Source organism: Hirundo rustica, chromosome 6 (assembly GCF_015227805.2).
Source record: "Hirundo rustica isolate bHirRus1 chromosome 6, bHirRus1.pri.v3, whole genome shotgun sequence".
Classification (NCBI taxonomy): domain Eukaryota; kingdom Metazoa; phylum Chordata; class Aves; order Passeriformes; family Hirundinidae; genus Hirundo; species Hirundo rustica.
Window position 1 is genome coordinate 16,457,955 of NC_053455.1, and position 129,519 is coordinate 16,587,473.

At 41.7% G+C, this 129,519-nt stretch overlaps 1 protein-coding gene across 3 annotated transcripts; it reads left to right on the forward strand.

Moving 5' to 3' along the window:
* The first annotated feature begins 15,598 nt into the window (after nucleotides 1-15,598).
* CCDC88C (coiled-coil domain containing 88C) lies at nucleotides 15,599-112,031 on the forward strand. 3 transcript variants are annotated; one of them, XM_040066173.2, is made up of 31 exons: nucleotides 15,599-16,046; nucleotides 16,152-16,252; nucleotides 23,518-23,626; nucleotides 53,831-53,900; nucleotides 62,966-63,024; nucleotides 64,618-64,701; nucleotides 65,994-66,134; nucleotides 66,831-67,015; nucleotides 67,548-67,629; nucleotides 68,072-68,230; nucleotides 74,474-74,620; nucleotides 76,995-77,139; nucleotides 79,657-79,838; nucleotides 82,867-83,004; nucleotides 84,446-85,516; nucleotides 87,789-87,916; nucleotides 88,767-88,908; nucleotides 89,508-89,696; nucleotides 90,076-90,237; nucleotides 91,386-91,663; nucleotides 96,316-96,459; nucleotides 97,800-97,986; nucleotides 98,221-98,366; nucleotides 99,538-99,627; nucleotides 100,395-100,636; nucleotides 104,498-104,680; nucleotides 105,044-105,112; nucleotides 105,882-105,950; nucleotides 106,716-107,017; nucleotides 107,983-108,198; nucleotides 109,392-112,028. In XM_040066173.2, the coding sequence occupies exons 1-31, from the start codon at nucleotides 15,987-15,989 to the stop codon at nucleotides 110,403-110,405; spliced, it is 6,294 nt and encodes a 2,097-aa protein (XP_039922107.1). In that variant the 5' UTR covers nucleotides 15,599-15,986; the 3' UTR covers nucleotides 110,406-112,028. The 3 variants fall into 3 exon arrangements, with proteins under 3 accessions (XP_039922107.1, XP_039922108.1, XP_039922109.1); XM_040066174.2 differs by lacking the exon at nucleotides 105,882-105,950 and having other exon boundaries at nucleotides 109,392-112,031; XM_040066175.2 differs by lacking the exon at nucleotides 107,983-108,198 and having other exon boundaries at nucleotides 109,392-112,025.
* Nucleotides 112,032-129,519: the final 17,488 nt, after the last annotated feature.

A 129,519-nucleotide genomic window follows, 5' to 3' on the forward strand; every position in this document is an offset into this window, starting at 1 on the left:
AATCATGATGTTTATTACATAAATGTATCAATACCAATAGAAATAAGAGAAATGAGAATCTGAGGCAGGATCACAGGTGATCACTTTGTTTCTGAACATTGTAGATGGCATGGCAGATTCTGTGCCAACCACAAAAGGCAAAGCTTCGGTGCTTGGGCTTTGTGAGTACGTACCAGCCAGTGTGGATTTAAATAAGAGTGTGCATTAGGGAGAAATCATTAGCCATCTTTTCCTCAAAGAGTTCATTTTTAATCACTTTCTAAGGTTGAGATTTACAATGCGTTTGAAATATCTGTGATAGGGCAGTTCTCAGCAGTAAGTTTTACAGAGGTTAGGAGTTGTGCACGTGGTCACTGCAGGATTAGACACAATCTGCTGCTGCAGGCTGAGTCCCCATGCTGTTTCAAGAAACTGTGAAACTTGATTTTTGCAACTTTGCTGTCAGAGCAGACATTGTGACAAGGAAATCTGCAATTTTGCAGGTTTTCTTAATTAGCCAGAACCTAAATCCAGCTCAAGCTGTCAAACTTTTCTTGAGCTTAAAGTTCTCAAAATTCATCCAGTCATCTGTAAGTCTTCCAGGCTCTGTCTCAGGAAACCATTCATGTGAGATGGTCAAAGGAACACTTCTGTTATTCTGTTCCTTTAGCAGTCCGTGTTTGGAACTTGTGATGTTTGATGCTCCAGGCTTTCAGATACTTTCATAATACTTGTAGGAATCTTGGATTTTGAAGCAATTCTTTTAACAGAAGTATTCTGCTGAAGTTATTGCACTTGGTTGAAATAATAATGAAAGCTGGAACTTTTTGAAGTTTTTATGTTTTTATGAAACACTAAAAATCTGGTAAAACATTAGGCTGCATGTCTTTTACTGCTGTCTAACTTGTGGTTAGATAGTTGTCTTCCCACTTATCTAATGCTCGTAGCCTGACAGGACATGTCTCCACTGAGATAATGTGTTCATGGAAGTTGGAAGTAGATGAATGGTGGGTATACTCTTGCCCAGCGACATTACTTTTGTTTTCATGGAAATGTTGAAATGTATTTTAGGGGAAAAAAAACACCGGGATTGTGAGAAGTGATGGATAATTTTTTTTTAAGAGTGGGTTTGCATTTATAGGTGGAAAAAAATATGTTAGGAAACAGTACTCTGTTCTACATCTTTTTTCAGGCTGATTTTTTAAAACCATTTGTCTTCATCCCAAGAGAGCTGCATGTATATTGTACTAAGCATGGCTCAGTCATCTTAATTGCATTTTAATTGTGCCCTGAAGTATGGTTTTTCAGGGCAAACCCTTCAGTATTTACAGACAAGAGCCAGGGTATTTGAATCATCCATAAAGGCCTCTCTATTCCTTCAGTGGCTGAGAGACTTGATGCTGATTCCTCGGATGAACTTCCAAGCCTTGAGCCTAGACTTAGTGGGAATACCAGAATGTATGTGAACTACCTGGTCCCTCAAGGAACCCACACTAATTAAAGTAATTCCAGGTGATCTGAAGTATTTCCAGATTTTCTTCGAATGTGTGCAGAGTGTGGCTGTATTTAGGTTAACAGTGCACATCACCACAAAAGAGATCTCCTGTATCATGAAGGTGAAAGGATCTAAAACCTGTCATATCTAAACAGTGTTGCCCCTAGAATGTGCTGTCTGTAATGTGCCTGCTTGGCAACAAAGATCAGGCTGTTCATTCATTCATCTCTCATAGCCCACCCAGGTGAGGCATCATGTTCTCTTGGAACTAAGTGCCAAGTAGGCCCAATCCTTTTGATGTACTAAGGATGAACTGTTCAGATTGGTTTTGCTGGTGTTTTACATCTCTGCAGAGGTATTTAACTGGAGAACTGGTGGAGTTCTGTTCTCATGTTGCTGCTGTGGCGCTATTAGGTAAGCAGCTGCCTTTTCAAGCCTGCACAGTGAAGTTTGTTGCCTCGCTAAATGATGTTTCCTGGCAGCTGTAGAGTGGCCACAGTAGTTCAGCCTTACCCCTCTCAACTGTTTTACAGTTGCGGAGGCATTCTGGAGCAGTGCTGTCAATGCCAGAGCAGCACGGCAGTTCCCCTGACTTGAGGACATCAACTCCCATTCCAGGTGAGTTGTGAAAGCAGGAGATGAGATGGGTCACCCACAGCCTACGTGTACAACTGGGCAGGCATTCAAAGAAGAGAAGTTGCTGCAAGTAGTCTGGGCGTGTGGGTGTGCTGTGGATACAGGAAAACCTCCTGTGGAGGCCTGTAATGCTCATCTTCAAACAGAGCCATAATTTAATGTCTTAATTCATGTGAGGGGGGCATAACTTACTGTATTTTGGGGATGCCTTGTACAGAGCCAGGAAATGGACTCAACTCTTGTGGGTCCCTTCCAACCCTTGATATTCTGTGGTTCTGGTCTATGGTTCTCTCTGATTTTCATCGGTGCCTGGCTGCCTGATGAGCTTGTAGATTTGATTAGTTGTTGAAGTAGTTGCAACCACATTCACTGGAGAATGAATCTTGTGGGGATTTAATATAAATTAATAGAACAATTGAAAGCTAAAATGAAACCCTGTGGACTGCTGGGGGAAAAAAAGGCAAAGGAGGAGGAGGAAGATGCCATCTTCTGTATGCAAATTGTATTTATGAACAATGTACAAATAATATATAAACCAGCAGGTAATATTAAAAAAGCAGAATGCTACTGGCAAATGATTGAAATAGGCAGTGATTTACAGTGACTTTGGATCTGTATCAATGGCCTTTCTGTGCCCTGTAAAATGTCCCAGGGATGTATAGTATCTGTCTGTCTCCGGACTCTGAAATGGCTCCATAGGAACAACTGTTAATCCTTTAAGTTGAGATCTGGAAATTATCTGGTAATGGGTGGAACCGTGCCCCCAAAATGCACATCTGTAGTACAGATAGAGGATGATTTGGCTGAATAGCACTGATCTTCTAAGCAAGTTTAAATGATGTGCATAAAGATACTGTCGGTGGGCTGCCCACCTGAGAGGGCTCAGCAGCATTCCCTGGCCATGTGTACCAGTGTGGGTTAGCATTCCTTCTGGAAGTGCGTGTGTCCTGGAGCCCATACATCATTATCCCAAGTTTTTAGATAAAGATTTTGTCTTTTCTCTCATGTCTGGCAGCCTGCAGCATCCTACTGGCCTTTGTGAAATACATAGCAAGATATGGCTGCGGCTGATGTAGTTGAGGAAGAGAGACTCTATCCCTACAAGGTGTCTGATTCTCTCTGTGCTTTTTGGATACCCAGCTGCTACTACATCAAATAGTTAGAGAACTGAATTACACTGATTGATAATCTGCCTACGGGTCTGTTGAGGGTTAAGTTCCCTGTAGAATTTCCTCCTCCCCCCCCCCCCCCCCCCCCCCCCCCCCCAAGTTGTTAGGAGACTAAATGCCGAGTGCTTAACCTGGACAAAAAGAAGCTGATCACTTAGTTTGGGAGAGGGAGAAAAAGCTCCCGGAGAGAGCTGGGGGTGGGGGGGTCGCGCAGCGCTCGGCTTTCGTCTTCCGGGAAGCACGGATCAGAGACGGCTGGCTGCCTGGAGTCCACGGGTAGCGGAGAAGTCTGGCCCTGGGAATTCTACCATCTGTTAGAGCACCCAGGAATTCGGAGTTTTCTTCGCTGTCCTGCTGGATTTTGGGTGAGCCTGGGTCCAGCCGCTGCGGCTTCTCCGGCACTGCCACCTCTGCCTGCCGAGGACACCCCCTGCCTGCGGAGGACAGTCCACCGCGCCCGGCTTCCAGCCATCAGCGCCGGAGCTTCCACCGTGTGCCCTCGGGGTTCTTGGTTCTGTTCTACTATTGTTATAATTGCTGTTAGTTTTTTTGTCTGTCCTGTTATATTTACTAGTAAAGGACTGTTATTCCTTTTCCCCATAGCTCTGACTGAAAAGTCTTTTTAATCTTCCAAATTATAATAACACAGAGGGAAGGATTTTAATTCCTCCTTTCCTGGAGAGGCCTGCCTCTCCTTAGCAGACACCTGTCTTTTCAAACCAAGACAGAATTTGGCGCCCAAATTGTGGGGCATTGAGAGAAAAAGGAATCACAGTTCTTAAGTGCCTACATTGTTGTGTACTGGATATCATGTGGTCTGACTTAACCTGATTTGGGTGGCATGTGGTGGTGACCGTATTTCTCCCATTTGCAGGCCCTTTTCTAAACATGGGCCCTGTAACTAAGGTTACTGTGGCTGTCATCCATTTTGCTATATGGGTTAACGAAGTGAGGAAATCGTGGATTTTTAATTTCCTCTGGAAGGCAGGCACATGGATTCAGGGCTATCATACACTAACTGTGTGTTTCTGGAGTTACTTTAACAACGGTACCTACTGTGAAGAAATGACACTGGGGGAAATTTTTTCACAACCCTTCACCCAGCTCTTTGGGCCTACCCCACCAGTCTTTGAAGGGTTCAAATCTCTGAATGTTAATGACATCATACAGTGGCTGGTGTTGCTGGTATGCCAGTTCTGTTTAGCATTTAGAGATAAGGGGAGACTGACCTGGATAACCACCCTAATACCTACCCTAGAGAATAAGGATACTGCCCCACAGCCTGACCCTGCCCCACAGCCTGAGCCCGTCCCACAGCCTGACCCTGCCCCACAGCCTGACCCTGCCCCACAGCCTGAGCCCGTCCCACAGCCTGACCCTGCCCCACAGCCTGACACTGTCCCACAGCCTGCCTCAGGAATAAACCACCCAGATTGGGTGAAGGAGATCCGTGAGATGGGCCAGATGCTGAGGGAGTACCTTTCCCCTGTAGTAGCCTCATTAGCCCCAGCGGCTGGGAAACCCTCCCCCTGCCCCGACAAAGGAGAGTCTGATGGTGCAGCAGCAGAACCCACAGACGTTACAACCGTCCAGGTTCCAGCTGAACCACAGGGTCAGCCACAGCCAGCAGCAGTGGCCCCTGTGGAAACAAAGAAGTATAAGGTGAAATCAGAGCACCCAGGCAACAAGGATAAGAAAGGAGGGCCCTCACAACCCAGGGGGGAGTCAAAGGTTGAGATCATCACTGAGTCCCTGACATATGAAAGTCTCCGTAATCTGCAAAAAGATCTTGCACGACGGGGGCGTGAGGCTTATACAACCTGGTTAGTTCGGGTCTGGGACCTTATAGGTACAGGCGTGCAACTAGACAGTAGTGAGGCAAGGAATTTGGGACCCTTGACCCAGGACTCAGGTGTGAATCAGGTATTCGTAAGGGAGCCAGGGCCCCTTTCCCTTTGGGAGCGGCTTTTAATGAGTGTACGGGAGAGGTTTGTCCACAGAGACAGAATGCAGGAGCACCATCATAGAATGCGCTGGAAGATCCTTGAGGAGGGGATTCAAAAGCTGAGAGAAGTGGCAGTATTGAGGTACTCTTTGGGAGGGGTGGACAGCATGATAATGACCCCGACAAAGTCAGGTGCACAGGGCAAATGCTGTGGAATCTGGCAACTCTAGGACCATCTCAATACGCCACATACATTGCAACAATTCATCCTGATAACAACCGAGAGACAGTGGGTTCTGTAGCCAACAAGCTCCGAAATTATGAGAGTATCATCAGTGGCCCAATGCAGGCTCAGGTCTCTGCCGTGGCTAAGGAACTCAGAGAGGAGATGATGGAGATGAGGGAGGAGATGAGGAGGAACAGTTCCCATGTGGCACCGGTGCGAGTTACAGGCCCCAGAGTCAGAGCTCAACAGCCCCCAGCTAGAGAGAGAGGGTACAACCCACGAGCTGACCTGTGGTACTTTCTGCGTGACCATGGGGAGGACATGGGAAGGTGGGATGGAAAACCCATTTCTGCCCTGGCAGCACGGGTGCGTGAGCTCAAGGAGAGAAACACTAACCGAGGGGTTCCCACTAAGATGAAGGTAGCCTCGACATCACATGACCAGGCTGCCAGGTATTATAGAAGTGAGGATGATATGTCGGATCCCCGTGAAGGAACCTCTACCATGTATGCCCAGGAGGGGAATAATGACCGGTGCTAGAGGGGCCCTGCCTCTAGCCAGGGAGAGGCACGGGAAAACCGGGTCTATTGGACGGTGTGGATCCAATGGCCTGGCACATCAGAGCCACAGAAATATGAAGCTTTAGTTGATACTGGTTCTCAGTGTACCCTGATACCATCGGAATATGTGGGGACAGAACCTATTTCCATTGCTGGGGTGACGGGGGGATCACAGGAACTGACTCTGTTGGAAGCCGAGGTGAACCGGACCGGGAAGGAGTGGCAGAAACATCCAATTGTGACTGGCTCAGGGGCCCCATGTATTTTGGGCATAGACTTCCTCCAGAATGGCTATTACAAAGACTCTAAGGGACTCAGGTGGGCTTTTAGAATAGCAGCTGTGGAGGCAGAGGGTATTAAGAAATTGAATAGCTTGCCTGGACTGTCGGAGAACCCATCTGCAGTAGGACTTCTAAAGGTAGAAGAGCAACGAGTTCCAGTTGCCACCTCGACGGTGCACCGCTGACAGTATCGGACAAATCGAGATGCCGTGATCCCCATCCACAAGATGATTCATGAGCTGGAGAGCCAAGGGGTGGTCAGCAAAACCCACTCACCCTTCAACAGCCCCATCTGGCCTGTGCGCAAGCCTGACGGAGAATGGAGATTGACTGTGGACTATCATGCCTTGAACGAAGTGACTCCACCATTGAGCGCTGCTGTGCCGGACATGCTGGAACTCCAGTATGAGCTGGAGTCCAAGGCAGCAAAGTGGTATGCCACAATTGACATTGCTAATGCCTTTTTCTCCATTCTTCTGGCTGCAGAATGCAGGCCTCAGTTTGCTTTCACCTGGAGGGGCGTGCAGTACACCTGAAACCGACTGCCCCAGGGGTGGAAACACAGCCCCACCATCTGCCATGGACTGATCCAGGCTGCACTGGAAAAGGGTGAGGCTCCGGAGCACCTACAGTATATCGATGACATCATTGTGTGGGGGAACACAGCAATTGAAGTGTTTGAGAAAGGAGAGAAGATCATCCACATTCTCCTGAAAGCTGGTTTTGCCATCAAGCAGAGCAAGGTCAAGGGACCTGCCCGAGAGATCCAGTTCCTGGGAGTAAAGTGGCAAGATGGACGGCGGCAGATTCCCACTGAGGTCATCAATAAGATCACTGCAATGTCCCCACCAACCAGCAAAAAGGAGACACAAGCTTTCCTAGGCGCCATAGGTTTCTGGAGGATGCACATTCCTGAGTACAGCCAGATTGTGAGCGCTCTCTACCTGGTCACCTGCAAGAAGAACGATTTCCACTGGGGCCCTGAACAGCAACAAGCCTTTGCCCAGATCAAGCAGGAGATCGCTCATGCAGTAGCCCTTGGCCCAGTCAGGACGGGACCAGAGGTGAAGAACGTGCTCTACTCAGCAGCCGGGAACAATGGCCTGTCCTGGAGCCTTTGGCAGAAGGTGCCTGGGGAGACTTGAGGCCGACCACTGAGATTCTGGAGCCGAAGCTACAGAGGGTCCGAAGCCAACTACACTCCAACAGAGAAGGAAATCTTGGCCGCCTATGAAGGAGTTCAAGCCGCCTCAGAAGTAGTAGGCACTGAAACACAACTCCTGCTGGCACCCCGACTACCAGTGCTGGGATGGATGTTCAAAGCAGAAGTTCCCTCTACCCACCATGCCACCAATGCCACATGGAGCAAATGGATTGCCCTCATCACTCAGCGCGCCCGCATTGGAAACCCAAATCACCATGGGATTTTGGAGATAATTACAAACTGGCCGGAAGGTGGAAACTTCAGTCTCACAGATGAAGAGGAGCAGAAACAAGTGACACGTGCCAAAGAGAGTCCACCATACAACCAACTGCCAGCAGAAGAAACACGCTATGCTCTTTTCACTGACGGTTCCTGCCGCATCGTAGGGATGAACCGGAAGTGGAAAGCAGCTGTATGGAGCCCCACACGACAGGTTGCACAAGCCACTGAACGAGAAGGTGGGTCAAGCCAACTCGCTGAGCTCAAAGCTGTTCAACTGGCCCTGGACATTGCTGAAAGAGAGAAGTGGCCAAAGCTCTACCTCTACACTGATTCGTGGATGGTGGCCAATGCTCTGTGGGGATGGCTGGAGAAGTGGAAAAAGGCCAACTGGCAGCGTAGGGGAAAACCAATCTGGGCTGCAGATGAGTGGAAGGACATTGCCGCTCGGGTAGAGAAGCTACCTGTAAAAGTCCGTCATGTAAATGCCCATGTCCCCAAGAGTCAGGCTAATGAGGAGCACCAAAACAACGAGCAGGTAGATCAAGCTGCAAAGATAGAGGTGTCAAAGATAGACTTAGATTGGCAACACAAGGGAGAGTTGTTCCTAGCTCGATGAGCCCATGATGCCTCAAGTCACCAGGGTAGAGATGCCACCTATAAGTGGGCACAAGACCGAGGGGTGGATCTAACTATGGACAGTATTTCTCAGGTTATCCATGACTGTGAGACGTGTGCTGCCATCAAGCAGGCCAAGCAGGTGAAGCCCCTATGGTATGGCGGGCGATGGTCCAAGTATAAGTACGGGGAAGCCTGGCAGATTGACTACATCACCCTTCCCCAAACCCGCCAAGGCAAGCGCTATGTGCTGACCATGGTGGAAGCCACCACTAGATGGCTGGAGACCTACCCTGTGCCCCATGCTACTGCCCGGAACACCATCCTGGGCCTTGAAAAGCAAGTCCTGTGGAGACATGGTACCCCTGAGAGGATTGAGTCTGACAACGGGACTCATTTCAAGAACAGCCTTATAAACACCTGGGCTAGAGAACGTGGCATTGAGTGGGTGTACCATATTCCTTATCATGCGCCAGCAGCCGGGAAGGTTGAACGATGCAATGGCCTGCTTAAAACCACTTTGAAGGCATTGGGTGGGGGGACTTTCAAGAACTGGGAGAATAATTTAGCAAAGGCCACCTGGTTAGTGAACACTCGAGGTTCCACCAACTGAGCAGGCCCCGCCCAATCTGAGCCCCTGGGAACAAGAGATGGAGATAAAGTTCCGGTAGTACACATGAGAGGAATGCTGGGAAAAACTGTTTGGATTAATTCTGCCTCCAGCAAAGACAATCCCGCTCCTGGGGTTGTTTTTGCTCAGGGACCTGGCTGCACATGGTGGGTGATGCAAAAGGATGGAGAGACCCGCTGCATACCTCAAGGGGACCTTGTTTTTTGGTGAACACTGTGACTGTGTCTGTATTTATATTCACATGTATATATATGTATATTATTTAAAGGTTTAAATTCAATATAATATGTTGGTGTGGGAAAAAAATTCAGGGTAGATAATGTTGAGGGTTAAGTTCCCTGTAGAATTCCCCCCCCCCCCCCAAGTTGCTAGGAGACTAAATGCCGAGTGCTTAACCTGGACAAAAAGAAGCTGATCACTTAGTTTGGGGGAGGGAGAAAAAGCTCCCGGAGAGAGCTGGGGGTGGGGGGGTCGCGCAGCGCTCGGCTTTCATCTTCCGGGAAGCACAGATCAGAGACGGCTGGCTGCCTGGAGTCCACGGGTAGCGGAGAAGTCTGGCCCTGGGAATTCTACCATCTGTTGGAGCACCCAGGAATTCGGAGTTTCTTCGCTGTCCTGCTGGATTTTGGGTGAGCCTGGGTCCAGCCGCTGCGGCTTCTCCGGCACTGCCACCTCTGCCTGCCGAGGACACCCCCTGCCTGCCGAGGACAGTCCACCGCGCCCGGCTTCCAGCCATCAGCGCCGGAGCTTCCACCGTGTGCCCTCGGGGTTCTTGGTTCTGTTCTACTATTGTTATAATTGCTGTTAGTTTTTTTGTCTGTCCTGTTATATTTACTAGTAAAGGACTGTTATTCCTTTTCCCCATAGCTCTGATTGAAAAGTCGTTTTAATCTTCCAAATTATAATAACACAGAGGGAAGGATTTGAATTCCTCCTTTCCTGGAGAGGCCTGCCTCTCCTTAGCAGACACCTGTCTTTTCAAACCAAGACAAGGTCTTGCATCAGAGTATAAAGACAGGAAGATGTGAATAGCCAAGTTAAAAAATGGGGTTTGAACAGTATTGTCACCATAGGAGAGTCCTGGTGTGCTGTGCAGTCAGTCTGCAGTCACTCCAGCATCTGTGAAATACCAGTGTTATAATGCAAATAATTCTTTAAAGCATCCATAATTTTAAAAGTCTCACTTCTAAGGGAGTAAGTCAAGTCTATGTGATTCAAAGTCAGTTTCTGTCCACACTGGCCTTCTCTAAATAACATTAAGCTGTTATATAATTCCGCTAGAATTAAAGCCACCTTCTGTATTTCTGCACATTGAGTCAGTGCACATGATACATAAAGTACTGGCGACCAATTTTTACCATGTACTTTTAAAACAACTATATTGAACTTTGTAAGTGAACAAGCTTAGTTTTATGCCTTCTGTCACAACTCCCCTCAAAACAGGAGTCTTTCATTAGTTCCTCAAATTCTTTTTCCCACATCTGTGACTCTTGTACACAGAAGTGAATTTGGGCTGCTATTTGAATAGGTAGCAGGGACACAGTTTTCCTCATTGCCATGTTCACTGTTGCAAGAAATGGCTCTGGCCTTGGTAGGTATCAGAGGTGGTGGTCCCAGCCCTGCTGCCATCTGCCTCCCTGCGGAAGCCTGGTTAACTTCTCCCTGGAGTGTTTTCTTTCCATGTGAATTTACACTTCAACTCCAGCCAGCCTAAGTATTTCCCAAAGCTGCTTATAAAACTTTTGGCTGTGCTTACGTATTATTTTTACCTCACCCCCAGTGTCATCAATATAGATATGGGTACACTCTTGCATAACTAGTGTCACAACAGCAGTCTGAAAAACTAAAATTCCCTGAAGTGCTGGACCTTCAAAATCACATTCTGTTTTTATAAGGACATTTTCTAGCTCTGATTGATAGGAATTGATACTTACTATTTCAAATATTTTCATATTAATAAAACAATCAAAATATATTCTATTTAATAAATTTTAGTTTGTTCTATGCTTTCTATACTTCCCTATTTTTCCTTTAAAGCAGACAATAACAGTTCCTAGTGTGGTCCTACTGCCTCGTGATTCCCAGTTAGTGCTGCTGATGTAGTTCTTTTACCTCAGGACAAAGAAACTGAGAAATATACATGGCAATTTTCTGCCTGGGGTATATTTCCTGCCCCAATGAAAACACAAGGTTTTGGGTAAGGTGCCCAAGCCTTTACACCATTATTCTCTTCAGTAGCCACCTTCTCAACAGACCAGGACCTACCGTGTCTTTAAAACCTGCAAGACACCTTCCCCTTGCTGCTGCTGCTTCAGAGGACATTTTTCCTGATTTGCTGGACAGAAGGTTTCCACCCTGCTCTATCTCCTGAGCTCACTGCATTAGATCACCAGGACCAGCCTTTGCTTCTAGCACCTCTTTAGGTTATGAATCTAACTAAAATTAATTTCTTCTCTCTTCTTGCAGGCCCATGAGCATTCCTCCGCTGCTGTGACACTCATTGACTCTGAAGGCTTCAAGTCAAGAATGTTATGTCACCATTTTGTGTTTGCCTGGGATGTTGAGTACTCCTCCCTTGCCTTCAAGTTCATGTCAAGAGCCATAAACTACTGGTGCCCCTTCATCTACTCCCCATAACTTTTGTTTGTATTAACTTTATTGTTTGCCTTGTGTACTTGACTATTTATTTTCCATGGACTGAGAGGTTTATGAGATATTTATTCTGCCCAAACTCTCTCTCCTTGTATTCTAGATTCTGTATTAAGTGTGTCTCTTCAGGAGCCTAAGCAGCTGGCTTAAATTTGAGCACTGAACAAACATGTGCCAAAGGTTAATTCTATTTTTTTTTTTTTCTGGGAGTTTCTCTCTGAATGTTTCAGATACCAGCCACAGACTGTAAATCACCAGCATCCCCCCTCTCCCCCACCCCCCGCCATTCAGATTGATCCAAGGCACATTAGCAAATACTTCTGGGGTTTCTCTTTGTGTTTCTGTAGCACATACAGGTTTCTTTTTACTGTCATTCAAAATTTCTTTACCACCTTTGTCTAAGCAGAATGAACAATATTGAAAACAGCATTTCAGAATCGAATATTGCGAGGATCAAAGCTATCTTCTGGCCACCTTCTTTTTCTCCTGGCACTCATTGTTTACAGCTCCAGAGTCTACTTACAGCAAACTTGCTACATAGCTGACAAGTTGGTTGATGAACAGTCAAGTCATTTACAAGAAAGCTGCTTAATGACAGTCCCAAGCAAAGGAGGAGAAAAAGCTCTTTCCTGACTACCATGAGTTTAACTCTTGTATTGTTACCTCATGAATTCTGTTATTCCCATCCCTCAGCAACTTACACTTCAGCCAGCAGATGAATGGTGGAGCTTTGTTGATGGTTGTACTCGTTGCTAGGGGACAGTCTGAGGGGGGTGAATCATGCCATTTACAGTCAGCCTAAAGGAACATTTGGAAGTGTTTGAGCTTAGAAAGTTCCTTCTGTAGTCTGCGTCGTTGAAAATCGAGTGCTCTGTGGCTGTGAAAACTGCTTTAGAAATAGACATGATGATAACGGAGGCATTAAATTCACTGGTGTCTTTAGTAGCTTGTACCTATGTAGGTGTCTCAAATCACAGTTCTGTTGCTTCTTAATTCTTTGATAATTACGTTCTTAGTTAAAAGCTGACCACGTGAAATGGTATCAAAATTATTACAGAACACATTAAACTTAAATATTACAAATTTTCATCATTGCTTTACTGTAAGAAGCATGATTTCTAAATGCAACTTTGTACATGTGGATCTGAACTTTCTTGGATATATTCGTTGATATTTGTTTTACCTGCTCTGGGAAGGCCGCAGTTTAGGTACCATCAGAAATGAGAATTTGACCTGTAGTAGGTAGGTGAGGTTATACAAGGTGTATCTTTGGTGGAACATAGGGTGGGTGAATAAAAGTGCTCTCCCTGTGAATGCTAAGGCACAGTTTGGAGAGGACGTGGAGGAAGCTCTCACCGCGCTGGGGCTGACAGATAAGACACGGCATGACCGAGGGGAAACCCCTCCACACGCATTCGGGGGGCCCGGAGCCAGGGTACGTGTTTTGCCCAAGGCGGGCAGCCTGCCCTCCGCAACCCCGCGTCCGGAGCTGCTCTCTGCGGAGCTCCGGGCAAGCCCGGGCTTGTTCCTGCCGGGGCAGCGGCGCTCTGCGGCCCGGGGGGCTGCAGGACACTCGCAGCTCTCAGCATTTCCCAGCGTGCGTCCCCGCCGCCTGCAGCCCTGCGCAGTACCGCAGCCCCCTGGCTGCCCCATGCGTGTCGAAGCAGTTTATCAGTATTTTCCAGACTACACCGGTGCTCTCGGCGCATTTCAAAGCGAGCCAAATTTTATTTCCCGCTGCTGCTTTCGGCATCCGACCAGAGGGCGCAGCCGCTTCCCGCGCCGCCGCCAGAGGGCGCCCGGGCCCCGCCCGCCGTGGCCGAGCCGGAGGCATCCCCATTCCCGACCCCATTCCCATCCCCATTCCCGACCCCATTCCCATCCCCAATCCCGACCCCATTCCCATCCCCATTCCCGACCCCATTCCCATCCCCATTCCCGACCCCATTCCCATCCCCATTCCCGACCCCATTCCCATCCCCATTCCCGACCCCATTCCCATCCCCATTCCCGACCCCATCCCCAACCCCTGCCCATCCTGCTGCTGCGGCTAAACCTCCAGCACCAGCTTCCAACACTGCCCGAGGCCAAATATTTCCTGTAACACAGGCAGTCAGTCACCTTGAACAACGCGTGAGCATTTGGCAGCTAACAGCATCCTCAGGAACGTTTCCTGGATAAGAAATTTGGGGTTATAACCGTGCTCCATGATGCACGCTTCCTGTCCATTGTCTCACTACTGGCAACACCTGGATCGGACTATGCAGCTGTTGCTTCTTTTCAGGAGTCTGTCCTACAAACGAGTTGCATCCAAGTTGTGAAAAGTGGGACAGCATTCTTGTATCTGTATTCTGTCTTCTGTAAATAGGTCTATATAGTTTACAAATACTAAATTGTTTTGCTTTTGATTCTATTGATTAACACTCACATCTGTTGTAAGCACTGTAGTAACTGCTTTGAAAATTTATTTAATGAATTCTTTCCACAAAACAGGAAATCATAAGGCTTCAAGAAATCAAAGTATGGCAGTCCATCTCTCTGAAGTGCTGAGAAACTATTAACCATTCTTTTTCTCTCCATGACTGTTACACTCAAAAGCACACCTATTTCCCCATCCAACTACAGACGGTTTGCTTGCAAATCTTCCTTCTTTTCAGGTCCTGAAACAACTGGACTACATGACTGACATAGTAAAGGGTTAATTTAACCACTTGTGCACTCCTGGTACATCCTTTCAAGAAACTGAGCAAAACAGCTGTAAACAAGTTGCAATTCACAAGTACGGGAGTTTTCTGTCCTTGTCTACAGGACTGCCTAAAACAAGGATCCACATGAAGCAGATATTAAACCCGATCCTTAGTGGGACAAACAGGCCTCTACAATGAACACCAGTGTCTGTCATTTAGTAATAGTTTGCTTGCAAACTGCTCTGGTCCCTCAGGCACAACAACAGATGTCTCTCCCTCAGCCGATGCACAAACACACATGTACCCATCCCCTTACCAAAAATACGTATCGAAGGTAGATGGTTAATAATGACCAGAATTTCAGATGCCTCGTCTGATTGTGCAAGATCTAAAGTCTGTCTTGCGAGTTCAGTATGATCGAACACGAAATAGGCAGAACGCATTAAGAAGTGGCTGATGCACAGACTGATAAATACCAGAGATAAACAACTATATCTGTGAAAAGTAGAACAAACTGTCGAACAGAAACCCCGACACAACTAAGCCCCACAACGTGACACTGTGCATTACACCGTTCAGCTTCATGACTAAATTATTTCTCTTCATGTTCTGAGCCTGGGATAAGTAAAGCAGCAATCATCCAGGTTACCTGGCACTGTTTATTCTCCTAAGGAAAGGCGGGATAAATTCTGCTCCGCAGGTAACCAGCTGGCAGCGCGGTGGGCGCTGTGGCGGAGGCCTCGGACACCTGCTCCCGCTTCATTCCGAGAGGAGCGCAACAGGCTGTGCCGCCCGCCTTGCTCCCGGCTTTCCCTCTTAGTTCCTTCAGCTGCACTAAGGGGTTTAGGCGGCGCGTTCAGAAGCGCCCATGAGGAGTACCTTGTGGGAATTTCGCGTTTTTTTTAAGCGAGAACTCCTGACCCGCGCGCTCCCGCTCGGCGCTGGCGCCGTTCCCAGCGGAGGGCACGGTGCTGGGCGGCTCCCGGCAGGTACAGCGGCCCCGCGGGCGAGTTTCCCGCAGAGGCCGCGCATCGCCCCGGTTACAGCGGGAGCGAGGCGCAGCGGAGCCGCCCCCGCCGGGCGGGCAGAGGCGCCAAGGCCGCTCCGGCGGCCGCGTGCGGGCGATGCCCCGACCCCACACCGCGGCCCGCCCCCGCGGCCGCCCGGCGCCGCCGCCCATTGGCCGGAGCCCGGCCCCTCCGCCCCTCCCATTGGCCGCGGCCGCTGCCCGTCACGCCGCCGCGACCGCCCGCGTCTAATTGCCGGGGCTCGGGCGCGCCCCGCCACAGGTACCGGGACGGCCGGAGCGGAGCGGCTGTGGGGCCGTTCGGAACTGTCCCGCGGGAGCTCCGCTCTTTTGCTCCCAGCCCCCGGGCATTCGCCGTGGCGGCTAAGCCCGCCCTCTCTCCCGGCGTGGCTCGCTCTTGCCTAGGGACCCCGTACTGCAGCCGCGGAGCGAGCTCTCCGGGGGAAGACCGGCCTGTTGCCGTCGGGAGGAGGGACCGCGGCGAGCGGCTCCGCGTGTGCCCCCGGCGCCGGGCGGGGGAGCGATGAGCCGCGCATTGTTTGCCCTGTAGGCAGCGCCCGGCGGGCAGCGGGGCGGCGGGCCATGGGCTCCGCGCCTTTGTCTCCCGAGTGAGCCGGCCCCGCGCCCGCAGCCTCCCGCCGCCGCCCGAGCCCCGGCGACATGGACGTGACCGTCTCCGAGCTCCTGGAGCTCTTCCTGCAGAGCCCCTTAGTGACCTGGGTGAGCAGAGCGGGGAGCGAGGGGCGGCCGCGGGGACAGCACTGTCCTGCCGGGGGTGTTGGGTCCGCCCGCCGTCCCTCAACCCTGCTGTCCTTCCTCCGGCAGGTGAAAACCTTCGGGGACCTGGGGAGCGGGGACCAGGACAACCTCGGCGTCTACATGGACCTGGTGGATGGCGTCGTCCTGAACAAAATCATGCTGCAAATGTGAGCGGGGTCGGAGGGCGGCGGACAGGAGGGGGCCGCGCCCCGGCCCCTCCCGCGGTGTCGGGGCTCCGGCCCGGAGCTTTCCCCGGCGGGGAGGGCCGCGTGGGGCCGCAGCCGTTTTCAATTTGGTCGCTCTTCGAAATTAACAAAAAACAATGGGGGAAAAAAAGCTCTGAACTAATCCAGTCCCATAAATCTTTAACTTCTTTTTCTAATATTTTTGCCTGGTATATGTGTGTTTTTCCTTTTTTTCCCCCTTGTTTTTTTCCTCCTAGTTATCTTAGTTAATATTACAGTGGAAGGTGTGTGGCAGTACAAAGAAGGAAATGAAAGTACAGTATCATATAAAGCTTTACTGGGAGGGTTTCATCCGAACTTTGTCTGCTCTTGCGTAAACTTCGATAGTAAAAACATAATTTGGAGAAATCTTTTAGTGCCACCTCTTTCCGGCGGCACTGTAAGACCATGTGTTGAGGGAACTTAGAAATTGGTTAAAAGATGGAGTGCTGAAAGTACCCTAGCGTCGAAGTGAATCGTTGTTAGGACTTGTGCTGTGTTTTTAACCACATCCTTTCCTGTTGCTGATCTACTGTGCTGCCTGAGATCAGAGCCTGACTGTTTTCTGTTTTCTCTGCATTTTTTTTTAAATATTCTGAAATACATCTGAGGGAGTTTGTAGGGACAAGTGTTTTTGGCTTTCAGAGGCAGAGAGTTTGGAAGTCACTCAGTTTTGGCAGTTCACTCTCTTAAGTGACTGAAATCAATTGAAGCTGACCAGTGATCTGCAGTGTTAGTCCAAGCATTTAAATGAAGAATTCATATTAGACTGCTTTAAAATCTTGAGGAATAACATTAAGTCTGACAATCAATGGCTCACCCACTCGGATTGTCGAGTTGTGTTATCTTCTGGTACCTGGCTGTACCATGTGAGAAGGTAATAAAATTTTCTTTTGATTTGACGTTACCAGGAGTGAAAATTGTGAGTTGGAGCTTAAATGGTGAAGCCAGTGAAAATCCATGATTCAGAACAGAACCTAGATCAGCCAGCACATGGACATAACAAACTAGTGGCGTAAAATGTTAGCAGGGATAGAAGCCTCTTGTAAAGAGAAGTCATAATTTCCAGCACTTAAAAGGACATAATTACACTTTAAAAAGATTATTTTCTGCAAAGTAGAGCCTCGAGTATGAACGTTTAGATCCAGGCTTGTAGCTTTCTGAGATGTAGGAAATTGACCATTGTGTTTGGCACAGAGGTGCCCAACACAACTGTCAAAGAACAGCAGCTGAGTTGGCTGCAGGTTTAACTAAACAGCACTGTTACCTAATACGCTTATATAATTATATGTGCAATAGTCTTCTTATTTCAAAACAAGAAAAATTAACCGAGTCATACTTAATCATGAATTTATGAAGTTATGTGTCTCTTGAATGACTGTGGCATTGTTTAGAGTTTTATTGCGTGGTGTGTGCAAACTCTAAATATTTGTAATTGGCTACTGAGCTATGTCTAAGGAGGTAAGAGTTGTTAAAGTCCAGGGAGCAACTGAACAATGGTCTGGGGACAAGGAAAGAATGATAAATTCTCATGGGAATAAGGAAGATAAGCATCCGGGCTGGCTGAACGCAGTGACACTAGCTGGCATTTTGTCTGATCTCTTGTGATTGGGAGAGATGCCCTGGCATGTTTACTAGTTTTAAGCAGTCAGATAAATAAGTTGGTGGGGATTCAGTTTTTCTTTGTTTGCGTTTTTTTCCCAACAAACATCTCTGCCAGTGGTGTCTCAGAAAGTGAAGTGTTGGAGGCACGAGCACTGTGGAGTAGGAAACTGTCCTATTATACACAATTGGCCTTTCTTCCCCTCTTTTAGGCAGCTTTAGCAGTGCTCCTAATGGTGACTAAAGAGCTTGAAACCAAAAGCTTTGTATTGAGAGCCCAAGATTGTTTAATTTAGGAAGGACTGCAATTTTATTTGTATATGCTTACCTAGCAAGGTGCTCTGGAGAGGTGTTCACTGACCTTTACTTTTCCCTGATTTCAACTTTAGAAATTGCAATGCAATTACCATTTACATGTAAGTCAGGCAAGTCTTGCAAGGCATGTTTCTGCCCCACAGTGTTCAGGAAAGAAGAACAACTGATGAACAAGAATTTTTAAAAACACACTAATTTTTTTAAGGTCCTGGTTTCTGAAGATGGCTTTCTGTGCTTGGCTGGAGATTTCTTCCTGCTGAAAGCCTATTAATGAGGGCCTTTGATAAATCTGGAATTGGATTTGCCATGCCACGATAGTGTTGATTGCTTGAAAGCACAGATGCAGGCATGCACACATGTGTGGAGAGTAGGGTGTGGCAGGGTAAAAGAGCTGGGCTCCTGGTGTGGACAGCTGCCTCATCACTTATGCGTTATTTCACTTTGAATTTTTTTATCCTGCTTGCCTGATTGCTGGAACAGAAATAACAGGGGCATGTGAGTTCGCATCTAAACACCAGGTGTGATGCAGTACTTTGTTGCAAATTAAGCCGTTTCTTTCAGTGAAGATTTTGAAAGCTAGGTCCTTGGGAAAGTCATTACTAAAAATACATTTCTGCCCTGCAGCGAAGCAGATTTTGAGTTTAATTCAGGGCAAAAAATGACAGGTGGATCTGTGAAGAAATCCAGATATACCTGTTGAGTGGAGATGGCTGAGTGAAAGTAAAGCTTTAGCTGCTTGAGTCGTGGGTGGGCTGTAGGAGTTCAGTCAGCCCCTAATTTCTGTTGTAATACTTCGGGTTTTCCCAAAATGCTGTCTGGCAACTTTGCGTGGAGGAGATCCCAGCTGCTTTGTGTTGCGGTGTGGACGTTTTTTAGGTGGTGGGTTCATCTCAGCAAGGCAGCTGTGTCACCAGAGAGATATGTGACAACCATCTACTGCTTTCCAGCCTGCCAGGTCCCTGCTGGCTCTGTGACCGGGGGTGAAAATAGGGCTGTGCCTTAACTTCATCCTCTTGAGAAATGAACTGCCCCCGGGAATGCCAGCCCTGAATAAAATGTGGCTTGCTCAGGCTTGCCAAATGTAGCCATGGCACAAGGGCAGAGGGGGGAGCCTGGCCTGGGCTTAGGCAGAATGTAGTCGGTGGGACACCAGCTGTTGGGCTTTGCTGGTGATCCCTTTGTTTACTGGTGATCTCTAAAACAAGCAAGACCGTTTTTAAGAAAGCTGGGCGTTGTTTGGTTCTCAGTAGGGGCACCTAGCTTTTAAATGAGTTAATTTTAGTAGCAAGAGTCAGACAGCAGTGTTTAGTTTCCCCATTTAGTTTTTAAAACCAGACAAATGATTTTTCAAATAATTCTGTTGTAAATGAATGGTTTCCTTTGCCTGTGTCCTGCTCAAGTGTATATCCCAACATGATCATGCATGAAGGACGGCGTTGATTTTTGCAGACTTGCAGTGCTGGCTGAATGCTCTGCATACAAAAATGTTTGTTAATCTTCAAAGTGGAACTGCTGTGTTTCAAGCTTGTGTTGGTGATGGATTTGTATGTACCAGGTTAATGAGATTCTCTGCAGACATAGTTTAAAGAACTTTTTTCTGATGGCTCTGTGTCACTTCCTGGTATGAAATTAGCACGTGGTGGTACTGCAATGACTGCCTTCAGTGCTACAGTTGCAGCTGTGGCATAATACCTACAAGCATAAGCAAATATTTGCCCCATTTAACTTCCCAAATGAAACTTCCTATAAGAAATGATGTGGAGGTTTATGCAGGCACATAATTTCTTTTGCATTGGCTTGTTCTAATTCTTCTAATTGAGGATAGACCGATTTTCTGTCAAAACATTTAGCAAACAGGAATGTGTGTTAGGAATACTGCTGATAATGCTATTTATATTAAAATCTTTTTATGACAATGCACAATAATAGGTGTTTCCATTTCAATGGCTGTCATGGTTCGTGGTACCGTTGATCTGATATCTTTAATTTAGACCATGTGACAGGAACAGCCACACTGTGAGTGCCAGCTCCTCGTGGTTTGTAGCATGAGTACCAGGAGATGCGTTAGAGATGTGCATCCGCTTAATTTAAAATTTTAGAATGTTACGTAGAGATGCATTTTTCCACCGTTTTCCAGGCAATTTAGGAATCTGCCAGCCTTTGTGGCATTGTCTCACTTGATAGAGGAAGAAGTTGGATGGTAGGAGGGTTAGACTAGCCCCGGTGTGGTGTGGTTTTGGTTAGTGCCTTGTCTGCAGAGCAAAGTGCTGCAGGATGCTGGGCCAGTCAGTTCCTTCTGGCATCTCAGAACCCTTGGGCCTGACTTGAGGGCTTTCCATTTGATCATCAAAATGGCTTGTCAGAAATTATGAGAATGGGATTGTCTTTTTCCTTTTTTTTTTTTTTGTGATTACTTTTATGAATTGATGATTTAAGGGATTGCATCGTCATGCACTTGAGTTGGTGGCCCCATGCCTGCTGAACTTGTCACTTGATCTGTGTCTCCTGATCCTTCTTTTCCTCTCTCTTCCTAGAAGACTCATGAGCATGTACAAACCAGACAGCTTCTTTAAAATGTTTGGGTATATAGTGAGGTTTGAAACTTTCTGTTTATTTGGCTTGGGAGGGTTTTTACTGGTTTGTGGAGTACTTCCCTAAGTCATACCTCAGCCAGGATGTCTCAGTCTTATTTAGATAATTTTCTTGATGTTGAGAAGTAGGTGGTTTTCAAAAAAAAATGTAGTTTTCATTATGTTTGTGTGTAAGGGAAAAACCAAACATCAGAGGACTGAAAAGGCATCTGAGGTGGTGCTCAGGGATTTTTCAGATATATCTAGATATGAATTTGTTTGGGTTCCCTCATTAGTGTTACAAGAAAAAAAAAATCTCTTTAGTTTTCAGTGTGATCCAGAAAGTTTCTTTCTATAAAATTCTTGATGAACAAGTTTCACCATACAGGCAGGTGCTATAACGTACAAAGTTTGGTACCAACAGCTCTGTCTTTTGGGTAGGATTGTCCTTAAGCACAAAAAAGAGGAAATGGGATCTTGCTTGTTGAGGAGGAATTGTTCCATTTTCTTGTAAAGACAATAAGCTCTGGGGCAGTTTGAAGTGAGGCTGTGCTGGACTTTAGCATCTTGTGCAGAGGGTCCTCTCTGAAGTAAGCTGAGGTGCTGTGTGAAGCTGGTTACACAGCATGTTCAGAGAACATGGTTTTGAGCTACATTCTATTTTCAGGAAAGCTTTTAACTTCTTTGTGATGGAGAAGTGGCAGGAGTGCCAGAGCTACACTGTGCTGCAGCTTGGCTGCAGGTTAAGAGGACCCAGAGGTCAGTGGCATTAAGGGCTCTTGGAGCAATCAATTACCCTTAACAAAGATGATAGGATAAAAGCTCTGGAATTGCTCCTGAGAGCCTGGTCCTGCTAGTGCTTATGTTCTTGTAACACAATCTGCACTGTGCAGAAATGAGCACATCTTGTCTAGGAAGTGGTTGCTCTGTGTCTTATATGCCTTTGAAAACTTCATCCGAATCCCGCGGTTCCACTGCTGCAGCTGTTGAAGAAGTAGCCTCTGCTTTCCTGTGGCTGGTTGGTGTGTTTTCTGGATTTTTGCCCCATTTTGTGCAGTTCTGGGAAGGATTATGGAGTAGTGACTGCTAGCCAGTCGAAGATGTCAGTTCCTGGCCACAAACCTGGGATCGCTGCCAGACAGTGGCCAGTGGTGCTGCAGCGTGCTGCCTGCATGAGCTTTCACATGGAAATGAGAACTGAAGGCTGACCCTTCTGTTTGGCCAGCTTCTCTTTGAGTGTTTCTTCCCTTTTAGCTTCCCACTTTGTTGTCATGGCCTTGCCTAAAAAAACTGTGTCCAGCTTCCTTGGAGGTTCAGCGCCTGCTCAGACCGTACTCAAGGCGAGGGTGGCTGCCTGAGCTCAGGTTCGGTTGGCATTTATGCTTCTCCCTCGCTGAGAACCCATCCTGTAAAACTGTTCCAAGTATGGCTCCTGCAGTCCTCTATCTGAGCAGCAGTAACGTGGAATACTTACTACAGATTTTACTTTAAAAGCTTGTTGCAGTTGCCTCTTTTTGTTCTTTCTTTCATAATTTATTATAGTATAAATCTGTATACAAAGTCCTTTGCTGCTGGAAAGGCTGTGTAGTGTCTTGCTGTTTAATGCCAGTATTGGTCATCTGCTTAAATCCACGTACATAAATACTGTGTTTGATGTTATCTGCAGTTTTCTCTCATCTCTGGAATATCTGTGTATTTTTTCATACTTATTCCCATACCCGTGCTGTCACTCAAGAGGTACTCTGGAATGGTTGTGCATTAAAAAATAAAAAGTAAAAGGTCATTGACATACTTATGTAAACGTTAGCAGATATATTTTAAAAATAAATATTGGACCAGTTCCTCTTTTATTTCCTTGTCAACGCCTGAGTTCAATAATTGGCCCTGGAAGAGCTGTGAATGGCTTAATTAACAGCCAGAGCGGAGCTCTGGGAGGCAGGTGTTTGGATTGCGTAGGAGTTTGCTGATAAGAGTCATTATTAAAGGGCAAACACGAAACTTTGATCTGTGCTATTGGCAGATAAAGATTTTTGGTTCTGTTTTTTTCAACATCTTAAGAGTGTATGGACATGATCCGAAGGTGTACATTTGTATGAAAATATTTGCAGCTTTTTTTTCCTGTGTCTTATTTTTTATTTTAGAAATAAAATTGCTTCAAGTACAATTTTGATTCAATTTTAAAATCAAACAAAAAACGTAACGTGTATATGAGAGATCTCGTTAGATGATATAGGAGTAATAAGTGCGGTATTCTTTTTTCCCTTCAGTTTATAAAACATCTGGTCTTTGCAGTTTTTACAGTGATCACTGATCAAGTATTAATACCCTCTTCTTGTCATGAAACTCCAAAGCTGAGGAAGGCATGATAATATTTCTTAGACTTGCCTTTATTTGAATAAGGAAAACCCCATATTAGCAGAGACTGCTTTGATCTAGCTTGCACAAACTAGATATGCTCTCTTTTTCAGGGAAATATGGGTAAGAAGGGAAGCTGACCTGAAGTACTGTGTGGGTTACAGTAGGGTATTTTGTGACATGCAGGATATATTTCCAACTTGTACATAGATGCAGAGGTAATGAGCTTATTCTTTCATGAATTAATACATATGTACCCTGTATAATGGTCAGTGTATTTAACTCATAAACTTAATTGTGTTATTGAGGTGTTAAGTCTTAACACCAGTTTAATTAGTTATATTTTATTTGCTTCCTTTTTAATAGAGATCCTCGACCAACCAACCAACGTGTCAACAAGCACGTAAATAATGATACCTATCTTCGGGTTCAAAACCTCACCATCCTGATCAGAAACATTAAGACTTACTATCAGGTGAGATTTCTGCTCTCTGCTCATTAATCTGTGGTGACTGATGTACTATTTTAGGTAGCACAGGGGCTGGGGGCTCAAAGAAAGAAGCTTGCTACAGGAAATAGGAAATTGTGTTTGTGTAAAAGTACTTTCAGTCATGCTTTTTCTTCTGGAAATGACAATGCAGTTATCTTCTCCATCTATTCCTCATGGCCAGAGGCTGCTTCCTTGCCTTTTTTTTTTTAAGTTGTTGTCCTCAAAGACTGGTATAGCATTTGGAAATGCATGTACTAAAAGGCCTGTTTTGTGGTAGGGTTGTGTATGTGAAGGGTTTTGCTGAAATGGAAGTAGCGTTTCGAGGTATAAGACTTTTTTAAAACATAAAACCTTTCCTTAAAGGGGCTGCTAGAAAATAAAATCTTGATGAATAAATGTTCTTAACACTAGATTATAAACCTTAAATTGATAGGAAGAATAAATCTGTGCTTAGCTTGAAGGTGGACTTCTTACACTCTGTACTTTGGTGTTTGAGCCGTTGTTTGTTCAGAACTCCTCTAAGAGAGAGAAGTGCAGGAATGACTGCAGAGCCTCACACTGCACTTGTTGGGAGTCATTCTTGAACTGTCAATGTTCCTCTACTGTAACAGTGCTCCCCTAAAACCAGGGTGCTGACAGCTGAGCACTTTTGCAGAGTTATGAGCATGTTGGCTGCTGCTGGAGAGCCATAGCATGAACTCAGTCACTCTAAATAGAATTTCTGTGTGCACACTGTTGTGTATATTTGGACTTCTTAATGAGGAGGTAACTCTTCTGCTGTTTCTTTCTACATATCTTTTGCCATATTTGAGTGCTGTGCAGTATATAAACCTGGCAAAAACCACTTAGGATTGTTCAGATGCTTCTCTGTGTGTCTCAATCATATAATGAACAAGCCAGCTAAACTGTAGGAGTTGATGTCAGTGTTTACCCTGTGCACTTCATCTTTTCTGTAGATGTAGAAGGGATTGTGTATTGGTTTTGTCTTCAAAATACAGAAGAGATGGAGAGTAGTGCCTTTTCATGCCATTCTCTTCCAAAGCTTGCCCACTGCTCTTCCACGTGATTGCCACAGCTCTGCTCCTGGACTTGCTTAGGGAAGCTGAAGGAGAGGCACTTGTGAAAAATGACAAAGTCAGGTGGGCTGTGTGACTCATCTGTGCAAGTTCCAGCAGCCTGCTAGGAAAACAAAGATTTGAGATGGTGTAAGGGAAGGTATCCTGTATTTCTGAAGATGACTGATGTGTGTCTGTTGAGATCTGGAGGTACTGATACAATGTGATGTCATTCCTGAGATTTGAGATTTCTAAGGGGCAATTCCATTTGGTCATAACTCGAGGCTGAAGTTTGGGATTTTGTGGGTTGGTTGTTGCTGTTTCTTTCTGTAACTTAGTAAATAGTTTAAATATATATGGAGTATGCAAGAGACTAGCCCTAACCTTTCTCCTTGCCTCCACAAGATTTAATGTCTGGGAGTCTGGTCCTTCAGCTATTGAAACTTCCATTCACTATTTTTTTTCTTTTTTTTCTTTTTTCTCTCTTTCTTTTCCTCCTTCTTTCTTGAAGCTGATACTGACCTCTTTTAAAAGTACCTGGAGCAAGATCAGAGTCAGGAAAAAAGAAAAGTGATTCAGAGTCATGTGCTATGTTGCTTGTTGACCTAGCTGTCCAGCTAATCCAATAAGGCTAGCAACAGCTAAAATAGGTTAAGACACAGAGTTTTCAGTGGGAAACAGTAGCTGAGGCATGCACTAGCAGCAGAAACAGTGGTGGTCCTATTGTAGTCCAGAAATTAAATACTGTGAATCTTGCTGCCTGAGGACTGTATATGCTATATGTAAACAAAGCAGTCATGAGAGCTCATCAGTCTTTGCATTTGGGCCTGAAAATGTAACTACAACAGTGTTTAAAATAAAATAACTTTTCTTTGTGGTAATAACATTATATAAGAAACTTATTTTTCCTTGACACAATCGTATCTTTGGGGCAAATCCAAGGTCTTGATATTAATCTGAGATTCCCTTTCATGTGGTGTGTGCAGCCTTCAACTCTCCATAGTCTGGGGGTAGTTGAGGCCATCTATGCTGTAATTGAGCTCTGTGTGAGACTGATGCTGAGTATAAGTTGCATCTGTACCCCTGTCTCTGTTAGATGTTTGGAGGTTTTCTTGTCATTTAGTATATGATTTAAGTAGTTTTTACTAGGGTTTTTTTAACATGCAACCAAATAGATGCTTTGGAATATTAAATATTCTTAATAATTAAATACTGTTAGGCTACTTCTCTCCTGAATATTAGAGGTTTTTAAAATAAACTGACATTATGGACATTGTTTAATGAAGTAGTATAAATACATTAGCCTAAGTTAAAGTGAAGGTGGTGTCTTACTGACTGAAAACATGTTGGCAGACTGTGAGAGAAGTTTCTGACAAGCAATAGGAACACAAATTTTCTGCTTGCTCAAGAGATACAAAAACTCCTAAAAACATGATATTGGCCTTGACATTTTACATTCCTCTGCACTTAGTGGGCCAAAGTCTAGTTTACAGCATAATTGCTGAATTTGATAGATGAGATAGGCTAGAATGAAGTGGCATTTTCCTCAGTTTTTTTGAAGGACATTGGTAGGTATGAAAGAATGCTTGCCCTTCTCTGTACTGAGCAGGAGCAATCAAGAGTGTGACATAAGTTCATGGTACTGTAAATGGTATCTGAGGAAGGTGACATAAGTGCCTACTAAAATTAATGCTGATATTCAGAAGGTAGTTGACATTTCAGATCATGTAATTGTCTAGTCTGTCTGTATCTAATATCAGATTTCTCGTATATCTCCATAGCTGATCTCTTCATTAAAGCAAAATTCTCATTAATACAGATAATGCTACTTCAGGAAACAATGACAGGTCTGATCCAGAAGCACAATTCCAAGTATTATGTGTTGGCACTTTCCTGTTCTCATAAGCTGAGGGTTTCTGCTGGCGATAAGTATGAGCAAGCCAGGTTATTGGTGGAATTCGTGTTTGACTTAAGCTTTAAAGATCAGCTGCTATATGTGCTTCACCAGGCATAACTTGGGAGGGGTAAGTGCAATGAAGAGGCCTTTTTTCTGTTTGAATAACCTCTTTATTTTAGAAATTTGATAACTTAATTTGTAATTTTTGAAGAGTTGCCATCTTGCAGCTTTCAACTGCTGGAGACTTTATTGCTGGTGGCTACTTAGAAAAACAGTGTCAAGACTCTTAAAACAGAGGACAAGACTTCTTGCTGCTGGCTTTGGTGGTTTTTATTTATTTGTTGGCTACATAATACTTGCTAGCAGTGATACCATGCAACGTTTTTGCATTTCCCACTCTCTCAACAGCTGTACCTTTGCAGGTTTTATTGACTTGAGAGGGGCCCTCTTTTGAAACCAAGCACATGACTCATGTTGCTGTGGGATTTTATGAGCATTCAAGATAATGTCATTAATTGCATTTAATAATGGTTACGCTACTGGTTCACTGGAGAAATGGCTGATCATAAAACTTCTGGAATTGGTGCCATATCTTGGAAAAGGCTGAACACAGCAGAAAGTTTTCTTTGCTCATTGTGTGAAGTTTGTGACTCTTCTTGCTCTGACTGAATTCCAGTGCTTTAAACTGAAAGAAGATGGAAGAATGCTAGAAAATCTGAAGGGTGTTAACCTCTCCCTTTGCTGTCTTGTAGAGAATATTTAAATCCTGTAGGTGCTGCTACTTGAAGATTCCATATAAGTGCAGCACCTGATGTCTGCAGTACTTGGATAATATGCTCATACCTGTAGAGTTTTGGAAGAAGCCTAAGGCAGGCTGGCAGGAGAAGCTTGAACCAGCTTTAATGTGCTTCCTCTACTCATGTGTCAATCTTTGGGTTTAGTGTTTTTTCCTGAGGAACTAAAAATCACTTTGATACCAGTTAAATATTAAAAATATAATAAAAAGGGTGTTCTGTGAAAGGGTCTGGTTTGAAAACAGCTAGTTTCCTAGCCTTCAAAAATGTCAGTAATCACTGCAACAATATATACTGCACTCTCAAGCAAAAATTCCTTGCATTTACATGAAAAACTTGAGGCTTACAGAAGAAAATAATGTGATCATTCCTTGGTTATGCCTGGATGGATATTATGGTCACATCTGGAGTATGTAGATGGGAAATGCTATTGGAAGAAATGCTACAGTGTGGTCATGGGATGTATTTTTGTTGCGTCTATTCCCTGCAGTTGTGGCCACTAAATACCTAGCAGATTACCTTGTGTTTCTAAAAGGCTGGAAATATCTCTTAATTAAAAACAAAAAAATGTTGTACTGAGACACAGTTTTGAAAAGAGTTGTGACTGTGTGGCATGTGCAACTTCAGTAAGAAATTCATAAAAACCCTTAGTGTTCTCATTGAAGTTGGGGGGATGGGTAAAGGGAAGCAAGGAAGCAATTGACTGAATTTTTGGAGACTGTATTTCCAGAAATCCTGTTGTCCTCACCTAAATCACTTAGCTGGGCCCAGAGATCATGGAGGGCAAGGATGCCTTGCTTTGAAAGCATATTTCTTTAGACCTGTGTCCTTTTACTTGGCTGCTCTATACTTGCATAAAACAAGTGCAAGCAGCAGACTTTTTATCAGGTATGTTAAAGGATGTTAGCTGCCCATGAGTTGCTGAGGCTGTTTCTAACCCCTGGAATAGAGATGAGTTTGTTTTTAGGCTGAGGCAAATGCTGTTTTCCCTGTGGATCAGTGAAGGTCTTGCAATAATACCAGTCGCTTCCAAATCAGTAAACAGCTCCCATTTCTGTAGTTGAAGCACTGAGTCAGGTTTAGAGCTCTTAGCTGAACTGCAAAGAGGAATTCAAACTTGGAGCTCCAGATTTGGGCACAGCTTAGGGACTGGCCACTGTACTCAAGCTATAAATAAAGTTCTGGAAGTAGCAGTGTCCTCTTGTGTGAGCTGGAATCTTTCCCTACTAGGCAGGCTACGTCTAGTGGGCTAGTAATTTAGTCCTTAGCAAAGTAAACAGCAACATGCTAGAAATGCACATAGGTGCACACACCCTGAAGTCAAAAAAGCATTTTTCTGTTCGTAGGGGGAAAGTTTGTACCCCCAATGGCCTACTGAAATTAGGTAAAAACGAACTTTTGCTAGATTTGTCTAGTTGATGGGTTAAGCTATGCTGTGCCTGAGTGACTGCTTTCCTTAGACTCCTGTTCTCTAGGGAACAGTTTTGGCTTAGGGACAACCTTTCTTCATCTTGAGCTTTAAATTCCAAAATTATTAACTGGGAATGTTGGCTTTCTCATGAACAAGGTATCCAAAGCTTCAACAGAAACTCTTTTTAATTGAAATGCTTTGCTGACCTTGTGCACTCCTAGGTGCAGTTCTCTCCCTTTTCTGTACAATTGAGTGGGCTGTATTCATAGTCTCCAAAATTTTCTGCATTGGCAATTGTACTGTTGCACCTACCAGAGGTAGTGTGCATGTTCTTGTGTCCTGAAGTTACAGCTGCCCAACACAACAACAGTGAGCAGTCATGCTCTGTTTTTCACAAGTCTGCAGTAAATAATGAACTCCTCTGACAAATAAGTTATTTGCAAGGTACTGTTGTAGGGTGGTCTGTGTTGCAGAAAGGCCTTTCAGGACTTAGGATTCTGCCACTGGCATGACCTGGAGTAGAACCTTGTTAGCTGTGTATTTGCTTCTGTTCTTCATTTGATTTCTAGTTAGTTTAAACTTGCTACAGGCACAGACTGTCTATATGTATTTAGGCAGTACTTAGCTTAATGAAGCTTTCTTGGTTCTGCAGTGACAAAAATATTTTGAGTTAATCTTTCCCTTCTGCAGGAGCATGATCATGAAACATGAAGGTTGCAAGGTTGCATCCAAGACTGGTGTTGTCCACAGTGAATTGTGAAGGCATTTGCTTACTGTAGTGCTGGCTGCAGGGCAAGGGAATGACTGACCTGGGTGCAGTCCTTCTGGGAAATGCTGAACCAGTGGTGTTAGTCTTTGATTCAGTTCTTCAGCTGAAAATGGGTACTGCTCTGCTGCAGTGGAATAAACACAAGAATCACAAAAATCATGATGCTTTTGTATAGGTCCTGTTATCAGGTATTTCAATGGGAAAGAGACAGACAGATGACTCCCCACTAGCAGACAGACTGTCTGATACTTTGTTAGTGAAAATTGTCTTCATTTCCAGAAGAACTAAACAAACATTTCTGCTTCAGAATTGAAAATAGTTTCTGCAGAGGTCAGTTTTAAAAGTGTTCCCAGGCCGGTGAGAGGTACCGTTTCAAGTGATTTAGTCGTGTGCTGTTGGACACCTGATTGAGATTACAGGCTGTGATTCTATGATGCACTTTGGCTGATAGATTGAATTCTATCTGGAAGTTTAAGGAAGGACTGATTTTAGAGACACGCTGTTTTCCCTTGGGGCTCTGTGTGCATTTTAATGCAGAATGAAATAGTGACCTCAAACAGAGGGAAGAGAATGGGTTGACTTTTAAACTACTTTTTTCCTGGAGCTAGAATATGGGAGAGGGCAGAGTAGCCTGACATATGTCTGCAGTCTTGTCTTTGTTTTGCTTAATAGGCTAGAGGGTTGTGAATATATTGTGCAGACATATGAAGAAACTGAGCCAAGGAAAGAGAGGAGCAGTCCTAAAATACAGTGGCAGATGGAGGTGATCTGTAAAATATTACAGTATGGAATAGCTGTTTGGTTGCCACACAGTAGCATTTACTTAACCTCTGACATGTTAATTGAGAGTAATTCTCGGGATGTCTGAACTGCAGAACACATCCAGTGTCCTTTATATGGCTTAAAAAAGAGTAATGTGAGAATGTGTGTGACTTTCCTTAGCAAAAGCCAAGCCCTGATGTTAATCTCCTTGACTGTTGCTGCTATTACCAGTGCTAAAACCACAGAGTATTTCAGTCCTCTACTACATATGTATTTTTGGATATTAGGTTTGAGATGTAAGTTGCTGTTCAGACAGCCGTGTTCAGTCCTGCTGTCTCAGTTTTGGGCAAATGTTCTATTTTTGTCAGCTGAAATTTTGCAAAGGGTGAATTAAGTTTTGTAGAGCCTACCAATTTTGGGTAAGTTAGAAAACAGCCTGCGTGCCACTTACAGCTGAAAATAGCTTTGAGAGTAATTTTTTGCTAAAAGGTAATAAAAAATGAAAGCTAAAGATTGCTTTATTGACTGTGTTTCTGCAATGAGTTCCATGTAATTTAATACTTTTCATTAAAAAGTCTTTAAAGAGAGAAGATGAATTCCACAAATGTATAAAGTATAATTGCTAAACAGTCCCCTAATTGCATACCAGCTCCCAAAGCAAATAACTTCTGCGTTTTAATGGCAGGTAGTAAAGGAAAGTGATTTATATTCTTATTTTATTGGCATGTTCTGCCTGTAAAAGTGTTATTTAATCCAGTGTCATTTTCGTTGAGGTTATTGTCACATTCTGTATTGTGACACACAGGGTTCAGTCCACAGTCTTGATTTCACACAACTCTGACTCCAGATTAAGGCTTGGTGTCCAGGCTTGTTCCAGGCAGTGATCTGTGGCCCTGTGCTGTAGAGCAAGCAAAGGTGTCTCTTTGTGCCTGTAACTCAGCTGGCCTTGCCTTTCCACTCAACAGCATCCTAGTCCAGCTTTTGATGCAAAGCTCTGTAATGAACTTTCACCTTTTTAATGGCTTAGTAGACCTGTAAGCAATTCTTGCACAGTGTATTTTCATCTGAGAAATTTGAGATGTCTTTTAAAGCAGTGCTTCACTGTCCTTTTGAAGGAGTATCGGGTTTCAGAATTGTGTGGGAGATCTTGGATCCTATGCAGAGTTTTATTTACTTCTGAAAACTTTTGTGGTTTGTGTTTTAAAGGTCTTCTTGAGTTTATGTTGACCTCCTGTACTTTCGGCAAATGTGAATGCTCTTGGGCCAGGAAGCGGGCGTAAAGGTTGTGGAGATACCTACCCTGGTTAAGAGTGATGGGATTTATCCTGCTGAACAGGTTGCTGGACCTGAGAAAGTCACAAACCTGGGGACAGGAGGGAGTTTTAGTGTGCTAGTTTCTTAGCTGAAGACAACTCACAGGAAAGGGTTTCCTAATTTACATGGTGTATGGACTTTAGACCAACACAAAATAAGGAAGGCGCCTGCTCATGAATGCACAGAAATTGAAATGTTATCACTTCGGCATGCGTGCATCTCCCATTTGCACACATGCTGGTTTTTGAAGAGAAGGATTTATAAAACGAGCAAACTCTAAGGAGGAAATAAAGCAGCAAATAAAGGTGTATGTACATTGTACTTTCAGTAAGCAGAATGGCTTTTTGAAATAGCTGTTTAGATGGGCTGCTGGAATATAAGCTGTTTGAGCTTGTGCTTCTCTGTTTTCCATTATGATTAAGAGATGGAGCTGGAGGGGAGTTAAGTGTTTAAACTCTGCTGGGTCCTCATATGGCCAGTTGAAGTGCCTAAATAAAAATCTGCTCAGCAGACAGAAATGGCCCCTGTGGAGCTGCCACTGTCTGTTCTCTTTCATAATTAGCATTATTTAAAGTCTCTAGATGTTTATTTAATTTGTTTTTTAGACTTAGAATGACATCATTTGTGTGTTAGGTGATCAGAATAACAGTGATAGACATCTACTCCTTTGGGAGCTAGTAGGAAATACTTGTCTTGGCACAAAGGACAAGTATTATATGAATTCCATTTAATCATTTTCACAGGACAGGGAGATATTTATTTAGTAGATTATTAGTATTTTTTTATAAACTGTAGTAGGTGATGCTCTTTCTCTAACAAAGTCACTTTTATTTACCTTCCATTAAAGAACTGACTTCAAAAATGTATAAGTTGTTTGCTGTATGTTTAAGAACCAAAAGAAGAGAAGTTCCCTGTGGAACCTTAAAGTTCTTGGGTGTCTTGTTTTTTTTGTGTGTGGGGTTGTTTTTTTGTTTTGTTGGGGGGGGGGGGTGTTTGGTTTTTTTCTTCCTGTTTTTTTAATTGTGCTCTTATCTGTAATATATCCACTGGAAAAGTATTTGCAAGGGAGTAGAGCATCAAATTTGTATCACAGAAAGACCTGTTAGGTGTGCAGTGTGTGTTAGAGGAGGGAAGATTGGTGCTTAGTTTAATTCCTGGTTCATTTTGGAGCAGCTGTGTTACAGTAAAACTAAATGACTGGGGTCCCAAGGGAGACACGAGCATTTACTGCTAGAAACTGAAAGGAGGTGAATTTCTTCTAGAATTTTGTGATACTATAGGCGGAACTACCAAGTCAGTTAAAATGCTCATTTGCCAGGATGAAGTTTCTGAAGAAACAGCATCAGTCCCAGGAAGCAGGTACTCTAAAAGTAAAATCCATTTCACTTATTAAAAAAACGAAACCAACCAAGCATTAAAAAAAACCAAAAATTATTAAAAAACCTGAGCAAAACCAACCAACCAAAGAACATCAGCAACAAAAAATCCAATAAAAATTGCAGTCACCAAAAAACCCTACAGCTAAACCCCTTCTAATTTGACTAGTAACCTAGTTTGAGTTACTTGGAGTCTCTCAAGACTATGTTACTTCAAAGCAAAGCAACAATTCAACTACAAGGAGTTGCCCTTTTAAGGTAATTAAGTGTCTCAAGGTCACTTCTTCCGTGTTGATATTTTAAAAAGTGAAAAAAAAAAAAACCCCAAGAACCAAACCAGAAAAGCCCTCCACTCTGTTCTGTGTTTTCCTGAATATGCAAAAGCTGTGTGTCAGTATTGAAAGCTTTCTCTTTGTTTTCAGTTTGTGGCAAATGCTTATCTGAACAGCATGTGGATGTATCTTTACAGTTTTACATGCAGAAGGAATGATTCTGTAGTAGAGGACCACAAAAGCTGCCATTATTAGAAGTCTTGCTTACACTTCAGTGCTCTGGCACTTAATCTAGCTCCCAGCTTCCAGTCATGCAGAAGAAACTAAACCAGAGTGCTCTAATTCTCAAACTTGGTTGAGCTGTCTCACATTTCTTCCAGCATGCGTTTCCTTTGTAGCCTGAGCCAAAATCTTGGAGAGGTGATTTTCATCCCTCTTTTTTCACTTAGCCCGTTCTCTTTTTATAAATTGCTAGGTCCAAATTCTGTGCAATTGAGGGATTCAGATTTCAAATAATTTGTTGTTGCTTGAAGACTTGTCTTCCTTTAGACGCAGCTGCAGTTTGGCCTTTTGTTTCCTAAAGCATTTCAGTTAACTTGCAATTGTCCTTTCTTTCTGTGGCTTAGGACCTGATTTTAAGTGACACTGACTTGACGAACCAGAGGTGCTGAGCATCTTGCATGGCAGGGTCTTCAAACAGTTTTGCTTTGATACCCTTGGGTGTTGTGAGACCAGAGCTGTCTGCCAGATCATTATTTGATTTGGTTGTTGATGTATATCTAGCATACTGCAGCTTTTACCAGTGTCAAGGTAGGTACCACACTTTATTGGTGCTTAGAAGTTTTGCAGTGTTTATGGCAGCTGCTTGAGTATCTGCAGAAGATATATTTGCTTGCTTTCCCAGTCTTGAGCTTAGCAGGACGCCTAATTTTGGAGTCTTTGAGTGCTCTGCCAAACCTCCTGTAGGAGAGACAGAGCTGAGTTGGCATGAGAGAGTAAAAAGCAGTTGTTTTTATAACCAATAAACTGCTGTGTTCTTCTAGCACACAGACCTTGCAGTCAGGCTGGTGCTGTCACCCATTTTTTAAGGACAGCTCATTTAAAGCTTCTTTTCAGTAGGCTTTTAAACAAGTAGAAATATACTCAACTAAGTAGATATAGAATTATTACCAATAACTCTTGAGACTCTAAAGGAATAATCTTAAGTACCAAATACATTAAAAACCCCAACTTTAACAACAAAAAAACCCCAAACCCACAAGCCACTTTGATCTTACTGATACTCCTGCAAGAGTCTCCCTTTAGTTGCATTAATCTTAATTCCCCTAAGTGTTTTGTAGTTAAGCAAGTTAATGGTGAAGTGATTTATTTTTACTTGGTTAAATGTCACCGAATTGTGCTTAAAACACAATTTCCTGATTAGCTCTTTTTTTCTGTAATAGGTAGCATATAATTCCTGTCTTAAACTTCAGCAGTAACTCAAGTAAAATAATTCAGCTGCCTCCACCAACTATATTTAATATGCAAAGGAGCTGAGAAGCAGATTAGCCTTCAGCATATTTGTTTTAAATAAGCCTTTCTATGTGTGATAAGTTTGAATCAGTGAATCTGGGATTTTAAAGCAGCTGTCTGACCAGTGTGCCAAAGGAGGTTATCAGGTCAGCACTAGATTTAAGTCATTATAGTTGTGGGGGATTTTTGTTCTGTGTGTGGGGTTTTTGTTTTTGTTCAGTGTCGGCTGTTTGTTTGTTTTGTTTTAATATACAGTGTTGCAATTTGAGTAGTTCGTGTAACTGATATAGAGAAAGATGCATCTGCATAAGCAGAGGCTGGGAAACACTCAGTCCTTGTTTTTCATCCCCAAAACAAAGGCCTACTAAAAATAAAATCTCACACACACTGTGGATTTCATTGCATTTGTGTGTGCACTTTTCAGGGTGGTGGTTGGGTTTTTTTCTTCTTTTCTTAAGAAAGAGCAAATGCACTCTGCTGGTATATGCTGTGACCTTGCAGTTGCTTCTCTGTTTATCCTCTTTGGTGCCTGTGATGGGGAGTGTTTGTCTGCCACACTTCTTTTGTTGGGCTGTGTGCAGCCATTGTCTTTTCTTTGCTGAGATGGTAAGGAATGGATCCTGCCTAACCTGGTACCAACAAATTGTGGAAGGGACAAGTGTACAGCTCTGCAGATGCATACTTGGAACTCCTTTCTTTCCAGAAAGGGAGATTCCTGGTACTGTCAACTTAGTCTAGAGTTCCAATGAAGGGTGCTTGAGTGTAAGGAAAGAGCGCTTAAACGGCAAAAATGTACTGCTTAGTATTTCGTAGTGGTCAGTTCAGATATGTTTAATATAACACTTGTGTATTATTTCAAACATCTGTTTGATTCTACAGCAACAAAAATTATGTATGAGTACATAGGGTGGATTTTTAAACTGCTTTTATGCACTGTAATAATTTCATTTTCATTGTCTTACTCCACTTTCAACTAGAACTAGGTGGGGGGTTGTTTGTTTGTTTGTTTTGGGGTTTTTTTTTTGGTTGGTTGGTTGTTTTTTTTTAAATCCTTCTTCCCTTTCTCTATCTTCTTAGCTGTCAGATGAAAGTTCAGCTTGCCCCAGATGAAAGATTTCAGGCCAGTTGTAAGAAAAGAATTAGTTTCACAAGATGAGAAAAAGTGGTATTAAAGTACGTCTGTGTGACTTAGGTGAGATAAGTTAAGAACACGAAATAAATTAAGTGGAACAATGGTCAGAGGAAAAGACCCCAGAATATCTTCATTCTAGATGTTGATTGATCTACCTGGGAGAAGGGGAAAGCCTGAGATACAATCCTATTTGCTGGATTTGAACTTTGAAATCTTTGCTTTATTGCCAGGTAGATCTGCTGGTGCTGCTGGTGACTTTGACTTCCTTAAAGCATGAATCTGTATAAACTGCAATGTACAGCTTCCCAAATTCCTTGCAGCACAAGCCTTCTGTTGGATGAGTGCCAGGTTCTAAGGACTAGTTTTCTGTCTGTTGGGTGTGTTGTGGCTGTGGCAGGCACAAAGCCTTTCCAGCTGGGCTCATGTGGGGTAGGGCACAGGACCTCCGGCAGTAGGGACATGCCTGGAAGCGGAGACCCCTTGTGAGGTTCAGGGAGCTCGGTTTGCCTGTGTTCCCTTGGAGTACTGACACCCACCTGCCTTAAGAAACCACAGCTTTGCAACCTTGCAATACAAAAGGAAGCTCCCACTGAATAGAGTTTCCTCCCCCAAGTAGGATGGTTGAGAATTGCAGCCATGGGCAGCTGCTTCAACAAGGCATCTCCTCTCCACATACACTCGCAAGCCTCGGGGTTTATTTACCTCTGAATAATCTGTCCTGTTGGTATCTAGATGGCTGGCATAAAGCATGTCATTTAATTACTCCCCGTGTATGTGAAGAGAAGCATTCAAGGGTCATGATGGAAATGCACTGCTTTTTGCTTCGTGTTCCAAGAAGTCTCCTAGAAGGGTATTCTGGACTTCTTCAGCAAGTCTTAAATTAGGAAAGAAGTTTAAAGGATTTTTAAATTTTTGTAAGCTGTGATGCAAATCTTAAGGCCTTAGGAAAGCTGTGTGTTCATAAAGAGGCAGAATTTGGCTCTTAATGTTAAATGAGATCATCTCGCTGCACTTTCTGGGGGAAGAGGGAGGTTTTTACACTGTTAGTCAGTTTAAGCACTCCCAGTTTGTTTAATGTTCATTCTCTCTGTGTGATACAGGCTCTTTTGAGTTCCACATGTTTGGCTCCCACTGCTGCTGTATCAGAGAAATTATGAATGAAGTGAACTGGTTTCCTGGCACTTGGGAAGCCATCAAAGTTTATGCTTAACACAACAACCATACTGAGTAATGTAATACAATATTAAATACACAGCAGCCTAAAATAATTTCTGTTTGCAGAGTAGGGAAAGCTTTTTTTGTTTATTTTTTTAACATATCATCAAAACAACTATTTAAAGGGAAAAATAATAATTAAAAAAAATTATTGTCCTTCCAAGGAACCAGGTAGAAGAGGGTAGAGTTTAACTACTACCTCTCACCTTTTTAATGACAAGTCATTAATTTTTCTTTAATATTCAGAGCAAGTCTGTTCCAGTTCCCAAGGCATAGGCTGTGTGCCCTTGAGGAGTGAAGCAATTAAGAATTACAAGGAGTGTTATGCATTGCAGAAATAAGCAACCTGCTGAAATAGTAACCTGCCATGTGCTCCTAAGTCTCTATGTATGAATCAGGGCTTTAAAGTGGTGACTGATACATGAAGAATATGTCATCTTTGAGATTAACAAGACAGCTGCACTTGAGAGGAGGAACACATTATTTTCATGTTCTGTAAAACTGACCTTCCTCCATACAAGAAGATTCAGGCTTGAGTAACCACTTAAACTGTTGCCACAATCCTTGAGATAATATTGCTCTTCTGGTGAGACAAAGCAGGCTACAGGTTTAGCTGAACCTACTTCACAACGCTGTAGCTCTAATACCACAAACTCTAATTTCCTGACTGTATTAACTGCCTGGCATTCTTTCTGAGACTTCCTCCATTGCAGAAATAAGCCATTTGAACTAGTCTTGCTTTCTTGGGTAACTGGTCTCTGTAATGATTTCTTTAGCTTTCTCTCAGCTGGATAAGTAAACCCTGGTTCTTATGATGTTTTAATACCCCATGCTATAGCAGTACCTCTTGGCAGGGAGTGGTGTCTCATTCTTGACCACTGGATTTTATGCAGACTGGTTTGGGAAGAGCTTGAGAATGCAGTAATTCACTTTGAAGAACTGCTGTGGATCTGTTTCATGTCTGTCTGGACTCAGGAATTCAAAACACTGTCTTCTGTATTAACCATTGGACTGCTGTCTTCCTCAATTTTATATATGTGAAGAGCAGAACACTTGAGGCAGATGCACTGGAAACACATCAAAGTTTATTAAAACACACATCAACATTTAATAAAAAAATTGCCTAGTGAAAAATGTTAGTGATAATTAAAGAAATTGTGTGTATTAAGAGTTCAGAATTTAAAGTCCATGTTGTTTGGCTGCCAGATTTCACAAAAAATAGATTCTGTGAGAGGCCTGAAAAGCAAGAGCTTACACATCCACCTCTATATGACTGAGATATTTTTAATCCATAATGAGGAGTTGTGTGTTAGAAAGCAATGGAAACCACTTTTCATTGTGTGCATTCATAAAGAGGTGCTCATTAAAAATGCACTTTTAGTCACCACCTGTTATTTGTTTAATTTGGTGCTTTACTGCAGCGCTGTATTATTTTTGTCATCCTTCTTTTCCGAAGCGCATTATTCATCACTTTGAACCATATGGCCAGAAATATATTCTGAACATCTGATTTCTGTACTGGCCATTCCCTGAGGAAAAACCCTCGTGTCCATGTTTATGACTGACCGGCGAAGCCTTTCCTGTCATCTTTTTATGAACATTTCTTACCTTTTGCATGCTAAAGATGCAATTAGGAGATTCACAGCTGTGATGCTGCAAGACAACAAGAGGGTTGCACTTGATTAGGCAGAAAAGGCCTCTTTGCTCAGATTCATAAATAAAAAACAAGTATTCTGGGAACAGGGGAGAACTTTCTGCAGGTCCTGTGTTCTCCACTTCCCTTGCAGTTTCCCCGTGGCTTTCCCATGGCAGCAGGCACACGCTGATAGGGATGTGTGCAGCGAGGTGTGCGATGTGGATGCTGCTTGCTATGGAACCCTTTGCCCTTTCCTTGCCTAGGGTGATACCCAAGGGTCTCCCCTGGCAAAATTTCACAGAAGCTTGTAAAAGTTCGATTCCTTTGCATTGGTCTCATAAAAATCAATATGAAAGTTGCCTGTGGAATTGTTGCAGTTTTTTTTCCTTGTCTACTCCAAATGTTCTGTAATGTACAAGCATAACCGGGGATAAAGAACCCCATTAAATGTGCCGCAGCCCTGCATTTCAACACTCTGGATTTATTGACTGTGCGTATCTCCTGTTTGGAGATAAGATGTTGGCATGGTTGGCATTTATCTTTTGTGATAGCAGTGTGTCCGGTAATGCTTGCATGAGTTGTGCCCTCTGAACGGGGCATGTGTACAGCGTACTGCAGTGAATTTTCCCTTTAATGGAGGGCAAGGGAATGAATAGATGGCAAAGTGTCCTTTTCTTTCAGTCTGGGGTGAAATCTTGTATTTAACATGACTAGTGGGCAGGTTTCATGCTTCTGGCCTGAGCACATATCAAAAACCTGCCATACAACCTGGTGTAATCAGCAGTCTGCTCACAGGAGGCCCTAGCAGCAGGAGTTTTGCAGCTTGGAGCTGAATGGTGTTGGCAGAGCTGTTTGAAGAATTTTGCTTAGTTCCTGCCTGCATTGTGCTGAGCCAGTTTCAAAGGGCCTGTTGCCTCTACCTCGTGAGAATGACTTCCAGTCAAAATTCACAAGGAATCATGTATCTACTAGTCTGAAATGCAGCAAATACTCTTTTTTTATTTTCAGTTGTGCCTGCTTTTGTATTGCTGCTTAGAAAGTAACATCAGTGAATACAAATTTAGTTTGGGGGAAATTCTGATCTTTATTACTGTGTGTTAATGTTCAGCTTAGCGCATCTTCTGCATATTTCCACTGTCAAAAGAAATTGCTTCCTTTGGAGGTTCAAACGAAAATGCCTGATTTTAGCACTCTATATTTACTGTGTATCTTAATGTTGTGGAAATAGAAAGTTTGCATGATGCTGAGATTTAGAAGAACACTGGATTTGGGTACTGTAATTGGGGTGCCAGGGTACCCAGACTTGAGTTAAGGTACTGTATTGTAACTTCTGGATTTCTCTGATTGCTTCCTCTAGGTAGTAAGCATCTATTTCTCCCTTTATAATTTGTGGGAGCTGTATGTTTTCTGAGCACTGTGAAGTAAGACCATTAGTTTGGATGCCCAGCTTCAAAATACAGACTGTTACTATAGGTTTGAAGAGCACAATTTGATTTACTGTAACATTCTTCTGGTGAGTGACTGTGCCAGTTCCCATAGGGCTCCAGTTTCTGATCGGCCATTCATCACTGAACTAATTCATGGTACTCTGAGACAAACAGGTTTGTCACAGTAATTCGATGCCTCCACCGAGGTATGTTTAAACAATGATGCAGAGCCATTTTAGTAAGTTACGTGAAAAACTGCTACTAAACCAGAGTAAGACAGTTCTTACTCCAGCATTTAACATCATTGTCAGTCCAGAGTTTGCAGTGGGGCTCGCATGGCTCCTTTTCATATTTTATAGTGGAACTCTTTGCCAAGGTTTTGTACTTCACTGAGGTGAAGGGTGTAAGTGCTGTCTTTGTAGATAAGATACTGCTTGTGCTACACTTTTCTGATTGCAGCGTCCCTTAAAATTTCTTTGGAAGCTGCTTCTAGGAATCAGACTTCCAGACCACCAAGGAGGTTCAGCATGCTCTGAGTGTTGCTGGGCTTGGATCTGGTGCTGAGTAGATGCAACAACAGTATAAACTTTTGTATAACCCATATCTTCTGAAGTTCTAATAATTTCTATTTCTACAGAGCAACGAAGCTCAGATGTGCTGGATGGGAGGTGTTGCTATTCTTTGCAGCCTGAGGCTTGAATTTCTCTTGCCTGGAGCAATTTTTCTGGGGATTTACCCTCCCCTCCTCTGCTGCTGTTGATTTGTGATCTGGTTGATAGGGAGCTCAAAGTCACTTGATACTTCATATTGGGTTTCCCTCCATTATGTTGCTTAAATAATAAACCTGAGCTCTACTGGTAGAGGTAAGGGATATGGGCCACGTGTGAGGCAGCTTGAAAATTGCTGAGAACCATACATGCCTGCCACCTTTGTGTGCCCTTCAAGGACACTGAAAATTAAGTCATATGATTGAAAAAATGGCACTATTAATAAAGAAGGGGATTGATATCTTGCATAGTTTTGCTTTTTCTACCTATTGCCAAGGCAGCTCCTTGTGACTGAGGGCCCTTGCTGAGCTTGAGTCTTTTGTGACCATTTTTTAAGGTTTTCCTCAGTAAATACAAGGTCTTGAAAGTTGCTTTTTCTTTCAGCTATAAATGAGGCATTTGTCTGAACATATGATAGATTAACATCCTCTCTCAGGAAAACAAACATGACAGCTTAGAAGGAAATTGTATTTTGTTGACATAAAAAAGATCAGTGGTCAGAAGCCTAAAAACAGGCATAGTAGTGTTAGAAGTTAATTTATCCTAAATGTTAGTAGTAACATAGTGCATAGTGGCAAACTTGTCTGTTTCTCTCACAGGTAGCATAAAGAAAGGATTTGCTAGGATGCAGTGATATCCTTCACGTTTTTTCTCTTACCATGGGTATTTCCAGGGTGTTGTATGCAATGAGTGTGTGCTGTGACTACTAATCAGTATTGACGAAGAGAGGGATAAAATATGGGGAAAAGTCTTCTCTTAAAACAGAATCATTACTTGACTGAGTTTTCTGTGTCAGAAGCTCACCACTGCTGCTTAACTCTGTGGAAGCCGTTTGCTAGGGCTGTAGTGAAAGAATACTTAAATTGAGCTCTGTGGTATGAGGCTGGTGGGGGAGCAAGAAAGGTAAAGCTCTGCTGAGTTAATTAATGTTAACAGTTATGAGTTATCTGCAAGATTCACAGTAGATTACACAGATTGTATTAAGCAGGGTTAATCAGTCCTTTCAGATACTTAAAGGAGCACTGTTAAGAGCTGGCAAGACAAAGTTCTTGAGAGAGTGTTTGCATGTGCAAGTATGCATATGTTTGTGAGTGCATAGCCTGGATCACCATTGATAAGTAAATTTTGCCTAGCAGCTCCCAGACAGGGATATTGGCTATTTCCTGTTCTGTGTATAGGTGAAATTGTGGCAGCTTTTGGAAGGGACCTTTCCCCTTTATCTATTTTTGGCTAGAACTCTCTTTGTGAAATACTTCCCCTGCTGTGCAGTAAGGAGATCCTGTGAAATTAACTGCCCTTTGAATTGTGGATTCAGTGTGGCTTCATGGCTTTTCAGTATTAATTTTTAATGGCTTTCTCTTGCACATCTGTGAAATAGAATGTGGATGATGAGTGTAGAGGGTGAATTCATCGTAAAGAGGAATTTGATAATTGTGAATGTAAAATATTGATGTACCACAGCAGCTTGTGTTATGATTTTCCATATTTGTTCATAATGTTTGTGTGATCATTTTTTTAAGCCAAGTGTTACAGCAACTATTTTTTGGTGTAAATTCTCAGACTCAAGTTAAGTTGGATAAGTGACCTGGCCCCGAAAGACTAATGTTAAATTTTATCAAGGATACAACAGTCACAGGAGGTTTTTTACCACTTTAGCAGACTTCTCAGGGCTGTGTGTTTAGGAAGCCACCACCTTGTTGCTATGTGGTGTGGGTTAGAGCAACTGATGCTCTTACTGCTGAGCCAGGGGACTCCAAATGACTGAATATGGGGGACAGTCTTGTTATAGCAAATCAGATGGGGCTTCCAGAAGGATCTTGCCTGTTACAGGTTTGAGCAGCTATAATAATCCCAGAGTAATAGGGGAGAGAAATGGCAGAAATACATATACATAAAACTCAGTACGTGTAGATGTATACAGATACATATATGTATATCCATTTCTTGTTAGAGGACAGCATTTCTCTTACTATGGGATGCCCAGAAGGCAGGGGCAACGTAAGATGGGGATGGCACAGGAGAGGGCAAGCCCCCCAGTGTTCTGGGATGGAGGATGTCCTGAGGCTGCCCCAGGTGCCCTCCTGGACCCGCTTGCTTTGGGTGGGTGCCGAGCATCGTGAAGCACCATGGCCTTTTGTCCTGGCAGCTCCGGGCCGGCGGTTTGCGCCGGGATCGGATGCCGGTGAGATATCTCCGTGGGGTGGCACTGAGGATGAGGCTCCTCCTCTGTCACCTCCGCGGTGGCAACAAGTTGGGCAAATCCGGGAGGCCGTTCTTGGCAGCTTGACCTGGTAATTGCTTGTGGGCTGTGCCTGAGCTGGCTTTGCCGAGATGCGAATTACTGGCTGTAAGCTGTGTGAATAACCAGTGTCAGGTGCTGTGAGTGTGTCTCCTCTCCGCTGGTACCTGTGCCCCCCTCCGAGGGGGCCAGATGGAAAGGTAGTTTGCTTCTGAAAACAAAGGAACGTGGAAAATCTGTAAAGGGAACGATGAGAGTCCAGAGGTTATTTTGAGGACATGGCTTCCTTTTCCTGCCCTCTCATTTTATTCACTGCTAGATTCTGTGGTCATCTTTGTTTTTTTCCTACTGTAACTGCAACTCCGTGCTAATGGAAAAAAGTGATGATGACAGTAAATGCTGGGAGTGTTTTCTTTCCCAAGAGTGCTTGGCTTCCCTTGAGAAAGTCAAATGAAATTTATTGCAGCTTCTCTACCTGTACAGTGCAAGAAGGGTTGATGGTCTTGAAAATTCCCTGCGTGTTCCCTGCCTGGGGCAATCCGCTAGCTATAAAGAGAAACATCGCTGTACATTTGTGCATGGAAAAACCATCTGATCTGACCTGAAGCTTCTCCCTTTACTAAATTTAAGAAAAAAAATTGAGACTGTTGCTACAGTGTCAAAGCACCTGGCAAGGGATGTTTGGGTGTTTGTCGAACTTGTTAATATTGGGAAAATTAGATGGCAGTGATATATTGATGTAATGATGTTGGATATAAATTCTGCTTCAGAGTAGCTAGAAAGCTCATAACATTAAGCTGCAATGATACCTGTTAGAAGTTTTTTAGAAGTATTTGAGAAAGGTGTGCCATAACTGTGAGGACACTCTCTGCATTACTGGTACTTAAGTTGTTTGTGCCCCTTAACTGGTTGGTAATGGGAGTTTGCCTAGAAGTGAACATCAGGTGGTTGTAGCAGAAAGCACCTGACATAATCAAATATTTAGCAAGTATGGACTCTTTCAGTTTTGTTTTAACCTACAGACCTTACCAGTAAAACCTTCTGTTCCCTCTATTTCTCCAATCACCTCATTTGTCCCGTAGCACCATACTGTTGGATCAGGCATCCTTGTAGGCTAGAACAACTTGTTCCCTGTACCCTCTCCTCTTCAGACCAGCTGAAAACTTCTCTCTTCTATAAATCCAGCATGGATTTTTGGATGGTTATCTGCAAATGCCTCAAGGACCTCTCTTGCCCAGGCTGCATTCTCTGTTACAGTTAGATAATAAGCTGATGGCATAGTGACTGTTCATGCTTTCTGAAACATTAATTTGCTGTCCAATACTAGGTTGCGTGTAAGCATCCAAACACAAGTTTCAAGCTCGTTGGAAACTCATGGTTAAAAATCTTTAAAATTAGCTTTTGGAAATTAGTTGATTTAATTTAAACTTAATTGATTTTTTTCCCCTTCACATTTATAAACATGTTAGGCAGAAAAAGTAGGACGAGTGCTGACACACCAGTTGCTCAGTTCTCTAACAGGTATTCCTCAAGCACTGTCACAACCCTTTTCTTCACTGGGAGAAAAAAATAGCTCTAGAAATATTGTTTATCCTGTGTTAGGGACAAAGATTTTCATGTGTTTCAAAGTGAGCTTAACAACAACCTAAATGTTTATTCCGTAAAATTTCCTGTTGGTCATCACTGCTTGAATACTGTCTATGCATTTACAGTTTCCCAGTTTCTAGGTGTCATTTTCTGTGTTTCCCCAGTGCTACCCAATCGGGTTTCTCAAAATGGTTTGCCAGTGTAACGTGAATTAGATCTTGTTTGTTCAGGGAGTATTATCCTGGAAAGACTGAGCATGTTTGTGCTTGCTTCTGAGCCTTTAACAACCTTACATTTGAGCAGCTCTGAGGATGTTTGGATGTAGTGAAGGCAAAGCAAGGCACCTTTTGCTAATGAGGAATGTTTTTCTCCGTGAGCTGACCCCGTGGCAGTCAAGATGGCTGAGACAGTAGGATGTTATTCAGTACTAGTAAGAGTGGCAGGGTAAAGCAGCTTGTTTCTTTTGGGGACTGAGAGGTAGATCAAAAGTTTTTCATGCGTTCCTGCTTCAAACAGCACATAAGAGTATCAGACGGGTAACAGTCAACTTGGATGTTTGTTTTACTTCTATTACCCTTAGTCACTGATGAAATTTGACTCATACATTAACATTAAAGTCATTTGCATCTGTTAGGCCTTCTGTTTGCTACTAAAGTATTTTTCATAATACTAGAAATCATGAAAAACATCCCATTTTTTGTCCCCTCTCTGCTTTATTATTTTTTTCTGGTTTGACAGATTTGTTTTCTTATTTAAACTTCAGCTTTGATTTGGCTTTTCAATATCTGTACTAAAGAAACCTCAAAATTATTCCTGTGACACATGCCCCTGTGCCCTCACAGGGTTAACAGTTTGTTTTAGAGTTCTCCCCAAGAAATCATGTTCTTTTTCAAGCAACATTTGTACTAATAAATTAGTTGATACTGTCAAAAATGCAAAAAGTATCCTTTTGTGCTAGCTAATTCTTGCTCATTATTCATCTGTGGGAAAGTAGTATTGCTGTAATGTGTAGCTGGTATTCCTACATCTTCCCATCTTTAACTCCTTTTTTCCTCTACTTTTGGCTGCTACTTTTTCAGGAATTGTCACAATTGTCGCTCTAGTGGTCACCTGCTTCTTTAGAGTCTTGGCACTTTTTCAGAGCCTGGACCCCCATTGCAGTGTTGAAGTTGCAATACAGATCTTTAGTTCTGAACCTCTCTAAGTAAGCCTCACAACTTGCCATATACTTTCCTTGGGTTAATTAATTTTGGTCTTCTTGGCAGTTTAGCAATTATGTTAAGAAATTCAGTGTATTTTATGTGAACTGGTATCATGTGCTCAGTTTAGTGTTTACTGTGTATGTTTCATATAAACAGATAAGCCCCTGAAGTTTTAGAAATGCTTGCAATAGGAGAAATGGCAAAAAACAGATCTTACACGTAGTCTTCCACAGAGAAGCTTTTACTGTGTTTGTTTCTTGATAACAAGCTGTATTTTAATATAATTGTTTTCACTCCAGTGATCAAGGGCAGTGGAGCAGAGTTTGTACCTCGGAGCTCTGCATGGCTAATGTGTTTCGGTATCAGGCTTCAGTGTTAAACTTAAATATAGTTGCTCAGTTTTAGGGTTTGATGTGAAATTTTTTGATTATGCAAGTAATCATTATCCCAGTGTGTGGGAAAAACTGACTTCCTTTTAAAACAAGTGAATATGCTTGGTGCTGAGTTTCAGAGAATTCAGTAGTGCTTTAAGTCTGTTCTGAGGGCCTTTGGTGTTCTTTTACTGTGTTAAGGTGAATTACTACGGTCCTTAGAGACCACTGTAGATTAGCTTGGGAGTGTGTTCAACAGATGGATTGCATTTTAGCTGGTTAGATTTGTAATGTCAAGTGACAAGCCTTTAACACAGCACATTTCATATTCCCTGTTACTGCATAAACCACCGCAGGACAAATCTAAGATGAAATAAAATCGAAGTCAAGAGTAATTTGTCAGGACACTGTTACAAACGTGTGTGGTCACTTGCACATGATTTGAAAAGAGAAGTTGAGGATAAATCAAACAGGCTTTTTATTTACAGCAAAAGTAGGTAAATTAGTCAAAGGCGCTGCTGGCAATAAAAGCAGGAAAACACAGTGCTCCACAATTGGATTTTCTCCTCTCTGGGTCAAATCAATATTGCCACTAGGCACGACCATAGAACTGTATGTTTTATTAACATAGGTGATTCAGCCTGGAATTAGTGAAACTAAGATAAAAAAATCTGCTGCTATATGTTTAATTGTTCAGAAGTAAATGTACACTTTTGTATTTAGTATAATTAAAAAATAAAATTCCTGTGCGACTGATGTGCATCAGCTTCTCCATTATTTATTCCACTGGACTAGAAGTAAAACTAATTGAGTCCTAAAACACTTTTTACATGTATAAAAGTACCTTTATTTAAATACATATAGGTGGGTTTTTTTGTGATCATTGTGCACTGTGAACAATTTCATCTTGAAGCAAAATATGTTTCTCAGGACTTGTTTTGCTTCCCATGCCCTCTGATATTTGGAGTGATTTAGTTCTCTGCAGTCTGGATGAGTTGATTTAACCAGTTCATAAAGTAGTGAGAATGTACACAATGGATCATACTATAGCCACAGACTCTTATTTTCATTTCCTTCCTCCATTGTTACTATTTTTGGTTTGTTACTAGCTTACTGATAATTGGGTATATATCACAGGTGCTTTGTTCCAGGGGTGTCTCACTGTGCAGCTCCAGCAGATGAGGTTTTGCTTCTGGATGGGACCTCTGCACTGCTCTAGTACAAATAACAAGACCTGAGCCATAACGATGAGTTGGGTGGATGGTTATGCCTGGGGCTTCTGGGTTTTTTGAGCAGTTTTTTATGACAGTCTGTTATATGCTATCCAAATCTCATGTGTAATTTTTTTAAATAAAATCTGATCTTACATGATGTATTTACACATTGAGTATAGTTTTGTCCTCTGCATCCTGCACAGACTGAGCACTGTTAAGACTAGGTATGATTCCTTCACATCCCCTCTCACTGAGATTCCAGTCTACGATTGTCAGAACTGATTATTTTCAGCAGATGAGGCCACAGTTATTTTAGTGGCTTTTGGGTTTCCACTTGAAGAGTCTTTAGAAATGTGCTTTGTAATTTGCTGGTTTTCAGAAGGAAAAAAAATCCATTTAAAGACAGCTAATCCTCTAGTCTGTCATATAACAAGTACAATTGTTGCAGAGATGAGCAAAGTTCTTAATGAAATTTTGTCATGTATATAATGTGTTGGCAGGGAAACAGTACTGAGTCACATACGTGGTGTCATCAGGCGTGCTTGCATGGTAAGATGTACATGGAAAACATGTCAATAAAACATTTGTGTTTCACTTCCTTGTCATTTCTGTGCAACAACTTGTTTCATCTTGTCTAATCTTCTGTGAGACCCTGCCATGTAGTTCACAGAATCTTGGTATGATTTCTCTGACATCATTAATAACTCCTCAGAAAATTACAGCAACCCCCCCTCAACCCGTACAAAGCTTATATCTGTTGGAAGACAAATATATTTTTTTGTCTAAAATGTAGCCTCTTTGTAGGCTGCAAAATAGCTTTTAGTTATTATTTTAATATAAAACTGGAAACTTTGAAAAAAGCATACTTACAAAAGCAGCCTTTGTGTCTCAGTTTGCTGTTTAATATGTTTTATTTTAAAGCTTGTTCATTAGAGTGTTTGTTCTTCCTTAGAATTCTGATTCCAGAAAAGCTTGTATTTGATTGTCCCTTGGACTTGGAGTGCACTTTGCCTGGGAAATGCAGCTCCCAGCCTGTCTGTGGCAGCGTCCAAAGGGCCCTTAAAATGTGTAGGGGCAAAGCTGCCACCCCGTCCTGCTGCTAGGAGGTGTTGGGCTGGTGCAGATGGCCACTGACTCCTGCTGAGACCTTCTCTAAGGATTCAGCATTCCCCCAAATGTTTCCCACTGCAAGGATGTTTGTGAGATCAGATCCTTGCTGAGGTTATCAGAGCAAGGTGTTGGCTGTGCTGTGCAGATAGGAAGGACTCTGCTGAGCTTTCCTGCTCTGTTGGCCTGAGTTGCAGCTAAAATGTAAGCCAAATTCCCTGGCTAGGTACTGTTTGCTTTTCCTGGTATAAATAAAGCTGATGATGGTTTTTCCTCATGGGCATTTTAAGCAGGAGAGCACCATTTGGCTTCCAGTCAGCTGGGCAATTAGCATTTTATAGCTAAGCAATATACTTAAATGGAATTGCTTGGCTTGAGCATTGAATTACAATGACTGTTAGACTGCCTCTCTCCTTACATAATTTATTTAGTACTCCCTTCTTGTTTAGGATTCAGGCAGAGGTTAATTTAATTCTGCATGAGAAGCTACTCTGTATGGTAATGCAGGGGAAGGTTTTTGTGTAAAGCTTGTGTTTGCTAGGTCTCTCAGCCATGGAAAAGACAATTTTACCTACTCCATTCCTAGCAATTCTTTCTTTGCAAGAGCTGTTGGCACCCTTAAACTGGGACTAAAAAGGTGCATCCAAGAATAATACCCTAAGACCATTTTGTTCCATGCTGTTGCACATGTATTTTTAAGAAGCAAATATGTGTTGTAGTATAGTATGGACCAAGGAGACTTTGTTCCTACAATATTACAAGAAGTCCACTTAACCTGTTACAGGTAAACGGAGTGTTAATATGTGACCAGGGTGACTTGAGAGGGAGAGCTTCCACTGCATCTCCTCTAAGGCAAAGGGCAAACATCTGGCGTGTGTGATCTTGGAGGGACGAAAAGAGGATGTAGAATATGCCTCAGCACTCCAGGAATGATTAGAAACTTTCAGATGGAGGGAATGAATGTGTCTATTCATGCAATTTAGTAAGCCTAAATGCTTAATTTGGTGCTTAGAATTTTGTCCTTAATCATGTATGTGTCTTGATTTTTCCTAAGGCTCTTGACTGTTGGAATCAATGTGGGGGAATTTTGGCTTTATTTTGTCTTAAGCTTCTTTTTTAAAAAGTGATTGCAAAGAGCTTGCAAATGTCAAGCAAGTTCACGGCAAGGGCTTAGACACCAGAAGGCTGCTGAGAGAAAAAGAGCATTTATATTTATGTTTAACCTTATGATTTCTAGGATAAGTCACTGATGTTTCTTGGCATACCAGTCCTGGAGTGCCTAGGTGCTCTCAGCAAAACTTCCCTCTGGCTTAGGCAGTATCCCTCTTGTTGCTGGGGTGCCACGATTGTCCCAGCCAGCTTCAGGCTCCACGTCTGTGTGAGCAAGCACAGCAGTTGAGGTCTGAACCCTCAGTGTGACCTTCACTTGAAAAGCTCTCCCTGTCAATACCGGGCTTGCTCAAACCTTTGTGGGCTTTACCTACTCAGTTTGGGTGCCTGGCTCAAGGAGTGTAAGATGTGGCTGCTGATCCTTATATTTTATGATCATGGTGTTGGATGAACCACCTAGAAGTATCTGTTCTTGCAACCACTGCTGCTGTCAAAAGACATTGGACAAACCTCCTCAAGCTTAAAATATCCTGATCTTTGGGTGTGAAGCATTTCAGAAACCTGCAGGTACTGCACTGAGGTCTGACAGGGATTTGTTTGATTCCTTAAATAACGTTTCTGATAACCAAAATTACTTTTTCACAGAAATCTCATTCGCAACAAAAAATAAATAAAAAAGACAAACTGTAGTCTCAGAGGCAATTGCTGACTTGCAGTGGCTGGCTTCTGAGTTGGATGAGCTGTGAGTCTGGCAACTCACTTTCTAATGGTTTTAATAATCTGAGAAATTGTTACCATGTGGTGTTGTTGTAACCTTTACTGTTTTAACCACATTTTAGTTGTGCTGTAAAAGATTATTAAAACACTTCTTACTGGAGGAATTAGACTTTTTGCTTGTACAGTTGCTCTCCAGGGTACCCTGGGTTGCTGTGGGCTATTTAAACTGTTAGGAAACCCTGTTTCCCTCTCCAGCAGCTCCTGCCTGGATGTGTTGCCCCTAGCCATGCTGGCTGCCTGAGGCAGAAGGACACACACACACCCCAGCTCTGTCTCTGCTGTGGAGTCTCACGGCTGTGTTTGATTTCAAGCATTACAGCATCCTTTATACGTAATGCAATAATGTAACTTGGTGCCCCTGTGGGGAAATGGGTCTTTTTATCCACCATTTCTCTTTTTGTCCGGATCTCAGCCGTGTGTCTGGGTTAACCCTATGCCCAGAGCAGCTGTACACTGGGAGATGGTTGGGTCCATGGAGCCCAGCTCACAGGCTGGAAACAGCCCAGTTCCCTGCCTGAAGCATAAGTTGGACTTCATGAAGTCTTCAAGGAGGAATGATAAGATGTGAGGGGAGCTGAGAGGCCAGGCTGAGGCACAGCATTTTATTTGTGTAAAATGTTTTTATTGTGTGATAATCTGTGTTATTGCTGCTTCAGAGAAGGAAAACAAGAAAACATTGATAAATGATAGAGATTGAAGAACTCCTGATTTGCTCTTAGTTGAGGGGGATGTTAGTTCTATTTCCAGATGTGGGATTTTGAGCAATCAATCTGACACATGGTCACATTATCGCTGTCAGTCACTGAATGTCAGCTGAGCTTCACTAACTTTATGGGGTTTCAGTCTGGACAGAATCTGAGCTAAATTCGTCAGTGTAGGAGCTTTCCTTTAACACTTTTATCTCAACACTTGCAGCTGTGTGAGTGGATGGTTCACTGGTACATTGGTTCACAAATGACGATTTATTAAACTGAAGTAACTTTCTCTGACTTGCTTTCCTGAGCTTGAAAAAGGACAGCAGTGGTATTGACCTTCCTTTATAAAGTGTTGAGATCTGCTGGTGAGCTGCTCTGCTTAACAGTCAGGTGTTGTCATCACAAGCACTGATCTGAAAGCAAAGGCTTTTAGAATAATACAGATAATTATCTGTTTAAATATTTCACTTTAAAAATTAACGGGTCAGAGTACCACCTCTTGCAACAATTGGAATCTTTCAATCTGAATTACCAAATCACTCTTCCATTTTAGCTTCTATTCAGTGACTCAGATTCTTGCCAGAAGATACTGAGCTCAGACAATTATGAGGCAGTTCAGTCATGGTTGTGTTGGGTGGTGTACTCAAATAATTTTGCAGGAGGAGCTCATGGGAATGTTAGCAGCATGAAGGTTAGCGGTAATGTCTTTTGTGTCTGCGATCTGATGATTACACAAAGACACAGATTCCTTATGCATTCCTGCCTCGGTGCTGCTCCATGTGCAGGGTGACTGGAAGCAGAATTCTTTCTCCCCTTTTTTGCCATGGAAATTGCTGGTTAAAACTCAATACTTCTGTGTATGCAGAGTCTGATTTTTTTTGTTTAACGCCTCAGTGCCATGCTGTATTGTCGTAGCACATATTGCAGTCCAGCCACGTGCTCTTATATCCGATAGATTTTGCACCTGTTTCGGTAACTGATGCAAACATTGTTTAATGTGTCTCAAATGCCCAAAATACAAAATGCATTTGGCTAATGAGTCAGCGGATATTTGGTATGCATTAGCCAAGCTTCACATTACATAAAGGACTGTAGAATCTTTTTCATTAACAGCTCCAAACAATCCTATTAGCTGTGACAGAGAGATACCTCTACTTTTTCCAAAAACGGAGCTGCTGAGGAGTGTGTTTGGGTATGGATCAGAAGAAAAAAATGAAATGTGTTGTGTCCAGACCATTTTTTTAGAATATGCACTCTGATTGCTTATCAAAGGCTGCAGGCTCTCTGAATTATTTCCTCCTTCAATCAGGCTTAGTTTTCCTCCTGTGGTATGACTTGAAAGCAGAAAAAGAACAATGGATAGCTGGGAGGGGAAGTGTTCGGGTGAATGGGTGATTGTTTCAGAAAGTGTGTTTCTCTGCTGGGCTGTGGTGCTTTTTTCCTCTGGTCTGAATGCTTTGCAAGTATCAATGCATGTGCCCTTCCAGTGGCCTAGGGATGGTCGGGGAAGTGGAGACAAACCGGAAAAAGGTACCTGCCAAACATTTGGTAGAGTTGTGTCTGTGAACGTTTGCTTCCTGAATCTCAGCACAGTGTTTCAGTCATTTCAAGCCGTTTTTTCACAGGCTATTTATGTGAAATAAAAACCTGCTTGGAAAATGTTTTATCCAGATCATCACAGGTGGGTGTTGGTAACTGCAAGTCAAAGCTAACAACTACTGCTCTGCTCTTTGTTTTTGGGGTGCATGGCTGATCATATTACTGTACCGAGTCCCCTTTGCAATGTATTTACTTGAAGAACTTTAAGCATTTTGCCTGCCCCAGGGCTTGTAGCCTTTCTTCCCCCTTAAGCCATTCTGTGATTTCAGAGCAGCTTCAGACAGCTGGCATTCAGATGTTGAACCTGATGCACCTCCCTTCTGTCATCTCCCCCAAAATAAAATGACCCTTAAGTATGTAATGAGCATAATTTAATTCTGTTTTACTCCTGATTTAAAACAATGCAAATAAATATAGGGTTTTATATCTGTTTTCTCTGAGCAGCGCCAAATACCTGGTCAAGTGCTTTTCCCCATACCCATTTCCCCAGCCCATCCTTAAATTTTCAGAACAATAAACTAATTTGACCAATTACTTGAGTTACTCAAACTTCACAGAGTGGCTTGGGTGCCTCTGAACCAGCTGCATTTATATGCCCTGAAACATGGCAGCAGCTGAATGTTGCACATCAGATGAATACAGGTCATGCCTGGGGTAAAGGCATGAATGATTGGGTGTGCCTGGCATGGTCATGCATTTATCCTGATTAGTGCCATGGGACCCTTTGAGTTCCATCTTAGTCATTGTTAAAAGAGGCGATTAGTGTATGTTAGCTGTGCAACCTGATGCTGTCTTCAAATAGTGATTTCTCTCTCAAGTGGGGCTTCCTCCTGTGACCTCTGACCTGCCAGTATGTTAAAAGCTTTGTAACCAATGGAGCTTTGTACTCTTTGTGGTGGAATTGATTTGGATTCCTTCACACTGAACTTTATTGTTCTCTTTTGTTTAGGAGGTCCTTCAGCAGCTGATTGTAATGAATTTACCAAATGTTTTAATGATTGGCAAAGATCCTCTTTCTGGTGAGTAGTTAATCACGTTCTTCATCTGTCTCTTCTGTAATACTAAATAAAATCTGTATTCCTTTTTTTTCTTAAGTGATTCTGTAATTCTGCTCTAGTTTAGGTTGGAAAATACCTTTAAGAGTCCAGCCCTTAACACTAAATTATGTCCCTAAGCACCACATCTATGTCTTTCATATACTTCCAGGGATGGTGACTCAATCGCTTCCCCAGGCATCCTGTTCCAATTCTTGACCACTGTTTCAATGAAGAAATTTTTCCTAGTAACTGTAAGAGTATTCTTAAGCTTCCCTTAGGGCAACTTGGAGGCCATTTCCTCTTGACCTGTTGATTTTTATTTGGGAGAAGAGACCAACCCCCACCTCACTACAACATCCTTTCAGGTAGTTGTAGAGAGCAATAAAGTCCCCCAGAGTTTCCTTTTCTCCAATCTAAACACCCCCAGCTCCCTCAGCAGGTCCTTCTCAGACTTATGCTCCAGACCCTTCCCCAGCTCCACTGCCCTTCTCTGGACACACTTGGGCACCTCAATGTCTTTCTTGTAGTTATGAGCCCAGAACTGAACACAGGATTTGAGGTGTGGCCTCACCAGGACCAATGTGATGTAGAAGACCTGGGGGACAGTCCCTGCCCTGGTCCTGCTGGCCACATTGTTGCTGAAACAGGCCAGGAAGCCACTGACCTTCTTGGCCACCTGGGCACTGCTGGCTCACATTCAGCTCTTGTCAACCAGCACCCCCAGGTCCTTTTCCACAGGGCCACTTTCCAGCCACTCTGCCCCCAGCCTGTAGTGGTGCCTGGGATTGTTGTTGATCCAAGGGCAGGACCTTTACTGCTTTGAGCTTCATTCCACTAGCCTCAGCCCATCATCCCAGCCTGTCCAGATCCCTCTGCAGAGCCTTCTTACCCTCCAGCACATCAACACTCTCACCCAATTCAGTGTCATCTACAAACTGACTGAGGGTGCCCTCAATCCCCTTGTCCAAATCGTGGATAAAGACATTAAATGGGGCTGGCCTCAACAGTGGGCACTGGGGAACCCACTTGTGGCCAGACACCAGCTGTACTTAGCTGTTTGGACTGAGAGTGGCTCCTAAGGGACTCTGGCAATCAGTCTCCTAAACAGACCATAATGCAAACATGCTTTTTAATAAACTGTATGTGTTTGTAGGCAAACTATAAAAATATTTGAGCATCTCTGAATCTCACAACTTTATGTGCCTAGACTGAAACACTGAGGTATTTATATACCGTACATATAAATATACATGTGTATTTGCATGTGGTGTGCATATATATGTGTGATGAGTGGGCTCTTGCCAAAGCCAGAACAGCAGCTGTTTCTTTGTTTGAAAGCTGTGTCTCTTCACCCTTTACTGTTAGTGACCCAGGATGTAGTCTGCTATCAGACAAGGCTGCCTTGTCTTCTCGGTGTTCTGTGCACCTGTATAACGAGTTTAGTTCTTGCTATATGTACACACCAGAGTCTTGCCGAATTGCCATAAGATGTGAAATGTGAGAAGAAATATACATGAGGATGGAGAAAAAATACATTTATGAAAAAGCAGGAAAAAGTGATGAAAAAAATGGACAAAAAGAAAAACATTTGTCTGACTATGTTGCTTGGACAATCATATATCTGTTGCACAGAGTATCACGTCAGAAGTGGAAACGAGTGAGCTCATGTCCAGAGTCTAGTGCTTTTGGTGAGACAAAAGGAAAGCTATTCAGACTGAAAATTGAGTTGACTTCTTTGAAACACATTGCTGAAATGGGAAGTTTTGTTGCTGTGTTTCTTACTTTTTTTTTCTTTTTGCATGCCCATTCTATCTCTGCCTGAGCCCAGTGCTAGTGCCAAGGACATTGTTTTAACCAAAGAAGGTAAACTGAATGAACCCTGTGTCAGCAGTGGTGGGGAATGACATGGTAATCAGCATCTGCAAACAAACAAATGGCAGAAACCTTGGCAGAAGATTCTATTTTGCTGCTCTTAGCAGCTGTAGAGTGTGTACATACAAAAAAGCATTTGTCAGAAAAGAATATTAGCCGATGTTGGATCACTGAACTCATATTTGCACTTCTGTGTTAAAATTGAGCTGAGAGTAAGGAATCCACTTCTTCAGCAAACAGATTAACGTCTGCAAGTCTTAACTGGGCTGTACAGGCTACTGTTATGGGCAAGGAAGAAAGTCAAAATACAAGAGCTGTTGTTCCGCTCGATCATATGAGCAATGGGCTGCTTAGCATCAGGAGTGCTACTGAATAGAGGCATCTGGGCCAGCAAGGCAGTGTCTCTGCTGGCTTAGTGTCAATGGGAAAGGCTGGCTGGTTTCTTGTCACTGCCATTCCTGAGCGACAGCTGGCAGGAGACTCTTAATGTGGTAAATACAGTTTTGGTTCCTGGGAAAGTGCACATTTGAAAGCTGGCCTATATTCAGCTATGATTTGCTGTCATTGGCCTGCTGGCTTTTGTCATCACCACAGATCTCTCTCTGAAGAAAGTACCCATATCTGTTGTAGGAAAGACACTCGTTATACACGTGTTCCTGTCTTCTAGATCCTTTCATTACAACCATAAAACTTTCTTCTTTTTCTGAGATCTTTTAAAATGTGGTAGTTTGGCATTTTTTGGTTTTGGTTTTTTTTTTAATGTGGTCTTTTGTTTTCCCCATTGCTGACTCATCTCAGCATTATTTGGACAGAACATGAGAAGAAAGGATTAAAAATGCAAAAGTGTAACTTCTGGAATGTAACATGAATGTAACATCTAAAATCAATGGAGTATGTGTGCAAAAAAATCCCACCCAAATTTCTCATTTAGCCTTATTATATAATGATTTTTGGAAACCAGTCCCTTCTCTTGTGTCAGTTTAGACACAACAGAAGAAGGTGTTGAGCAAAGGAAGACTCCAGATGTATTTGCTTCAAAGAATATATTTAAGGAGGATAGTGTCTGAAAAGCTCATCTTAATCTTACTACTGGGTAGGCGTTCACTGGTAAGACATGCGGGAGAAACGGTTAGAGAAGTGGAGAGCTAGAACTTCCCTCAGGAAGAAGAACCTGGCTGAGAGCTAATGGGAAGCTCAGAAAGAGGGAACATGAGTGAGATGGCTGAGGCAAAGGTAGTAAAGCCAATGCAAAAAGCTGAATAAAGGAATAGGCAATGAGCAGTGTGAGTGATGATGTCTGTTACTGTCCTGCAGAGAGGAGTCAGAGGAAGGCAGGAGCACTTGGGAGGGGAAAAACAAGCCAAAGATATTCTCTCTCTCTTTCTCTCATAGCGAGGCAGTGATGAAACCCCAGTTTTGCCTTCCCCATCCTGTAGCTAAGTTATCTCACTGAAAGGTCCCTCTTGATCAGAGGAAGAAGAATCAATCCCATGGTCACATTCCTGGAACAAATCCAATATAGCTTTGTACTGTTTGAGCTGGGAAGGCTCTTAATGACTGCATTGTCTCCACAGGTCCAAGACCAGAGCGCTGTTGGATCTGATTCACTCTGTACAATTTCAGTGACTTATTTCTTGTAACAAGCCCGTGTGAGGTTTTGCTGTGCACGCTTTTCAGCAATTTTACTTTTGCCTTCTAAAATACAGCCTAAAGGGGTGTTACAGGCATTAAATTATAAACAAAATAGCACTGAGGGTGAGAGCTGTTCTTGCTATTTAGCTTCCATTTGGCACTCATCAGTTGGGACTACTGAGGGCTTCTGCAGCTCTGCTTTGAACATGAGATTATTGAAAAAAACAGAGCTGCCATCACAAAAAATGCAATAGTGCTTGGGCTTTTGCATAGGAAAAGGCACACTTCTGCTGGATTTATGAGGTTTACTTGCTTTCATGTCCTCTAAATAGTTTGGTTCCAGGCCACGTCAAATTTGCCTACTTCATTTGTCCATGGGCATAAAAATAGCAGAAATATTTGTTAGAAGATGAAGGCTTGACTGTTTTCTAGAATATAGGGAGCTAAAAATAAACTTGAAAGTTTAATTAAAGGATTTAAAACCTTTTCCCAGGAATTTGACTTGCAGAACGATGCAGCTGATGTCAGAGGATTTATTCTCTTCACTGCGCTTTGTGATAGACAGCTACTACTATTAAATTTCCTTTTCATTCCTGTCTTTCCTCAATTCTTTTTCTTGCTGAACAGCTTTTTCAATTCATTACTGCACCACAAATCTCCCCCTGTGTTCAATAAGAGAATCACCAGCCTATTTATCATCTATGACATTGCTGTAATCATGTTTTCATATTATGTCTAGTTTTGGCATGCCTTATAAATGGTCAGTCATTGATGTGGCCACATGGGGAATATCAGTGCACACACAGTAATGGTTGTGAACCTCTATGTAGATGTATTTTAAAATTTCTCTATTTCGAGACATTCTTCGTTTTACACAGCTAGTGAGTGTACTTGGAACTTTAGGGCTGTTAATCTTTTGGTACAGTCATAATCATGAGGGGGGAGAGATTTTAACTTCTTTTAGATCAAGGATGGAAATGGGGTTTTACTTGCCTAAAACAGGCTCATTTCTGTCCCTTCAAAGAACTTTGCTATTTGTATACTCTTTTCAAATTACATGTTAATTGTGAATGGGAGACCCCAAAGTCCCTGCTAACAAGTGCCCATAGAAAACTAGTTTTCATTAAAAGTGCTCTCAGCTGGGTATGTTTCATGTATGGTTTCCTTCCTCATTTTGTTTCACCGTCCTTAAGAGGCACAACAGTTCATAAAATATAAAGTTAAAAACAAAACACTGCCTCAATAGTGTAAATTTAGCATTCCAACTTTTCTCACTGTGGCTGTTGCTGGAGTTGGGAAAAACAGCACTTGTGTGTTTCACCCTCCCCACATTCTCTGCACACCCTCCAGCTGCCACGTGTGGCACTCCCCCTCCTGCTGGATGGAGTAACATCAGAGTAGAAGTATGGAGAAACAGGCAGTACATGCCCAAAATTGCACTTACTTGGACTCTCTTGTTCCCATTTCCTCTGATATCTTCCCATCCCCCCCCTCTCATTTTTTTCATTGTTTGTGTTCTCTCTGTACCTTGATCCTCCTTTTTTTTGATGTTGAATCTCCTAATCCTTCTGCCTGCCTTCTCCCTGAGTCCTGCCATCTGTTTCCCAGCCTCCAGCCCCATGAGAGCAGAGGGATCTACTGGCACTGGCGCTGGCACAGGGAGGCTCCCAGGATGCACAAGTGGTGTCTGGGCTTTCCCATCCTTTATTTTCCTGGAGACCTGCTGGCCCTGTCTCATGGCTGGGGGCAGATGGGCTTTCTGCAAATGCTCCAGGTGGCTGGCTGGCTCCCTCGCAGCACAAACACAGGGCCTAAGAGCAACTGCCCTGGAATTTTAAGAAAAGAAAAGTGTTTATTTCTTAATTAGCACCTTTATGTTTAAGTGATGGTTTGACTCTTGTCCATTTTTCTTGTGGGTACCTCTCTGCAAGGAGCTACCCCAGACCTAAATGTTTGTATCCCAGGTCATAGGAGGGCAGTGTCTCGATAAGGTTGGCCAGTAAGCATGAGTAGACTCAGCAGACTCTTGCCAGCGGTCTGAGAAGGACTTGTGTCATCCCAGCAAGCCAGCGTTGGGGAGCTGGCACATTCCTGCTTATGAAGTTGCACAAAGATCTTTACCATCTTATAAACGGGCACAAATCAAGCTTTTTGAAAAACATGAGAACTCTTTAGAAGGTGTGGATGGAGTCAGGGATGAAGGTCACTTGCTTTTCTGCAGCATGCATTGCGGGACAGAGGCACTGGCTGGAGCGTAGAACGTCACTGTGGCGCTCTGTGATAGTCCTAGAAGTGCTTCTGGTTCTCTTTGTCACCTTGGGCATTCCACTGAAGCGTGTGGTAGCTCAGCTCTCCTGTGGGTGAGATGAAATGGGAGAGGGCTAATTAATCCCTTTCTGGCTTGTTTTGAGGTTTAATTGAAAACTCTCTCTAAAGCACTTTAGATTGGTAGAGAGGTTTTTCATACTCCTACCCTCTTTCTTCTAAAAATCTCCTGTAAATGGTGTTATTCTACAAGACTTTAAAATGTTACTCAAACTTAGCTTGAGAATGAGTGATATGGGAGTGCCTTTATGTCAACAAACTATCTCCTCCCCATTGGAAACAACTTCTGAATGAAAGCCCAAGGAATGGAACTCTTTAATCACACATGATCTTCTGAAACACTTGTGTGGCTGGTATATCTGCTCAGTGGACCTTTAAGCCTTAGAAATGTTTCTAGTGGGTAGTACTACCTCACTTTCATTACATGATATAGCAAGTCTGCAAGTATAGAAAAATTTATTGAAAAGGAAACCTTGGAATAATCCTGACAGCTAAATTTTCGCTGCACGCTGCCAGAGGAGAGAGCAGCCTGCCAGATGTTATGTTTGAAACATTAAGAAACTAATAATTCATTATTATTTTAAGTCTTAATTTGTCACTCATTTCTATAAACTCGAGCTTGTCCATCCCTGCCATGGCTTGCCATGTCTGTTTCCACTTTGCCTCCTCATGGGAGGACTGGAGTGTGGGGTAAGGTATCACTGCAGGGCTATTTCCAGGCAGGGTCAGTTCCTGTTGGGAGACCAGGGTTGACCTTGGTAAATTACTTTGCTGTAATAGCAAAAGGTGTTTCACCTCACAGGGTCATGCAGCAACACCAATGCCCATCTGTTACCTCCCTGAGAAAACAGCAGAGCCTTGGTGCAGAGAGGTGAGGTGTGGTTTGAATGGCTTTAAGTAGCTCACACGTCTTTAGGATGGTACAGATGCTGTCACGGTTGGGAAGTAGCCCTGGTGTTTTCTAAAATGAGTGATTTCAAGCCACTGTGCTCACCCCAAGGATAATTGGGATGCCGTGGCACACAGGTTGGAATTTATGGTTGACCGATGAAGGTGTCCAGAGCACACAAGGGTTAGATCTCATGTCTGGCATGATCCAGAGCAAGCAGCTTGACTCCTTTAATCGCTCCATGGAGATGTTCTGCCTGAGTAAGTTTAGGTCAATGAGAGACATGCTCAAGTCACTTGCTCTCCATAACTTAATGACTTGCTTTTTTGTCCCACAGGCATGCTCTGCATTTAGTACCTGGTCTGTATTGCTTTGAGGCTGATGTAGAAACCCAGTGTTGAAACTAATGAGTGCTCAGTTTCTTGAAAAAATGCCTTCTGACCAAAATAAGTCTCCCTGTAGTGCCCTCAAAGGAACTGTTCATGAAGTAACAGTATTTTGGGTTTTTTACTGTTTGTGAAGGATTTTGTGTCATTGTCTATGCTTAAGATTGTGTTATTGAGATTTGTACAGAACAATCGGACTTGAACGGACTGAAACGGAATTTGTATATTGAATTGTAACTTTTCGGGAAAGAGGAAGCCTTGTGTGCTGCTGCATACAGGGAGAACCAGTTTTTAAATATTCTGCAGGGGAATAAGCTTGTATTTACAGGGTGAAGTGTGAACTAGCATGCTAGCATGATAGCTGTTCCTGTTGAATAGGAGAATTTCTGGTTGCAAAATCATAATGGTTACTAGTGCAGGACCTGGATATTGAGAATCATCGTGTTCATTCATAATACAGTCCACTGATGATTTTTGAAGGGCATTCTTGAGTCGTTATAAAGATGAACATACCTAGAAGTTGTTGAAAACGCAGGTGTTTTTAAAGACTGGTTTAGGACAGTTGTGTGCCCAGAAATCAGGAAACAAGTTACTTCCTAAGCTGCCTGCACGTGGCTGTGCTGGCTTGCAAGGTTGTGGGAATGGCAGCAACCCCCGTGGTAATTGAGGTCAGTGCCTTTGTGCAGCTGTGGGGCTGTGGCAGCTTCACTGATGAGTCAGATTAACTCCCCTTCCCTGGCCTTGGGTCCTGCACATGCCTCTGACTTTCTGCCAGGGCAGCCTCACAAGGGCATGGTGTTGGTGGAGGAGCACAGTTGCACTCAGAAATTAGTATCTATTTCGTGATAGGAGCAACTGAACGCCCAAGTAAATCAGGGTATAAAATGAAAGCATTAGTCCCACAATTACACACTCAGGAAGAATGCACATGTGTAGGGATGAGAGAAAACTATATGTGACCTGTTTTGTTTCTTTGTTTCCTTATCTTCCCCCAGTTTGGATGAGGACAGGCTTTTCCTGAACCTAGCTCTGTAAAGATGTTTTATTTTCTCATTGAAACTCCTTGCCTTCTTTTCGCCATCTTTGTCTTGCCTTTTTTCTAGCTTTGGTATACATAATTTTCTTTACCATCCAACAATACACATAAATTCTGTTGAAACAAGCTGATTCTAAGCTGCACCAGTTCCCCTTGAGGACCTTGAGGCTTTCCCTCTCCTAACCCTAGGAAATGGCCAGCAGGGCTGCTGGTCACAGCAGGATTCCCTGCAGCAGCACTGGGGCTGTGTCTCCTCTCCCCATGGCTCCCAGCATATGGTCAGCTCCTCAGTATCCCTTACACATCCCTCATTCTCCGCCCTCTTACCACATGGGGTTTACACTTCAAAGTGTGAACAGGCTTTGATGCAGAACGGGAAGAATTTATTTGCTAAAACGTCTGTCTCTCAGAGGGAATTTATATGCACAGAATGGAATTCAGCTTTGGGAAGTATGAGTGGCAACTGTTTTACAGAAGGAGAATTTAGGATAGTGAGTAACCCTCCTTTTCTTCTGCCCATGGTGTTTTTGTTTTTTTTGGTGGGGTTTGTTGGGCTTTTTTGCACTCTTGTTAATCACAACACAAGAGACAAGCATTGGTCATATGCATTGAACTATTTAAGGGAATTTTTTTTTTGGTGATGTATTGATTAGAAAAGCCTTAAAAATTATAGGTGAGAATAGCACATCAAGGGAAGAATGTCTTGCTGGATCTGGGATTTAAAACTAATCCATATGAACTGCATTGTTACATAGAAAATACGGTAACTTTATTATAGGCATATAGGTACTGTTCAGGCACTTGTTCAGAGGTCTTACTTCTCATTTTAGGCACATATTTTGGAGAAGATCTCTTGCAGGTACTTACCTGTTATACATATGTTCTGATGGCTTTTTTTCCTCTCTAGGTAAAAGTATGGATGAAATCAAGAAGCTGCTGTTGCTGGTTCTGGGATGTGCTGTGCAGGTGATCATTCATGGAAAATAAGATTTTTTTGAATCTGTTTTTTTTCCTGGAGTGAGAAAATCTACCCAAAGATCAGTGCTGTATGAACAAATCTTGAGCTCAAGACAGCTTGTCAGCTAAATTGTGAGAGACACAATAGGTGAAGGAAAGAAATGCAGGGGAGAGGAAGCACATTGTGTGATAGCAGTAGCCTCAATTTGTTGCCAGTGCTTAATCAGACATAGGATGTGTACTTTTAAACTTTGATAACACAGTGGGACGAGATAAGTTTTGAACAGTGTTCTTGATACCAAGATTGTTGTTGGTTTATTTACTTACTGTTATAAAATACAAAGTGGAACAGTACATGTTAATGCCAAACAAATACTTTAACGATTCTAAGCATTTGTTTAATGAATCATGATTTTATTTGCACAATATTTTGATTTAATATTATGTGTCAAAAAGACCAGATTAATAGATACTTTGTATATTAGTGTGGGGATCTTTGTGTGAAGTTTGTTTAAATAAATAGAGAGACAATGTATATGGGAAACCGGAGAAATGCACAGCAGTTAGCAGATAAAGAAATCAGTGTCCTGCCCACCAAACCTCTGAGGCAGTAAACAATGGCCTCGATGCAGGCGGGCCTTTGCTGATAATTGACCTTGTTTGTAGGTCTGCCTTGTGTTTTTGTCCTGCCTTAGGACACTTACCCTGCTCAGCTATGTCAGCTCAATTATGTCAGGGTAAAGCTGTCTACGTATTGCGCCTCTGAACCATGGTAGCGTTGCGTTGTAGCACAAAGAATTGTTTGGGCTGCTGTGTATCCTCAGTCCTCATTTGCTGAACTGAGGTTCTTCCCAAGAAAGTAAATGGTTGAGACTCAGAACTGGGCCCCAGAAGGACACTGCAAATGAGTTTTAAAAACCCTTTTAAATACTGCTCAAGTTCTTGACAGTGCAGCGTTGTTACAAGAAGGCAATAACAACCTTAGTGCGCAATCACAGATATACAGATAGCAGATGTCTGCCTCTTCTAAAGCCTTAAGTAAAAGATTTACTAAAATCTGTTTGTCTGAAATGTCACTCATTTCTATCCAGAACGTTCCCTGTTTTTTATCTAAAGTATATGTTGATTTAGTCCAACAAGCAACATAGGGCGTTGATGTTAGCAGTATCTAGTGATGCATCTCTTTTCATTGCCAAAACCAAACAAAATGCAAACAGCAGAGCAGACAGGTTAAATGGTGCAGTGTAAATGAAGGTTTACGTTTGTGCAGCTCCAGTAATGAAACTGTGATGATTTCCTCTGGCTATTTCTCCGGCTCTTGATCACATATTCAGCTTGTTTTAAGAGCAAAACAAGCCATTTAATGATTTAGCCATAATTGTACTGACTAAAATGTTTAAATAATTTAATGCATAATTTGGTTCATGTTCCATATGGAGCAGTGAATTGTTCTACCTTCTAGAGTGACAAAATCTAGATTTTGAACAGTTTTTTCTTAGCAGTGTAGGTTGTTTGAGTATGTTTCTTTTAATTTAAATGAAAAACAGAGCAGTAAGTTTTAGTGTATGTAGCACTGTTTGAGGTTGGGCTTTCTTTTAACAGTGTGAAAGAAAAGAAGAGTTTATTGACAGAATAAAACAACTGGATATTGAAACCCAAGCTGCCATTGTGTCACACATTCAGGAGGTAGGATTCTTAGTACTGTCTGTTTGGATGTTGTATCTCTCCTGTCCTTGACTTAACAGGATTTTTTTGCTATAAAATATTAATGGTTAGAATTTCATCATGGATTCATGAACTTCACAAACAAGAAAATTGAATATGCTACTACACTCAATATAAAATACAAAAACTATAGCTGCTGGGATTGCTTGGCTCAGTGGTCTTTTTAAGAGATGCAGTGGTAAATGCCTTGCTTGCTACTTACAGTTTATGCAGAAGGAATTGTGAGGATCCATGTGCAATATTGACAAAATCCATGTGTGTCTTAGAAGCTGCAGAGCCCCTTGCACCCATGGTGTAAGCTTGTGTCACCCAAGGTGACACACCTTGCCCAGTGACTCGCTTCAGACAGTGGCCTCTGAGCCAAATGGCCTTGAAGAGCCGAAATTGGACACATGCTCTGTTTAAAAAGGGGTTTGATCCAATGACAAGCATTCTTGGATTTCTAAGGCTTCAGAAGAAGGAAAGAATATGGATAGGCTTACCAAAGAATGCAGAAAGTCTCTTACTTTGGAGAGCCAAGTGGAAGAGCCACTCCCTGGAAATGGGTGCTGGCTGTGCCCAGGTGTCAGTGCATGCAGGTAGAGAAAGCCTGGTACACTCAAATTTGAGAAACAAATAGGAAAAGTCTTTTTTCTTTTTCTTTTCTTAACATTTAAAAAACAGGTAATTTTAGGAAAGAAAAAAAACCATGATGAGCTAAGCACATGGTTTGAACAAAAGCTGGAACAGTCATTAACTGAGCTTGAGAGACTTGCCTGATGTTTCTGCTTAATGATTCAGAGTAAATCAATTTAGGTATGGTAACAGTTGAAAGATACATTGCTAGCATCAACCAAAGGTATTTCTGCAGCTGTTACAGCTCCTCCCAGCTGTATCAACTGCAAATTGTGAATTCATTGAAATCAGGGATTCTTCTTAGTAATGTTCAGTGTGGGATTAGTCCCTTCTCTGTGGGAATCACCTCAGGGTCAGTAAGACAGCTGCACGTTTATAATATGCAAGTGTGCATGTTATTGATCATATTTATCTGACCACTCTTAAAAATCAGACTTAATTATTATTTAAAAAGTACATACCAAAAAATTTCTGGGTAATGTTACAGTTAAAGTAGTTTCATTTATTATTTGCAGCCAGGGTTTGGTAAAATGGATATGTTTTTTAATTTATGAATAGAAGAAACAGGGGGGTGCTGCATGTACGGTGAACAAATTTTCAACCAGTGGAAAGACATACTTTTTTGTTCCTATTCCTAGGTGACTCACAATCAGGAGAACGTCTTTGACTTGCAGTGGCTGGAGCTCCCAGACATGGCCCCAGAAGAGCTAGAGTCTCTCTCCAGGAATATGGTTTTCCACCTCAGGAGGCTCATTGATGAGAGAGATGAATGCACAGAAGTATGAGGACATATCTCTCCCATATAGAGCTCATGAGAAGCAGCAGATGTGGGCTCCAGTCCTTCTCTTGTGTCTTGTTTGTGCACTAGGTTTCTATTTCTTCTGCACCTTTCTACTACACCTCTGTAAATCTCTTGAAAGATTTTGATTTTTCTATTGCTTCTTGTGTAAGCTTTAAGGTGTGGTGAAATGGTTGGTGAAGGGAGGAGATGAGCAGTCTCTCCAAGTGGAGACCAAATGTCTCTGCATGTCTGTCTAGTCGTTCAGCCAGTGCTTGCTAGTCTCTCTGTTGGCATCCTGGGCTCCACTGTCCTCTCTAAGATTTTGATTCATTGATTCCTTTCCCTGCAAATCTCTGGAGAAGCCTTCTCCCCTTCTTTAGCCTCTTAATTTTCGGTCGTGCTCTTGACTGCGATTGTGTTAGTTAAAGCTATTAGTTGTTACAGGTTTTTATGAATTCTTCAAGAAAAACAGACTGCTTATTTTGAGCATTGGAAGGGGAATGCCTTAGTGGTTGGAGCATAGTGGAGATTCCTTTCCTCTTCTGTGTAACCTTCACTCCTGGCTGTGCCTGGAATTCTGTATCATGCCAGACTAATAATTTCCTAAATCTAAAAATATCTTTTAGGTATTTTTAAAACAATGTATAAATGCACTATTTATCTCTTGGCACTACATAGTCTTCTGTATTTCCAGGTCATTGTAGATCTCACTCAAGAGAGAGATTATCTACAGTCTCAGCAACCACCAAGCCCTCTGAAAGTACCAAGTCCAGATTCTTCACCAAACTCTGCCAGCCCTCTTTCTAATGAGGAAAAACAGCACCTTGCTGTTGAGCTGGCAGACACAAAGGCTAAATTGAGGAGAATCCGTCAGGAGCTGTAAGTCACCATTATTTTGTGCTTCTAGAGAGACTTGTGTATTAAGTATTATACATCCTGAAAATGCAGGAGCCTGTTAGCGTCAATACACTGGCTTCCATAGGAGCTCTCTGAATCACACCTTTCAGATCAGAGCAGGAGGAAGCTAGTAGTGTGTTCCATCTTTTCTTCTTTCGTAATTGGCTTTTACGTGAGTGATGGATGAGCTACTTCCGTTCTTCTTTTTGTGTCTCATCTCTCTTTTCCCCCCTTCAAAATACCAATTGCAAGCTCTGCTTTTTAACTTCAAGCGAAGCTATCTATGACAGCGGGTGCACCAATGAGATTTAAACACAGGAACGTAGTATAAAAATAGAGTTGCAAACTTGGATCCATGTTATGTATATGGTATTGTGAGAAAATGATGAAGCTGTCATAACAGAATATGCTGGGAGGTTTTTCTCTTCCTTTACAGATTCCTGGCAGTGCCCATATAATCAATATTGTTTCAGGAAAGAAAAAACATTACTAAGATTTTTCTAATCCTTTCCAGGGAAGAGAAGTCTGAGCAGCTTGCAGATTCTAAACATGAAGTTGAGCAGCTCACCCTAGAGCTGCAAAAAATAAAGCAAGAGGTGAGATGGGCTCATTTTACTGTGACAATCTTCCCTATTTTAAAAACCTGTTTCGGTGTGAGGTTAAAATTACTACTATGCCCGTTTTATAACGAAGAAATCAACTTAGTCCAGCAAGCTGTTTAAAGATTATGGTTGTGGCATAGCAGTGCTGTGCTTCCCATTTAACTGCTGAGAGCAGTCTCATCTGTTCAGCTTGTAAATAGCCTAGTAGTGCCCGAAGCTTATACAGCATCAGGCATTAGTAATGTCAGAAGTCCAACAGGCTAAAGAACCTCTCTGTCTCGTAGAGAATTTACTGGCTGCTAGGAGAATTCTTACTCCCTAACCAGGGGAATACTATTTGTCTGTGCTTACAATCCATAAGTAAATTAAAAAAAACTTTTAAAATGCATGCTTAAAAGTATTAACTTAGATTTTTCTCCCTGCTTATCCCTCGCAGAACATGCACCTTGCCTCAGACGCTCGCTCTGCCCGAGCGTACAGAGATGAGCTCGATTCCCTGAGAGAGAGAGCAAACCGCGTGGAGAGACTCGAGATGGAACTGGTTCGGTGCAAAGAGAAGCTTCACGATGTGGAGTTTTACAAAGCTCGCATGGAGGCAAGTGAAAATCAGGAGAACGATTTGCTCAGTAATCCTTAATGTTTGGCTTTTGTTGTGTTACTAGTTCATGTGTCATTTGTCTTTGAGCTGACCGTAGCAGAACATGAGAGCAAGCAGAAGTTTCGTAACATACGCCATAGCTATTGACTGAGCATTATTAAAACTTGTTTCAGTCAAGGAAATACTTGGTGCCCACAAAATAAATGCCCATCAGTTTTAAAGAGCTCTGCTTAGTTCAGCATTATATGGCTAAACAGGACAGACCTCTTCTGGATGCTTTTTCTAGAGTCCAGATCTTTTGTTTAGCTTTAGGTAAAATCCCTCTGTTCCAGAGTTGTTCCTTAGACCAACATTTTAAATATCATCTATAAATTAGTTAAGTGAAGGTCTGGGTGTTTTTCCTTAGGGTTTAGTAGCAGAAGTAGCTGTTGTTAAAATGGCATTTTTGTGGATGACCTCAGGTGACAAATTCTAGCCACTCCTTTTTGCAACTGTTACTTGCAGTAGAAAGGAGAAAAAAATTGGATCCTCCTTGGTGTCATGGGTGGGCTATGTCAATGAGAAGTGTGTGGCTCTGTTCCAGTAGTTATGTCATTTACTCAGCTTAGTCACCTGCAGCTATGCCCAACATGGAATTATTAATTGAATTAGGTTGCAAAAGACCTTAGAGGTTGTCTGGCCAAACTCACTGGCCCAGCATGGCTGATGTTAAATTCAGGAAGGACTGCTTTTACTTTCTATTCTTTCAGTTCTTCGAGGAATTCACACCAAAACTCCCAATAATCCACATACATAACACATCAGCTGAAGTCAAATAAATATCCAGACTGATGAGCAAATGGAGGTTCAGTAATTGACAGCCTCACTATAATTAGATAAAATCCCAAGTCTGAGATGGAAGAGTGATGTTGCCAGGCCTCTGGCTGAGAGCACAGACCCTATTTTTCTGCTCTATAAACTCTACTTCGTAGGTGATTTTTTCCCCCCTTCTTTAACCTAAGGGGGCAGCTAGCTGCTGCTTCTTATGAATAGGTTCACTAAAATGGATGGTTATTAAATGTAGTAATAGGCTACAAAAGCCTGTCTTGCCTCTCGGTAATTCCCAGTTTGCATTAGGAAGTACAAAGCTCTGCCTCTCTCTGTTTTCATCCCTCAAGCTGGTAAGTCAGTCATGGTCTATCCTGGCACACTGGCTGTCAGTGAGCCATCCTGGTGTTCCCCTTCTGACTGTGCACTGGAGGTGCTTAGCTTTACCTGCTGCTCAGATAATTTACCTGGAGCTCAGAGAAGAGTTTTTGTCTCCCCTTCGTCTGAGCTCAAGGGAGGAGCCTCCTTGCTTGTCCCAGAGCCAGCAGTTTCCTGCACTGCTAACCTTGCTTAACATAGCATTCAGTTAAGAGACCTTCATGTTAGTGTAAAATTTCTTCTAACTTTCATCTCTGTCTCTCTCTCCCACCCTGTCAGTTTTTGGTGGAACTGTGGAATGTCAGAGATGAGTGCTGGCTCTCCAGGGATACCTCCCTGCAACACTGTCATGGTTAAACCCTAGCCAGCAGCCAAGCCCTTCACAGCCACTCACTCACTCCCCACCAGTGAGATTAGAGAGAGAATTGGAAGGGTAAAAGTTGGAAAACTCATGGGTTGAGATAAAGACAGTTTAATAGGGCAAATAAAAGCCGCACTCACAAGCAAAGCCCACCAAGGAATTAATTCAGGGCTTCCCATGGGTTGTTCAACCATCTCCAGGAGAGCAAAGCCCGATCACGTGTAATGGTGACTTGGAAGTGAAACACCATCATCCCAAATGTCCTCTCCTTCCTTCTTCTTCTCCCCACTTTATATACTGCACATGATGCCATATAGTCTCAATATCCCTTTGGTCAGTTTGGGTCACCTGTCCTGGCTGTGTCTCCTCCCAGCTTACCAAGCACCCCCAACTTCCTCGCCAGCACAGAAAGCAGAAAAGGCCTTGGCTCTGTGTGAGCTCTACTCAGCAATAAAAAAAAAAACAAAAAAAAACAACAAAAACAAAGCAAACAAAAATACAACTCTGTATTATCAACACTGTGTTCAGCCATACTCCCATACCAGCCATTTGGCCTACCCCAGCAAAACCCAGCGCAAATACAGTAGTGGGACCAGGAATATTTCTCATTGAACTGGCACATGTCTAATTTGGAGCCATAGTCTGGCCTTTAGCAAAAGTCACTATTGTAGGAGTTGCTTTTCTAATGGGCAGCAGGATTGCACAGCTGTCTGCAGGGTGCTGTGTGGTTTAGAATAGACAGCGAGTTTCACATTCTCACCACTCCCTCTCCCATTATTGATCAAGTTTTGACTCAGCCATGGACTGACAGCGTTGAGCTGCAGGCAAACTCCATTGGTCTCAGGCTGGTGCATTCAGAGGATTCCGCAGGGCCCTGTTCTGTGTTTTTATGATCATAGAGTAGCACAAAGGCTGTGCATGCTAGCCAGTATCCAAATTTCCGTGGGGCCTCAGTTTTCTGTCAGATCTGACTCAAGTCCTCTGCCCCTCTGAAAGAAGAATTAATGTCTGGGGACAGTATAGTCTCTGCTTAGATTTGTTCAGGGGTGTAACATGGTAGAGATTTTTATCTCTAGACAATACAGTGATTATTCATTTCATGGCATTTACTGGTTGCCAGTGGCTTGCTAAGCTCTAGCCCTTAAGACCTGGACAAATCATCCAGAGCATGCAGTGAAAATGTATGTGTGTTCAGCATCAGCCTCTTTTCTGTGGTAATGTGATACCTTAAGCTTGTGGGGTCTTGACAGGGTTGTTAATAAGGAGTGCCAGATTGGTAGGGGAGAAAAAGAAGAGGATTTAATCTTGTGCATCAATGCAGAAAGCTTTTGAATGAGCCCTTAAAATCTTTTTCTTCCTGGTATCGCAGGAGTGCAAAAAGTTCAAATCTGTACATCAGTCTAACACATTTAGGGCTTGTGGTGTTTTTCCTTCTCTGTATGTCTTGACAAATTGTTCGGGTGTGATATTTTAGTTGAACTATCATTCAAGGAACATGAATATCCTCTGGAGCCTTCCTGCTGGGGTGGCTTAACGAGGTCACAGCTCTGAATGTGAGGGAGCAGCTCAGTGCAGGGCTTCCTCCATGGAGGTGCTTCTCTGCAGTGCAAAGCTCCCTTCCAGGATTCACCTCCACTGAACCTTTTGCTGTTCCACGAGATGAGATTATTTTCTAAGGCCAAGGACTACGCTTTGCCCAGTTTACCTCCTTCTCACAATAATCAAATTTCTATGCAAGATAACGGGGAATATCTTGTCAATTAAATAAAAATAAAAGCAAAAACATCTCTTGTATGTTGTCATGTGAGTGCACAATTTTTGATTGTCTCCAGATGTTAACTGTGTTACGGCTCAGTAGCAACAGCTTCTGAACTGCCAAGGTTGAACTGGGTCTGGATGCATGTGCAAATTCTCTTTTCAGAATCTCATTGCTGCTTTAGTTTCTGAAAATGTTTCCCAGTGGCAACACACCCTGATTGTGCTTGCACTTATCCCCAGAGTTAATTGTAACCATCTGAATGCACAGTGTGCATTCTTAAAGCTATTTGAAGTTACAGTTGATAGGGCATCAAACCACAATATGTAATTCATTTTAGAAACTGCAGAAGCTGAGCTATACTCAGTGTATTAGGCAAAAAAAAAAAAAAAAAATCCACAGCCAGCTGTTCCTGTTGCTGATTTTCAAATAAACTTATAGAATAATGTTGGTGAATTTGTTAATTCAATTAAAAATTAACTGGAATTTCAGTAGAAGAAGCACCACCCCATGACCACCACCTGCTGACTGTGTAACAAGTGTGATTTGTAGTCAGATTTTTAGTTCAGCTGTGTTATTCCAGCAACTTCTGGGAGATGTTAGTGCTGGCACATTTTAGTTAGAACAGCTTTGCTTCCCAGGCCTAGAGATGTAACTCTACAAAGCTCCCATGGACTAATTATTTAAATTATATGAACTTTTCAATATTAAGACAACCTCAGATCATGGTGATCTGAGAGTGAGCAATGTCTGCCTCATCACGGCAGGCATTTCCACCTGGTTTTTAATTTAGTATTTCATCAGAACTACTTTGAACTGGCATGACTGCCCGTCCTGGGCATGTGATGGAAGGTGCTTCAGTTTTCCATATACTGCAGCTCCCACTGGTGTGTGGTTTGTAGCAGAGCCTGCATATATGTGTGCACTTGGCACATAGTTTGACTCTTGATGAGACACTAAAATAACTAGTTCTTGCTTGGTCGGCAGTTTTAAGGGTAGTTATGAGGTCATGTCTTTGAGGTCAGACACCACTTTAGTTCTTAGGGCTGTGGTCCACATTGAGTGTGGTGAATCTGCAAGGTAAACTCTTGGCACATTGCTGTTTCATTACAGATATTCTGGCAGCTTCCATAACACCCAGCAGTTTTTATGCCATGTACTTCTGGTCTGTCATCTGTTTAGTGTCAGCCTTTTAAGTTTGTCCACCCTGAAGTGACCCTGTTAGATCAGACTTGGCCCAAAATGCAGATTCTGTAACCTTAGCGTTTCAGTATTATTGTTATTTTAGTCACTTGCATACTCAGACATTTTAATTAAAGATGAACCCCTTCACAAACACTGATATACTTGTCCTTTTAATGCTACTGTAGTAGGGAAGTTTTTTCTCTGATGATTTGCAAGTTGGTAGCTGACCCACTGAGAGATCAAGGGCAGTATGGTCCTGCATAAGATAGACTTTCCATATTATGCCATTTACAGTCAAGCTGCAACAACCAACTATGACTAAGAAAGGCTTTTAAATTATGGCCCCCAGTAGTATCAAAAAGGGAGGGGGCTGTCATCAGACATTCTTACCTCATTCTTTACATCTTTCTTCCTTTTTTTTTTTTTTTTTTTTTTTTTAAACGTAGGTGAGCCATATAAGGCCCCCAAAAATGAGAAGGTAGTTGCTGATTAAGCAGTGAGAGTGATTTGCTCATGCCTGGTGATCTTTCAGGAATCTACTTGGTTTGGATGTTTGTGGTCTGAGACCAGACATTAACACTATGTCAGCAGAGACATCACATTTGAATTCTGTTATTCAGGAATAAACTTGTCAAGCATTTTGTCCTGTTTGGATGTTTTTTGGTTTTGCATATTTCATTAGAAGAGCAGAATGGATGGGGAGAGAAGGGAGGAAAACAGAGAATGACAAAGTTTCTGTAGAGAATCAATCTGTTTCTTGCCCAGTTGTAACTCATCTGGGGAAAATTCTTCACTGGATCCATTTAATCTTTGAAGAGCCAATGCATCCCTGCCATACAACATTTGTCTTGGACTCAAGGTTTATGTCAGGATCAACAAAAGTAAAAGCTAGCAGTGAGGTACTATAGCTTAAAATGAGACATATTTGATAAATGTGTTTAAGACATGACCAACATTTCATGGCCAGATTTCATGCTTTGGATATTTCATGTTTCCAGAATAAGATGCTTGAATGCACAGAGTTTCATTTGTTATTTGCAAGGAACAGTTGCAGTGCAGTATAATTAACCTGTTTCTAATGCTGTGGCTACAGCAAAGTAATAAATTAAACTTCTACTCAGTAAAACCAGATCCAAAAGCTCTTACTCGTAAGGAGTAAGTGACGTGGCTTGTGCAGTTCATACTTGTGTTTAGTGGGGAAGTGGCAGGGAGTGTTAAGTGATAAGTATAAAACAACTTCTATTGTTCAAGTGACTTAAAATTCTGTTCATGAGAGAGAGTTAAACTTTATTAAGCGGACATTTGCACGTGAGTGTACTGAAACAGGAACAAGGATCTTGAATGTATTCATGGATACTGTTCCCCATCCCTTGAAAGTAAATAATCTATTTCGAAGCTGGGAAAACAAGGGGCTATGATGAATTGGCAAAGGAATTGGCATTACAACATTGGAATTGGAATTGAACAGTTGCTCTTCTGTGTGCACCTCTTGATCTAGCCTCATATAAACTCAGAATCACAGAAGCTTGTAAGATTCAGGAAAAAAACCTAAAAAATATTAGATTTACTTGCCTAATGACTCAAAGGTAATAAAACATAGTATTATTTCTCATTAAAATATTAGGTAAAAGTCTTTCTATTAAACAAACGTGTCATATTTCTTTCTTGTTTTTTGCAGTGTCACTCTATGAAAATCACTTGGTCTGTGAAAAGTCAGTAAGAAATTAACGCTGTTACTTTTTTGTTCCCCTAGGAATTAAGGGAGGATAACATTGTATTAATTGAAACAAAGGCCATGCTGGAAGAACAGCTAACCATGGCAAGAGCTCGTGGTGATAAGCTGCATGAATTAGAGAAGGAAAATTTGCAGTTGAAATCCAAACTTCATGACGTAGAGCTGGTATGCACTTTCTTTTTCATTATGCTAATTTTTTGAACTTTCATTTTTATCCTTGTGTTACAAAATCTCGTCACAGATACTGGTGAAGACAGGCAAATAAATAAATAGTGCTTTTTGAAGAGGTTTTTAGATTGATCTTTCTGTACATGAATTCTTGAAACAGTTGGCAGTGTAGATATATGGTCAATGCTACTTTGTATGAGACTGAGTTTTATTTTATGCAGAAGGTGTATCAGAATTTTAAAATACAGACTGCTTTCATACATTTTGTTAATGGGGATACTAAAATCTGTTTTAAGTAGAGGTCTCTTAGATGTAGGAAATTAAATCTACTCTAGTAAATAGTCTTTCTTACTGGAAAACCCCCAGCAATTACAGAGTCTTAAAGAATCCTTTACCACTGTAAAAGACACAAAATTCAAAAATTTCTTTATGTGTAAATCAGAGATATGGTTTATTGCTTCATAAATAAGGAAGGTATTAAGTGGGTGACTGTTGTCTACAAGCAAAAAGCAACACTGGACTTCATAAACCCACTAGAAATAGTAAATACTCTTTTATCTCTTGTATTTTACTTAACAGTCCTCTTATCCCACCATGATTTGAATTCTTGTGGATTTATCTATACAGGGTTTTCAACAGGTTCTGTTGGAAATAAAAATGTGGAGAATGCTGTATGGGATGACTGAATCTCGATTTACATCAGTGACAAGGAGTGGGGTGTCCCTCAGGGTCCATATTGGGACCAGTGTTACTTCATATCTTGATTTATGACATTGTCAAAGGGGTCAAGTGCACTGTCAGTGGATTTGCAGGTGGCACCAAGCAGAGTGGTGTTGGTTGACACACCTGAGGGGTGGGATGCCATCCAGAGGGACCTGGACAAGCTCGAGCAGTGGGCCCATGGGAATCTCATGTGGTTGAACAAGTGCAAGGTGCTGCACCTGGGTCAGGGCAACCCCCGGTACCAACAGAGGCAGGGGATGAACAGATTGGAGCAGCCCTGCTGAGAAGGACTTTGGGGTGCCGATGGATGGGAGGTTGGACATGACCCAGCCATGTGCACTCAGAGCCCAGAGAGCCAAATGTGTCCTGGGCTGCATCCAAAGCGGTGTGGGCAGCAGGGCAGGGGAGGGGATTCTACCCCTCCATATCCTGCTGGTGAGACCCCACCTGGAGTGCTGCATCCAGCTCTGGAGTCCTCAGCACATGGACCTATTGGAGAAGAGTCCAGAGGAGGGTCTCCAAGATGATCAGAGGGATGGGGCATCTCTCCTGTGAGCAAAGGCTGAGAGAATTGGGATTTTCTAGTCTGGAGAAGATGGGGCTCCAGGGTGACCTCATTGCTGCCTTGCAGTATCTGGAGGGAGCCTAAAAGAAAGATGGTGGGGGACATTTTATGAGGGCATGTGGTGATAGGAAAAGGGGGAATGGCTTCAAACTAAAAGAGAATAGGTTTAGATTAGATAGTAGGAAGAAGGAATTCTTTACTGTGAGGGTATTGAAGCACTGAAAGAGGTTTCCCAGAGAAGTTGTTAAGTGCCTCATCCCTAGAACTGTTCAAGGTCAGGTTGGACAGGGCCTTGAGCAATGTGGTCTAGTAGGAAGTGTCCTTTCCCATGGCAAAAACTGCATAATCTTTAGTGTCCTCTCCATCCCAAACTGTTTTATGATTCTGCGATTCAGGATATTATAAAGGTTGTGTCCTGCTCTGCCTTTCCAAAGTTGCTGGAAATTTTGCATGCTTTTCTGGGTGACTTAATGGATTTTTGAGTTATGGTTTCTGAAAAGTTGAGAACCACTGAGGCAGCATTTCAGTTCCCACAAAAGCAAGGGGCCCAAATAGTCACCAGAAGCAACAATAGATTCGTTCTCCAGATCTGTTTTTGGAGTTGGAATTCAAATTATGAGGCAGGTGTTACTTGCTGATCCATATGACTGTGTCTAAGTTTGATGTGATGAGTTGAAGCTCTGCAGAATTCAGGGTTCTCTCTGAAGAATTTCCAGTGTATCAGGGCATGATGCTGCATGGTTTTGAGGAGCTTGTCTCTGGAGACATTTTGAATCCGGTCTGCCATACTAGTCCTGGCTTGTAGTGGCCCTGTCATGACCCAGTAAGTTCTTGCTGCCATCCCCCTCTCTCCAAGTGAATCATGGACCAGAGCTGTGCTAAACAGGGCCAGCTGGGCTTTGCTTTCTGTGGCTTATATAGGTAGCCCACAGCAAACATTTAATGCTGAAGATGCATTTAATTATAAAACCCCGGTGTTTAAGGAGATTGTTCTCCCCTCAACATACACTGTGCATGTAGCAGCTCAGCCTAGAATCTCACAGATGAGCTGACCACGCTTTCATTCACATGTGTCTTGCACAGGACCGGGACACAGACAAGAAGAGAATTGAGGAGCTGCTGGAGGAGAACATGGTCTTGGAGATTGCACAGAAACAGAGCATGAACGAGTCTGCACACCTAGGCTGGGAGCTTGAACAGCTGTCTAAAAGCACTGATCTTGCAGATAGTGAGTACCAGCTGGGGTAGCCCTGGTGTTTGTGGTCTGTTTCAGAATAAACAGATTGGTTGACTGAGATGGGAACAGAAGTTGAATCCAAGATTGGAAAGCTTCCCTCATTCAGCCACTTGACTTTGACCTTGATTTTTTTGAACTTCTAAAATGTATTCCTCTTCCTTTCACATTCCTTTGAAAGCACCAAAATATTTTGCTTTTATTTTGTCTATCACTGAGAGAGGGACTTTTAAGTATCACACTTTAATTAAAAAAAAAAAAAAAAACACAAAAAAACCCAAACAAACACACTTTATAAATGACACAGCAGAAATGTCACATTAAATATTTCTAACTGAATGGTTGGGTGGAGTCTGTCATCTTTAGTACAGTTAATACAGACAATTAACTGGTCTTTAAGTCTCAGGAAGTAATGTATGCTGAAGTCATTTATTTTTACTAGATACTGAAAAATGTGTGCAGTTAAAATAACTGGCTGGTTTTTTTTCTTGGAGTGGTTGATTTGATTTCCGTAACTATCACAAACATAACTAATTCTTTCTTCACTGCATAGGTTTTAGCATTGGTTTCTCTGTTTAACATTTATTCTGTCTATCATACCAGCCTAAATAACAATTCCAAGTGGAACTTGGAAAATATAAGCTATAGCCTCTAATTCAGTATGCAGCTTTTATTAAGTATTCACCTTATTTTGCTAAGACTTGCATATTTGGCTTTGTGTACCAGGAACAGCTGAACTTGAAGACAAAGGAATAAATTAGAAAAAGCAGATGTTAAGTTTTCAGTGAAACTGTCTAGAATAGCTTTGTTTTGTAAAATAGCTGTGTGTGTGGGTGACACCAATTCTGAAATCTTCTTGCTGTCTAGGATCCGAGTTCTCCACTAGGATTAATGGCTGGTTAATGGTTACTTCTAAACAATAATCTTGCAAAGCAGGTTATGTTAGCCTGAGAAAGGAATGTCACTCTGTTACCCCTTCTATGTAATCAAGGCTATTATTCATTGTGTTAGTAGGGGGAAAATGCAGTTCTCTCAACTTAGAATTTTTCATTAGGAGTATTTCAGGAAAATGTAAAAATATCTAAGTTTTATGGCCTGTTTAAAATACCAAGTTTTGTTCCCTTCCTGATTTGCTTTCACTATTGATGTAGTAGAAGGAAGAATGCTAGTTACCTCTTATTTACTAATTTCTATCAAACATAACTTTCAAAATTTGCTTGAGTGATTTATCACTGCACTGATGTTTAGCATTTTAGCACTGGAGCTTCAGAAACTCTGATTAACTAAAGAAAAAGAATGAGGAACTGAGAACATCCATAACCTTGTATTCAGTGGGAAAATAAAATGATGAAGGAAGCAGGATTTTTTTTAAAAAAGAACATTTAACTAGCCTTTATTTCATAGAAGTGCTATTCTGATTTAACAGTAATTCTCTTTTAAAAGTTTTATTTCAATCCATGTTGCTGTTCTGAATGCAGCTTGTTTGTACAAACAGACTGCATAAACTCTTTTGGAAAAATCTCCCATTCCGGATATTAAGTTGAGCCTGCAAGGTTGGCAGATAGAAGATTTTACCAGCTAGTTTGGTATATTTTATTTAAAATTATTTTAAAAATAAGCATGGGAAAAAGTAATTTAGGTGGACTTCACTTCAGAACAGAACTCAACTGGACTATTTAGTTAATGTTAACTGTTTGAGTCTTTACTTGACCAAAGCTCTCCAGGTGATGCTACCAATCTCAGAAAGTTGCCAGCTTAAAGTACTCACTGTGCTTATAGTGCTTATTTAGAAGGAGTTATTAATTTTCTTATATTTAAAGACAGTGTTAAAGTCAATTTCATATTAAATGGGCTTTTGAGGTGATGGGTAGCAATTACTTCATGTGAAGCAAGAAAGTTGCTCTTGTAATTATTCAAATGCTGGGCAGAGAAATTAACAGCAGTGAGGCTTGGGTGATGGATTTTGAGGCTGAGAGGTAGTGAGACTTTTGATCTACAAGCATTGAGTAAAATAACATCTCTGTTGTAAAACTTGAATAAATTTTGTTAGTTCTGAGATTTCAACTTCAGACACTTCTCAGATCAGCATTCTGATGAGTGTTCTGTGCTTGGGTACCTAGTAGTAAATTATTATTTTAGCAAACACTTAGCAGGAGTTTACTTTTTGCCTCAATTTATTTCCTATGATGGAAGTATGAGATGGTATCAAAGTGTATTTTGTTACTAACATTAGACGTGCTAGTTCCCAACACAACCAAAGCAAATTTAAGAAGAGTTAAGAAAGTAAGCAACTTTTGAGATGGCTGGCTGTTCAGATAGTACCCTATTTATTAAAGGTATTAAATGCTATCTGTGAAAATGGGTTCTGTTTTTAACCAAGTATTTACATAGCAGTCAAGCTGAAATTGTATGACTGACAGCAGTAATCTTCATCCAAGTGGATCTTGTACACCTCAGAAGGAGAGGTTTGTGAATTGATTTGTGATCCTTCTGCTTCTCATGTTTCAACAGCCAGAAAGTCCTTTGTCTTTGAGTTGAATGAATGTGCTTCGAGTCGAATACTGAAGCTAGAGAAGGATAATCAGAGCTTGCAGAACACAATCCAAGAGCTGAGAGATGCCTCCTTGACCTCCAGAGAGAGCAGCCTAAAGTTTGTGGAACTGGAAAAGGAAAATCAGCAGCTTAGCAAAAAGGTAATTTGCTCACAGGAATAAACAGAGCTCTTAGTTTTTTTTAGACCCAGTGCACAAAGGGCTGTGCAGCATTCCTGAATGATGAGAGTTTGCAGGGAGCTCACCCATGATCCCCATAAGACTGACCGTGGTTTTGGTCCTGTCTGTTTGATCGCATCCTAATGCAATTAAATTCTAATAATTCTCTTTAATGCCTTCTACTTCACTGCCTGCTTACATGCATCATTGTAAGAAAATGTGACTGTTCCTGTTGAATAAAAGCTGATTTTCAGTGCCTGTTTGCCTCTGTCAGATTGTACTGTTGGTTGTGTCCTTTCTTTTGTCTCACAACAGTCACTGCTGGGAAAGGGAGCCATGGTCACATTGAACTATTTTAGTTTTTTTAAAGTTTAATAATTTTTACATGTAAGTCAAATAAATTACACAGGTGAATTCAGGTTAGTGTGTTCTAAATGTAATTCTTGCTGTCCAGAGTCCTGGACTTGCTTTTTCTTTTTCTTGTCCTCTTGGCTGTTATAAATTCTCTGGTGTCCCTCTCCGCAAAGATCTCAGTTCTTTCAGTCTTCATAACAAGCATGTAGATCATCACTTCGTAAATTTACTTGCATATATGTGTGTGTTGCACTGTTATTAACTGTGATTACATTCAGCCCAAATGCCATCAGTGCTTGTCCTTGTGAAACACACTGCTCAGTTCACCTCCAGCTATCAGCCTTATTTTTGTCTGACTAGTTACTTGAATCCTCAGTTGTGATGAATTGAGCCAAGTCATGCTGGGGACAAAGTATGCTTCTTATTCTGAAGTATAAAACATTTCCATGTTGGATTTTTTTTTCCCCATTCCTATCATTCATAAATTATCCAGATTATAATTTTCCTTCATCTCTCCTTTTCCCCATACTGCTGTAATCTGTGTGTGTGAGACATTGATGCAATTATTTCAGTTCTGTTGGGCTTGCCTGTGAGATAGCTGAATCCCTTAAAGGACAAGGGGAGAAAGCACCTAGATATGAAATGATGCTTGTGGATTCCTAGATTGTGACAGTCCCATTTCTCTGCCAGGGAGAACAGTATCCGGCACTGGATCATTCCATCTCCTGGACAGATTAATTTTTTAAGTTGAGATCAGTTCTGCTTCTTTTCTTTCTTTGGTGAGCAAGGAAAACTGCAAAGATTCAGTTCACTCTAATCTTTCCACACTTCCATATATGACCTGTTGTGTATAAGTAATTCAATCCAGCTCTAATTTACATGCCTAAAATTAGAGATGGAGGCATAGAAGGCAGATACCTGTGGTGTACAGCAATATGAATCACTTGAACAACTGTGGTCAACCTCTGGCTTTGCCCCAGGCAGATTCCTTGTGGGCACCTCCTGTTATGGCTGTTGGCACTATGTTGGTACCAAAGTTGTGATTCCCCTCAATTAGAATACAGCAAAGTGTGCCAGGGGAGAGAATAGGCAAAGTCTCTGATTTGTTGCAAAACATTCACTACAGTGGGCAGGGGGGAGTGCAAGAGCTCTGGAGGACTGTTAAAGTCAAGCATGTATAAGTCAGAGGACAAGAGATAAAGAAGTATTTTTCTCAAATGTTTTGTGTCTTTGGGGTTCTTTTGGTAGCTTTCCCGAGATATCCATAGTAAAATCTTGTCTCCCTAAATTCTTTTAACTGAGCTGAGATTTCATCCACTGTCTGAGACTTTCAAAAATTGTTGTTTGAATATGCTTGTTTAACTGCTGATCTAGTGGTTGGTAGGATCATGTAGCCAAAACAGGATTATTCAGGTAGTACAAGAGGAGATGTTATAAAGGAGAAGTCACTTTTTTTTTTTTCTTTCCCTTTATTACAAGGTTTTCAGAGGAGCTAGTAGTAGAAAACCCTCCTTTCAGGCACACCCAAGTAGAAGCAGTCCAAGCAACCAGTGTCTGTTATTCTCTGCCTTTCTGACTTACTGAAAAGAGATGTAAACAGTAATGTCTTGCCTTCAATTTTCTGGGAAGTGGCAATGAAGATCAGCTATTGCTGAGCTACTGAATTGGTTGCAGCTTTCTCTGAACAGCTCCTTTGAGACCAATGAACCTCCACATGGTTACATTTCTGACTGCTGAGCCCTCCTTATCTCCAATCTGGGCAGCCCCTGCTTGTTTAAACACTTCCTGTAATGAGGGGCCTGTTGACATAGGCAGAGCTCAGCCTCCAGCTATTTCCCACTTGCAAGAATTAGGTTTAATACTGCTTTCATTGACATTTTCATTGTTGGCAGAGTTGATAATACCAAAACAAAAATGAGCTGATACTTGCGCAGAGCTGTAGGTGCTCACAGTACTTTGCAAGTCTAAAAAGGAATTATTTCCTGACTTGGGGAATATAGTTCCCAGAACCTCTTGTTTCTATGTACTCAAGAGCTACTGCTTTGCTATTCTTCATGCATTACAACTACAACTTTCAGAATTAATAAGTAAGAAAACACTGTTGCAGTACTGGAGCCTTATTCACAAATCTTTCAAATGTGATATTGTCACCTGCTGTGGAAAAGAGGGCCAGCAGAACACAGGGAGTGGGAGCATATACTTGGCCACTCCAGTGCTTCAGTGGTTTTCCTCTGTTCTTGTTTTAGGTTGGTGTTTTGGTCTTTTAGTGCTGTTGCTCACTGAAATACCTTAATAACTTTGTCTGCATTCGCTGGTAGAGTAAGACCATCAGTGATGGAGAGGCTAGGGAGGAGGCAAGTTCCTCAGGAAGGGGAGCACCAGAAACTTAATCACTTTGACAGGAGCACAACAGGAAATTCAGCGGTGCCTTACATGCTCTGATTGTAAAAGGCATGAGGCATGAAGGAGATTCTTAGCATCGTGAGGAAAAAAGTCCATTTCCCCCTCTGAGACTGGTAACTGCAGGGCGGAAGGATTTAATCTCTCAGCCGTAGTACTCATCTCATTTCACTCTGGTCTTCAAAATGACTTAAAGTGCAAACAGTCCTTGTGTCAAGATGTAGTTGATGTGTTTTGGTGTGTTCTCTTCACACAGATTGAGAAGTTGCAAAATCAAATTGAAAAAGAGAAGCAAAGCAATCAAGATTTGGAAACCTTGAGTGAGGAGCTGATAAAAGATAAGGAGCAGCTGCAAGTTGTCATGGAGACTCTAAAAGCCGACAAAGACAGACAGGTGCGAACTTCTCAAATGTAATATAACGTGTGCTCAGTAATGGTAATTCAGTGATGCCATTTAGAGCATCTGGTTCTCTCAGGGGGACAAGGCAATTTGAGAGTTACTAAGTGCTGATTGAACTTGTTTGAATCTAGGTTAAAAGCTTCTTCAGGTGTAAAAGCCCAGCACGTTTTGTTGATTCCTGCTCTTGTTACCATAAGGGGATCTTCAGGCGATTGTATGAACAGACATTCCCCCTTGAGGGGAAAAAAGCCCTTGGATCTTACTAAATGGAATACCAACTGGTTTTAGGATGTGCAAATAAATCCCCATTTTTGTTGCTAAGATTGGTCTTCCACCACCTGTATGGTGTGATTGGTTTGGTCAAAGTTCTTTTCCACCCAGCCTTTTTGCTCTATTTAAAAGAGATGCTGAGGAAGTGCTTATGTCTTCTGGATTGACATTTTAATTGCCCTTCAGCTTTTACCACTGTGCTGCAGTTCATGTGCAATGCCTGAAAACTCTCTTAATTACAGATTTGTGCAAGTATCATCTGTACTAATTTGACAAATGAAAAAAATACAGACACAGATCATTAGAGACTGGTCTGAATATTCTCAACCAGTATTAAAGTTTACTCTTTAAGTTTTCGTGAGGTGAAAATTAAATAGCAAAATGCCTTATTTGTGTAGTTCTTTTCATCTTGAAGGATTTTTTACCCAGACTTCTCCCTGGGAAACTGCACTTCTCCAACAAGGTCTTATATTTTATTTAGAGCAAATATAGACTCTTTGTGGCAAGAATTAATAGATGGGTTGAAGGTAGGGCAGGAAGTAAAACCAGAAATATTCCCAGTTGTTTAAAAAGAGCAGTTAGTAATTTTTTCAGGTCTAAGCCCTTTTGATTTGTGTGGATGTTGTCTAGTATAAGAATCAGATGCAAATTGCAGTCTAAATTACAATTGCATCTGCTGAAATTTGACCAGGGGATAAGTGTACTGTTCTTACAGGAAGTGTTTCTTTAATGACATCTGTAACTGCTCTACATTTTCAAGTATTCTGAGACTCCTGGCACTTTACCAGAGATAATTTCAGTCTTCAGGTCCCAAAGACAAAGGTAAACCTAGATAGAAAGGTACCCTCTATTAAGAATTATTTGTAACAAAGCATCTTCTCCAAGGTGTTTTCTGAAGGTCCTCTGTCTGCTTTCTCCTTCGCCCCGGCCTTCTTGGATGGTAGCAGGAATGCAGCACAGTTTTTAATTTATTGAGATCATGAGTTACCAGAGGTAACATTTTTTTTCAATAGTTTGGGTTCTTGGTTATAGTCAGTAATTTGCTGAGAAATTTGTCTTGGATTTAATGGCTATGATTGAGTCAACAATCATCTCTCTGCTTTAGGACTAATTTGTGCCACAGTTGTAAGGTAGATGAATAACATTTGCACAACTGTTTATGTAGATAAAGGACCTTAAACAAGAAAATGATCACCTTAATCAAGTTGTCTTATCCCTGAGGCAAAGATCACAAGTCAGCAGCGAGGCAAGAGTGAAAGATATTGAAAAAGAGAACAAAATCCTTCACGAAACGGTAACGGAGACGAGTAGCAAACTGAACAAGCTGGAATTTGAAAAGAAGCAATTGCAAAAGGATTTTGACCAAGTTAGAGAAAAAGTGGAAAGAGTGGAAAAAATGGAAAAAGAGCTCCACCGGCTGGAGAGGGAGAATGAACAGCTCACAAAAAAGGCGGCCGTGATGAAAATAGTGACAGAAAAAGTGGAAGTTCTTGAGCAAGAGAATGGTGATCTGGAAGTGGAAAATAGAAAACTAAGAAAATCCTTGGACACATTACAGAATATTTCCATCCGGCTTGGTGACCTGGAAAGGGACAACAAGCAATTGGATGAAGAAAACCTGGAGCTCAGAAGAGTGGTAGAGACCATGAGATTTACCAGCACAAAAATGGCACAAATAGAAGCAGAAAATAAAGATTTGGAGAGGGAGAAAGAGGACTTAAGAAAGAATGTGGAAATGTTAAAAGCCATGAACAAGAAATCAGAGAGGCTGGAGCTAAGCTATCAGAGTATCAATTCTGAAAATCAAAGACTGCAGCAAATTGTGGAGAACAGCAGTAAAAAGATCCAGGAATTAGAAAAAGAAGTTCAAGGAATGGAGACTGAAAATCAGGTCCTCCAGAGGAACCTTGAAGAGCTAAAGGTTTCTGCCAAACGGCTGGAGAGGTTAGAAAAGGAAAACAAAGCCCTAGAACAAGGAATGTCTCAGCTAGAAAAAGACAAAAAAATGCTAGAAAAAGAAACGAAACGACTTTGGCAGCAAGTGGAGCTGAAAGATGCTATTTTGGATGACAGTACAGTAAAGCTGGCAATTGCTGAGAAGGAAAACAAGACACTAGAAAAAGAGATTGCTCGATTCAGAGATTCATCTAGTAAACTGAAAGAGTTTGAAAAGGACAATAAAGACCTCCTAAAGCAAGTTACAATTGATAAGAGAACACTAGCTACACTGAGAGAGGTAAGTAAAAGAATTCTACGGGGTTGTATGCTGCTATTTTTGTTTTCAGCTCAGTGAAGTACTAAAGGGATATATCTGTCCTACAGGAGATCTTCACAACCTTAACAACAGTCACTGGAGAGTGTTGCCTTGGAAAGTGGAACATGTCAAGAACTGCACTTGGTGCAGTTGTGCAGTATTCCACTTACTGTCCACAGTACAGAGTCTCAAAATGACATCTTTTTTTTTCATGCAGGATAGAATTTTAAAACAGCTCTTATGTGGTGCCTGTTGACCAAAGACTTTGATACTTTCTCTAACCATGACCACAAAATTGTGTGCTAACTTGAGAGCTCTAGCAGGGGAGATTGACTCTCAGGGTCTAGAAATTTCTAGCACTTGCTCAGGACACATTGATAATCCTGTTCTGAAAGAGACAAAAGCATCCCAAATGACCAACCACCACAAAACCTAAACCTAAACCATCTGCACCAAGATTTTTCTTTACAGCTATCTTCTAGCATCTTTCCCCAAGTGCTTCCCTGCTGAGTGAGAGCATGATAAGCAGCAGTGATCTCTCCTGCACCGAGCATTAGGACATTGGCAATCTGAGGATGTGTGTGCTAGAACCTGACACTCTTATAAGTGCCCTGTCAGCAGGTTCAGAACTTGCTCTCATTGCCTGTCCTGGCTGCTGTCCTGCCAGAAACAGGATTTCCTGTGAAGGAGCATTAAAAGGAAAAAGGGTTGTGCTGCAGTAGCTCAGTGAAATAGCTAAATTTAACAAGATTAATACAGTAAGCAATCACTTACTTCAAGGTTTAGTTTTATTTCAGTTTTTTAAGCATTAGTGTAATTTCGAGGAGGAGAAATAAAGTCCATCAGAAACACTTGACTCAGTCCCAAGTTATGTTTCTGTCCAACTTTCCTTAAAAATTAATAAAACAATATAATTTCTGAGAATGATCATTATAATCTTTCCATCCTCAGACTTTTGCAGATTTCCAGTGGTGCAGACCCATACAGTATCCCATCTTCTTTTCCTTAGTTACTCTCCTGCTGTTACTTTCTTTAGTTACAGATCCTGCTGAAGGAGTTCACGGATGTTGAAGGGATCCCTTTACAGATCACTGGACTGGCACTGACTTTAACCATGTGGTTTTTACCTTGCCATGCGAATGAATTCTTGGCTAAATTTGTGATGTCAGAGGACTATTAAATGCCTACAGTTTAACAAAGTATTTTGATAAAATTTTATTCTTGCTTCTGTTTGATATTGAGGATTTTTTTTTATTTATTTCAAGTTCTTCCATAGCTTTTTTGTTCTTTCTTTGTGTTGTTTAAAAAAACTTTTAGCAGAAACACAAGCAATATAGCTCTCCATGGTGAATTTGTTTTTCAGAGAGTTTTGAATGGTGGGGTTCTTCAGGCTTAGCTATGCACCAAAAATAGTTTGTCCTTTGTAGAAATGCAGGCTGGCACTATATCACTACAGGCCATTTCCACACAGACCACTTTACTGGCATAACAGCAGAGCATTGTCCCAATATACCTTCTGGTACAGTGCCCCCAAGTCTTCTCCTTATGTGACTTCCTTGCTGGGTTCTGCTTTAGTTTCTTCCCAAAGGAGCCTAAATGAAACCAGGCTGCCTCAGCAGACACCAGAATAACTGACCAAGCTCCCGTGTCCAGAGCTGTCCTGTCTCTTATGCTACAATGTAGTTACACTTTTGAAAATTCGGGCAGTAATTTACCATATGTCAGAAACTCAGTGCATTATTCACTATCGACCCTGTTGCCAAGTCCCTTGGTAATAACATCATGGCCATTATACCTCAGGAGGCTTTCATACTGAAGTCCTGTTTGTCCTCTGCGTGTGTGCCAGTGCTGGCAGGGCTTTTTGTCCTAGCTGAGAGGTGGGAACTCCCTCTGCTGGTGTCCCCTGCCCTGCACACATCCCTGTGTGGCACAGAGATGGGGTGGTGTCTCCCGGCTCACACATTCCTTCCTTCAGCAGGCAGGCACAAAGCCAGTGTTGGCAGAAGTAGTTCAGTACAGTGAGTGAGACAAAGGCCAAAAGAAGCATTCTGCAGATTAATTTCAAGTGACCTATAAATAAAACCAATCCGTTTAATTCTGCACTCAGCTGTCACTGATGAAGAGTTTTAGCTGACCTACTTGAAACTAGGATTTTATCCAATGAATTTTTTGAGTACTCTTAAAAAATATGTATAGTGCTGAATAATTACCACCACCCTTTGCACAGCAACTAATCATGTTAATGCTGTTTCAGGATTTGGTCCTGGAGAAGCTGAGGAGTCAAAAGTTGTCTAGTGAGCTGGACAAACTGAGCCAGGAACTGGAGAAGATGGGGTTGAGCAAAGAGCTACTGCTGGAGGATGATAATGGCAATGATGACACGTAAGCAAACTGAGCTCTTCTAGTCATTCTTTTGACTTAGCCTAACTGAAGCCCTTTGCCTTTCTTTTTGGTTCCCATGTGTCTCCTTGCCATCACCCTTAACAGTTTTGGACATAAACCATATTTTTCTGAGGCAAGCTTGGCAGCATGCTATAAGTTTTGTAAGACATTTTCGTGGGAGGAAGAAAGAAATGCCATTTCTCTCTCAATACTAGCAGTGTTACTACAGTTCCTATGTACTACTCCCCACCAGAGAAGCTGGGAAGCTATTTCAATGTGTATTTCTCTTTAACAAGTAAGAATAGTGGCTATTAAACAGTGTCTGTCATTACTTCATATAATTGGTGATCCAATAAACATAGATGTTGCCCAAGAAATATCTAATGGCAAGGAATTTCTTTGTAAGTCCTATAATAATGAACACAGAAAATCCCCTCAACCTGTGCTTCTTGGTATGACCTACTTAGACAAACATACCTGTCTGGCAGGAGTCTTTAAACTGTGGAACTTCCTCCTTGTCAAGAACGTAAAAAGCCATAAGAAGAGTTTTCTTTAGTGTAATTATGGGGAAAAGAGAGAAACTTATTTTCTTTCAAGTTAAGCTTTCTGATATTTCTGTAGAACTGTGCTGGTGTTAACCTCTATTAAAATTGATTTGATCTTCCATAAGTGAATTCCCCAGCTATCAGTAGCAATCTGGACCAGTATAGGAAATAATTTTCCTGAAGGAGCAAGCATGTATAATTTAACATGTAGTGAGATTGGGAACGGGTGAAGGTGAAGTCTGCCATTTAGATGATGGCTCATATCCTTGTGGCAGACATTGGAGAGCTATTATCATATTTTTCAGAAAATACAAGGTTCTGGAAAGCAAAACTGAATCAGCACTAATATCAACTCTAGCAGTGAAAGAGGAAAAGATTTCAATGCTGGAAGCTCAAGTGAAAGACTTTCTGAACTTGAACCAGCAGTTACAGAATGATCTAAATATGGTAAGAGCTTAAGTGAATTTTAATTTTTCACATTGCAGTTCTGCACATTCACATGTTTGGGGATTGATTTTTTTTTTTTTTTTTTTAATTTTGGCAAGAACAGCTTGGCTCTTCTCTCCTCCTCTCCCTATGCACATCCTTCCCAAGAAACCTTTTTCACTGGACTGCCTTTTTTTTCCCCTTTTTATGTAATGACACAAAATTCATTAAAAATTTTTTTGCGCTAGTGGCACATTAGGAGGGGTTTTCTTGGATAATTCCTCTTTATACATCTGTTTCCCCATGTTTTTTTCTTTGGCGTGGCTGTGTTTTTCTGCCTTGTTTAGTGGAAACGCAGGCTGAGGAAGACTGCAGTTGAAACATCTCACCTAAAACCAGCCCGTTTGTTAGGTGATACTCAGCTTGAGTCTAAAGGCACCTGACTGGAGGCCAAGAGATGTGGATTCTTTCACCTGTCTCAGCTTCCCTGTCTGTGAAGTGGGGTAATGGTTATTGAATCTCTGAAAGTCTTTACAGTGCAAGAGAGGAGTGACCCATCATCATCAATGCTTTATTCCAGTTCCCTCAGTGTTGAAGGTTGTTGTTTGTTGACCATGTAGGTGAAAAAGGACTTTGATGCACTTAAGGAGACTCAGCAAGATGGGCAGTATGCTCAGAAATCACTGAGGAATTCAGCAGAGAAGTTCATTCCCAACCAGCAAATGAATGAGAAGTTGGAAACGGCGCACCAAGAGGCTACCACGGAGCTGCTGAAACTGAAGGACAGGGCCATTGAACTGGAAAGGAATGTAAGCCTTCTCCTGTTTCCTCTTAGCTCATAGACTTCTCTTGTGTTCTTGAGTGGGTTGGTGGAAACTGGACTTCTGCGCTTAAAGGACTCCAATAGGTTTTCTGGAGCACCCAAGTCTACTGGATTCCTTGGGTGTCTCTTAGGATGGCATGGGACTTGAGTGCTTCATGGGTCTTGTGTCCATCTTGTCCCATCTTTTCAGGGTTTAATCCTGTATGTAACATCTGTCCTACCTTCATTTAATGCTGCAAAGAAGTTTTTTATGACTTTGTTGCAGAATGATCACTAACTGGTTCTCATCTTTGATAGGACTCCAGATGATCAGGACAGCTGTTTCTTTTCTTCCTGTCACCCCTTCAATGCCATCTCTCTTTCAGAATGCAGCCCTGCATACCGAAAAGCAGCTGCTTAAGGAACAGCTAAAGCATTTGGAAACACAGAATGTCTCCTTCAACAATCAGATTCTGACACTACAGAAGCAAAATGTCTTCCTTCAGGAACATAACACTGCCCTGCAGACACAGACAGCCAAACTCCAGGTCAGGACATCCTTGTGCCTCTGTGCCAGGAGGTTGGATTTGATTACAGCAGTGTGGAGAAGATGACAGCTAATAATGAAATATTTGTGTTGGTAGGCTGATTTAATGATGGAAAGATGAGGCCCAGAAGGTGGAGCTTAGTTTGAGGTCTGAATTTCTTTTAGCTAGAAGGAAAATTGGGTCTGTAGCTAATGTCTGGTAGCTACATTCAGCAAGAAGGTGGTTATTTAGAGAGAATTAATTATCCAGATGTGTTACTCCAGAAGCTACACTTCTGGAATAAAAAAAGCTTTGCATTTTGATTTCTTTGTGTTAACGCTGTGCTCGGCAGAAGTATGGAAGGAGGACACTAGTCAGCTCCCCATAGGCATTGTAGCAATGAGTTCCAATCACATTTTTGGGCTTTGAGACAGAATATTGTAGTTGCCAGTGGAAAAGATACTCTTAAAAATTACTTGACTTAAAAAAAAAATAAACTTACTTTGAGAAAGAGACCAGTTTCAAAGGACAGCATTGGATTAGCTCTATTTTTCTTGTGTGATTTTGACTTTTCAAGCTTTTCCTCTTGCATATTCAGAGATGAGTGTGCATATGCAGAGAGTTCTCATTAATTATCTCCCATCTGTAATTGATTTATATTAGCAACATGTAAAATCCATGCACCATCTCTCTACTGAAACCAGACTTTTTAGGAGTACTGCTCACATACACACAGCCTTAGGAGTATTGTCCACATGCACAATGGTGCAGTTAATGTTTTTGAGTTTGGGTGAACTTGAGTTTCATTACTTGTACACAAATACGGGGTAACTTTTGGCTTTGATCATGATTGTCAGAGGTGCAGTTGAGTTGTGAGTATTCCAGATCATCTTGGTCTTCAGGCTGAAGAGCTTCTGGTAAAAGTGTTTTTTCAGTTTGGAGGTTATTGTGGTAATTTTCATACTACCGATAGCATAGCTTTATGTGGTGCATACTACCAGCAGTAATCCCAAAATGATGCCAAATTGTACATAGATGTCTTCAGTCGACAAGGCAATGTTAGGCATTCCTGACTAACTCTATATGGACGTAAGCTGCTACAAAATGTTTGTGGTATATACCAGTAGATGTGAATAAGTACTACTTACTTTTTACTTGAAAAACTTTAGGTAGAAAATTCAACTCTCAGCTCCCAGAGTGCTTCACTGACAGCCCAGAATGCTTTACTCCAAAATCAGCAGACAGCCAAGGAGAATGAGAATGAAAATCTACTGAAACAGAAGGAGCAGCTGAAAGCCGAGTATGAGTCATTGCTTCAGGACCATGAACACCTTGCTTCACTGCATGAACGGCAGTCTGCTGAATATGAAAGGCTAATAAATCAGCACAGCTGCCTGAAAACATTGCACAAAACCTTGGATCTGGAACACAAAGGTCTGCGTGAGAGGTAGGCTCACTGCTCGTGTATAGTGTAGCCAGAATGTGCCTGTGTTACAATTTTAGCCTTAAATATTGTCTCCAGTTACAAACAGAAATTACAAAGTTGTTGCCCTGAAAAAGTGCCTAGTCATTCTTGTTGTCATTAGGATATTAGATGAAAATATTTCCAAAGCTCTAGATTTTAGATCTCTGAAGGTGGCAGAACAGAGGTCACTCTGGTGATATTCAGCAAACATGGGCTTAGATCTCAGGGATACTTTGTCAGAAGTAGCTTAAATGCTTCTACTACATTTAAGGATTTGTGTAATAACAACGTACAGCCTTAAAAACATTTTCCAGTTCTACTGTGGGGAGTCTCTATTTTAATCATAAAGTCTGCAGGTCACCTATATGTGAGTAGCGTGTATCTTGAGAAATTTCAATCATTGAACCTCATGGCATCTGTGGCATATCAAAGGAGGCTCTCTGAAGGAAGCTATATTGACCTAACTGAGATAATGATGTATTATTAATTTACTTGTAGTTCTCCTAATTGAAAGCTTTTGCTTCAGCCCCTTCGGTTGAAATAGGAAATCAGTAAACTGTTAAGTCTCTCGTCAGTGTAATTTTCTGACAATTGTGCATGGATTGAACAATATACATAATGTACTACTACAGAAATGCTGCTCTGCCTACCTCTCAAACTTCTCTTACATTTTTCAGTGATTTTCCTCAAAACATTTGTATTTAGGTTTCATTTCTGTGCAAGATCTTGAGTTGGCTTCAGAGCAACTCAGTGGTGTTCCTTGATGGTGGACTGAAAATTGGTGCTAAACTTTTCTTCCCCAAAGACTAAGGAGCTTGCAAATACAATGCGTGGTAGATTTTTATAAAGTACAGAAGTAAACTATTGTGATTAAAATATCTACTGAGGCTGTGTGACAGGACAGCTGCTTGGCTGACGACTAAATGAGCTGTAAGTGATTACACAGACACTGTTCCCGCTTACCAAGTCTTTCTCAGACTGATTAATAGTTCTCATTGATTCAGGCTTTGCTTGAGATTACTACACTGCAGTGTGTTAAGGCAGTTTGCTGTGTTTTTTCTTTGCTTGATCAGTACCAAACACTAAGCAGCTCTAGCCTAAGGAAAAAGTGTTTTTCAAAGAAGAGGTTATAGAGATAAGTGCTCGGTCACCACTGTAATGATTAACAGTTTGGACTCTCTGAGATGTGACTCCTAGTGAGAGGTGTTGCAGGGAAGCAGATGGTGGCCTTCTCTATACTCAGAACAGGTTGAGTTTGGCAGTTCTAAGCATGTAGTATCCTCTTCAGCAGATCAGTCTTAAAAGGTATTTATCAAGGTGATTTGTCCGAGGACTCCATTTGGCTGTCAGGAAAAAAGCCACAAGCAACTTTTTTTAGTGCATGTTTTGTTCTCCCTCCATCATGTGCTGCTGAGGGAGCAGAAGGGAGAAAGAGTAGCATAAGAAAAGTTTTCTTACACCTCTTCATTTTAACTAAGGTATTTAACTGCTAAGATGGAATATTTCACTTTCAAATTCAGCTAGAATGCACCACCTGTTAAATTTTCCCCAGAGCAGCTCAGTGCAGCCAAGGAATTTTCTTGTGTGGTGCTTAGGAGATGGGTTTTGCGTGTCACAGCTCCAAGGTGATTGGTTTTCCTCAGCTGGTGACAGCACTGTAATCATAGTTCTGTTGTTGAAGGCGGGATTTCATCTGTTGTGGAAGGCACTTCCACACAAACCTATGACTGCAGATTGTCTCGGAAAATCCACAGCAATTTTAGTTAGCTTGTGCACATCCAGCAGCATGTACAGCCGAAGTCCCAAAGGTTTGTGTAGTTCACTCTGCTGCATTCTAACCACAGAATATTTTCTACACCTGAGCAAACTTCATTAAACCTCTTTTGGTTCTGTCTGCACAGTATTAACACTGCAGTGGAGATGTAATTATGGGTTGTGTGTAACGGCAGTGAAATGGTCTGTCATAGCCCAGCAAACCACAGATGGGTGGGTTTGGCTTAGCAAGAAGAGGAGAGGTAGTACATTAGGGTTATTTACCATTAATAACAGTTTTTTGACTTTGAGATGTCTGGCTGACCATCTCACTGAACACAGAAGCTGGCCTCTTCCTGCATTTTTAAAATTGCTTTCTATATTGCATGTTGCTAAGGGAAGGTAATAACTCTGTAGCTACAGTTGATTAACAGATCTGGAGCATTTCTTCATGGCTTAGTCTGGAGACTTCTAATCCTGCCCAGAGGCTGGGAAAAGAATCCCTGCTGTGTAGGGTTACATATTGCTGGGAGTTGTATTATTATGTTACCAGTGCTGCCTGGTAATTATTTTTCTGGGTTCCTTTGCCACATCTTTTACAATAGCTGAGCATTTTCAAAGTTGTCTCAGTCACAAATACCTACCCATAGTATTTCTCCTCAAAAAACACAGAAAGAGTAGAAGCCAAAAGGAATAAAGAGGACTACATTTGTTCAGTGTTAGGAATGGGTTGTGTCAGAGCCAAAATGGATTCTATATCCATGTGTAAGAAAGTCTTTTTAAAACCCTTCTTTCCAAGAGCCTGATGCTTTAAAAAGTGAAATGAACATGAGTGTTGAATAGTCTACAGGAAGGGTAACCTGGTCCCTGGTGGTAGAGCTTTGTCAGATTGCACAGATTGTGCTCCAATTGTAGACTCCAGGCTGAATCTCTACTATGAGAAGATTTTGCCTGAGGATTTCATTAGGGCTCCAGACATGAACAGTCATTTCCATTTTTGCAGACAGTCTCCTCTTTCTTACCTTTCACCTCACAACTAGGGGAGCAGCTGTGGTCTACCTCAGGCTCAGTGTGGCAGCCTGTGGTGCTGGGCCTGGCTGGTAACACCGGACCAGTATTCTGCTTCTCTCTAAGGAGCTCTCTCTAAAACATAGAGGGCTTGCATAAAAATGAACAGAGTATCCCTATCATCCAGAGACAGCAAAAGAATTTACAGCACAATTTCTGCAGAGACAGCCATGGTCTCTGCCAAAGGACTGACTGGAGTTTGTCTTCTCAGACTCTGCATTGGCAGACAATCTGTCAGAAATGCTTCTTGGAGCTGGATGTGAAACCTTCCTCTGCTTTCAGGTTCTTCCATTTGTTGTACAGACATTGAATTTGAAATGTCTCAGAGCTGAATGGAGGAAAAAACAAATAAATAAGGTTAATTAAACTCTACTGCTGTTACTGGGAATGAATAGCATAAAGCAGCTTTTGTCTGGGAGACAGGTACTTTTCTGTGTGGCTCTTCAATGGACTGGAATTTGGGACAGGCTGTAATTTGACCCTGGGATGAATGGAATGGTAGCCTGAAAGAAAAACAAGTTGGCAAGAGTTAGTGTATTTGGTGCTGTCTGCTGGTTTTGGTTTTGTTTTGAAGTTTTCATGACTGCAGAGTAACTGTGCCCTGCATTCATCTCTGCTGGCATGAGAGTCACACAAAGATGATGCTTGTTCTCTTTAGCTTTCAAAGCAACTTCCACCTAGATTCTGTTTTAAAATTGCTTGGAAGAATATTTCTCCGTTATTGACACAGATGTATCTGACGTTTTGGGGCAATACCCTTTCATTAGTGACCAAAAAACTTTTGACTGACGACTTTTGACATTGACTGCCCCAGTGGCCTCTGCTGGTATGTATGGGCACAGATTTTGACAGAGGCCGCCAGAAGAAAAAAAAATCTGGGAACAGCTTGCTGCCTTGTGATTTCAGTCCACCTCATTCTTCTCAGTGTTTTCTGAATGCAGGTGGTGTAGCACCTCAGGGAGGCTGAGCCTGCCTAATCCATGCCTGTGCCAAATATCAGAGAAGTTCTTCCACACCTCGGTTACTTTAGCATTCCAGTGATCAAAATTAAAGACACAGCTCATGGCATCAACCCTCTCTCTCTCCCCATCTCCTTGCCCTGAATTTTTTTTGCACAAGTTATATAAACCAAATAATAGTGGAAGCTGGGATGTGAACACTGGCTTTGCTCTTGGTTTTTTACTAGTGAGCAAATAGAGCAACTCAAGCGGGTGAGTTAGCCTCTGCTTAAAGGTGTTTTGCTGTCAACTCATTGATAGCTCATCATCTGTCTGGAATATGCAGGAGATTAGGAGATGTGCTGGATGCTCTTACCCATGCATATAACCAGATATGCATTAGGTGGTTACCTAACGAACTCTTGCTCATTGCGCTGCTTTCCTGTTGCTTTTTGGGAGCTCCTTTCTAGCCAGGTTTTGGACTCTTGCTACCGTCAAATAATTGTGACTGGGATTCCGGTTTAATGGTACGGTTTCCACTCATTTTGCAGAATTTCATGCTTTTACTAAGTGACCAGAATCTGAAAATGAAGCAAGATTCTGGCAATCGTGTTCCAGTTTTCTTAAAAAAAACCACTTTTCTTTATTTTCCCCTAAAGTCTTCTCTGCTGACTTGTATACTAAGTTGAATTTTCATGCATAGTGTTTAATTCTTCAGCTTTGGTAGAAGTTTAACCACATAAATGTGGATTAAATAAATAAAGCTGGAAAAAAAGATGCTTTCTGATCGTTATGGTATTGCCTATTAAAATATTAACCCAGAGGAATAAAAATGTTTAAATGAAAGCTGAGGGTATGCTATTCTTCCTTTTGCAGATACAACAGTTTAACGAAGCACAAATCAGAACTGGAAGAGTTGGAATTAGTTTTAAAAACTGAGAGAGAGGTTTTGCAGCAAGAGAGAAGATCAAATGCAATAACCACTGGGGAAAATCAGAAGCTGAGGGAGGAACTGGACAGGTATGGTTCCTTTGCTAAATTGTTATATATATCAATTAAAAGTCAATTATGCAAAACACGGATGTGTTGCTTTGGCTCTGAAGTACCTTCATATAATGTGTCTGTTCTTTTTTTTCTATTTTAGTATTGTTAATTTGGTAATTTTAATTTGTTAAAGATTGTCAGCTTTGTGAATATCGTCAACCGGTACTGTTATTTGGTGCTTCAGACCTGGGAACTTTGTTCATACAAAATAAGATTCCACACGTGGTTGGTTCAGTTCACAAGCATTTTCTGCAATTAATTGTTTCCAAGCACTTACCTTTAGGCAGAGCTACAAATGCCCAACCCCCCAAATTGTACTGGTTTTTTTTTTTTCCTTCCCGCATGAGGAGCACTGGTTTATGGTTTTTACACAAAATGATTTTAGCTCTAGGAGTTACCATTGGTTATTTTCTGCTGCCCACAGAAAACTGCCATTCCTGTTATTAAAAGCAGTCTTAGAGACTCTTGATCAGGGGTTAGCTGTTAACTTACAGCAGAGCCCCTTTTGAGAGCCACACCCAAAAACCTCCCTGTGGCCTTGTTAACGCTGCAAAGGTGTTTTGAGAATCTGTTTGGTACAAGTAAGGGGCCAAGACCACATCGAGTTAAAGCAATGTCAGCTTGAATCATATTTAAAAATCACATTTTAAGTTGAGCTACACCTGTACAAGTGTACTTTAGAACAGTGCAGAACTCTCCAGATGTTTTCTCAAGCTTACTGTTCCTAATTCATTTTCTTAGGTACAAAGATGTTGCATAATGTTGATTGCAGGGCTGGCAGAGAGCCAGGATTTTCTGTCAGCAGATACAGAACTTAATCTGTTTCTAGTTATTTAATGTTATGCCTTCATGATTTGTTGACATTTTTTAGATTCACTTAAAAGTGTAAAAGAATTTCACAGTATCTTCTTACAACACTACAGTGTTTCACACTTCAGGACACTTAAGTGCTCATATTTCGTGCATCAGGATAAAAAAAACAACATGTGAGTTTTATTTGTGCCAAATAGAACTGCCTTTATATCCAAATGCTCTTAAATACATTGCGCCTTAGAAATTTGTAGTGTGTTTCTTACATATTGAAGTGGTTTTATTTTTCATGTATGTTCCTTTCACTTCTTTTGTAGATTTAAAACTTTTTATAATGTTACCACTACTCTTAATAAAATTTTATTAACTACTTAGAATAAAAATGTCCTTAGGAGTTGGAACTATGCTTGATTTAGTGAGAGCTGCAAACTGATAGTGTGGTCTTCGAATGTGAAGTAATTTCTGTGAAATGTCCTTCATAAGCCTGCTGTCTTCTTCGTGTTTAGGGTGAACTTCTTGCACAACCAACTAAAGGCAGAGTATGAAGGGCTGCATTCACACACTAAAGAGCTGAAAACTTCCTTGAACAACTCTCAGCTGGAGTTGAATCGTTGGCAAGCTCGCTATGATGAGCTGAAAGAACAGCACCAATCCATGGATATCTCTCTGACCAAGCTGAATAACCACTGTGAGGTGAGTAGCTGTAGACACCCAGCTACTGCTGCCTTTGGGTTAGAGGGCTGCCATTCCTTGTGTGAAGCTTTTGATGTGCTGTATATAGAAGGTCATACTATGTAACACCACCCCCATGTAGCTTGAGGTGTATAGGGTTGTATCTTAATTTGCCATGCTATTGTGTTCCCTTGATTATGGTGCACTCCAGGGAAGCCAGACGCAGAGGAGAGATTAATTTGTTTTATTTAACAGCTCCTGTCCCGTCTAAAGGGAAATCTGGAAGAGGAAAATCATCATCTCCTGAGTCAGATTCAGATGCTGAGCCAGCAGAATCAGATGTTATTGGAGCAGAACATGGAGAGCAAGGAGCAGTATCATGAAGAACAGAAACAGTACATGTAAGAAAAAAGAGATTTGACTTGTGAAACCTAAAAAAGTAATTAGACATAGAATACAAATCATCTATCAGGACTAGAAGAATCAGGGAGTGAAATGATAGGTCTGCTTGATATCTGTTGGAAAAGGAGATGTTTGGTAGGAGATAAGTGTAATGGGAGAAAGCACAAAATGTTTTCACATTGCCTTACTGCAAAGAGTTGTTCATGAAACATCTGGGCAGGCACAGCTCTTTTCAAATAATACAGATGAACCTGTGTGAAAAATTCAGTTAGAAAAGATAGAATGCTAAACCCAGTGTTACTTGTCAAAGAAGAGGTTGGAAAAGAGTTTTAAAATTTTGGAAAACAGCCAAGTTGCAACAAAAATTTAGTCTTATGAGAGTAATTTTATATTTAGGTTCCTGAAAAATAGCAAATATTCATACTCCTCTTGGTTTTTTCATTTGCATTTCAAGAAATACCTGCTTTAATGCTGTTTTTAAGGATACAGACATCAACATCTGTTGCCGTGCCCTTCATGCACAGGTTGACACACTGAAGTGAGATACCCTATTTAAAGATACTGTGTGTTTATAGAGAATCCCGTTTTCACTGCAGTAATTTCTCTTATAGGTATGAAAGAAGGAAGAAAAACGTTCTTAATTCCAAGAATTTTAGTTCAAGCACATCAGGATGATTTGGGAGTTACGGAGTTTATAGCACTACTGGCTTATATGGTTGAAGTGTTAGAAATTGTTTGCTGAAATAGGCTGAATACAGTTCAGATGTACTCTGATCTGTTTTTCCTGGTGTCTGACTGTTGTATGATGGAGGATTGAATGAAAATAAGATTTGCCAACTTCCACTGTGTAGGTTAACAAAATAATCAGTAAAAAATATAGTTAGTCTTAACATTCACCAAACAAACTCTGTCTGAGATAGTAGTTAGTAATCTTGCACCACCATCTACTGTTGTTCTTTCACCTTTCCTGCTTTATTGCACAAAAATCACCCATCAGCATGGTTGGTAGGCTTTTGCATTTGCCCTCACCAAACAGACTGTGAATCCTGAAGGTTCAGAATAGGAAGATGTTTCAGTCTCTTTCTTCTCTTGGTGGCTTTCGGTCTTCAGTTTTTTGATTATGCTTAATTTCACACAGACGATTCAGAATATGCTTTTCCTCCCTCACAGTGATAAATTGAATGCCTTAAGGAGAAATAAGGAAAAACTTGAAGAGAAGATAATGGATCAGTACAAGTTCTATGATCCTGCTCCAAAAAAGTAAGTTCCACATGGATTCAGTTCTTCTGTACAGGTCAGTGAGGGTGGGAAAGGGCTTTCCATAACAGGATAACAGAAACTTCATCTGAAGTAAGGGTGGTGTCACCTCCACTTGTTTCTTCCCTCTCACTCTGCAAGATATTCCCTGAAGCAGCAGGCTGTGTTAATGTAGAGCACAGGGCCTCATGTGGGGCCCTCTGTATTAATACAAGAGTCTGAAACTCCCAAATTTAATTGGGAAAGAACCACTTTGCTCCCAGTGTGGCGACTAAGCAGCACTAGGAGCTTTCAGAGCAAGAGATAACCATTCTGTTGGAGAGAAGAGACTTAAAAATTACATTAAGAACAACAAAAAAGAGCCAAGTTAATTCCACCATAGATAGTTCTGACTGATAACCTTAGCAAAAGATGCTTCAAAGCAGCTTTCATTTCTTTCCTCCTCAGTCTGTTCCTGTAGAGGAGTTTTTCACACTGTAAGAATGTCTTATGTGGTCCATATGTGTAGTGTAGATTTCTAGCAGAGGGAACAGTTGTCTTTCTCACATTTCTCATGCTGAAGAAATATTTCTGTAAAAGTAATTTTGACTTCAGTAGAGAAATGGATCTCAAGTGCTGTGAAATTCATGGTGCATTTTTTGAACCAATTCATGACAGTAAACAAATAAGAATGTAGGATGGTTTGATGGCTTTAGTACAGCTGTAAACTTCTTTGGGGAGTATTTCTTGTAGCATTTTCTGAATTCCATTCACAAAACCTGCTTTATCAGGAAAAACCCCTGGATTGGAGCCAGAGCCTTAGTCAAATTAATCAAGCCAAAGAAGGAGACTCCAAGAGAGCGGTTGAAACCAGCAGCAGAAAGCTCCACATGGTATTCTGAATCCCCAGAGACAGTAAACTCTCCATCTGCCTCCCAGAAGTTGAAGCATCAACATGAAGCTCAGGATAATATCTCTCAAGCGTCAAACCCTGTGGAAGAGAGAGAGAACTCTGGGGGTTCCTCAAACAGAGGTAAGGAATGCCCAGCCTAAATACATGAGCTGAATTTTTTGTTGTTGTTTTTAAGATTTAATCTATAGGATATGTTAATGTCCAATCACATTATATTTTATGTCTTTTTGTTTTGTTTTCTTTTGGGGTTTTTTGTTTGGTTGGTTTGGGGGTTTTTTTAGCACAATCAAAGTTTTAGTACCCTAAACTAGAAATTTTAATAAACTCTAGAAGATAATGGGTTTGGTTTTGTTTAGTTTGCTTTCTAATTCTCCCTCCAGCTTCTGTTTGCCCAGATGTATTGCATGTTACTGAATAAGTTGGTTCTAATACTTCAGTCACTGGGGTTTTGCAGCAAAGCAGTTAAAAGGTGGATCATGAGACAGTGTGTGGTTCAGGCTCTTTGAGGGGTACGAGCTGGCTGACAGCCACTGCCAGCAGGTGGTGCACGTGCAGAACAAATAACCCCTTTATTGTAAAGAACTGATTTACCATAATCTGGTGATTTTGGAGGACAATACTATGTTTTGATTTAGAATTTATCTAGGATTTTTTTATTTAAAATGATGAAATTATCTTTTTTTAACACTAAGGCATGTGCAAAGAAGATGGAATTATTTTCTCTTAAGTTAGTTTATGCAGTAAATCAAGTGTTCCTAATTATGGGAAATTTAAAAGAAAGTTCCTCAAAATAAATATTCTTCATCCTTATTAAAGGTGATATATATGTCCCAAGCTCTATTTACTCTATTGAGATTGTTTCTGTCAGGTTCTATATATAGATTGCTATACTCTAGGAATACTTTCCAATAAGCAGATTTGAAATTGATACTCGAATAATAATTCCTGTCTTCCAACTGTGGGAGGTGGGAAACAGAAGGGGAGCAGCTAAGAAAAGAACTCTTGTTTTAAATTACTGCAAGTACCTGTCTGTCTGAAGGTTTTGTTTTGATTTCTCTATTGTAATTCTTTGAGGTCATTTATTCAATAAAGTAAAAAGAAAATGTTTTATGTAATAAGATCATCCATATGATTCCAGGTGTTTAACATGCATCCCAAGTTCAGCATGGGAAGTTGGGCTTGGGTTGCCACAGAACAAGGCCCTTGTAGAGTGCCAGAGGCAACAGAAAGTCTCTGAGGCTTCCTTCATTTTGATGTTATGTGAAACACACTTAGTGGAGATGAGGCTCACCAGTACTAAAGCCTAGAAGACGTGTAGGACGTTTGAGTGTGTTATCACTGAGTAACATGTACACCAATTTAATTTTATCTTATAAAGGAAAAACATTTTGAATGATGTAACAATAATTTCTTAGTGGACTTGCTTAAACAGTGTGTGTATGTGTTAATCTGTGCCTTAATCTGAGTTCAGATTAGCTATGTTTAGCTATGCATTCATCAGTACTCCATTATAGGTGTTGATCATTGTTTAGCCTTTTCTGTTTTTACTGGTTGTATAGTCTTTAATCTGTGTTAAGACATTTTATTTATAAGGCTTTTTTTTTTTACTTTTTTTTTCTTCTTCTTTTTGGGATACCTGGGTGATAACAATTTAGCTGCACAGCGCAAAAAGATTGCCTTTTTGAGAAGCAAAAGCAAGGATAAAGAAAAGTCTCCTAAATCTCCATCGAGTCATCAGTCTTTCTCTAATCGGCTCCGGTTCTGGTCTTCTTCCGACATCCCATCCTCTCCTAATGAAACTCTTTCTTTCCCGGAACTGGGAGTTTTCTAACACCTTCTCTGTAGCATTTATCTTCATTTATTTCTGACAAATATTAAAAAAAAAAAAAATAAATAAAAAGCCATAAAAGAAAAGAACACACACATTGATAGAAACACTCAGCATGTCTATACAGTACTCTAAATACAAGCTAAGATTAGTGAACATGGACTTAATTTTCCTGTAGAAGATGAATCACTCTTGCACACTGGATCATTTCTTCAATGCAGCACACTTTAGGGGACCTCATGGCATACAGTTTGCGTATGTATATTGGCTGTGGTGCATGTTGTAAGTAAGTGAAGTTGCTATTCGCTTCAATATTTTCTTGCAGTCATGTTACTTGCATTGTGTCCAGTTAAAGTGTTGAATTGATTTGCTGTTGCTATGCTTTCTACAGTGTGGTAGTCCTACTAAAAAAAAAACCAAAACTCAAACTCCAGAGGTTTTTCCAATAGTCTATGCTACTAAATTATTTTAAAAAGCAGGTTTTTTAACACCTTTTTCTTATTAATTGTCTAGCTTTGAGTACAGAATGGAAGCTACTGGAAAAATTTATCTCAGCCAAGTGTCTTGATGCTTGCATTCAAAATTTATATTTAGCAAGGTTTTGTACTTCCAGTTAAGAAAATTCATCTTGAATTGAGCTGACGTTTCAGTTTCTTCTGCTTCAGTTTCAACACATTTTTTTGGAAGAAGAATGTAGATTTGTTCTCTTAAGACTGGGAATATCCTTCATTAATCCATTGCCCAGAATTGTTGTTGCCTAATAGTCATGACCTGGTGGCTTCTGAAATGAATGTGCAGGTCCAGTCCCCCTGTGTTAGAGAATTGGATGCATCATGGGCAGTCTGCTGCCGGGGACCCAGCAGAGAGGCCCAAAGATCTTATTTCCCTTCTCACTCTTAGAATTGTCCCCAGTGGCACAACCAGGGACTATGGCAGAACAAACTGGTTTTTGTTGCCCATTTGAGGATTTGTGGAGAATGTTAGTCTCCTGGGCAATTAATATTTTTGGCATCTATGGAAGGTGTTAGGTGTAATTAGAAATACAGATTTGCTTGTGAAGCTTTAGCCAGTAATTGCCCCTGCAGGCATGGCATAAGTTTCAATTCTGGGAGCAAGTGCTGGCCCAGTCTGTGGAGCCCATGGAGACCTAGGGAGAAAACATTGTTCCCGAATGAAGTCAGCTTCCAGGGGCCACCTAAGATCACAGCACATTGGTCTGTCTCTCTAATACAATTTCACAGCTGCTCTCTGCTTTGAACTGTTTGTCAATTGTCTCTGCAAGTTGTTTATTTTGACTGCTGCACTCTGCTCCATTTTCAACATTTAGGTTCTGTTACTTAGTCAAGTATTCCATAAAAATATATAGAATCTAGAATTTTGCATCTCATTAAGTGTGTTTCTGCAGTAAATTCTTCCAATTTTGTTCTATGTGTGTCTTAAAGCATTACATTGACATTACAAGAAATTAATTAACATGCTTCCTCAGTAGAAAAGAATTTTTCAGATTCTTAATCTAAGTAATATTCTAGCAGACAGATTTTGTTATTCTCCTGCTAAGATCCCGGGAACTCTTCTTAAAAACCATTGCACCAGGACATCATAAGAGCAGAGTTTCAACCTTGTAAAGACTAAGCTCCTACCCACAGCGAAGATACAAACCTGAAAGCAGTTAGCTTATGCACGGATCATGATAGATAATTTTCAAATCAGCATTATTTTTCTTTGAGTAAGAGCATGACTACTGTCACTCTTTCCCTATTCTATTTTATTACTGAAGTAAGTTCTTATAAAATGCACCTACAAGGAATAATGTTATTGGAATTTCACACCTCACTTATCTTTTCTGGATTCATGTCTTTGCTCCTTTTCTTCCTCCTTTCACAGTAATTGTTGCATGTATAATATCAACCCTCCCACCAGCACTAAGCAGCCCTTTTCACTCCCACACTTTACAGAGAGCACACATGATTGACAAGCTGGTGGCAGAAATTTCCTATCCACTGCTGCACTGTTTATGGAAAAGCTTGCCAAACTAGCGCCTCTGTTGTGCGGTTTCTTTGTGCCTGTTTGTCATGTTTGTATGGGCAGATAAATACAAATCCCCTGATGCTATTTTTCATTGAGTCTTATTCATTTACCTCTCTCCCCACCAGTGCTAATGGAGCTAAAGCAAAAAAGGAATTCCCATCACGGAGGCAGCAATGATAATGTTGAAATCTCAGCAGACTCTGCGACAAAACCCGGCTGTGTGGAAATGGGTCCCAGGACTTACTCAACCTCAGCTATGCACGTGCACACTTCCACCCCCATCTCCCGGCTCCAGAGCAGGCCAAAAGGTGTGTGGTGCATTTCATACACCAGCTGGTAGTGCCAGGCAGGCTGCTTCATAGTTCCTGCAAGGCAGCTAGTGGCATTCAAGTACAAAACCAGAGCACGAATATTTTCAGTCCTGCTTTTTCTGCTGAATGGTTTAATTTATGAGATCCAGGTTTTACTCACTCTTGTAACGTTGTCAACTTGACAGAGCACATTTGAGTATCAGTTCTTCAGTGGTTCTCTGCCCAGTGTTTAGAAGATGAGTCTGTAAAACCCTCTTGATCACCTCAGTCTTCTACACTGCTAGAATGCATTGGAGGCTGACCTGAAGGATTAACCTTTCTGTGTTCAATTGGCCTTTTAAGTTTTATGTTCTTTTCCAGGCTGTAATTCAGAAGATAATCTATGTGAGCAGTCCCCGGAGGTCGAGTTTGCCAGCACCAGACGGCACGGTAAGCTTGTAGCATGTGTGAGTGCTCTTAACATCTGCATTAAGGCTTGTTTCATTGCATCCACATGAACTGTCCTGGAGTGGTTTAGTTACATTAATATTACAGAAGGAGGTGCAGTAATGCAGCACCATTTTGGGAATGGGATTCTAACTGCTTCTGGTTTTCCCTTGAAGCTTTTAATGGATGTTTTGCCAAAATGAATTTTCAAAACAATGCTGACATTGAGGCAAGTTGCCTTCCCCCACTAACAGACCTTTTAATGCAAGTCCTACAGATTTGTTGCTGATTTTTCTGGAGAGTGTTTGATTCCTTCCTTAAGGGAGTGAATCAGCAGTAAGAGAAATTTGATGAGGGGCTTGTGGATGCACAGTGGGAATGCTGTTGAAGCAGCAGCACTGCCTGCTTGGAGATTGCAGAAGACTGATTTGCAAGCTGCCTAGCAGCTCCTCCCAGAGAAAACTGAAAAAGAGACAGCAACTTATTGTTGAGCTTTTTCAGATTCTGCATTACTTTACAGTTACTGTAAAAACCTGGAACATATTTCTTTGTGCAAAAAATGTGGTAAACAAGATGGATCCTAAACAACTTGAAAAATGAATATGTTTTCTACTCTGTCCAGATTTTGGCTCCTGTGTGTGTTATGTTGTTGATGTTTTCAAAGTGACTTAGTTGCACAGGTCCTATTTTCAGAAGGGAGACTGTAGCCAAGTCTTTGAGAATCAGAGGAACTTAAGATCTGTTTGTTCAATGCTTGATTTGTATTTTTCAGTGTCCAGGCCAAACAGTTTAGAGAGCAGTAGGAACGCTTCCAGCAGTAGTTCACCTCTCAATTTGAAAGGTAAAGCTTTTACAGCTAAGATGTGACAAACAGGAAATGAAATTCTGTGAAAATGTGTGTAAAATGCCATTTTCCTTGCAATTAATTTTGAAGACGTATTTTGAAATGGTAGTGATTATGCAATCTGGACATGGCTGTCTTGGGAATCAAAACTGCTGGCAAGAAGTGCTTTTCTAAGATTGATTCTGGCAAGGGGTGGCTTTTAAGGCAGACAGTTGAGTTTTGCTTCAGTCTGACTGGCATCGTATTGTGGGAAATACCAGGCCGCTCTGAGACTCTCCACAACAACAGATGCGTGTGGTTCTTACTCCGCACGCAGCTTGTGTATGGAATCAGTGTGCTCTGGAGATTTGCTTTTGCAAATTGTGCATCCTGACACTGTGGAAGAATCTGCTTTCTGCATTTTCCACTGTTGGGTTCTAGCTCTCAGATCACACAGCCAAGACTGGGAGATCTTGCAATGACACACAGGTTGCAAAGAGGCACCCCAATACTATCTTGCTAATATAAGGCTTATTAGCCCCCAGTGCTATTTTTATTCTTTGGTGAAGTAGTTGTGCTTGTTTATGGTGCTGTAAGAGATTTAGCAGTCCTGATTTTTCAAAGCTCTGATTGCTTTGAGCTCTGTAGAAGAAAAAAGGAAGGCAAAAATGCCACCCTGTCTGTGTGGAAATGGCCCTGGATGATAAAGTACCTACCTGAGTGTGAAATCTACTGAAATTATGTCAGAGCAGTGTCATTAATGGTATTTATGCTTCTCCTCAGGTTCCTTAGACCATATCCATGGTAGAACTGAGAGCCTCAGCAGTGAAGATATGGTGCCAAGCAGAGAGGCACCAGTATTGCTCCGAGACACATATTCCCTTCACTCAGTTGCTGCTTTCTTAAGCCCTGGCAGCAGGCATGAGTCCTCCTCCCAAAGGAATGGTTTGATGTCCTGTGATATACCTCAGAAGAGCAATCCATCTCAGTCTCATGCAGGCAGGCAGCGATCTGCCTCACCTGGCAGTGAGATGGTAACTTTGGAAGAGTTCTTGGAAGAGAGCAACAGGCTGTCTCTACCAAGTGTAAGTAAATAGAGCTAGCTAGCCCATTTCAGATGTCAAAAAACTGTTCAGAGCTGATTTAGGAGGATGAGGGAAACAGAGAGAGACAAGATAATCCTTGTTCATATACACAAGTACTATGAAATCTTGCAAAATGAATGAGACAGTTTCAATAACTAAGGTAAAATTAGCTTTCATATAGCACTCTGCTAATTTATTTTGGTTTATCAGCTATGGCAAGTCAGATAATTCACTACAAGTACTTATGTATTGGACTGCTGGAGTTTTTTGCTAGCAAATTATGGTCAAGGTTTTATATCATCAGTTCTTAGCTCCAGGTATTTTTATTTATAAACTGGTAAGTTTTCTGTGTAATTTTCAGCTGCTAAATCTATAATTAAGAATGAAGCCTAGAATAGTTTTAAATTGAAGTGCAAAATATGCAGTTGTTAAATCTGTCTCATTATCTGAAAATTTCACTGCGTTTGAGAAACACTATTTTTCTTGCAGAAGGAATTTTTTGATACTTGAACCATGTTTGTGTGTTGACTAATACTGCCCTGTTGGTTCAATGACTGCAAGAATATGTTGCTCGTTGAAGTGCTTTTTTCAGGAACTAAATGTTTGTTTTCAGGATGGCATTTGTCTTTCATTGCTCAGACATGCTGTACAATGGTGAGGCAGTGCACTATTTGAACACTATTTTAGGATCTTAAAAGCAGTTAATTGATAGTGTAAATGAACAGAGATCTCTGGTTTATGAAAGCCTTGGTCAAAGTATTGAAATCAGCAGAGTTGTGCCATTTCATGGCATCAGTAAATTCTGGTCCTTGAATTTTCATAGTGTTTAAATATGCCTCCTACCCCCTCATTACCCTAAGTACAATTCTTAGCTTTTAGAGGTGTTTAAAATTATTACTTTTGTGTGTCTGTAACTATCTGACCATGTCCATTTTCATTCTTTCTGTCATCCTGTTCCTTTTCAGCATCGGCGCAGTTTAAATGAGAGTGAAATGATTTCATTACACCAATTTCTGTTAGAAGCTGATGCACTGTATCCCTCTTGCTACTCCCCATGTCCTTCCATTCATCAGGAACATTCGCAGTCACTCGAATCGGTGCTCAGTGTTTCATGTCCCGACAGCGTGAGGCACAGAACAGGCAGGGGAAATAGGAGATCTGCTTCATTCTATATCCCCAGGGTATCCATTGTTCTTTTTATGAAGGCAACAGCTCTTGACTTACCACAGCTTTTGCTAGCATATTAATACTTATAGAAGCATACTGTAACTCCTAGTTGTTATTTTAAAGGCTGGCAGATCACTTGCATTAATTGCTCATAAAGTATTTGCAGCGTTTGTTCGTACACATGCGTGTTTTGGGAGGATTTGTCATTCTGTAATGTTAATGTGCATAACAGCTGTTTAAATAAAGTTAAAAATAACCTTAACACTTTAACATTTAGTTGAGCTTAGAAATTTTCACACTGCACTATTGCCATTGATGGTGTTTGCTTATGGAAAATTAGTTTTTTGACTGGAAGAAATGTTTGGAACACTAGTGAAATAAGTATAATAAGCTTTAAACATGCTCCCTAGAGAAGAGTAAAGTAAATTTCCTGAGTTTGTTCAGCATGTTGTTTGTAATGACAGCATGTCCCTTAACTGTTCTGAGCATGCCTTTTACTAATAGTACAATGGCAGCTGATCAAACATCGCCATTTTTGGATTGCATGGACCATTAAATACTCATTGTATATTTTCTTTTACTGCCAGGTTAATTGTCTGACTTGAAATTTACAAGTTCATTGTAGGCAAACAATTTTTGTAATGATTTTTTGTACGTTTCATTGTATTATACATGCAGATTTTAATGTACATAGTATATTGAGTGGGAGAGGTAAAGGGAATCAATGGAGAACACATGAAACTTTTTTGTAGTGCTAGCACATCTCCCCAAGGTATTGAGTTCTGTTACATTCCTGAAGTTGCACTAGAGAGTTATCCAGATGGACTGTATTCTGGAATATGACAGACATAATGGATATCTGCTGATGCCATCAGCAGATGTCATCAATATGATATTGATGTTAAAGTGACAGTGGCTGATGTGAAAGGAAGCAAAGAGCTGCTGTCCAGGTTGCAACCAAAATTATTAAAAAACTATGACCATTAACCTGGCAAACAAGGCTGTCACAATCTAATTATGATAAGCACATTATTCCTTGAGTTGGATTTATACCCATTTTAAACATTCATCTCTTCTGTTTCCACTATGTAAAATCTATGATTGCATTTAGCTTAAATTAAGAGGGAAGATTTTGTGAATACAGAGTTCTGCATGATTCTTCAAAATGTGTTGTCATTAATGTGACGTGCATTTTTTCTCACACCAGGACACTTCCACTCCCAGAGATGACTTGCTCAGCGATTATTTCAGGAAAGCAAATGAGCCTTCAGCTACTGGGAACTTGCTGATTCAGCCGTCCAGAAAGGAGGCTGCTAAGATGCCCACTAGTCTTGTTGCTCCAACTGTGAAGATGGTCATGGCTGGTGAAGAAGGAAGAGCGGCTAAGCTTGACAGTTACACGAAGCCAAACCTCAGACAAGTTGAATCTGATGCTCTGGCAAACCCCCAAGGGTCCCTTAAGCTTCCTCACACACCACAGCACCAGTCCGCCAGCGGGGTGCGGCAGACGGCACAGCCTCAGCAGCCTGGAACCGTGAGCAGGAGGAGTACGTCGCTGAGCAGGGCATTCAGCTTGGCCTCTGCAGACCTCCTCAGGGCTGCTGGCCCAGAGGCCTACAGGCAGGAGAGCCCTCAGAAGTCAGGAGCAGAGCTGCATGGGGGCAAGGACACTGTCTGTCAGAGCGCCAGGGCTTCTGTGCCAACGAGCTCCCAGGCGCCTTTAAGAGAGAGGCCGCAGTCTGCAAAGGTGGCAGGTTCCGTGCAAGGTGTCGATTCCCGCTGTCGGCAGCTCGATGCGAGGCGTCTTTCCCTGGTCCCACCAAAAGATGAGAGGCCACTCTCCTTCCATCAGTTTTCTGCCTCACCCACTGTATCCACCAGCAGTCTGAATGTCCAGCAGCAAGAGCGTGTGAACCATGGGCAGCACTACTCGTCTGCATCCCATACTCCCTCAAAAGTCAAACCCAGGTCATCACCTCGTACTGAGGATGTGGCCACAGTGGCCCCTGCCAGAGCTGTTTGCACCAGCACTGAGGAAAATACTTCCCCAGGGCAAGGCCAGGGTGATGCCCTTCTTACCAAGTGCCAGGGTAAGGTGTTAGAAAGCAGTTCTGGGGGTGTAGAAGAGCCCGTGAGAGGAAGTAGTTCCAACAGCACTCCTGGGTCTCCTGACCCCCAAGGGGATCAGCAGACAGTTTGGTATGAGTATGGCTGTGTGTAACCCACAGTGTAGCTGTAATATGTGTGTTTGGTATGGCTGATGTCCAGATACCATTTATCTAGACACTGTCAGGTCTTAAAAGGCATCACCTGCAGGCTGCTCTGAGTATTCTCTGTGTACTGTTTCCTAGTTGGACAAAGTGTGATTAAGGGAATCAAGGAGCAAAACCCCAGTCCTTCTTCTGACAGTTGTGCCTAAAACAAAGTGGAAACCTGACCTAATCTCACGGCAAAGTTGACACCTGATTCTCACAGATTCCGACCATTCCTCAGTCCAGCAGAAGCTTAGCAGGGTCCTCTGTCATTGCTGCACTGTGCACCCTTTCTGCATGCATTAAAGAAAAGTTTCACAGGTCCTGTGTGTGCTAAACTCAGCCCCACGATTGGTAAATAACCATACTGAAAAGGTCGTATAAAAGCCAAACTTCTCCCCCCAAAACAACCAAATTCTTGGCTTAAGTAGCATAGAGATGAAGAGCAAAAGTGCGTGGCTTTAGCCACGGATCTGGTCACATCTATATTTCTAGCCACTGACACACGTTATGGAAGGTATTGTATAGACTTCAAGGGTCACATCTCAACCTTTCCCACTTGGACTATGTAAACACTGAAGCCAGCGTAATTACCCCACTGCCTTCACTATAGCTGCAGCTCAGTGGATCCTTGACTGCAGAGTGGTGCTGCCTTTTGAAACTTGTTTTATCTTTTATACAAACACTGGAACTAATGCAGCCTTTCAGGGGAGATGCCATTTCAATTGCAAAGGTGGCATCTCGTGTACAAAAGTGTCTTGTAAGTATGTATATAAGAAGCTCAAGTACTGTATAAGAATGCTGTGTAAATTGTATTATTAGATCCTTGTGTGTATGACAGCCCACATCCTATGTGGGCTTTTGTCTCTTAGAAATCTTTGTCTCCAAGAACTTTTCTCAGAATAGAAAGCAAAACAATTTTGTACACATGTGAAAGAAATATACTTTTAAAAATCTATTTATGTGCAAAGAAGTTCCTTGTATGTTTCTGTCTGGAGTCTCATCAGCTGCTTATGTATATATGATCAAATGTGTATCTTTAATTCCTTGTTTGTAAAGCTGTTCTTCTTGCAATAGACTAAATCCTTAAAAAAAAACCACCTTGTTTTGCTAGTTCTGATTTAATTTAGTAAAAGATAAAACTGATTCATTTGATGATGTTTTTGTTATCTAATATGTAGCAACCCCATTCTGAAAATGATGGAATTGTTTATAATAAAGATTAAAATAAGTACAATAAATTGATATTGTACTTTTTGTCCTTGGAAAAATAAAAACCCCCAAAAAGGTGATTCACAGTGCTGGAGATCTGTCTGCAACAGTTCTTCATTAGCCTTAGTATGGATTTGCATGTCTATGTGGTGAAGTTGTATTTGTTTTTATAACATAGAAGGTATACCAGAAGTCTTTTTGTTTAATTGTAACTTTCTTACTGCAGATTCCAGGAGTGTTGAACATGCAAAATAAGTGACTTACACTTACTTACTCTGTAATTTGACTGATAGATTTTTGTGCTTCTCTGACCACTTCAGACAAGGGCAAACATGCTGTCAGTTTTGACCAAGCTTGCGTGTTGTACACAAAGTCTACTTTGTACTTAACTCTCAGTGTGCCTTATGAAAATGAGAAATTATTCCTCTTTCAGCATGGAGAGAATGGCCAAAAAAACCCCTTTTTGCCTTCTCTACTATTTTAATTGCAAACTACAGTTTTGCGAGAAACTTAAAATTATGTGTTCTAGAAGGCAGTTTTAGAACATAATGAATGTTGTTAGTAAACTGCAGTTCTTCTTCCATAAATTGTATCGCCAAATGGATTCTTGGCCAGACCACTAAAGGTTCCAGACTGGTGTTTCTCTCGTTTCAGCTCCTTTTTGGAGGACACGTGCAGCCTGGGCTGCTGAGGAAGCGATCTGTGCCTTGTTAGTTACTGTGGATCTGCTTTTGCTATAAGTACCTGCCCAGTGGCACACCTTAGTTGTACATTTCTGAGTTATTTACAATTATTAACTGTAATAAATACGATTCACCAAAATCGATAAATCAAAATTTGGAATTTTATTGAGAGACAGAATAACAGTCTCGGACAGCCACAGTTAAAAGGACAGCGTCGAGCCCGGGGTCGCCGCTGGGTGAACAATTGATAACACACTCTGTCAGTTTGTTACCCCCCAAGTTCACATTTTTGGTTTGCAGCAGTCTCTTTTTATACACTGGATCGCGGAGAGAGGCTCGGGATGTCGAGGGTCCTCCCTCCGAGGCATCTTCATTAAACATGCAGGTCTCAGTTCTGAGAGTCTGAATAGGTCGGCGGAGGAGGACAATACTGTTAATGGTTGGGTCCAGGTGTGGTGTGGAGATGTTAATTTCTGACGGGGACGATCTAGATACTGATCTGATGTAATCATCTGGTTCTCCGAGCTATCATCTCCGTTTTCCGTCGCCTTTTGTTCCCTTTCAGGGATTCCTGGCAGCGGCATTTTCTTGTCCTCCTTTCTGGTAATTCCAATCATGTTTTCCTCGTGTCCCTCCCATGCCTTTTCGGGCTAGAGAAATTCTTTTATTTTGTTGAACCACCTTCCCCTGAGTTAATTCACAATATGCTAGTTTGAACAAAACTTAACTTATAACATGATAGTTTATACAAAACTTATATTTATATGGCTTGTATTACATTTTATATCCTATTAACACGAATTAACTTTAGGACATATATCATTCATGTGAAAGAATTACAGCCTGGATGTTAAACTGATGTACAATGAACAACACAATTTCTTTTTTCTTTTTTTTTCTGGTTACACATGAACCCAGCTGTCCAGAGAGCATTTGATTATTGTTTTGCATTTTTAGATTAAGGGGGCAGTGGAGTGTGGAACCAGTTATAGATTTCATACACACACACACACACACACACACACACCCCAAAAAAAAAAAAAAAAAAAAAAAAAAAACAAAAAAAAAAACCAAAAAAAAAAAAAAAAACCACCACACCACTAAAATTTGCTTCTCTGCCCATCACAATCATGGAATATCAGATCCAAACAATGGGAATGTGCAAGACAAGGTGGAAAATTTGTGAATATTCTTACAAATCACCAGTAACAAGCAGAATTAACCTGATGTAACAGTGCAGAGTGAAATAATTCAGTTACAGGAAATAACAAATGAAGCTGCTAGACTAGAGATTTAGACTGCGCTGTCATAGAAGGCTGCCATATGAACTAGGAGAGAATGGCATCAGCTGGAAAAGGGTGAAAAAAATATTATTTAAGAGAGTACTGACAGGAGTTTAAAGTTACTGGAAAAAGCTATGGCAAGATTTGCAAAACCAAATGGTGTTTTTCCAGTTACAAGGATTTTTTTTTGAAAGTATGAAGAGAACAGTAGAAATTAGAGGGCTGCTGTTCAATAACCTCAAATAGGAAAGTCCTTAAAAGGCTAACCTCTGTTCTAAAGACAGAAATGTGAGTTGGTGAAGTGTGACAGAAAGCTGAGCTTAGTTCAGACTGGAAGGATTGTGAGGAATCCCTTTAAAGAGTAACACGGGTGAGTAAGGGGCCCCAGTGGAAGAGTACTTGTGCTTCTCTCAGCTGAAACATGGAAGAGACAGTTTATTTATTGACTCCTGTTGAGGGTTATGATGTTATAGTAGAGAAGCAAAACTGGTTTTCTCCTGAGAACAGGACGATAAAAATGTGGATATTCCGCAGAAACTAAGAATGTAAAACATGTCAAAAACAAAACACAGAATGCCATGGAAACTGTCAGCTCATCATTCCCAGATGTTCTAATCAGTTCTAGTTAAAATACTTGAACATTTTTATCCAAAGATTATCATAACTGAGGATTATGTAGCTCTGATGGTGAGACCATGCCAAAGTGTGTGATGTGTGTGTTGCATACCAGAATGAAAAAGAGCAGCAGATCTGAGCATTGACAGCAGCCTGTGAAAAGCTGTATTGCACAAGGGAAAACAAAAGCAGCCCAGCTCCCTCCACAGTGATTGACACCCTATGGTGTGATCTGAAACTCTGCTAAAGAAGAGAATGCCTAGGAAAGGGAGAATGAAGCTGTTGGTGAAACTCATTGCACCAGGCTCTTATGAAATGAGATAGATTCATAGAATATCATAATGGGTCTGATTTATGATATAAGAGGGTTCATGGGAGAGCTAAACAGCCTCTGCTTTAAGAAAACATCATCAGATAAAAGTATAAGAGCCTCCTGCTTTTTCTCCAACATCACATGCTGGCTCTCTTTGGATTCCACATTTGGAACAGTGAGCATCTTCTCTGTGTAAAAAACTCTGAAATTTTTAAAAGTCAAAAATCACCTCCCGTTTTGCAGTTGCTGAGTGGTCTGGAAGTGCAAGGTGCACTAATGGCAAGAAAAACACTGTATTTGAGAACACACTGCTAAGGAAGAACAGGAGAGTTTGAGAAGGATATTCTAGATGGAGAAGCACAACTTGCCAGTGGACTGCTGAGGCATCTCTAGAAACTTGCATTAGAGGGAAGAGGCAGTTTTCTGCAAGAATTGGAAAAACGTGTCTGAAGAACTGAGGTGAGTGTTTCATAGGGCTGCCACTGTGATTGTTTTATCATTTGACAGGGTATTTTGAAGGCTATGGGATTTGGAAGTCTATGTTCCCTTGCCATTTTAAGTGTCTCTGACCAAAATTATCCCATTCTTGTTAAACCTATGAAAAATTTCTTCCTTTCACCTTTGCAAGAGAATTTTTTTTTTTTCCTCTAGTTATGCAAAACTTGGACTTGCATTTGTCTGCACTGTGAGCCCACAAAATACCTAATCCACAGATAAATGTGTTTTAGAGATGCTGGGGATGTTCTGCTGCAGTATTTCAGCCTCCTACAGGAGTCTTCCAATCCAGTACATTCTATGATTCTGTGAAAAGGCAGATGGAGAAGACAGGCACAAACTGTATGGGATAGACCTTGTATGAATTTAGTTGGGATTTAACTAAAATTAAGCTAAAGTTGGTAACCTTCAATTAGCTCAGTCTCTTGAGCTAGCCCACAGCTATTTTGACCCTTCAGTAAATGATGCTGTCTTGGTTTGAAAAGACAGGTGTCTGCTAAGGAGAGGCAGGCCTCTCCAGGAAAGGAGGAATTCAAATCCTTCCCTCTGTGTTATTATAATTTGGAAGATTAAAAAAACTTTTCAGTCAGAGCTATGGGGAAAAGGAATAACAGTCCTTTACTAGTAAATATAACAGGACAGACAAAAGAACAACAGCAATTATAACAATAGTAGAACAGAACCAAGAACCCCGAGGGCACACGGTGGAAGCTCCGGCGCTGATGGCTGGAAGCCGGGCGCGGTGGACTGTCCTCCGCAGGCAGGGGGTGTCCTCGGCAGGCAGAGGTGGCAGTGCCGGAGAAGCCGCAGCGGCGGGACCCGGGCTCACCCAAAATCCAGCAGGACAGCGAAGAAACTCCGAATTCCTGGGTGGTCTAACAGATGGTAGAATTCCCAGGACCAGACTCCTCCGTTAACTGTGGACTCCAGGCAGCCAGCCGTCTCTGATCCGTGCTCCCCGGAAGACTGAGAGCCATGAGACCACCACCCTCAGCTCTCCGGGAGCTTTCTCCCTCCCCCAAACTAAGTGATCAGCTTCTTTTGTCCAGGTTAAGCACTGTCTAACTACCAGCATTTAGTCTCCTAGCAAGTTGGGGGGGGGGGGGGGGTGGGGAGGGGGGCTGAAATTCTACAGGAAACTTAACCCTCAACAGATGCAGAGGGGTAGAATTCTTTAGGAAGCTGTACTAACAATATCATGTAAGCAGGACTGTACAGTTTATGTACTCCATTTCCATCATACCTCCCAGCTTTCTGATAAAGTTGTTCCATGCAGAGTAATTTTAGATAAGTTAGAGCACAAAAGGTTTGAAGCAGCATCCAGTGAGGGAACCATTGTGTACACTCCAGAATGCTGCTTTCGTACCTTCACTGGCAAGAGAATCTCTGCTGTTGCTACTTTTTCTTGTGTTTCCGCACAGTGGCATCTTGCTCCTGGATAGCTGAGACCTAAAGGAGGTGGAGTTATGGATGTCTGATAGGGAACAGTATATTTGTAGTGTTTTGCTGTCCTCTTAAAATTACTTCTTCCAACAACAACCACATGGTGTGTTGGCAGAAAATTTTTTGCATTAAGTGTTTGAAGGAGCCTTTTTGCTAGATCCTGTCCTACAGTTCAGATAGTACAACCAGTCTGGTCAAGCCCATTTCACCTCCAGCAACTTTCCTTCCTTTGTGACTTCTCCTTCCCATTGCTAGACATCTTTCTCTTCTTTAGCCCAGAGTATTATCTTTATTCTCTGTGGGAACTAGCTAACTCTTAAAAATACTCATAAGGATGATGCATTTAAGAAGATCCATATCACTTTTTGCATATTGAGGCAATATTGTTTCTATTTAGTCTTCAGTATTTTTAACAGTACAAGTTTTCACATCATTTTCATTGTTTTAGAACTTCCTTCCTTGCTTATTTTGGCTTCTTTAATTGACAAAAACTTTCAATTCCTGAAGCCCGGTTCTATTACCTCCATTTAGCTCCCATGATCATAGGTCCTTTTCCTTGTTTATTTAACCAGCCATATCAATGGTAACAGAATCCCATTTGGCAGATCCCGAATTCCCACCCTGCCCTATATGAGCACGTGCTTTTTCTCTTCTTATGCAATCAGGCAAATGAATGAAAACAGATACCAACAAGACTTTATTGTATTAAATTTCATCCACATGAATTCTTGTAACTAAAATCAGAATAAATGTTTCCATCACATGTTAAACTCTCAGGTTATAATTGTTTAATGGGGTTTATCTGAAAAAGACAATGTACTTAGAAGGGAATCTAAAACAATGTGAGAAGGAAAGCAAAAAGTAAACTCAGTGACCCCTGTCTATTGTTTTTAGCACAATGTCTATAGCAATGTTTTATGGCAAACACCATTATCTGAGGAACTATGAACATTCATACTTTGATAGAAGACTGGGGACTATTTTGTCCTTGAAGTATTGGCTCAAGGGCATTTAGGCCCCATCTTCCTCACTGCATTGGTGAGGAATACCATTCCTCACTGGTGTATGGGCTACCTTATGACTACAGTTCTTCTCAGACTAAAATTCCCAAATCCATTCTAATAGGGGGAAGAGGAGCAGCACAGGAGATCAAGTCCACATGGTGTCCCTCTCGATGAACTCCACTTACCTGTGACCAGCCTTCTTTTCCATAGCTGAATGGAAGTTCATGAATGCATTTATAGTGTACATCCACATTCATCCATGGATCCGTGCAACCAAAGTCTGTTGGTCTAGGGGCACCATAACTGGGGAAAGAATTCATTCAGTCTGTTCTGTAGGTAACAAGAGCAGAGGTATTTTAGCCTGGATTCTAGAGCACATGTAATGACTACCAATAATTTCACTACCCTTGACGCCGAGATTTCGAGAAAAACTTTTTTATTCATTCTGATAGTCTTGGCATAGAAATTTCTAAATTCTCCACTTCCTTTGTGTCTGCATCTGCATTGTTCAGTGTTGTCAACAGAAACAGGCAGAGCTCCTGGATAGCTGTGTGATGCTCATATCACCTCACTCTTCACTCCTCTGTAAGAGTGAGGCCTTTCTGCCTTTGCAGGCACAGGGAAGAACTGAGTGCTTACAGCTCTACCACAGAGCACTCTAGAACAGGCCAGCTGATCCTCTACAGGTCCTTCATCCTCTGCAGGTGAAGTAATCCACATGGAGCCACCACACTTGGTATTACTTGGTTGCCAAGTTCACCCCCATGAAGTCCATTTCTAGTGTGCAAAATGAAGTCTCTGTGTTGGATATTTTCAGTCTAGGTGGAAAAGATTGTTAAATTGCATTTTCAGTGTAAATGAAAGGTTTTCTGCCTCAGGAAGGGATTAGAGAGGCATATGTTACCTGGCAAAAAACCCCAACCCTGTGGAGATGGCTTGCTGTCCCTATCTAGCTTATTGAGTCCTTGCTGCCCTTCCAGGTTCCTGCCTCTACTGAGATGGGCAAAAGTACGACATTTTGAGTGCTTTTGAATTTAAATTTTGAGGGAACTTGGAAAACAGCATAGTGAGGACAGAGAGAATTTCCTTCTGGTGACATGTTCCTGTGAGCAACCTGTTGCCCTTCTAACTTATGGGAAAGGTTAAAAATAACACATGGTGCAGTGCAGATGGGGACAAGAACAGAAGCAAAGGAAAATAGGAGGAGAATAGCTAGATAAAGCAAGATGCCTGGCTGCAGTGAAACCTCTGAAACAAGTGAAGAGTTTCGTTGCACAGCCACCCCCCCGGGCAAAGAGCTGGCTCAGCAGGGACTCCAGGGTGGTACCAGACAGAGCATTAGCAAGTTCATGTTACTCAGCTGTAGAAAATAGTAATGTCTCTGTGGCTTATCACTAACAAAGAAAGAACTTACTTGTTTTCCTCTTTTCCTAACCAAAATGGGTGCTTGAAAGGATTTAAATCAAATTTTATAGGAAAGTTGATCCTCCTAGACAAAGCATAGATCAGGTGCTTGGAATCAGTGCTGACACTTCCAGAAAGGGACTCTGCTGGAATATACTTAAGGAGGGATGCTGATGATTGGAAATGAGACCCATGTGGGTGAACAGAGGCCTGGAAAACATGATCTACAAAAAACACTGGAAAAGTGGGGTTGCTTAATCTGCAAAAACCAAATAGGGACAGCATGATTAATCCTCAGATATTTAAATGATCCATATTGAGAAAGGTAGCAATAGTCTGGTTTTCATGTACATTCACAGAAGGGCAATAAAAAGATAAATTAATTGGAAACATGGAAGGTAAAGATTTTTATATATTAGCACAAGCTTCTGAAGAACAGCCCCAGCCATGGAATGGAGACATTGCAAGAGGTGAGGCAGAATCTTCCTAAATGGCAGTTTAAGAGAATCTGAAGCTCTGGAGGAGCTAGTCTAGCTTTTCTCAATGAGTAAGGAGATGGTCTAGATGACCTCCTTCCTGCTGCATTTCTGTGGTATCTGTGACATTTATAACACCAGTTTAGCTCCATTCTTTTTGAATCTTGCTGCTTCTGGTTCTGCCATATATTAGCCAGGAGCAATTCAATTCAGTTGTGTTACTTAATCATCACACACATTAAAATGATTTGACCTAAGTGAGCGAAAAGCTAGAATTGCCACTTGCGGCGAGTAATAGCTGTTTGTCAGCTTTAATAACTACTGTATAATTCATGGAGATTAAAGGCTACAAAAAATGTTATTTCTTTTCATTTTGAGAGTTTTAAATATTGTCAACAGGCAGTGGCTGAGTGTGTGTGATGGAGGTGGAAACACATGGCTCTGCCTTCTTGGAAGTGATGAGGGCAGGTGCCCCAAGCCCCTAAATCCCATTATTTTAGTTACCTTCTTTACAGCATCTGCATGCTGAGACAAGCAAAACCGAATGTCTGTATGAAAAAGAAACAAACCCAGGATTCTTCTGGAGTTTATTTTCCTCTGTAATTTTCTGAGAGGAAGGTTTGTGGAAGTCATTGTTCCTGCTCCACTTGCGAGGTGTAATTTACCAGCTGCATGGGTCAGGTGCTGCCTTTCAGCCGCTCTGATGATCTGTGTTGTGTCTGATGAGCAAGGTTCAGACTGTGCTTTCTGGATATTCTGTCCACCTGTATCCAATATGGGTGTAACACAACTTTGAGCATGTACACACGTCAGCATGACAAGACAACTGCAACCAAGGTGGGAACCAGGAAAGAGATACTGCCCAGAATGTTACCTCTGCCATTATCTCTGCTTTCCCTGGCACCCAAAGGGTAATCACTGTCTGTGGGTCTTCTCCGGGCTTGTTCCCTGTCTGCAGCCTGGGTCTTGCAGAAGGTGTAATGCTTTCCCTGCAGCCACGAATGAGAACTGGGTACCACATCATCTCTGCCCTAGACAGTCTCTCAGGGAAGGCAAGTAGCTCAGTACAATGCTCTGTTGCATTTTACTGAAGAATATCGCACATACTTCTAAGGAAGTTACTGGTCTTCATTTTCTTAGTACCATCTTTTATAAATTCTTCAATAAAAGTCTTGCAATATCCGAGGGTACATAATTTTGGATTAAGAGGTATTGAAATAAATATTTTATTTCACTTCCTGACAGGTCACAGTCTGGGTGATTTTCTTAATATATGTGTTCTTATATATATATTTAAAAATAAATACTAAAGATTAAATGAGTACAAAATTTTAAAAATTTAAACCACAAACAACAGCAACAAAAATTAATCAGAAGAGGGAGTATTCCCAGTAGTCCTAGTAAATTTGGCACCAACCATTCATATTTCTGAATATTGCAGAGGGTGTTCAGCCTCTGGCTGTGCTTCCAGGAGACTGTGCCTTGCCTGTTCAGCCAGGTGTGCTGCCTGACCTCTGACATCCTCCAAGCAGCACAGTGAGCCTGAAAAGGACAGCTCTCTGCTTGTTGTAGCCTTTCATGACCATATCCAAGAATTCCCTATTTTTTTCTTTTTTCTGCATCCCTCCTCAGAAACTCAGAGACATTTCTTAACCCTGCAGATAATATTAGATCTCTGATCTTCCAGAGGCCCTGGGAGAGGAAGGGCTCTTCCTTTTGGTAGCCCGTTGTACCTGAAGAGCCCTTTCCTGTGTTTGGAATGAGGAGTTATTTTTGATACTGTTTCTGATGTTAGCCATGGGTACTCCCATGGAGTATTTCCAAGTTCTCTAAATGTTCTTGTGTCTTCTCCTTGTTTTGGTTTGTTTCATTTTTTTTCTATATATATTTTTTTTTCCTCTGTTTATATCACTCTGCTCTCCACCAGGCTGGAAATTCAGAACACGTCTTGGAGTTCCCTGCACAAGGTTCCTGTTTCCAGACTCACTGTGCCTGGCTGTCCTCAGAGCACTGTGGCTCATTGCAGTGAGCAGAGGGGAGCTCTGGCTGGGTGCTGCTCTGACCATGCCGTGCCTCTGGTGTCCCTAAGCTGCATGGCAGAGCGCTGCGTCAGGCGAGTTACACACCGATTTAGAGCCTGAGCTGGTTAACAGCTTTTGTTTCCAGCTTCAGTGGTGTAATTTGTATTTATCTGTGTTTTTAAGAGTAGTGTGTTTCAGTTTGAGTGAGACAGTGTAATACATATCCCACAGTGCAGCTTTCACTCCTGTGGGAGTAGGGGTAGTGGTGTGAGCTAACAGGAGGTCAGCTTTTTCATGTGCTACACCCTTCCTGAATGACCTTGGGCAAGCCCTTCAGTCTGTTTATGCCTCAGTCTGTCCGGCTGTGTAGACAAGAGAGGAAGACACTGCCCTCCCTCTCAGCCCTTGCTCTTTCACAGTGAGAGAAGATGCTTCCTTGTGCAGAGATGATCTTCTGCTGTGTTTGGATGTATTGGCCTGATCTCTGCCAGCTCTAGAAACAATTACTGTAAATGATACTAATAACAACACTAACGCTCTGTATACTTTTCAATGCGCCTGCATGAGGCAACATCTGTGTGTGTTTAGATAAGCTGTAAGCAGCTGGATTTGGCCTCTGCACCAGCTGCTGTGATCACAGAGCAGCTCTCTGCTGGTTGGTGTGTGGCTGGGAACACCACTCCGGGTACTTTGAAATCTCTGTATTCAGTCCCTGCTTTTGGCACTCTCATCTCTCTCAGTTATGAATGAGTGGGTGAGGGAGGAGAGGGCTGGGCTGGGCTGACTCCTTCACAGATGAACCATAAGGAGCACAGGAGCTGAAACGCAATCTCCTCCTCCTTTCCTGTGCTGTTTCACGGAGAGTCTCACTCACAGCTGGGAGGAGGATAGCCTCCAGCAGCCTGAGCAGGAGTGAAGAGAAGGGAAGTTTTGTGCTCTTCACATTGCAGACAAAACCTCTTTGCATAAACTCAGCTAACAGGTGAGTCTCATTTTTATCTATTCTTATTCTTATCATTCTTGAAAGCAAGTTAATTTTCCATCATTGAGCAGGTCTCACCCTTGGAGGAATGATAAGACAGTTTTCTAGCTGAATTGTTAAAGGAAAAGAGTGAGGTGCTCCAAGGACTCAACCAAAGCAATGTGTCAAAAAAAATTTCACAACTTCAAAATTAATTTCCTTGGCAGAGTTCCCACTTGCAGGAACTTTGAATAAGGGTTTTCCCCAAAACACTTGCTTGAGTTCCAATTAGGCACAAGGAGAGCTGAATGTTCTAGTTGTATTGATGAACGGAAATTGTTAAGATAAATTGTTAAGATAAACCGAGAAACTGTTTGTTTGCAGCGAGCAATCAGAGCAGTAGTCAGTAGGTAAGTTCCTGGAGTAACTTTCAGAGAACTACTAGTACTATATAAGTTGAATAAATACAAGATATTTTGAACTTAAATACTTTATTTCCTCCAAGAACACAAGCCAAATGTTACAACTAACATGAAACTGCTAAACCACATACCTTGATGTGTGGGTGCTCTGTGGACACCTATATAGTTTTGTCTTTGTATCTTGAATGTGTGTCATTACTATATTTTCCAAACACTAAGCCACTTTTCTTGCTGCTGTTCAGAATCTGGCTTGGAAAACTCAAAATGTGAGGGTTTGTTTAGAGAAGTGAAATTCATCCGGTGAGAAATTATTATTATTTTTTTTTTAATAGAATACAAAACTTTTGTTCATTATTGTAGCTTGTCCTGGTTATAAGACCATTTTTCCTGTTCTTGTCAGTCATTGTAAAGAAACAAGAAAAGCAACTCACTGAGTGATGCTCTCTTCTTTTGTGTGTTGCATGGGGAGGGAAGCTGAGAAATAGAGAATTTAGAAGAATATAACAGCTTGTCCTGTCCTCTTCTGTTCAAAACACGTGCAGATATTTATTAATAAAAATATAAGGAAACTTATCAGTAAAGTAAGTAAAAATGGCTACATGTAGGCTCATAAGACCTGACAGTGTCACTGTGAGCGTTATGGGACTTCCTGAGCAGTCTGTTAGTCAGTACCCACTGTGACTTTTTCCACATTAGCACCCTGTATTCACACTGGTCCCGGAAAAGCAGAGTGTCTAACCACTTCTTCTTTCAAGTTTTCTTTAATCAAGAAGCCAGTAAAAGGTAGCCAATCCTGTGTATTTAACACCTATTCTTTCATTTCTTCTTAGAGGAAACAAAACTTTCTACTGTCCTTGGCCCTATCCTTCCTGCCTCCCCACCTTGCTGCTGCTGTGTTGTTGTTGCCCACATCAGGCTGCTCCTGCACATGCACTTGTGAAATCTTTCTGTTACATGAGGGAAGAGGCAAAAGAGTGAAGTTTCCAGTTCATTTTACACTCAGTGCTATGCAGCTGTGGGTAAGATGATAACATGGAAAGTACATCTCTAATGTTTTAAAAGTCTTTATAGGGTCTAGGAAGAATACTGTAAGAAAATGTTGGGTTTATAGGATCAGACAAGTTATGTTGTTCTGTGACAGCAGAGGTGAAAATGTCTACATCACAGCACTGTGATGTGAATATCACAGTTTTAAATGAAGAAAGACTTGGTGATTCCCCTACCTCACTAAAAAACCTTGTGTCACTTGACATCTTCAGTGAGAGGCATTTATTTCACTTTGTGGTTGGTGGACTAAAGTTGACTCCCTTTGTTCTGGATCTGAGGACTGTAAGCAATCTTATAGCAGTTGGAAAAGAGGAAAAAGTGAGATATGGGGAAGAGGAAGAGAAGGGAGGAAAGGGAGTCTCTGCAGAGCTTGGTGTACACAGGTGTCATTGTACTAGATGTCATTGATTAGGGTGAGCCTGAGGCTGCTTGTGAGATCAGACAGACAGGAAGCTTCTTATCTGTGCCCGAGTACAGTTGCAGAGGGCCAGGTGTTCCAAGGTGGGGGCATTAATGAAATTTTCCTCACCTAACCAGCCTTGTGGATGGTGTCACTCAGATTCACCAGCTGATGCTCTAAGTGCGAGTTTTCTTGGCATCCCAGTGAATGGAGAAGAAAATTTCTTCCCTTCCAGTTTTTCTAGTCCTGACCTGAGGGTGCATGCACAGTGTGCTGGGGCTCCGTTTCTGACGGCTGTATTGTGTCAGTGTGGTGGTAACTAAAGAAAGCCATGTCCACTCATGAGGAAATTTACACAACTTGGTAATTATTTTTAAGGGAAGAACTGTGGAAAGAGAACTCCAGACATGGCAGCTTTGTGAGGCTCATTACCTAATAATTAGCTGATTGTCTCCTCTAATTAGTTTGTTTTTCCTATAAAGCTTATTCTGAGTGGCCTTTATTGCTCGTTATGAATTATTCTGCCAGCTGAAGCATTTACAGAGTGCTGACCCTGACAGCTGGTGACAATTGTTCGTGAAAAGACACAGAACAGCTTTAATGTTTAGAAGAAACTGACCAATAATTTTAACTAAAAGTATTAGTAAGTAACAGCAGCAAAAAAAACATTGCAGTTGGTTCTCTAAGGGATACATCCACTGTAACACTTTTTCTCCCCTAGAAACACGATTCTGAGCTCTGCTAATAGGGTAAGAAAACAAGAGCTTTTTAGGCACTTCATCTGGAGGCTGTAGCTAATTTGTCTGAAAAAGAGTAGATAATAGGTTTAAAACCCTGTTAAAGGGAGAGTGAGAAACAGGCTCACCTGAAAGTATATGCTCTGCTCCTCTCCATGGAACCCTCTTCCAGAAACTGTTTCTGTGGCAACAAACTTCTTTCCAGCTGGGTTGTCTTGGAGTTCGATCTGGGATTGCTTAGGCTCAGATCTGTCAACATGCCAGAATCAAATAGAAATGCAAAACTGATCTGACCTACATGCAACAGAGGGGGCACACTGCTGCTGTTCTGTTGCTCCACAGGAGCTGTCCTCCTGACACTCCACTCAGAAATTGCTACAGACAGCTATTGCTGCTAGGATGAGCCTGGGCTTTAGTTTCTGAACGTGTTGCTTTATTCAGCAAGGTTTCAAGCTTCATTTCTCTTGTACTGTGTCCTATGGGCCAACAGTAAAGACACAAAGCTTTGAAGAAAGGTTGAGTTACCAACAGAGGGTGATAAAAAAACTAATGAATTACAAAAGCAAATGTAATTGAACTATCAAAGTTCAGCCACTTGAATGATGCCTGAATAAAATGCTAAAATGCTATATCAGTAGGGAAGAATGGAAATGTTTCAGAGATGTCTAGGTTTGGCTTTCTTTTAGCTCAATATTTTAGTAACCATTAGAATGTTATAATTTTATATCTGGAAACATTTCATCTTCCTTCTGTCAAGGAAGGAGAGATTTTACTCTGTGATAGATAATGCTTTAGTGTCTACTCATATCTAATTAGAAGGTGTATCTGGTTTATGCTCCATGTTTAAGAACTGTTCAGACACAGCTTTTAATATAGCAATTGTGTTTAAAGCTTACAAGAGACTTAAACTAAAATTCCCGAGTCTATCATGTCAGAACATTATTATTTGGAATTTGAACTTATGTCCATATTTCAGAGCTGGTTTTACAACTCTGCCCCAAACCAGGACCTGGATTTCTGAACAGCTCTGACTTTGGAATCTCATATCTCCTATGCCAGCTTTTCCAGCTCCTCAAGAGCTCATCAGAACTCCCCTGTAACAAGCATTTGACTCTCTCCCTTTTCTCTAGTCAGAAGCATGTTTGAAAGCGTGAGTGGTTTACAGCAAGGTTGTTACTTTTGCTGTGAACAGATTATTTGATACTATTAAAGAAGGGGGGGGGGGGGTGTTTGCATTTCTGTGAGGTCACGCCTCTCAAATTATTTTTCTCAGTTGTTGTGTTGAGCCTCTTTTAGCCAGAAATGAAAAATCAGGAAACAGGAATGTAAGCAAACCTGCAGATACAGATGCCAGCATTTTATTTAAAGTGATTAATCCACTGGGAACTAGGTTGTTGGAGTCCTGTACCCTCAAGTGAAAAAAAAAAAAAGGACTGACGTTTTCAATAGTCATCTAGGGAGCAAGAACAGCACAAGGGAAAGAGCACAGAGGAAAACCTTCCACAAGGCATACTGCTTCTCATGAGAACATTGAGAAATAACAATGGAAGAACATGTCTTACAAGTGGATATTGACTCAGTTCTACAGGAAACTTGGTTAATCTCCAGAAGGGAAACTGAAAAAAAAGGGAAAAAATATGATTAAAGATAGCAGTAAGGGATAGTTTAGTAGAATTATTTTCTAGCAACTAGATGGGGACTATTTGAAGACATGCACAAATACATATGCATAATGCACCCCACACACCACCCCTCCAATTCTGTATCCAAGGAAGAAATACAGAAATAGAGAACAAGAGCCAAAAAAGACTCAATCAAGCCTAAAAGGAAATGAGCATAGCTAAACAGAAGTGCGTGGAAGGGCGGATGGTGTGCTAGACTAGAAAGAATTGTATCTAGAACAGAAACAGATCTGCAGTGCACAATGGTGATTAGTGTAAACCAGAAATATAAACACAGTACAAAGGCACGAAAGAATTATTTTAGTTTTTTAGGTGGCAACAGTACACACAGTGTTAGGTGCTTCAGTTGAACAGGCTCCTATCCCATGATGAATTTATTCTTTTTGATTAAGACAAATCCAAACAGAAGAAAAATAATTAAATCAAAGAAAAATGAGGAGTGGGAAGGAAAAATCTTCAAATATTGTAAGCAGCTTTTCACTTTATCATGTCTTAGAACTTGCAGTAAAAAATTAATCATATACTGAATCATATATGGAGAAAATGGTATTTTAAAAAGAGATTACTGTTTGAATGTATCATTATTTGCTGATGCATGAAATAATGAAAATGCTAGCATTCTCCTTAAACAGATCTGCTCAGTCTCTTCTGACGTGCCAGAGTTTCAACCACATTTCAGTTAGACCTAGCATGCAAAATTTTTCTATCAGACAGCCTTTGCTGGTTGTCAAGTGTTATTAGTCAAGTGTTGATTATGGATGTCCCAAGTTGTCAGCAGCACGGTACAATAAATTCTGTCCATTGAATTATCAGTAAACGAGGAGAAAAAATTGTATAGATGGGTGTTAGGTTGCTTTCCGAATGGCTTTTAGTGAATGAGATAGTTCTGTTTGGAGGGTAGGATGCGCTGATTCTTGGGTTCAAAATGGCATTACAAAAGATGCAAGCAGAAAGATAATTTGGTCCCTGCTTCATTCTCTAACTTGACAGGCTTTGAACAAGACAGAAAGGGACTACCTTGCATGTTGCTGGCATTATGTTCCCTTTCTGCGTGAGCATATGTGTACGGAGAGCAAACTGTTCTCAATACACTGATTGGCTCCAGGACCATGAGCATCTGGCTGAAGGTAGAGGCTGACAGCCAGTGCTTTGCTCAGCCTTGGTGTGTGCTAAGAGGATGCGGTGCCCTGCCCAGGATGGGGGGATGCTCTGCCCAGGACAGGGTGTGCTGCTCAGGACAGGGTGTGCTGACCAGAACGGGGTGCACTGGCCAGGACAGGGTGCTGGCAGTGTGCTATGGCCCATGGTATATAGATGTATGGCCCTTGCTCAGGCAGCAGAGAAACTCCCATGGCTCCCTTTGGGTAGCCACTCTGTGAAACAGGGGCTGTGTGACAGTCCTGGGGCTACAGGGCCTCACTGGCAATCTGGGAAAGGCAAAAATCATTGAAATTCAATACAGATACAAATTAAACCCAAAGTCACTGACTTCAGTGCAAGATATCAGGCATAGCCTGATGTAGCACCGTGCTGCTGTTAGAGCAGGCTGCAGCATCAAAGGAGACAATAGTACAAAGTTTAGGATAATGAATCAGAAGGATGATTTTCCCCAGGCTGTAGATGGTAAAATGAATCAGAAGTCATTTAACTTGGAAGGGTGAAGTTCCTATTTCTCAATCCTAGGTTACAACACAGATGTTCCAGTTGCTGTTCCTCACTAATATTGTATGTTGATCATGGCCTATGTGGCTTCTAATAAGCAAGACCTGTATAATCTTAGCTTTTCTTGCATTTTCCTGTTCAATGGGAATCAGTGTACAAGTTTGGAATTGTAAGAAGTTCTGTTGTCTGTGACTGATTATTTCTTGCCTGCTGCTTCTTCAGTAGAGACAGAATGGGGGTTTGGGTTTTGTGTCAAGGAGGACTGTGGGGGAGAGGGGCATTGACTTGGTTGAAGTTTTGTTCAGGGGAAAGGAAGATTTCGATTTTTTTCTCTGAGTAACAGAGTGATTTAAGATATCTGCAGGAAATGGTGTGATGTGTTTTCTTCCACCCACCGTTCTGTACTCAAACAAGTCATACATGGAGCTTCAACATGTGCCCTGTGGGTAGGACCTAGTCACAGTGACTCAGCAGTAAAATACTTGGAGGGTCATGTCGTCCACTTGCTTGATCTTTTAACAGCAGGAAGTGAGGGGCAAATGAGGGTCATTTCTTAAAGCTTTGAGGCAGCTATAACATGACTAATTTCAGCTGTGATTCACCTCCCTGATACTACTTGGACTGCTTGCCTGAAATTACACATTGCATGAACTTCTTATTACCATAAATAGGGATTTTCCGAAATACATTTTTCAGCACTTTCTTGTGCTCAACCAGTAGTGCAGACCTCACATGAGGTAAAAAGGCCCTAATCCTAGACAAAGAATAAGTAGTAGTGTGAGATAGAAGGAGTAGTCTGAGGAAACAGGCAGATGTATTTGCCAAGCTACTGTCCATCATATTTGAGAAGTTGTGGCAGTCAGAAATCCCAGGTGACTGGAGAAACAGAAACATTGTACCCATCTTTAAAAAGGATAGAAAGGCAGACCCTGGTTACCACCCACTTGTTAGCATCACCTCTGTGCTGGGGAAGATCACGAAACAGATCATCCTAGACACTGTGGTGAGGCAGATCAGGGACAGGGAGGTGATTTGGGAGAGCCAGCAGAGCTTTACCAGGGGCAAGTCCTGCCTCATCAGCCTATGGCCTTCTATGATGGAATGACTACATCAGTGGGTTAGGGAAGGGTCATAGATTTCATTTATCTGGACTACTGTAGAGCCTTTGACATGGTCCCCCACAACATCCTTCTCTCTAAATTGGAGAGAGATGGATTTGATGA

What these genes read in the sequence shown, in the direction of transcription:
- CCDC88C (XM_040066173.2), top strand. Translation starts at nt 15,987, where the DNA reads ATGGACGTGACCGTCTCCGAGCTCCTGGAGCTCTTCCTGCAGAGCCCC. An exon ending in AACAAAATCATGCTGCAAAT is followed by an intron (nt 16,253 to 23,517) that starts GTGAGCGGGGTC and finishes CCTTTTTAATAG; the next exon opens with AGATCCTCGACCAACCAACC. An exon ending in TTTACAAAGCTCGCATGGAG is followed by an intron (nt 68,231 to 74,473) that starts GCAAGTGAAAAT and finishes TTGTTCCCCTAG; the next exon opens with GAATTAAGGGAGGATAACAT.